Below are 142945 nucleotides of genomic sequence, written 5' to 3' on the forward strand. Positions count from 1 at the left end.
AAAACTCATTGTTGGTGGTGGGACAGAATGGGCCAACCTAAGTTAACTTTGGAAATGAGAGGACTCTGTAGGCCAAAGGCAAAATATGCCATACATACACAGTGGACTCTGTAAGTTCCTTCCCAGGAGGGGTAGCAGCTAACAGTACTGAAACTACTATATCAGTCAACGGATGGGACAAGCACTGAATTTAATGACAAATGGTGGAAGCCAGGTTTCTTACCACTGGAGTGAGAAGTCACCAACAAAGGAAGGTTGCAATATCCATGTCATAACAGATCAGGTTGGAGACATCAGTATAAACTATCTTTAGCCTAACAGAGATACACATAATTCCACACGGAAATCTTTATAATTATGCATATATGCATAGGCTGGGATACATGCATATATTTCCATGCACTGTCAGCTGAGCACATTTAACTCCAACATGTAAGTCTTTAATACTATTCTCTAATAAAAGGAACAAGGGCTCTTTGAAGAAAGGGCTGATGCTAGGACTGAGACAGTAAATATACGAAACAGGATAATCTTAAAATATCAGAGAGTAAAGAAGCACCAACAATTTTAAAAACCCACAAAAGAAAATTATGTAAAATGGAAACAGGAGCAAATGGAAGACGCTCTCAACAGCCAAAGCAAGAATGAACTAAGCAGTCTAATAATGTAGAGCCGGCTTATGACCAAAAGTTTACAATAAATATTCACGTGTCCAAACTGGTAAAAAATAAGTAACAGAGTTTTTGATGAATGGTGTTAAATAGAAATCTCCTGTGCAGAAAGCTTCTAAACAATGTATAGAGCCACTCAGCTGTCCATCAGGATGTGAAGCTCACCCCTCTCTCCTCAAGTGTGGCTTCTGCATTATGACCTCCTCCTACATAAGACACACAGGATGGACGTGGGAAAGAAGTAACCTCACTGTGGGAAAACTTGACACACGTTACCTCAGCCTGGTGACCAAAATTAAGCATATAAGTGAGAAGGTCCCTTGAGAGCCCGTTCTCTTGATATACAGTGAAGAGGAGTCACTTTACCTCTGTGGTCTGCTTTTTCAAAGCCAAGTCTAATTACAACAAAACCACCAAGCAAATCCCAGCGCCCAGCAGTCTATACAATACCTGAGCAGCCCTCCTCCACGCTGTCAAGGTCATGGAAACAAGGAGAGTCTGAGCAACTGTCAGAGCCCAGAGGAGACTAAACACGCATGATGACCCCATGTCCTTTGAGATCCTGGAACAAGGAATGGTATAACAAAGGGAAAGTGAATAGGAACTTCAGTTAATAGTAAGTATCAGTATTTGTTCATTATTTGTGATGATTCTGTAGAAAATCAGACTGGAAAAATTAAAGTCAAGTAAGAGAAACCTACTGTAACAAACTGGAAATCTAGAGGAAAAGGGTGATTTCTTTGTAAAAACACATTACCAAAATGGACCCTAAATGAAGGAAAACACAAAAAGGCCAATTAACCACTGAGGAACCTCTTCCCCTACTGGCTATCCTATCATGTTCCAGGCTTTCCCTCTCCCGGGACAGGGAAGGAGCAGGGACAGAGATGTTTGCCAGCTCCCCTAGTTTATGACCCAACCCAGTGTCTTCACCTCCCCCAGCCACGCCTACCCAGTGAGGACACCTGAGGATGGACGAGGGATTATTGATTCAGATGTTTCAACTAGGACTTTTTTTATTCTCAGCGAATGGACACACTTACGGAAGTAAAATAAATTAGTATTTATTGTAAGGGTAGAAATAATTTAATACTTGCAAGTGGCAAGTTGAAGAATGGGTTTGCACCTGGCAGGTCCAGTGTCTCACACTCTCTCAGGGTGACCTTATTTCTCTCCAAAGCTTTGTCCTGCTCAGTGCCTTTGGGAGACCCCATTCACAGGCACAGGCTCTCTCACTGCCCTTGGGCCAACAGCAATTCTAGGCTGACAACCACTCACCATCCTTTTTCCAAGAAAATTTTCTCTTTTCTTGGGTTCTAAGAAAAGTCATGGTTTTGAATACCTTTAGCCTGGCTGGGGTTTCACTCTCATCCTTGACCCATCACCAGAAGATGAAAAATGGGACTGGCTAGATGTGGGTTGTAAACCCATCTTCGAGCTGGGGGGAACATGGGCTCATCCTTCTGGAACTATCTGGACTGGAAGCAGGTGGGATGTAATTCCCAAAGGAAAACTGAGGCACTAGGCTTGGACATGAGAATAGATGCTGGCTGGGAGAAAGCAGCAGATTCTATGTCAATGACAGCTCACTGCACAACACAGAATCTGACACAAGAGGAAGAAAGGGGTTCTCTTAGGGTCAGGGGCTGCAGCTACTCATCCAGTGCTCTTACTGTCCCTCTCAAGACTGCAAGAAGTTCTTTCACTTGCTGAAAAGGCAGGATCATTGGTGGTGGTAAACTCAAGTCTCTTTCCTTGGGCATCAGGTCCTCACATCTCAGAGGCTGGCCCAGAACAGCCCATGTGCCCTCAGAAGACACACACACCTCATTCCTGCCCCTGAGAGGTGGGAGCCCTGAGTTATGCCGTCTCCCTGGCCATATTAACTGCCCATCCCTGAAAAGCAATACTGCTCCTTTCCCACTTTCTTCTCTCTCCTTTTCTAAGGGAAGAAACCAAATGCTAGGATGGTAAGGAAACTCTTGTGCAATGAAGTAACGGGAGGCTCGAGAATTATTCCATGCCATGGAACCCATAATTGGCAGGTTTTCCATAGGCCACGCGGATGCATATGGCTCTCCAGGACAATGCAGTCTCAGTGTGAACCTCCCACTGAGAGGCCCAGTTTCTCCCATAACTTTGATCCTTAATGAATATGAATGTCAAAATTTCTAACAACTAGCTCTAAATTATTACCCACACTTCTTATTGGCAGACTTTACTTGACTAGTCATTAAGTCGCAATATTTCATTGTGGCTTTTAACTTGTATTTCCCTGATGATGGGGGAAGTTGAACACCTTTACTGGTTTATTGGTTCTTTGGATTTTCCCCTCTGTGAAAAGCCTGTTCAAGTCTTTTGCCCATTTTTCTATTGGGTAGAGTCTGTCTTACTGATTTGATTTTCAGAAATACTTTATTATACTCTGGGTACCAGTTTTGTGCCATGCAACTGTATTACAAATATATCATCTTTCATTGTGGGTGTTTTAATTCTCACTTCCTTTGTGGCTCATGAAGATCAACATCTTTTTATGTTTATTAAGCATTTGGACATTCTCTTGTGAGAAGGGTTCAACTCTTTTGGTACAGTTTTTTATATGTTGTGGAATTTGCAAGAGATTACTGATTTGTAGGAGTTCTTTTTAATATATCGTGGGTATAAGTTCTTTGTCAGATAAATATACTATAAATATTATTTTTCTGCCCATGGGTTGCTTTTAGACACTATTATGATTGCCTTGATGAACATAAATTCTTAATAAAATTCCATTATAATTTTAAAAAATTTCTAACACCTAAAATGACAAAGGATTGAAGGGCCATGGTGTGCTGTATGGTTGTTGTGTCAGGGACACACTCAGATATTTAGAGGGTTATTACCTCTCTTGGCAGGCTACGAGGCTGTGAAGGCTGTGAAGGGGAGGCCCTTATTCTCAACCACATGGATGTTGGTAGTTGAAACATCTCAAAGGAATGTCTACACTGCCCAGGTAGCTGTTCCATCACTCAGCAGCATGGTCAGCTCACTAATTGTCCATGGGGTCTTGACAGGGCCCATGCTGAACTGAGCTAGAGGACCACAGATGCCTGCCTGAATGGTCAGAGGTCAAGCACTGTCCTGCCTGAGACTTGATTGTCTATTGCTACCCACTCAGATGGGACAAAGGATGCCTGCAGTCCCAGGAGGGCCCCACCAGCCCTCAAGTAGGCAGGGGGCTGGCAGGTTGCTACACCCAGTCCTGCATTAATCCACACATGTCCACTGAGTGCCCTCCTGTCTGGGCACTCTGCCGGAACTGGGGCTGCCCTGGCAGAGCAGGGAAACACCACCTTCCCCAGATGGGAGGGCAGGAAGGAACCATGCATGACTCCAGACACCCTCCACAACCTGTGACTGACATCGAGTTCGATGTGAAACACTCAGAGACAGTACAGAAATTTCATTCTTCTCTCAGAGCCCAGGACTGGAGGGTAGAAAGACAGTGGTCCAGCTCACCTCCCTGACTCATGTGTGACCCTGGGCAAATCCTATCCATCCCGGAGACCTCAGAGAAGAGAAAGGAAGGGCAACGGGGGCCAGTTATGCTTAAACCTAACCCTAACCCTAAGGAACCCTAACCTCTAACCCTAACACCCTAACCCCAGACCCCTAGACCCTCTACCCTGACTCTCAATCCCTGACCCCTGACCCTTAAACCCTGACCTGACTCAAACCCCAGACCTAAACCCTAGCCCAGTGGATACCGAGGGATGATGGTACTCTGGAATAAACCAAGGGATTCATGACCTTGCATTTAGCAATAGTTTCTTAGATCTGACACTAAAACACAAGCAATGAAAGAAAACAAGATAATCTGGAGTTCCTCAAAATTACACACCTTTGTACATCAAAAGAGGATATCCAGAAAGTAAAAAGACAGCCCACAGAATGGAAGAAAACGTAGGCACATCATATATCTAATAAGAGACTTTATCCAGAATATATCAAGAACTTTTTACCACTCAGTAAAAGGGCAACCCAATTTTTGGAATGCACAAAGGACTCGCATGGACTGTTCTCCACACAAGGCATACAAGCGGTCCACAAGCACATGAAAAGATGTCACACATCAGTAGTCATGATGGAAATGCAAATTAAAACCACAATGTGATACCTTCACACATACTAGAATGGCTATATCAAAAATAAATAAAAACAACAAATGTTGGCAACAATGTAGGGAGATGGGGACCCTTAAGCTTTACTTATGGAAATGTAAAATGGTGCAATCTATGTGTACAAAACTTTGGCATTTTCTCAAAAACATAAAAATGTAATTATCATGTTTCAACAACTCCACTCCTAGATATATACCCAAAGAACGGATAACAGTGTTCAAATAAAAAAGTATACACCGATATTCATAGCAACACTGTTCACAATAGCCCGAGGTAGAAACAATTAAAATGTCCACCAATGGGTGAATGGATAAGCAAAATAAGGTAGGTCCGTAAGCTGCGTTATTCTGTCATATGAAGGAATAAAGTAAAATTGTGCAGCCCCTGTGGAAAACAGTATGGCGGCTCCTCAAAAACTTAAACATGGAATTAACATATGATCCCTCAATTCTGCTCCAGGGTATACACCCAAGATACTAGAAAGCAAGGACTGGAACAGATATCCGTACCCCATATTCATAGCAACATTACTCACAACAGCCAAAAGGTGGAAGCAACACAAGTGTCCTTCAACAGATGAATGCATAAGTACAGGGTAGTATATACACAATGGCATATGATTCAACCTTTAAAACTAAGGTAATTCTCACACAGGTTGCAATGCAGATGAACCCTGAAGTCATTATGCTAAGTGAAACCAGCCAGACACAAAAGGACAAACATTCTATGATTGCACTAGTATGAGGTACCCAGATAAGTCAAATTCAAAGACAAAAAGTAGAATAAGTTTGCCAGGGGTTGAGGGGAATAAGTGTTTAATGGTTATAGTTTCACTTGCGGAAAATGAAAGAGTTCTGGAGATGGGTGGTGAGGATGTTTTTACAACAATGTGAATGTATTTAATGCTATAGAAGTGTATACTTAAAATGACTTAAATGATAAATGTTATGTGTTTTCAATCACAATTAAAAAACATGATACATGTTACAATATGGATAAACACTGAAAACATCCTAAGTGAAAGAAGCCATACAGGAAAACCCACCCAGATCATACTCATCTTGTACACTTTCAATCCATGAAGGTTTTTAAAATGAGGGAAAGCCCAGTGATGGTTCCAGAAAAAGAAACCTGGATTAGAATGGGAAAAGACATTTCCACAAAGTTGGGGCAGCTGGAGAAAGCTGAAGTGGTCCTGTGGATAGGATTATAATGTGGAAACCATAATTATCCTTCCTTTGGGGGTTATGTCCTGGTTCCCTGGGAGACTGACCCTGTTTCGGCTAAAACACACTGCAGTATTTGGTGTGAATGTAGAAAACTTTGTACTGCTATATAAAGTGTAAACATCTGAAATTTACTAGAAAATACCTTTCAATACAACCATGTCAGTAACATTACAGAAAATCAGAGATGACATCAAACATTACTAGAGAGGCCAAGACTTCCCCAGACCAAATTCAACCAAAGTGGTGATGCTAATCACTTTGTCCACATGGTATTGAGAGGCACCGTGGGAAGATACTATTAGGAGCCACTAGGTCTCGGGTGCTGTGGGTGACCTGCGTGTAGTGGAAAACAGTGGGATTTCTGAATTCTAGGTTTCTACATAAAACCACCAAAAAAACTGTCAGAACTAAAAAAATGAATTCAGTAAAACTGCAGGATCATTTGTGATTCTATACACTAATGATGAACTATCAGAAAGAGGAATTAAGAAAACAATTCCATTTATAATCTCATCCCCAAAAAAACTAGGAATAAATTCAACCAAGGGCTTGAAAGACCTGCACACTGAAAACTAAGACATTGATGAAAGAAACTGAACAGACACAAATCAATGGAAAGATATCCCGGGCGCATGGGTGAAAATACTGTGAAAATGTCCATGCTACCCAAAGCAATGTACACATACACGCAACATCTATCAAAATTTCAATGACATTTCATAGAAACAGAACAAACAATCTTAACATTTGTGTGGAGCCACAAAGGACCCAGAAGAGCCAAAGCGACCCTGAGGAAGGAGAACAGGCTGGAGGCAACTCATTCCCTGACTCCACACTACATTACGAAGATACAGTCGCAAAATAGTATGGAATCGGCACAAAAACAGGCATAAGGAGCAGAGAGCCCAGAAATAAACCTACAGCTATGTGGTCAGTTCATTCACAAGAAAGGAGCCAAGAACACACACCAGGGAAAGGACAGTCCCCTCAATAAACGGTGCTGGGAAAACCAGACGCCACACACCAAAGAACAACACTGCACTCTGTCTACACCACACACAAAAGGGGCCAAAAACCCAGTTTTCCACATCAAGCCCTTCCTCTCCTGGGTCCTCTGAAGACAGACACCCTCAGTGGTCAGCAACGTACAGGAACCTTCTCCCCACTTTTCCTCACCTTTTCCCTCAGCGGCATCAGCTCCCGGCAGGTCCTGAGGAGACCAGGCTCCTGTCAGCATGAACTGGACCCCACAGTGTCCCAAAGCTGAAGCCCCAGTGGGTCCTGAGGAGACCCGGCTTCTGTTAGTGTGGACTCGACCCCGGCTTGTCCCGAAGCCCGGCCATCAGCGTGGACTCAGCCCCACATGTTCCAGAAGCCAAAGCCCCAGCAGGTCCTGAGGAGACGGGGCTCCTCTCAGCATGAACGTGAACAGCATGATCTGAACAGACATCCCGCCAAAAAAGATACAGATAGTAAAAGTCATACAGAAACAAGCTCAGCATCATATACCATTAGGGAATTACAAGTTAAAATCATGAGCTATCACAGCACACCTATTAGGACTGCTAAGCTCCAAAACTATGTCAATACCAATTGCTAGAGGGTGGGGAACAAAAGGAACTCTCCCTCATAGCTGGGGGGAGGCACGTGCAGCCACTTTGTAAGACAATTTCGCAGATTTTCCAAAGCTAAACAAGTCTCACGTTGGGATCCAACAATCACACTTCCAGTATTTAGGCAACTGCTTTGAAAATCTATGTCCAAATGCAAACAAGCATGCAATTATGCACAGCAGCACTTTCATAAAGGCTAAAAATTTGAAGAAATCAGGATATCCTTCAAAAGATGAATGCATAAGCAAATTGGGGTACATCCATGTCAAGGCAAGTAGAATATGCCACCCCAAAATATGTCTCTCTGGCATCAGGATTATTGGTCTGCTTTAAAAAAAAAAAAACGGGCTTCCCTGGTGACTCAGTGGTTAAGGGTCTGCCTGCCAATGCAGGGAACATGGGTTCGAGCCCTGGTCCGGGAAGATCCCACATGCCGCAGAGCAACTAAACCTGTGCGCCACAACTACTGAGCCTGCACTCTAGAGCCCGCGGGCCACAACTACTGAAGCCCGCATGCCTAGAGCCTGTGCTCCGCGACAAGAAAAACCACCACAATGAGAAGCCCGCGCACTGCAATGAAGAGTAACCCCTGCTCACCACAAACAGAGAAAAGCCTGCACGCAGCAACGAAGACCCAATACAGCCAAAAATAAAATAATAAATTTATTTTTAAAAAATCTCAGAAAACTGAGATTGCCGTTTTATGAGGGACATTTACAATAGAGAAATCTCCACTTATAAGGGTATGTCTCTCTTTGCACCAAACATAGAAGGATAATAAAATCTTAAATAACTCTTTTCAGTGGAGAAGTCCTGACTTAAATGTGCAAACAATCACACTCTTGTTTACTATGCTTTGCATGATAACCTGCCATAACTGGCCTTCCCCCCTTCCCCAGCATCTTTCTTCTGTTTTTAGCTGAAGACGGTATTTAAGGGGATGGTTTTGGTCATTTCAGGGAGTGATTCAGTTTTCCGTGGTATCCCCCCTGTATTCAGAAGGTATACATGTTATTAAACTTCTGTTTTTCTCCTGGTAATCTGTCTTTTATTACAGGGGCAGGGGGCCTCAATCAAAAACCTAGAAAAGTAGAGGGAAAGTTGTTTTTCCTCCCATACACATGCAGTGGAATACTACTCAGCAGAAAGGAATGCACCATCAACCTATGGAAAGACATGGATAAATCTTCAGTATATACTGCCAAGTGAAAGAATCCAGTCTGCAGAGGCTGCACACAGTATGACCCCATTGATGACATTCCGGGAAAGGCAAAGCTACGTAGGTGATAAGCAGATCATGGGGTGGGGGGTTGAAGTAGTCCATGTGATACTCTAGGGTGGATACCTGTCACTATGCTTTTGTCTAAGCCCACAGATGTGTATAGCCCAAGGGGCCAATCATAATCTATTCAAACTTAGTTATTTAGGATGTAGGAGTGTTGCAGGATGGAATGCATAATGTGACAGAGTCTAACTGTATTAGAAATATATGGAAACAACTCACTGTAGGGGATGGGATAAAAGCTGCTGACCTAAGTTACCTTTGGAAATGAATGGAATCTGCAGACTAAAGGCAAAATGGACCGTATATAAACAGTGGGCTTTATTCTACGAAGTTCTTTCCAGGGTGTAGTAGCTAACAATTCTGAAACCTCTGCACATGTAACACATTCTAATTAACAACCTGGGAACACCACTTCCAGAAGGGATGTGCTGCCCTAGTAACCAGAATTGGGAATGGAGAAATGCTGCCCAACAAGTAAATTATAATCTATTGAAATTTACTTACTTTAGATATGGGAGTGTCAAAGACTGGCATACAGAATGTAACAAACAATCTAACTGATTTAGAAAAGTATGAAAAAAACTCACGGTTGGTGGTTGGACAAAATGGGCTGACCTAAGTTAACTTTGGAAATGAGAGTACTCTGTAGGCCAAAGGCAAAATATGCCGTATATACACAGTGGACTCTGTAAGTTCTTTCCCATGGGGAGTAGTAGCTAACAGTACTGACACTACTATATCAGTAATCGGATGGAACAAGCACTCCATTTATTTATTTATTTTTAGGTTCACTTTTCTATTGATTTTTTTTACATCTTTATTAGAGTATAATTGCTTTACAATGGTGTGTTAGTTTCTGCTTTATAACAAAGTGAATCAGTTATACATAAACATATGTCCCCATATCTCTTCCCTCTTGTGTCTCCCTCCCTATCCCACCCCTCCAGGCGGTCACAAAGCACGAGCTGATCTCCCTGTGCTATGCGGCTTCTTCCCACTGGCTATCTACCTTACATTTGGTAGTGTATATATGTCCATGCCTCTCTCTCGCTTTGTCACAGCTTACCCTTCCCCCTCCCCATATCCTCAAGTCCATTCTCTAGCACTTCTGTGTCTTTATTCCTGTCTTACCCCTAGGTTCTTCATGACATTTTTTCCCTTAAATTCCATATCTATGTGTTAGCATATGGTATTTGTCTTTCTCTTTCTGACTTACTTCACTCTGTATGACAGACTCTAGGTCTATCCACCTCATTACAAATAGCTCAATTTTGTTTCTTTTTATGGCTGAGTAATATTCCATTGTATATATGTGCCATGACAAGTGGTGGAAACCAGGTTTCTTACCACTGGAGTGAGAAGTCGCAAACAAAGGAAGGTTGCAATATCCATATTATAACAGATCAGGTTGGAGACATCAGTATAAACTATCTTTAGCCTAACAGAGATACACACAATTCCACACGGAAATCTTTATAATTATGCGTATATGCACAGGCTGGGATACATGCATATATTTCCATGCACTGTCAGCTGAGCATATTTAGCTCCAACATGTAAGTCTTTAATACTATTCTCTAATAAAAGGAACAAGGGCTCTTTGAAGAAAGGGCTGATGCTAGGACTGAGACAGTAAATATACGAAACAGGATAATCTTAAAATATCAGAACGTAAAGAAGTACCAACAATTTAAAAAACCCACAAAAGAAAAATTATGTAAAATGGAAACAGGAGCAAATGGAAGACGCTCTCAACAGCCAAAGCAAGAATGAACTAAGCAGTCTAATAATGTAGAGCTGGATTATAACCAAAAGTTTACAATAAATATTCACGTGTCCAAACTGGTAAAAAAATAAGTGACAGAGTTTTTGATGAATGGTGTTAAATAGAAATCTCCTGTGCAGAAAGCTTCTAAACAATGTATAGAGCCACTCAGCTGTCCATCAGGATGTGAAGCTCACCCCTCTCTCCTCAAGTGTGGCTTCTGCATTATGACCTCCTCCTACATAAGACACACAGGATGGACGTGGGAAAGAAGTAACCTCACTGTGGGAAAACCTGACACACGTTACCTCAGCCTGGTGACCAAAATTAAGCATATAAGTGAGAAGGTCCCTTGAGAGCCCGTTCTCTTGATATACAGTGAAGAGGAGTCACTTTACCTCTGTGATCTGCTTTTTCAAAGCCAAGTCTAATTACAACAAAACCACCAAGCAAATCCCAGCGCCCAGCAGTCTATACAATACCTGAGCAGCCCTCCTCCACGCTGTCAAGGTCATGGAAACAAGGAGAGTCTGAGCAACTGTCAGAGCCCAGAGGAGACTAAACACGCATGATGACCCCATGTCCTTTGAGATCCTGGAACAAGGAATGGTATAACAAAGGGAAAGTGAATAGGAACTTCAGTTAATAGTAAGTATCAGTATTTGTTCATTATTTGTGATGATTCTGTAGAAAATCAGACTGGAAAAATTAAAAGTCAAGTAAGAGAAACCTACTGTAACAAACTGGAAATCTAGAGGAAAAGGGTGATTTCTTTGTAAAAACACTACCAAAATGGACCCTAAATTAAGGAAAATACAAAAAGACTAATTAACCACTGAGGAACCTCTTCCCCTACTGGCTATCCTATCACTGTTCCAGGCTTTCCCTCTCAGGGGACAGGGAAGGAACAGGGACAGAGATGTTTGGCAGCTCCCTTAGTATATGACCCCACCCAGTGTCTTCATCTCCCCCAGCCACGCCTACCCAGTTAGGACACCTGAGGATGGATAAAGGATTATTGACTGAGATGAATCAACCAGGACTTTTTCTTTTCCCAGCAACTGGACACACTTATGGACTTAAAATAAATTAGTATTTATTATAAGGGTAGAAATAATTTAATACTTGCTAATGGCAAGTTGAAGAATGAGTTTGGACCTGGCAGGTCCAGTGTCTCACACTCTCTCAGGGTGACCTTATTTCTCTCCAAAGCTTTGTCCTGCTCAGTGCCTTTGGGAGACCCCATTCACAGGCACAGGCTCTCTCACTGCCCTTGGGCCAACAGCAATTCTAGGCTGACAACCACTCACCATCCTTTTTCCAAGAAAATTTTCTCTTTTCTTGGGTTCTAAGAAAAGTCATGGTTTTGAATACCTTTGGCCTGGCTTGGGTTTAACTCTCATCCTTGACCCATCACCAGAAGATGGAAAATGGGACTGGCTGGATGTGGGTTGTAAACCCATCTTCGAGCTGGGTGGAACGTGGGCTCATCCTTCTGGAACTATCTGGACTGGAAGCAGGTGAGATGTAATTCCCAAAGGAAAACTGCGGCACTAGGCTTGGACATGAGAATAGATGCTGGCTGGGAGAAAGCAGCAGATTCTATGTCAATGACAGCTCACTGCACAACACAGAATCTGACACAAGAGGAAGAAAGGGGTTCTCTTAGGGTCAGGGGCTGCAGCTACTCATCCAGTGCTCTTACTGTCCTCCCAAGACTGCAAGAAGTTCTTTCACTTGCTGAAAAGGCAGGATCATTGGTGGTGGTAAACTCAAGTCTCTTTCCTTGGGCACCAGGTCCTCACATCTCAGAGGCTGGCCCAGAACAGCCCATGTGCCCTCAGAAGACACACACACCTCATTCCTGCCCCTGAGAGGTGGGAGCCCTGAGCTATGCCGTCTCCCTGGCCATATTAACTACCCATCCCTGAAAAGCAATACTGATCCTTTTCCAGTTCCTTTTCTCTCCTTTTCTAAGGGAAGAAACCAACTGCTAGGGTGGTAAGGAAACTCTTGTGCAATGAAGTAACGGGAGGCTCGAGAATTATTCCATGCCATGGAACCCATAACTGGCAGGCTCTCCAGAGGCCACGTGGATGCATATGGCTCTCCAGGACAATCCAGTCTCAGTGTGAACCTCCCATTGGGAGGCCCAGTTTCTCCCATAACTTTGATTCTTAATGAATATGAATGTCAAAATTTCTAACAACTAGTTCTAAATTATTACCCACACTTGTTATTGGCAGACTTTACTTGACTAGTCATTATGCTGTAATATTTCATTCTGGCTTTTAACTTGTATTTCCCTGATGATGGGGGAAGTTGAACACCTTACTGGCTTATTGGATCTTTGGATCTTCTCCTCTGTGAAAAGCCTGTTCCAGTCTTTTGCCCATTTTTCTATTGGGTAGAGTCTGTCTTACTGATTTGATCTTCAGAAATACTTTATTATACTCTGGGTACCAGTTTTGTGCCATGCAACTGTATTACAAATATATCATCTTCCATTGTGGGTGTTTTAATTCTCACTTCCTTTGTGGCTCATGAAGCTCAACATCTTTTTATGTTTATTAAGCATTTGGACATTCTCTTGTGAGAAGGGTTCAACTCTTTGTGTACAGTTTTTTATGTGTTGTGGAATTTGCAAGAGATTACTGATTGTAGGAGTTCTTTTTAACATATCATGGGTATAAGTTCTTTGTCAGATAAATATACTGTATGTTTTTTTTCCTGCCCATGGGTTGCTTTTAGACACTATTATGATTGTCTTGATGAACATAAATTCTTAATAAAATTGTATTATAATTAAAAAAATTTTCTAACACCTAAAAGGACAAAGGATTGAAGGGCCATGGTGTGCTGTATGGTTGTTGTGCCGGGACACACTCAAATATTTAGAGGGTTATTACCTCTCTTGGCAGGCTATGAGGCTGTGAAGGCTGTGAAGGGGAGGCCCTTTTCTCAACCACGTGGATGTTGGTAGTTGAAACATCTTAAAGGAGTGTCTACACTGCCCAGGTAGCTGTTCCATTACTCAGCAGCATGGTCAGCTCACTAATTGTCCATGGGGTCTTGACAGGGCCCAGGCCGAACTGAGCTAGAGGACCACAGATGCCTGCCTGAATGGTCAGAGGCCAAGGACTGTCCTGCCAGAGACTTGATTGTCTATTGCTACCCATTCAGATGGGACAAAGGATGCCTGAAGCCCCAGGAGGGCCCCACCAGCCCTCAAGTAGGCAGGGGGCTGGCAGGTTGCTACACCCAGTCCTGCATTAATCCACACATGTCCACTGAATGCCCTCCTGTCTGGGCACTGTGCTGGAACTGGGGCTGCTCAGGCAGAGCAGGGCCAACACCACCTTTCCCAGATGGGAGGGCAGGAATGACTGTACTGTTAACAAGGATGCAACCATGCATGACTCCATACACCCTCCACAACCCGTGACTGACATCGAGTTCGATGTGAAACACTCAGCGACAGTACAGAAATTTCATTCTTCTCTCAGAGCCCAGGACTGGGGCATAGAAAGACAGCAGTCCAGGTCACCTCCCTGACTCATGTGTGACCCTGGGCAAATCCTATCCATCCCGGAGACCTCAGAGAAGAGAAAGGAAGGGCAACGGGGGCCAGTTATGTTTAAACCTAACCCTATCCCTAAGGAACCCTAACCTCTAACCCTAACACCCTAACCCCAGACCCCTAGACCCTCTACCCTGACTCTCAATCCCTGACCCCTGACCCTTAAACCCTGACCTGACTCAAACCCCAGACCTAAACCCTAGCCCAGGGGATACCGAGGGATGATGGTACTCTGGAATAAACCAAGGGATTCACGACCTTGCATTTAGCAATAGTTTCTCAGATCTGACACTAAAACACAAGCAATGAAAGAAAAAAACAGATAATCTGGAGTTCCTGAAAATTACACACCTTTGTACATCAAAAGAGGCTATCCAGAAAGTAAAAAGACAGCCCACAGAATGGAAGAAAACATAGGCACATTATATATCTAATAAGAGCCTTTATCCAGAATATATCAAGAACTTTTTACCACTCAGTAAAAGGGCAACCCAATTTTTGGAATGCACAAAGGACTCGCATGGACTGTTCTCCACACAAGGTATACAAGCGGTCAACAAGCACATGAATAGATGTCACACATCAGTAGCCATGATAGAAATGCAAATTAAAACCACATGTGGTACCTTCACACACACAAGAAAGGTTATATTAAAAATAAATAAAAATAACAAATGTTAGCAACAATGTAGGGAAATGGGGACCCTTAAACTTTACTTATGGAAATGTAAAACGGTGCAGTCTATGTGTACAAAACTTTGGCATTTTCTCAAAAACATAAAAATGTAATTATCATATGTTTCAACAACTCCACTCCTAGATATATACCCAAAGAATGGATAACAGTGTTTAAATAAAAACGTAGACACCGATATTCATAGCAACACTGTTCACAATAACCCAAGGTAGAAACAATTAAAATGTCCCCCAACGGGTGAATGGATAAGCAAAATAAGGTAGGTCCGTAAGCTGCGTTATTCTGTCACATGAAGGAATAAAGTAAAATTGTGCAGCCGCTGTGGAAAACAGTATGGCGGCTCCTCAAAAACTTAAACATGGAATTAACATATGATCCCTCAATTCTGCTCCAGGGTATACACCAAAATATTAGAAAGCAAGGACTGGAACAGATATCTGTACCCCATGTTCATAGCAACATTACTCACAATAGCCAAAAGGTGGAAGCAACACAAGTGTCCTTCAACAGATGAATGCATAAGTACAGGGTAGTATATACACAATGGCATATGATTCAACCTTTAAAACTAAGGTAATTCTCACACATGCTACAGTGCGGATGAACCCTGAAGTCATTATGCTAAGTGAAACCAGCCAGACACGGAAAGGACAAACATTCTATGATTCCACTAGTATGAGGTACCCAGATAAGTCAAATTCAAAGACAAAGTAGACAAAGGTTGCCAGGGGTTGAGGGGAATAAGTGTTTAATAGTTATAGTTTCACTTGGGGAAAACGAAAAAGTTCTGGAGATGGGTGGTGAGGATGTTTTTACAACAATGTGAATGTATTTACTGCTATAGAAGTATATACTTAAAATGACTTAAATGATAAATGTTATGTGTTTTCAATCACAATGAAAAAAATGATACATGTTACAATATGGATAAATACTGAAAACATCCTAAGTGAAAGAAGCCATACAGGAAAATCCACGAGATCATACTCATCTTGTACACTCTAAATCCATGAAGGTTTTTAAAATGAGGGAAAGCCCAGTGATGGTTCCAGAAAAAGAAACCTGGATTAGAATGGGAAAAGACATTTCCACAAAGTTGGGGCAGCTGGTGAAAGCTGAAGTGGTCCTGTGGAGAGGATTATAATGTGGAAACCATAATGATCCTTCCTTTGGGGGTTATGTCCTGGTTCCCTGGGAGACTGGCCCTGTGTTGGCTAAAACACACTGCAGTATTTGGTGTGAATGTAGAAAACTTTGTACTGCTATTTAAACTTTAAATTTGAAATTTACTAGAAAATACCTTTCAATACAACCATGTCAGTAACATTACAGAAAATCAGAGATGACATCAAACATTGCTAGAGAGGTCAAGACTTACCCAGACCAAATTCAACCAAAGAGGTGATGCTAATCTCTTGTCCACTTGGTATTGAGAGGCACCGTGGGAAGATGGTATTAGGAGCCACTAGGTCTTGGCTGCTGTGGATGACCTGGATGTAGAGGAAAACAGTGGGATATCTGAATTCTAGGTTTCTACATAAAACCACCAAAAAAACTGTCACAACTGAAAAAATGAATTCAGTAAAACTGCAGGATCATTTGTGATTCTATACACTAATGATGAACTATCAGAAAGAGGAATTAAGAAAACAATTCCATTTATAATCTCATCCCCCAAAAAACTAGGAATAAATTCAACCAAGGACTTGAAAGACCTGCACACTGAAAGCTAAGACATTGATGAAAGAAACTGAACAGACACAAATCAATGGAAAGATATCCCGGGCGCATGCGTGAAAATATTGTGAAAATGTCCATGATACCCAAAGCAATGTACACATACACGCAACCACTACCAAAATTTCAGTGACATTTCATAGAAACAGAGCAAACGATCTTAACATTTGTGTGGAGCCACAAAGGACCCAGAAGAGCCAAAGCGACCCTGAGGAAGGAGAACAGGCTGGAGGCATCTCGCTCCCTGACTCCACACTACATTACGAAGCTACAGTCCCAAAATAGTGTGGAATTGGCACAAAAACAGGCACACGGAGCAGAGAGCCCAGAAATAAACCTACAGGTATGCGGTCAGTTCATTCACAAGAAAGGAGCCAAGAACACACACCGGGGAAAGGACAGTCCCCTCAATGAACGATGCTGGGAAAACCAGACGCCACACACCAAAGAACAACACTGCACTCTGTCTACACCACACACAAAAGGGGCCAAAAACCCAGTTTTCCACATCAAGCCCTTCCTCTCCTGGGTCCTCTGAAGACAGACACCCTCAGCGGTCAGCAACGTACAGGAACCTTCTCCCCACTTTTCCTCACCTTTTCCCTCAGCGGCATCAGCTCCCGGCAGGTCCTGAGGAGACCAGGCTCCTGTCAGCATGAACTGGACCCCACAGTGTCCCAAAGCTGAAGCCCCAGTGGGTCCTGAGGAGACCCGGCTTCTGTTAGTGTGGACTCGACCCCGGCTTGTCCTGAAGCCCCGCCATCAGCGTGGACTCAGCCCTGCGTGTTCCAGAAGCCAAAGCCCCAGCGGGTCCTGAGGAGACAGGGCTCCTCTCAGCATGAACATGAACAGCATGATCTGAACAGACATCCCACCGAAAAAGATATACAGATAGTAAAAGTCATACAGAAACAAGCTCAGCATCATACACCATTAGTGAACTACAAATTAAAATCATGAGCTATCACAGCACACCTATTAGGACTGCTAAGCTCCAAAACTATGACGATACCAATTGCTAGAGGGCGAGGAACAAAAGGAACTCTCCCTCATACCTTTGGAAATGAATGGAATCTGTAGACTAAAGGCAAAATGGACCGTATATAAACAGTGGGCATTATTCTACGAAGTTCTTTCCAGGGTGTAGTAGATAACAATTCTGAAACCTCTGCACATGTAACCTGGAAAGGAGCAATGCACAGATAAATGGCGGATGGTGGGAGCCAGGGAGCCAGCCACAGCCTTGCTTGGGAGTGGGAAGTTACAGATAAGCAAGGGGAGAGCCTCTGCCCTCGTAATCCTGGATCTGGGCTTCCTGGGAGGATGGTGACTGGCCGGGGGAAACACACAGATCTTCACGCTGGGAAGACCCTGCAGACACAGGAACTTCACGCCCCATCTTTCCACCCATACCTGCTGGAAACACTCAACCCTCCTGTAATCAGTCAATTGCAGCTTTAAGACAGTCTCACCCCCAGGCAGATAAAGGAGCATGAGGGTCTTGCTTACCCCTAAGCTGTCCCAGAATCCAGGCCCTGGGGGTGGAGCCAGGATGGGGGTTCCTGGGCCTCTGACCAGCAGGTGAGAGCAGAGAGGAAGACCAGTCCTGAGGACAGAGGTTCCCTCAAGTCTGTGAGCCCCGGTGCCCTGATGGGGTTCATTCCCAGTGAGGACATGGGCGGGGCCTGCAGTGGTTCTCTGTTCCCCCTGGGCCCTTGATGAAGCCATGGCAGCACTGGGTCCAGACGTCTCCTGGCTGTGTCTCAAACTCTGACACAGCGGTTTTACAAAGGAACAAGAGAATGGAGCTGAGCCCCTAACGGCCACTCCTTTCTGGCTCTGAATTGCTTCCAACAGGACCGCAGTCACCTGCACGTAGTCTGCTGTGACCTACCTTCCCCCACTTTGCCTTTCCTCTCCCTCCCTGCGATGATTCCAGTGACATTTCCAGCCTGGACCCCTCCCCCAGGCCAGACGCCTCTGTCCAGTCACTGCACCCCCATCTCACCTTGGGGGCTAACAGGCCCCTCAGAGGACTGGCATCCTGCAGCTGCTCCCCACACCCAGGAGCAGCCCCACCTTCCCAGGTTGCCCAGCCCAGGCACTGGGTGTAACCGACCAGGACCCTACGGGGCCTTCCCAGAACAGACCCCTCCCCCACATCCTCTGCTGTAGGTCCTCTCTGAAGTACCCAGATAACAGTGTCTGATGCACGCTTCCTCCACCACTAAGTGGAAGAAATTAACTACTTGATGATCATGAACATGTAGCCCCAGAGCTTCTGGCGCCTAAGAATTTATAACGTTAACCGCCTGTTACTTCACCATCAACCAGAGAATTGTGCACCAGCTGATCACATACCCTGCGATGACCCTCCTTCACCTGGCCTTTAATATTGCTTTGCTGAAATCCTTCAGGGAGCTTGGGGCTTTAGAGCACAAGCCACCTGGCCTCCTTGTATTGGCGCTTGTACAATTAAAGCTGCACTTTCCTCCACCACACCCGGTGTCAGTAGCCTGCCTTTACTGCACTGGGGCAAGTGGACCCACGTTTTGTTCGGTAACACTGGGGCCTCCCAGGCTCCCACCCTCCTTGTGCCCCACTGACTGTCATCTGCTCCTCCGGAGTCTTGTCGCAGCAAAAAGAGAAATGAAGATTTCCCCTCCCCTGAGAACAAGGAATACAAAGGGAACAGTGAACAGGCTAGAGAAGAAACATAACCTGGCCTGAAAGAGTTCATCACTCCTTGTTTTCCTTTGTCACTCATTTGTAGTAACTAGATTTGTACTTTTCAAAGCTAACCTCACTCCCTGACACTATGTAATTTACATTCGGCACCCATCACTGCTAACTCTGTGTGAGTTACATCCCCTGCCTCTCACTCCCTAACCTTATTATGTCCAGCACTTACATTCTATACGCCCGTCATAACAAATCACCCCCTATGGTTTTTGCATTTCAGAAACGAGGTCACCGCCGATAAACCAGAGGCAAACGTATGCAATTACCAGACTGCTGGACCCCAATTACCGGGCGGCCTGATGCCAGCTATGACTGCTTTAAAATAATGCAAAGGAAAGGAGGAAAGCAAGACCTTCACTAATTTTATCCTCATCCTATACCCCGACTGCGAGAGCCCCACATATAAAATCTTCCCTGATTCTCAAGGAGGGGGTGCCCAGTTCTTGAGGCGCTAGCCGGCTATGTCTTCCCTGCTGCCTAGCAGAAAAATAAAGCCATCTCTCTCTTCCTCCAAAGCCCCTGTCTCCGTATTTCTGTTCGGCCTTGGTGCACAGGGAATCTGATATTTTGACAACAGTCTGTGGCCAGTTCCCACACTAATTCCCCTCTACGCCCACAGCCCTGGCCCAAGCCCGATCTTGTGCCTGGTTCCTCCATCAGGCCTGACAAAGCTCCCTGCCCGCACGGTGCATCTCACATCCCACCCCAACCTGGTCTTTCTGAAGCATAAACGAGACTGACTCTCTCTCGCCTGTAATCCCCCAAATGTTTCCCCACTTTCGCTAGGGCACCTGCCAGGAGAGACATCTTCCAAGGCCCTGAGAGTCCCCAGCATCCCCACTAGGCTGCTGGCTCCTGAGCTCCCTGACAATGGGCACCTCAGCAGGCCGGGAGACACGGCAGGAAACCCCAGAACTGCTCGCCTCAGGAGGGGGCAGGCACTGCCACGGCCTCATCAAAGAGAGCAGAGGAGGCTTCCCTGGCTGGGACGCAAACTCTGCACGAGTGGCCTCTCCTTGAGCCATTACATCAACTCGTGTGACCTGAGGGAAGGAAGGACCGAAGCACACTTGGTTCCTAAGGAGGATGGTATAGGCTCAGTCACGTCCCCCCAAATTCACATGCTGAATCCCTAACCCCCAGGACCCCAGGATGTGGCTGTATTTGGAGATGGGATTTTTAAACAGATGATCAAGGTAAAAATGAGGTCACTAGGGTGGATCCTAATCCAATAGGATTGATGTCCTACGAGAAGAGATTAGGACACAGATAGGCACGGGGGAGACCATGTGAGGACATGGGGAGAAGATGGCTGTCTAAGCTGTCTAAGGAGAGAGGCCTCAGGAGAAGCCAGCGTGCACACACCTTGATCTCCAACAGCATCCAGGACTGGGAGATAGGTCTGTTACCCAAGCTGCCCTGTCTGTGCTATTTGTTACGGCGGTCCTGAGCAGACTCACACGCAGGGTTAACTCAGGGCTCAGACTGGACAGAGCCCACTCTCCATCCCCCTGTACGTGGGTTACAGGAACCCCAGGAACTGAGGAGGGGGTCCCTGAGGGGAGGCACAAGATAGAAGATGCTAGGCATTAACATGGCTGCATTCACGTTAAACGTGCCTGAACTACATTCACACGAGATGGTTTTGTCCTGTATGTACACCCACATCAGCACCTTCAGTCTGAACTGCAGATCTCTGGCTTCACCACCTCCACTGAAAGCATTAGCTTCACCTGCTGTGGACCGTCTCCTATAGGATTTCCAGAACCACAAAGCACCGAAGCTCCACAGGACCCAGTGTCTGTGCGCTACCGTCCAGGTGACCGTCACAACAGGGCCGCACAGCTGCCCATCAGAACCCATTTCCCTTTTTCCTGTTCACAGCTACCCTGCCTTCCCATCCCTTCCAGCTGGGGCATAGCGTCTCGTGTTACCAAGGTAAACAGGTGGAGGTGGTGAGGGCCTTGACCAGCCTGCATCCTAGGACAGAGGGCATGATGCCCAGCTGTTCACTGCACCCTGCTGGTTGGAGCCCTCACCTGGAAGCAGGGAGGAGAAACCAGAGGGACAGAGCCTGGGACCTGACACCCACCTGCCCTGGACTCTCACAAGAAGGGGACAGACACATCTTGAGCTCCAGCCCAGTTTTGGGAGACACTTTGTTCCAGCAACAAACTTTGCCTTAAAAGCCAAGTTGCTTTACAAACCCCTCCCCAGCTGTCACAGAGAGGTTTAATCTCATCACACATCTCAAACCCCAGCTCACGCTGACACCTCCTCTCAGGTGATGGTGCTTCAGAGCAGCCCCTTTAAAAGATCCCTGGAGTTCAGCTCTCCCAGCCCTGCCTTCAGTTTAAGGGAGAAGTTTCCTTGACAAGCCTGCTCAGTTTCCTTGACAACCAAGCTTCGCAATCTCCCAAACTCTTCTCCTTCAAACATTCCTATTCTAGGCTGGATGAGCCTAAAGAGACAGTGCCGTCATCACGTGCCAGAGAGTGCCTCCTCCAAGCCCGTAGTTACTGGTCACATGATGCTATTGATGATGAGATCCCGGAAGAGCCAGCTTTGCAATATAACCATTTCTGGACTCAGCACTGGGTCCCTTTCCACGGACAGAGGGGAGTGGCTGTTTCCACGGACCCCGTGGTGGAAGAGCTCACCTAATGCAGCCAGGACTTCATCCCTTCCAGGTGATTCCAGGGTCCTCATTCTCCCCAGACCCCCACCCACATGGCTGCTGTCTTTGCCAGTCTATAGGGGACCTTGGCAATCTCCTAAAATGAGGGGTATTTTATACACAGGCAATGGGTTGAATGCTGGCCCCAAAAGATGTGTCCCCCCAGAACACGTGAACAGGACCATATCTGGGAAAAGCGTCTTTGTATATGTAGTTAGGGATCTAGAGATGAGGTCATCTTGGGTTAGGGTGACCCTCAATCCAATTGAGAGAGTCCTTATGAGAGACAAAAGAGGAGAAACACAGACACAGAGGAGAAGCCACGTGAAGACAGAGGCAGAGATGGGAGGGATGCAGCCGCAAGCCTGGGGACGCCTGGAGCCCCCAAAAGCTGGAAAAGGCAGGAAGAACCCTATCCTGGAGCCTTTGGAGAGACTTCTGTCCTGCAACACCTTGATCTCAGATGTCTGGTCTCCAGGACTGGGGGAGGATGAACTCCTGTTGTTTTAAACCACCCAGCTTGTGGTCATTTGTTACAGAAGCCACAGAACGGTCACACAGACCCTGCTCTGTAGGATCCTGGAGTGCAGGTCTCATTAAACGCCCACAGAGGCTGGGTTACAGAACCCTTAGAGTCAGCACTGGGCCCCAGAAATCCTAAAGCAGTGGCTGGACACCAGAATGTTGAGGGGTCAGTCAGAAGCCCATCCCTGAGGGTGCTGGCTGCACACGGCCTCCCCAGGTTTTTACACCTCTACATACTGGGGATAAGTATTTCCATCCTGATTCAGACTGCTGATGTCACCCTTCAAGTTGCTAATTAAGAACCCACTAGTTACACAGATGAAAACCCTATCAGGACACTTGCTCCAGTGGTAAACAATTCTGAAGTTGGTCAGAGATGGGGAATCATCTCCCATGCAGCCAGCAGCCCCCACGCAACAAGCGTCCTCATTGCAAAGCTGGGGGACCGTGCGGAGGCGTCTGTGAGTAAACGTGAGCTGAGCCCCAGGCCAGCTGCTGCTGAACTGTTCCCACCCTTCCCGGGTAAAACACCTGAATGTGTGCAAGGACTTGAAAGCCTAGAGGAAGGGCCGTGGAGCCACCCCAGCGACAGCACACCGGCTGAGTTGGTGCCTGCAGGCCAGCCAGGATGGTCCTGGCCCCGGGCGCTCTTCTGGAAGATTTCCATTTCCCTGCCTGAGATACCCGTCCTGTCCCGGCCCCCACTGCTTTTTTCCTTCCTCACCTCTGCCCGGGGAGAAATTCCAGCGGCAGTTATGGGTGACACATCCTCTTCTTTATCAGGTGGCAGCCTGGCAACTCCTGCAGAAAGTCCAGCAGAGCCCCACTCACACCGGGTCACCCACAAAGCCGTGGCCCCTCACTCCCTCCCAGCAGCCCAGCCCTGACACTGCTGACGAGGCAGAGAATATGGCGTCAGGCACAGCTGCAGGAGCTCTTGCTGCCTGGAGCGGTTTATATTGACCTCAACCCAGGCACACCTGGGGAGGGCTGGCCCGCACGGTCAGGCTGCCCAGGTCAGCCAATCCTCGCCCCTCAGGGGCTCATAGCTGCAGAAAATGGGCCTTGCTGTACCGGCCATGTCCAAGGAACAGGTGTGGGCTCCTGAGGGTCAGGATAGACAAGGGGCTGCAGCTCTGGCTTGTTTTCTAATCATTTTATCTGGCCCATGAGTGGGAGACAACTTCAAGAAAACCCTCTCCTAATGAGAGGAACCCAGGAGTCAGGGAGAGGAGGGGTGGGTGGTGGTTGGAGACAGAGGCCTGGTGCCCCGGGTGCAGTGGAAGTCTCTGGAAGACCAGGTGGAGGGAGGCCACACAGAGTGATGCCCAGGGTCACAGACCTGTCCAGGAGCTGCTGTTCGTTAGTTCAGGTCCTGCTCTGAGGTGCTCAGGGTCAGCTCTGATGAACAGGTGGGCTGGGGGTGCTCTGAAATGAGGGCTACGTGCACGGTTCCTGTGTGCCCAGCCTTGCCGGGGTACCTGCCCAGGGTAGCTCTGTATCCTGGGAGGGGCCTGACCACGAGAGCCCCGTGGGCTGCTGGGTGCCTGCCCAGGTGAGCTCCATATCCTGGGAGGGGCCTGACCACGAGGGCCCCGGGGGCTGCTGGGTACCTGCTCAGGTGAGCTCCATACCCGTGGAGGGGCCTGACCACGAGAGCCCCGTGGGCTGCTGGGTGCCTGCCCAGGTGAGCTCCATACCTGGGGAGGGGCCTGACCACGAGAGCCCCGTGGGCTGCTGGGTGCCTGTCCAGGTGAGCTCCATATCCTGGGAGGGGCCTGACCACGAGAGCCCCGGGGGCTGCTGGGTACCTACCCAGGTGAGCTCCGTACCTGGGGAGGGGCCTGACCACGAGAGCCCCGTGGGCTGCTGGGTGCCTGTCCAGGTGAGCTCCATACCCTGGGAGGGGCCTGACCACGAGAGCCCCGGGGGCTGCTGGGTACCTACCCAGGTGAGCTCCATACCCGGGGAGGGGCCTGACCACGAGAGCCCCGGGGGCTGCTGGGTACCTACCCAGGTGAGCTCCATACCCGTGGAGGGGCCTGACCACGAGAGCCCCGTGGGCTGCTGGGTGCCTGCCCAGGGGAGCCCCATACCCGGGGAGGGGCCTGACCACGAGAGCCCCGGGGGCTGCTGGGTGCCTGCCCAGGGGAGCTCCATACCCGGGGAGGGGCCTGGCCACGAGAGCCCCGGGGGCTGCTGGGTGCCTGCCCAGGTGAGCTCCATACCCGGGGAGGGGCCTGGCCACGAGAGCCCCGGGGGCTGCTGGGTGCCTGCCCAGGTGAGCTCCATACCCGGGGAGGGGCCTGGCCACGAGAGCCCCGGGGGCTGGGGGGGGGGCGTGTGTATGCGCGTCCTCTCTGCGCGGCCGGCACAGGGTTGCTTAGCAACTTCCCTGTGGGCAGTGCTGGGATGAAATGAGAACCAGGAGATGCCACGGGGCCCCTGAACCCCTGTCCATCCAGGATGATGAGATCAGTAGGTGGGTGCTGGCCACTGTGTTGCATGAGGGAGGCCCCACGGGTACCTCTTGTGTCGTCCATCTGACACCACGGAGGCCTTCCCCGGACAGAGCAGACAGCCTGCCTGGGGCAGGTGGGAGCTCCTGGTTACTCTGAAGGAGACATGAGAGGGATGGACCAGGCAGGAGGAGGTGGGAGCCCAGGCAGAGCCATGGGGCTCGGGGCCGAGGGGGCCTTTCTGTGTCTGAGCTGGGAGTGGACGTGCAGGTGGTGCGTGTGATCCAGGAAAGCTGCCCTGGTGACGTGAGGCTGAACGTGCTTCAGAGTGACAAGCCTTCCAGGTGATCCCAGAACAGGACAGTGAGACGGATCCTGTTAGAAGAAGGTAAGTGAGTCCCCCCAGGAGGAGGCTCTGTGAGCTGGCCCGGGGGGGGGGGTGAAGGGAGCAGGCGTGGACGCTGCGGGGAGTGGGCAGTCCCCCTGGGCGGGCGGCGGGTGCAGACCCCACCCCGTGTCCCACAGCTGTGCTTCCGGCTGGATTACCTGGCTTCTCGGAGCCTCAGCTTCCCGGTCTGCTCGTGGGGTGATGGTAGCATGGACTGACTAGTGATTTGCTCAGAACAGGGTAGGAAGGGGTCTAGTGGAAATTCCACAGAACACCGTCAGTGTGGGAATCGCAGGCCCTGTTTCCCGCAGGTCTGTCTCCAGGATCGGGAGAGCAAATCCAAGCAGACTTGCAGCAGAGCCTGGGGATGGGCTCCGTTTGGTGGGTCCCCCTGTTTCCTAAGTCTCGGAAGGGGCAGCTCCAGCGGGCAGGTTCATCCCACACCTGAGAGCATCCAGACCTCAAGGCCCAGCAGCCCCGAGCCCTGTGTCTGGGCCCCCGGGAGGCAGGCGGGACAGGCCGGCGTCCTCCTTGCCCTCTTCCTGCCCAGAACATTCGGGATCCGGGCCGTCATTAGGGAGAAGCAGGGATGGGGGTGTCCCATGTGGGAACAGGACACAGAGCAGCTTGTGCATGTGGACGTCCACACCGGGAATGTGGGTCGGTGGGACGCGGGCACCGGGAGGGGCAGGCGGTGGGCCTGAGGAAGCAGGGCGGGGCCGGGGTTGCTGGGGGGGGGGGGGGCGTGCAAGCTTCGCCTGTGCCGGGCCTCACACTCCACGGGGCTTTCCTCCCCTGTTCACTGGGCAGGAGGGGCCGAGCAGCATTGGTGGAGGGACCCCTCGTGTCCCCAGGCCCTGGCAGCATCAGCCCTCCAGGCTCTGGGTCGGGGAGCCTGAGGGGCGCAGGCCCAGCTGTGCCCGCAGGGAGGCCTGGAGGGGTCGGGCGGGAAGCACGGGTGTGGTCTCGCCTGTGTGGAAGCTCCCGAGCCACTGTCCAGTGGGAGCCCTCACCTCGCACGTGGGTTTCAAGTCCACGGCTCAGATCACCTTCTAGCCGCTTGGTTTGTTTTCTAGACACAAAGTCCTAATATCTCCTATGTCCCCTGCCCGTGAAAAGGCACGTCTCACCTGGCACCAGGTGCTGCCTCTGGTCCCTCCTGACTGGACGCCCAGCACCCAGTGTCACCACGTCACGACTGTCAGGGGTGTCAGGCGTGGGGGGTCGAGAGCACACGGTCCAGGCCCACAAGGGGCCGTGCCGTCCACGGAGCTGGTGCTGTGGCTGTAGGTGTTCCCTCCCCCAGCCCGCGGGCAGAGACCACCGTCCCCTTACAGACTGTTACCAAGTGAAGTCATGTGCACCCTGCTCGGGCCCCAGCCTGCGAGGTGCTCTGCCCCAGCGGGGAAGGTTTCCTTTTCCCACGTGGGTTCAAGTAGGCAAATAATAGAACCAAAGCCGAGACCAACACAGCACAGGCTCTACTCAGTGGCCAAAGAGTGGAGAAGCGGGAACTAAGTTCACAGATCACCTTCTCGCCCCCCTGGAGAGAGTGGTTTAATTTTAAAGAGTAAAGACAAAGGGAGGAGGAGGGAGGCTAGTGATGGGATGAAGAGGCCTTCCGGGGGGAAGGGGCGGGGCTTCTTCCAAGGGGCTGGGGGTACCACCTCCTTTTACCCGTTTCTGGTCCTTCATGTCCAGCCATGGCCGCCAGTGTGTGTGTCACCTAATATGCCGATATAGTAAACACGTGATGAGACTCGGGGTCGGTTGGAGGTCACACTCATTGCCATCTTGGTACCAGCTGGTTCCATCTGTTTGTTTCTGGCTTCCTTTCTTATCTCTGGACCCCTTCACTTAAATACTTAGGTGAACTCCTGCTGAAGGTGGGGGTGCAGGACAGCCCTGTGAAAGGTGGGTGCACGGGGCTTGAGCAGGGCCTGGAGCAGGTCTGACAGCAAGAGGAGGCTGAGACGGGCGGGCAGTCTGACGCCCGCACTGGGGCCTGTGGTCGGCATGCGGAGGTGGTCAGCCGGGGGCACGTGTCAGGCAAGGCTCTCGGTGTTTACACAGATGATGCGAACGTGGGCCCAGATGCAGAGCTGCCTGCGGACGCTGCTACAGAAACCCGATTCTTTCCTGAGAAAACTGGTGGGCGGTCATTCAGGCAACAGGGCAAACTGCTTGCTCTGGGTTTCTTGTGGGGAAGTGAGGGCGTAGCAACAGGGGCTCAGCCTGCGTAACCCCAGAAGCCCTCCCAGGACAGCTCCAGAACCGCTTCTGGAATGGCAAGGAGAAGTGGGTCTTCCACCTACTAGACGTGGAGGAGAGGGCTGGGGTCTGCAGGGCCGCCCTCACCTTCAGGTATCGGCTGGGAGGGTCACAGGACCCAGCACATGCTTGTGACTTGGGTCCTCACAGCTGAGATGGGTCACAGCACACAGTACGGATGCCAGGGAGGGAGGGCCCCTGCTCCGGTCAGCTCATGACCCTTCATGCACCCTCCTTCCCTCGAGAGTCTCTAGGGTCTCTCTTCCCCCAGCGACAAAGGGCAGAACCACGACAGTTACCCGCACCCCCATGACCCCAGGGAAGCTCACTAGACTTGGCACCCGGCTGGGGGCTTGTCATGTGGTGTTCTCTGCCCTCACCCTCCAAAATGCCGGTGCCCAGAAGGGGAGCCGGGGTTCAGCATGAGCCACATGGTTTGTGCAAACAGCACAGGCGCAGCGGGCTGCCCCTAACGGGAGGCCGGAGGGTTTAGATCGGGGCAGGGAGCTGCTCACTAGCTGCATTAGCTTCCCAGGGCAGCTGTGACAAATGACCACAGAGTCTCAGAGCAACAGAAACCTGTCCTCTCTCAGTCCCGGAGACCAGACGTCTGAGGTCAAGGTGTCCCAGGGCCGCGCTCCCTCCGGAGGCTCCAGGGGAGGGTCCTGCCTGCCTCTTCCAGCTTCTGGGGGCTCCAGGCGTCCCTGGGCTTGTGGCCACATCCCTCCCGTCTCTACCTCCATCTTCACATAGTGTCTCCTGTGTGTCTGTGTCTCTCCTCTTGTCTCTTAGAAGGACACTGTCACTGATTCAGGGCCACCCGGGTCCAGGATGACCTCATCGTCAGATCTGTAACTAATTATACCTGCAAAGACCCTACTTCCAAATAAAGTTCCATTCTCAGATTCTGGGAGCCATGACGTGGACATAACTCTTTGGGGGACCCCCCCCCATTCAACCCACTATAGCACCCAGTTCCCAGATGCCAGCCGACCTTCCTCAGGACAGCATCAAGCTGGTGATGTTCTGTCTTTCTGCACGGAGTTGTCTCTTGTTTCTTGTGGTAACAGTGAGGTGGGTGGGGGGCGCTTCTGGCTGACCTCCCGGTCATTCCAGGGACCACGCTGACGTGTCCTTCCTGGGAGGGTGCGAGCACGGCCAGGGCTCCCTGGGAATACTCCACACAGACCGCTCGGTGGTCAGACACCTGCATGGGCTGGACCGGTCCCCGGCACCTTCTACCACATCCACAGCCTGGTGGACTCTGTGCGGGCCTATGACCGTGAGGTGTGGGCCGGCAGGATCGGTAGAAGCCCTCCTGCCTGCCATGTGGCCTCCAGTCCACCACAGACCCTCCAGTCCTGCCATGGACACCCCCATCCCATTAACCCCCAAGAGGCCTTCTGGGAGGGGTGAGAACTTGGCCATGAAGAAGACAGGGCAGGCCCTAACTGCAGCAGGTGGAGGCAAGGACTGGGGGTGCTTGGCTATTTGTCCCCCAAAGACCCAGGATGTGGGCTCTGACTTGATGGGTCCACCTCTACCTGGGCTCACCTGCGGGGTCGCTGCAGGGAGAGCGTGTCCTTGGGTGATTTTCCAACTCTCCCCACCCCCAGCTTCCCCCTCTGGGCCCCCCTGGTCCCATTAATAGTCTTTAAATAGTGTCTCTCACCCATCAGGCCTGTGTGGGAGACTTTAATATTGTGCGGGAGTCCAGCCACCAGCGCCCATGTGTCCTGTGTGTCCTGGGAGGGGAGGGAGCCTCGCTCTCACATTCCTGCCCCAGTGCACCTGGGGTCGGGGGCAGCAGACCCAGGCTCTGTTCCGGCAGAAGCTCCCTTTCTGTGAACAGGTCTTCCCCCACTCCCGTTATCCTCACTGGAGACTCAGGAGGCCACAGCATCGGGGCACCTCCAGCACCAGGACCCCACCCTAGGGAATCTCTCAAGAGCAGAGACCAGGCCTGGAGGTGGAGGGGAGGAGGGAGCTGGTCTCTTCAGGATCCCCGGGGCTAGGATGCCTCCTACGCAGGAGGGCCTTGGACTCAGCGTAACTACCACCCAGGGTCTCCTACCCCTCTCCTGGTAGGGGGGCCCTTCAGATTCCAGGGCCCCAAGATCCTCCCCACCGACTTCTGCCCCCAACTGCAGAGTTGGGGACCCAGAGACCCCCTCCCCGGCTTATTTTTCCTTGGAGGCTCCCAGAATTCCCTGAAGCTGTTATATCCAGGGTTTATTATGGTGAAGGATGCAAGTTAAAATCAGCGAGGACGGGGGGACGAGCAGGGTCCAGCCTCCTCGGCTGTGGCAGCCCAGGGAAGCCCACCTGAGTCCTGAAGTGCAGGGCTTATTGGGGTCTGTCACGTCAATGTGGGGACCACCATGTGCCTGACCTTAGCCTCCAGCCCCCGGGGGCGACTCAGGAAGCCCCACCGTGTATCACGCCATCAGCACAGACCAGCCTGGAGCGATGCCCACGGAGCACGGACACTCCCGTCAGACTCAAGGTGACCTCTGGAGCCAGGACAGAGGCCCGGCCTCTCTGTGGGCAGGTAAACCCACACCACAAAGGCCCTGGTGCAGTGCCTGTTCCGCGTGGTCAGCTCGGTGCATGCTGGTCAGCCAGTGTCTGTGTCTCTCAGCCTGTGACCACAGACCACACTGTCCTGCTCTGCTCACAAGAGCGAGGCCAATGGAGGGACAACAGGGGTGGGAACAAAGCCGGGTCATGGTCCGGCTGGGTGAGAAAGGGTCCAAGGAGCGAGAACCCGGCTGCCCTTGCCTGGTGAGCCGAGACCTGACGTCCACCCTGTGGGCAGCCCCTCTCCCCACGTCCCGAGGTAAGGCTGCCTTTCCTGCACCCTGGGCAGTGTCATGCCTGTGTATAGAGCAGGACGCACAGCAGTGCACGCAGCAGGCCTGATGCCTGCCCTTGCCATGTACTTGGGGGCTTACTGAGGGTGGAACATCCCGACAGGACACGGGCCGACCCCAGGGAGGATGTAGGGGTGAAGCATTTGGGAGACTCTGGAGGGGATCCTCACCTGTTTGCACAGGTGGACTGAGGATACCGACCAAGGATGGGCAGGTGGGGAGCCCAGGAAGGGTCCTGGGTCATCCCTGAGGCTGGACGAGGGGTGTGGAGCTGGGGGTGATCACAGGACAGTGCGGAGACACAGCATCCGAGGCAGCGGGGAAGGTGGAAGACTGTGCCCGGTGGGAGGACGGAGAGACCAGAAGGCGGCGCTGCAGGCGCGGGTAGCAGGGCTGCTCCCTGAAGGGCAGCGCCAGAGCCCCACACCGCTGGAAACCATGCAGTGTCCGGACAGAACCCCAGAGGATGGGGGCCCGGATGGGCGGGAAGAGTTTGGAAAAGTCACCTTATATCCACATGTCCTGGGGGAGGGGGTCCCCGCTCCAGCCTCGTTCCTTAGAGTCTCCCCACCTGGGGAAGTCAACACACTCAACAGCTGGTCGTGCACGGCTTGGAATTTGTCTGGAGGATGAAGGGGAAGCGGGGGAAAGAATGAGAAACAAGCTCTACGTGTTTGGACAGCACACACCACTCTAATTTCCAATAAGGAAGAGGAATTTCCCAAAGGCTCAGGCTGCCCCCGTAACCAGAATGGGGCTTAAAGCGATCCTGCCACTTTGTGGCCGGTTCCAGAAACAAGTTGAAGACACGTGCTCAGGGGCACTGCAATCCACAATGCCTGCGGGGTTGTAAATGACAACTATGGTGGAAAAATGTCTTGGGGTAAGTAATTGAAAAGGACTTGAAAACAAGGCAGAATTGCAGGAACCGGCTTGCAAGACGTAGACTGGACTCGCCGTTAAAGCACATGAAAGCTGCTCAACATTGCCTACGAGTCAGTTGGCCAAAAAGGGTGTAAAGGTGTAAATCCATACGCCCTTGTGCCAACCAAACATGAGGGAAAAACAAATCAACACTACAAAGATGTGTCACTTTGCCCAGTCAGAATGGCCGTCCTCACAGTGTGTAAAACCAGAAATGGAGGAGAGGACGTGGAGAAAAGGGAACGCTGCTGCGCTGATGGTGGGAATGTCAACTGCTAACAGCCACGCTGCAGAAGGGTATGATGTTTCCTAAAAATTCTAAAACACAGAGCTATAGGGACTTCCCTGGTGGCGCAGTGGTTAAGAATCCAACTGCCAATGCAGAGGACACAGGTTCGAGCCCTGGTGCGGAAAGATAACACATGCCACGGAGCAACTAAGCCTGTGCGCCACAACTACTGAGCCTGTGCTCTAGAGCCCATGAGCCAAAACTACTGAGCCCATGTGCCACAACTACTGAAGCCCGACGCCTAGAGCCTGTGCTCTGCAAGAAGAGAAGCCAGTGCAATGAGAAGCCCATGCACTTCAACGAAGAGTAGCCCCAACTTGCTGCAACTAGAGAAAGCCCACGTGCAATAACAGAGACCCAACACAGGCAAAAAAAGGAATTAATTTAAAAAATAGAGCTACAGAGCATACGGCACCTCCACTCCTGGGTGTATATCTCGGGATAACCATAAATCCATAGGACACAGGAACTTCAACTATTAGTGCAGCCCTTTTGCAGGAGCCTCGACTTGGAAACAATGTAAATGTCCTTGGAAGGAAAAACTGGATAAAGAAGATATGGTACTTATGTACAATGGAATATTACTCAGCCATGAAATCAATGAAATAAGGACAGTTGCAGCAACTCAGGTGGACTTAGGTACGATCACTCTAAGTGACATAAGTCAGACACAAAAAGACACTTAGCATAAGATATCACTTATAAGTGGAATCTAAAAATGGCTACACATGAACTAAATTACAAAACAAACAGAGTCACACATTTAGAAAACAAACTTATGGCTGCTAAAGGGGAAAGGTGGGATGGGGTGAGGCATAAACCAGAGGGTTGAAATTAGCACAGATACCGTTCCAAAGACCGAAGAGGTAATCGACAAGACCTCCTCTATAGCTCAAAGAACTGGACTCAGCACACTCTAGTCACCAGGAAAGAATATATACGACTGGGAAGAACTGAAAAAGAATTTATGGATGTCTCTCTGTAAGTGAATCAAGTGGATGTGCAGCAGCAAGAAAGACAGCATTGAAAATCAGCTACACCCCCTTATAAAAATAAATTAAAAAACAAACCACAGGGAGAAACTGTTACAAAATTCGTTCAGGGGCTATGATGAAACCTGCATTGACCCCATCTAGATCCACAGCTAAACAGGACAAGAGCAGAGGGCTCAATCTCTGTCTCTAGGTTTACAGTCTAAAGCTAGCTCAGTCATTTTACCTCTGTTCATACACTGCTGATTATTTTCAACAAATCACAAAGATATCAGCGTTTTATATTTACTATTTGGTGCTTGAAGTGGAGTACCAGGCAGCACCTTGAGTATATTCATCCAGGCTGAGCTATGCTAACCTGGAGCGCTACTTGGAGATGCCCAAATCTGTAAGGTAGTCGTAACAGTCCCTGCACTTGTAATAATTTTCTTTATAGTTGTACCCATTATATTGCAGGGTTTGAAAACTGACTTGGGCCACTAATACTGGGGCACCTGAGGTAACATTTCCCCAAATAAATCATATAAACTTTTGACTACTTCCCCCATCATTCTTACTCCTCCTCATATCACCAATAGAAGCTGGTTCAGGCACAGGTGGAACCGTGTATTCAGCTCTAGCCTGCAGTGTGGCCCACGCAGGAGCCTCTGTCGACCTAACCATTTCCTCTACATGATACATGAAAGCAATAACTCTTCCCAAACCATACAAACTATGGGTCAGTAATGATACTGACGCTACAAATACACAGATTATGAAGATTTAAATGTTGACTCCTCTGTAATCCCCACATCAGAGCTAAAACCAGGAGAATAATGACTAATAGAAGTCAACAACCCAGCAGTATAGAGATAGTCACTGAATATTAGTTTCATCTGAAATTGCTATACACTCCTGAGCTGTTCCTTCTCAGGCCTAAAAAGAGCTGCTATCCCAGGACGCCTAAATTAAAGAATCCTAATACCAACAGGACCAGGCCGATGTTGTGGACAAGAGAGCTCGTTTTCCTGAGCTCAAAGACAGGACAGAGGGATATGGCTGAGATATGGGGTGAATCTGGAGCCCATGGGGATGCACTGTCCAAGCTCCAGGATAGGAATGGGGCCTCTGGGGTCCCAGGCCACCCACCACGCCCTCCCGAGCAGCATCTTGGCAACATCCCCTGTCAGTGATGAGGCAGCCCTAGCACTGGTCATGCCCCAATGCTGTGTCCTATGTGGGCCCCATGCTCTTGGGACCACACCCACACTCTGCAGGTCCATGCTGCAGGGTCCTTCGTGCCTCAGGAGTAGAGACCACACAGCAAGCAGCTCGCTCCCCAACCAGCAGGAGGAGGGGAGGAGAGCAGGGGCACCAGGGGAATCTCGCTCGGACAACACCACCCCAGGGGTGCCAGTGGGGCCAGTGATGATGCAGATGAGGCCCAGGCCAAGAGGGGGAACCAGAGGGCCCAAAGGCAGCTGGTCAGGTCCTGGGTCACCTGCACCCCGGACCCCTTTGTCCCTCACACACCCCCTTCCTCATACACCCTCTCCTTAAATGCAGATGCTTCAGATGCAAACAGGCAGAGCTTCAGACTGAAAGTCAGTCTTCCAAAGTGACCGTCAGCAAACACTGCAGGATTCCACTCCAGTGGGTGCCCTGGAGTCGACAGCTCAGGGACTGAAGTGGATGTCGGTGCCACGGGCAGTGGGAGGGAACGGGGACTGAGACTTGCATGGTTGTGGAATTTTGGTTTTGCAAGATGACAAGTTCTAGGGATGGTGGCGACGGCTCCACGAGAAACTGAATAGATCTGATGCCTCAGAAACGTGCACTTAACATGGTGACGATGGTAAAGGGATGTGACGTGTGTTTTATTTCACTTCAAATAAATTCCTAAAATAATGTCTTGTTAATTGAGATTCCATTTCAACTCCCCTTCATCACAATTGTTGGAGGCCCAGACACAGTCCCCTACCTTAAGGGCCATCACGGTACCCTCACATGGCACGTGGGGGACCATTCTTAGTGGGGGGCTAGTCTGTGCTCACCTGACCTCTGTCCAGGGGGACCCAGGCAGTGGAGACCCCCATAGATTAGACATATGATATGATATTAATATGATATCACCAAGCGTCATCACTCACCAGAACACAGGGCAACAGCCCACTCAAACATGCCTGACCTCATATGAATGTGACAAGATTAAGAGAAGAAAAGGTACCACAGGTTAATCAGGGCAACACCCTTAATGCAGAGGTTGGAAATCTCAAAGGGGAAAAGACACACTGCAGGCAAAGAGCACATATGGGGTCTCCCTGTACATGATCCTGACCCATGCAGATGTGGTGAGACCCACACAGACCCGCACCCTACACCTGGGGTCGCACATCCACACTCACAAGGGCGACCCCACCTCCCCAGACCCTGCACCTAAAGTCACACGTGCTCTCTCAACAGGTGACCCTTCCTACCCAGACCCTGCATCTAAAGTCACACATGCTCTCTCAACAGGTGACCCCACCTCCCCAGACCCCCCCACCTGGGGTCACAGGTCCAACTCACCAGGTGACCCCACCTCCCCAGACCCTGCACCTAAAGTCACACGTGCTCTCTCAACAGGTGACCCCACCTCCCCAGACCCCCCCACCTGGGGTCACACCTCCCCTTGGTCAGGACACCATGGATCTGCTGGCGGCTCCCCTAATGTGGAAACAAGCTGGGCTCCTGGGATGGCAAAAGAAGTGGCAGGTGGGTCTCCTCTCCCACACTTGTCCCAGAGAAGTCCTCCTCTTTTCCCTTTGGTTCTGTTGATTTTACCTGTGTTTAAAGCTTTCATGCTAGAGGTGAACAGACTGCTTGGTTCTGGCAGGCTCAGTCCCTTCTTGTCTCACATACTTGTTGAGTTAACTCACAGGACAGCAGGGCGGAAAGCCGAGGGGCAGCCCTGGACGCTGCTGAGTAGGGACGGGAGACTGGAAGGAGAGCTCAGCAGCAGCCTCAGCTGTTACCCATCGGCCTTTAGCCCGATCTGCCTGCCCTGCAGTCAATTCACCAGCTAAACCTGCCTCCCCCCGCATCATGCACGTGCTGGTGAATTGGAATAATCGGCAGGTAGCCCCGCTGCAGATCCTCCACAAGCCCCAGGGAAGGTGAACCTTGCAGGGATTAAGACTAAGGCCCCGACCACAGCACTGACCCTTGGGAGGACCAGGTAACCACACTCAGAAGAGAGGCTGTTACTTAGACAAGCCCACCTCAGCTCCAGACCCCAGACATCTAAGCACTGTCCTTCAGATCCATGCACGGATCTTCCCAGTACTGAGGCCAGGCCGGGTTTCTACCCAGGTCCCCATAGTCCTAGCGTACACAGAACATGGTCAGGTCTAAATCTTCTTATTATAGACAACACATGGTCAGCTCTAAACATAATCAGTAGACAGGACAGGCAGAGGTCTAAATCTACCGTGTAGACAGAACTTGATCATGTTTAAACTAGCTTAGGGCTGATCTCATAGGAGGTACAGATCACACACATGCGTCTCTCATCTTTGGACACCCACATCAGGAAACTGAACAAAATCTTTGTCATTAAACATTTCAACAGGCAAAACAGAAATGTTACCAATATCTCTGGCCACCTGATGGTCAGGATCCACGGGTGAGCCACAAACTTCTTAGAGTGCAGCCCAGTCTGCTGCCAGGATTGACAAGAAGGGGCCTGATTCCAGCCTCCCAGGCTTCCAGAAGGAGGCGGCCGCACTGGAAGCCCAGGCAGGACAGTCCTGCATGGTCCGGGCCGGGAGATCCGGTCTGTCCATTCCGCTGGCTGATTCTGGGCGGGGTGCTCAGGGCCGCTGAGAGCCCTGCACTCAGGTCCTGCTTCCCTGCAGCGTGTGCGTGTGTGTGTGTGTATGTGTGTGTGTGTGTGTGCGTGTGCGTGTGCGTTTGTGTGTAGAGGGGGCGGTGGCTGACGGCTCCCATGACTCCCGTCCCAGGCACTGCGCTGTCTTCGAGGTGAGGCACGGGGAGAGGTAGGGGCACAGAAGCCATTGGAGAGGAGAACCCACCGCGGAACTCCTTGCACACTGGCTCGCCCCACCCGGGGACCCACCTGCCCTTCGTGGGCCGCATGTCACCCCCAGCCCCCCACCCCCGAGGGCAGGGCACCTGCTCTTTCAAAAGCACAGGGTCTCCCATGAAGGATACCCAGTGAGGGTGGTCACCCCCCTCCTGATGCTGAGTTGGGGAGAATGAACCCCCTTGACTGGGCGATGGGACCCTGTGAGGAAAGAGGTGGCGGCCCCAACCAAGTCGGGGCCCGGCTGAGAGATGGGAACACAGGAGCCAAGTGCAGGGCCTGGAGGCCAGGCCAACAGGAGGGGCACCCCAGGCCCTGGTCGGGCTCTCCCATTGTGACATTGTAGCTTGAGGGGACCTGGGGCAGGTGACTGAATGTGATGGGGGTCTAAACTGCACCCTGAATGGGGCTTAAAGAAGGTATGAAGGATGTTACTGAGACAGTGACAGTCATTGGAAGACAGACTCTGTGTCAGGACATCCTGCTCCATCCATTTAAATCCCTGAGATCTGTGACCTTTGCGTGGCTACGCAGGATTGTTAGAGCAGGTGCGTGCCGACCTATCTGGGGCACGATTCAGGCTGCAACCAACTTGCAAATGGTTCCAGAAAACACAGTGTGCGCACAGGCAAGCACAGCACAAACATATGCAGGTGCACAGCACAAATATATTCACACGCTAGCATATGAACACACACGCACGCATACGCCCATGCACACACTAACGTGTGCAAGTGCACGTACCTATGCACATGTATGCAAACAGGCACATGCACACGCATAGCGCACACACAGGGAATAAAGTGAATTCGTAAAGCATTCATTCCTGAACAGAATTGAAGCTGACATGTATTCTTCCCTTTTTCTTAGCTTTGATGTTTTTCACAATAAAAAGTTTAAGAAAAAAGTTAATGGCAAATGACTTTTGATTCATAGGACTTTCCGACGTTACTCCACAAATATTATAAGATATGAGAAATGAACGTAGATATTACATGTGTCCATTAACGGACGAATGGAGAAGCAAAACATGGTCCATCCATAAAAGGGAATGTTATTTAGCCTAAAAAGGAAGGCAATTCTGACACAGGCTGCAGCAGGGATGAACCTTGAGGGCATTATGCTCAGTGATGTAAGCTAGACACAAAAAAACAAACAGTGCTTGACCCACTCATACAAGGCCCCTAGAGCAGTCGGAAACATAGAGACAGAAAGTAGGGTGGTGGGTGCCAGGGGCTGAGGGAGGGACCATGGGGAGTGAGTGTTTAACGGGGACTGTTTTAGTTTTGCAAGATGAGAAAGTTCTGGAGGAGGATGGCGGTCAGGGTTGCACAACAGTGCGAATTACTTCATGACCCTGAAATGTGCACTTAAAAATGGTTAAGACAGTAAATTTTATGTTACGTGTATTTGACCACAATTTTTAAAACATTTTAAAAAACAACAGGAAGTAGTCCATGAATACCACAAGATGCACAACTTCACTAACAACCGAGGGATTAAAACCATAAGAAACCTAGTGTGCACACACCTACCGGAATGGCAGACATGAAGACACAGGATCAAATATCAGCAGGACGTGGAGCAATGGAAAGCCTGGTGCGCAGCGGGCGGTGCAATCACTTCTGAAACAATCGGGCCTCAGAGAGCACGCTCCGTGCACACAGACCCACAGTGTTCCTCCCAGCTGAACACAAACCCCCCAGCCCTGCACCAGGACACACGGACATGGACTCCACAGCCACAGGAGCCAAACCTGAAAGCACCTGGAGGCCATCACAAGCAGATGCAGAAATAAACCATGCACGCTCCTAGGAAGGAATATTCCACAGCAATGGAGTACATAGTGTTTAAAGGTAGTAAAACTATAAAAATTATTTTTTAAAAAACTATATTCCCAAGATGAAAGAATCTCATGGACACAATGCTGAGCCATCAAGAGCAATAAAGCAGCGAGCACGGTCCACCCACTTATGGACATTGGAACTAGGCAAAGCTGGGCTGCGTTGTTTAGGGACGCATGCTTGGGCGTAAGCTATGAGGACAAGTCACTGACACAACATCGGGAGAACAGCTACCTCAGGGCGGGGGGGAGGCTGGGACAGGGAAGGGCACTCCTGGGTGTCCACTCATCAGGTTCTGTTTCTTGATGTTTATGATTATTCTTTACGTGTATATAACCTAATCCTTAATATGTACTTACAGCTTATCATTTTGGTTTATTAAAAAAGGGGTCTCCCCAACAAAGTAGAAGGAGACCTGCTTCTCCCAGGGAAGAAAAGGAATAGTTTCTACAAGTGAAGTCTCGATACCATGGCTGCTTCAACCATCAAGCCTGACAGCAACTCCCGTGAGAGGGGCACCGGGGCCACGACACTCAGAAGGAGGCTCTGGGGCCTCAGTCCTGGGTCACTGCCTCTGAGGAGCCCACGGCACCTGGTCAGAGTTCCCAGTCATTCCCTGCGCGACCCTTTTGCCTTGGTTGCTCTGACACAGCTCGGCCGGCACCATCGCTGGGAGAGAAAGAAGAAACGTGCGGAAGAGGGAACCGGGCTTCCAGCTGACCCACGTCCTTCTACGGAGACGATGCCACAGTCCCTAAGAGAGGACAGCAAGGCCACAGAGTTATTTGTAGTGAGGTGAATGGACCTAAAGTCTGTCATACAGAGTGAAGTAAGTCAGAAAGAGAAAAACAAATACCATATGCTAACACACATATATGGAATCTAAAAAAAAAAAACAAAACCGTTCTGAAGAACCTAGGGGCAGGACAGGAATAAAGATGTAGAGAATGGACTTGAGGACACAGGGAGGGGGAAGGGTAAGCTGGGATGAAGTGAGAGAGTGGCATGGACTTATATATATATATACATACTACCAAATGTAAAATAGATAGCTAGTGGGAAGCAGCCGCACAGCACAGGGAGATCAGCTCGGTGCTTTGTGACCTCCTAGAAGGGTGGGATAGGGAGAGTGGGAGGGAGACGCAAGAGGGAGGAGGGGATATGGGGATATATGTATACGTACAGCTGATTCACTTTGTTATACAGCAGAAACTAACACAACATTGTGAAGCAATTATACCCCAACAAAAATGTTAAATAAAAAATAAAATAAAAAAGACTAGTGTCTGTTATTCATCAGGAATTCCTCAGCATACAGTCACTGAAAGTGCACTGAAATGTAGGTGCAAGAAGGAAGGGAAGGATTAACATTCACAGGACTCCCTCTGAATGCCAGAGTAATGATAGGCATTTCTACCTAACTTTCTGCTGGAATTTCAGTGAATGCTACATTCAGCCTCCTGATCTCCGTGTCCCACCTTGGGAAATATGCTCTCCCGAGTGTCCTAGTTTATGCTTGGTGGGAATGGAGCCCACATCACTCTCATCCCACAGACCACAGCCACCCCAGAAGGAGACAGACAGTGCTGGTTGGGAGGGGCCCTCTATTACCCCGAACCCACTTTGGGTTTAGAGAAGAAGAGAGTAAATAGAGGAAGCGGAAAACCCCAGGGTTCAAGAGCACTGATTTGGAGAAATGTCATGAAGCTGGCCCGAAAGAAGCCCATGAAAATTTTTGTTATTACTGGGACCAGTGAACTCAGGTCAAGACCCAGCTGCTGACTCAGGTCTCTCTCTGGGCCAAAGTCTCAGGCTCAATTTGCTCTCTTAGAGTTTACAAAATATTACAGGGCACCAACAAGTGGTTTTTCAAGATTTATTTCGGAGCGCTGATCAGCGACCTATCAAAGAGACCTGATGTGAGAACATCGATGCCTCTCGACCGCCCCTGATGTACAGAAACCCGCCGTCCTCTCCTGCAGACTTCAAGAACATGATATTCATCTTTGCCATCTTATTACTGATTTCATCATATATATTGATATTACTTCTACATTACCAGTGGTTGTACAGGGGTCGGGAGGCTGGTTTATAATTTATTTATCACCTACTACACTACCTTAACTCTGGAGGTCTTGACATTTTTAACATTGGTGGCCACACCAAAGAGGAGTGCAGCTATGAAGGCATAAATGCGACCAAAGACCAGTTTCAAATATAGGATCGAGGCTTGGCTTGTTTCTGCTGAGCGAATTCTCCTTGAACTGGGTCCGCTGTCCGTGCTCCCTCCAGGACCTCTCTTTAAGCACAGTGGAGGCTCCCAGCCTACGTGGCAATGGCAATTCCTTCTATTGTTGCAAATTCCTCTATGATTGCATTTCTTAGGGGGACAGTCATAAGTTATTGCATCTATACGAGCACTGCAGGTGCTATTGAGACAGAACCTCTCAGGAGCACAGGGGGTACCACTTCTCACATGACCAACATCAGTTGTTTCTGGGGAATAGTGACGGCCTACCCCCCAACACCAGACCCCTGAGATCTCTGACTGATGGAATGAAACATGTTCCTGCAACCGGGGAACATGAGTGACATTGCTACACTGCAGCCTTCCACATTTTATGTCTGCTTCTCCACAAGCAGCATGGTTCAACACCCTATCATTTCTTATGCAGTGTCCAAATCGATTGGCTTTTCGATTTATTGTATAGCAGACATCATGAGGGTTAGTAGTGTGTCTTCCAAAGATTTCTCTGCAGTGCATGGTGCGGTCAGTGCAGTTTCCATGATAGCAGTAGCCTTCTTCAGTACAGGGCGTTCCAGCCTGCATATAAAAGTCTTCCGGGCATTGACTGGTTGTTCCAAAACAGTACTCTGGAAGATCACATGTATTTTGGATTGGTCTGCCGAGTGTCCCAGGTTCAGAGTAGATACAGTCTGTACAGCATAGTCCTTCATTACAAGTAGCCCCTTCCGCCAACATACGGTCATACTCGCAGCATTTGTTGCTATAACACTGCTTGAAGGGGCCACAGTCACACTGCTCCCAGTCCTCTACTATATAGTTTCCACAACGCGTCTTTATCAGGCTTTCATTAAAATCGCTCACCGTCGTGTTAAATATACAACTGCCCCGTATCGCTACTATGTTCCACCAGTGCCCGATGGAGCAGTCACTGAAGGTATCTGTCAAGCCTGGGTATTTTGCCATAAGGCAGGTGGTCCTTCGCATGCAATAGCAGTTATCACCGTCATACCACAGACCAAAACTTCTCCCAATGAGTTGAGTTGACACAATAGCTAACATTAAATAATGTCTGCCTAGATAACCAACGAAGAGCAGGCTACGACTGGTGTTACATACGGGATAGGTCTCTGGCTCAAACTGGCCTGGCCGTGGTCCATCACGGATTACCATCAAGGATGAAGTGCTTTCTATGACTCGTCTGAAATTCTTTGCGTGATAACGAGCGTATGCACCACCTGGTACTCTATAGTCATTCATGACAGTTGGATCTCTTTCATTAAATAGTGCCACTGCGACTAGATAGAACCTGACAGCAAGACCTTGTTGAAAGGAGTCCACTATACTACACATACGTACCAGGGTTTCCACACACTTAGACACACTGTTGTATACACGATACATTGAATTAGAATATTGAACAAAACCTTTCATGATTCCCTTATGTGCTGCAAACACCCTAGCACCACTCCTGGGGGCTACACTGACATCTGCTTCAGGGGACGGTGGGTGTCTATCCTCCTTGTGTCCCGGTCCATACGCAGGTCCTGTTGCACCGGCATCTGCCACTATCTGAGAAACCACATGTTCAAACCTTTCCGAATCCTTGAGGGGTTTGATTTCATACGCAAGGTCATCCAACTTCATAATACCTTCAAGACCCCCATAGCACGTGTCCACGGTGACCATGGAAAAAGGAATCTCCTCCAGGTAGCCGAGGTAGCGACAATCTGAAGGGACGAAGGGGCAGTCCATCTGCAAGGCTCCTTGGTCATCCTGAGTCACCAGCAGCAGGTGTCCGGGCCGAAATCATTTCTTGCGCCGCATGTGGATAACGTGCCTCTGGCCCCCAAAACGCAGGCTGTGGGAGAGCCAGCCTGGCGTCTGAACACCCTTGCCTCGGTGCAACTCCTTCCTGGGTATCACCAACTCCGAAGAGATGTAGCGCCACGAGGGACGGCCTTGAGAGCACTGGACTGGAGCCAGTACTGCCCAGAGTCCAAGCAGCAAGGCGGCTGCCCCCAGAGTGACCTGGCCCTCTGCCAGCCTTGGGGCTCTGCTCAGGGACACCTGCCAATGAGTTAAAAGCAGGATCCCAGAGGAGCCAGGTCGACACCATCTGCTGTGGCCACTTCCCAAAAAGGAGACAGGGATAGCGCAAAAGAGGTCACTGGGTGGGTCTCCTAATGGGATTAGGTAACAGTCCCAGGGCGTGGCAGTGGGTAGGTCTGGATATGAACTCAGCCAGGGCTCAGGTGGGAGAGCGGAGGACTATGTCCTTGAGTGCTACCGTGGAACTGAGGGCTTACGGGGTCAGCATCGTTCCTCAATGCTCTGTAAAACCCTTCAGAGGCCACCATCTGGGGCTCCCTTATTTATCAGATTTTATTTTCCTTGCCCCAGCGGGTGAGGAGAGCCCCTGCTCCTGACCACGAGAGCCCCAGGGGTGCGCCCTCTAGTCCTTCTCTGTGGTTCTTTCCTGGACGGCGGTAGGTTCCTCCCGCGCATGTGCTGATCCCTTCTCTCTGTTGGTTCCCAATGTGAGAGAACAAATATTTCACTCTTGTGAAATTTTGTACTTGTTTTGAGGGGAGGAAAAAAATCTAGTTATCAGGTCATGATCAGAAGAAAGATTTCATTGTCCTCCAGACTACGAATATTTCCCTGCCGTTTAAACCGGATGTGATCGGGGATGAACTTCCAAGGGAGGACATTTACTCCTTGCCTTCTGCCTGCTGTTCTGTATTCCTCCCCATCCCAACTGGGCCTGCTCATCCCTGATGGATCTAACACACCGGCTAATTTTCCCCTCTGAGAGGGCGAGAGTTAGACGCTCGTTCACTTCCACATTAGGGTTTTCGCAGAGCACAGGATGAGGATAATTGACGCATAGAAATCTAATGATGTTTCCCTTACCCCCTGTGCAGCCCCAGGGCTTCACCCTACGGGCTCCCAGTTCTGCTGTCTCAAACGAATTCCCACTGACCTTCTGAATGGTTAATTCTACTCTTTAATTAATTTATACCCTGTACAAGATGATGTACTCTTTTCCCTCTATTCACCATTTAATTATGCTTACACATACGGCTTTTAGCTTTTTGCTTCTCATTTCTTTCTTCTTCTCCCATCTTCTATCTGGGCCTGTTTTCATTTTACTGTAAAATTATACCTCACAATCTCCTTTGGTGCCTGTTAGCTGACAATGGACGCTAACTTGTTTTTTCATACTATGTCTTCCATTAAAGTACTTTCTTCAGCATGGAATGCTTTCTTAAGGCCCAGTTTCATAGGTACAGTACTACAGACTTGCACTAATCCCCCCCTCAGAATCCGGAGGCCACAAGCCCTTCTGTCTGCCTACACATCATGATGAGAAGTCTGACTTAACTACATATCTTAAACCACTTGAAGAGAATCAGACTTTTCCTTCAGAAATGGGATGATGGGATGAGGCCATGTGCCCATGTGACTCAGGATTTTTCTCTCTTCCCAGGTACCCTGGCTGAGAACTACATTGTACAAAGGCATGAGGGAGAGGTGGTCTCCATGGAGAGGCTCGGCCTCACCTGTGTCGTCCACATGTTCCCAATTTCAGAATATCCGCTGTGGAGGATCCACATTCACCCAGGGAAGGGGCTGGAGCGGCTGCTGTGGCCTGGGCTCAGGGGCACACTCAGGACAGCATGACCTCCAGTCCTGAGTCAGCATCTCCAGGGACACAACCAAGAAGCAAGTGTTCTCACAGCTGTGCAGCTCCAAGGCCAGGAGCGCAGGCAGGTACAGCTGTGCCCGAGCCACTGCAGTCCGAGTGCGTGGTGAGCCAGACACAAGCCTCCTCGCAGGGGCAGGTGTGGGGGCTGCGGGTAACAGTCAGGGTCTCCCAGGAGATCTCAGGGCCTCAGAGGGAGGTCAGCGCTGCCAACGCAAGGCTGATCGCAGGAGCAGGCGCAGATGGAGGTTCAGGGCTGCTCCCTGCCGGGGTCTGGGGCTTCCTCTCCTTAGAGCAGTCTCCCCCAGCCCATCTCTGCCTCGTGATTCTATGCTTAGCTCTAAAACCTCTGAATCAGGAAGATGTGCTGCCACAGGAGGAAAACGCTCCCATGCACAGAAGGCAGAGCCCCTCACGACTGTTTACTCCTGTCCATAAATACCAGTTAATTCTCAAAACTTCTGAAGTAAGTTGGCTAAATCCATACAAGAGGCTCTGCTGCAGTCAACGACGCAGCACTACACGGCACAGCTCAGAGCACAACTAGCCAGCGAGCAGCACCTTAGAGTGCATGACGGGTATCAGGCGACACCGGCATCACACACCCAAAGCGAGAGGAGGCAGGCCCTGGTGGTGGCGGTTATTGACTTGACACCACGCTCACAGCACCAACAGCATTAACAGTGGACATCAAGGCGATGCATGGTGACACCCATCCCCCCCCAAAGCTCCATACAGAAGTTCAGTCTGATGATGCCACAGGCACACAGGAAAGGAATCTGAAAACTTTATCACCTCCATTATTGAGGTGTCTGTTGAGAGCAGGGCAGACCTCTCAAGAACATCAGAAACGGTTTGAGAGCACCAGCAATGGAGACGGATTAGGGTTTTTAATGTGGTTCCTGGGTGTGGGGGGGTTAAGTGTTGTGCTCACAGGCGGGGCTCACGTGGTTTTGATCTCCCACCTGCATCGAAGGAGGGAGAAGCTGTGCTTCTTACCAAATTTCCCAGCAGTGGGCAGAGGAAGAAGAGAGGAGTGAACTTTAAGGTGTCAGCTCTCAAACAGCAGAAGATAGAGTAGGACTATTTCTTCCACTTAACACCTGCAAAAACTAACTGAAAAGAAAGGAGAAAAGGGCCGTTATGGATAGCAAACAATCTGAGTCCTTAGAAAGTGGGGAGAATGATTATATGTTGGTTAGCAATAATAAGAAATAGCAGAAAAGGAGTTCTTCAGTCTCTCCCCACTTCTAAGGACAAGGCTTCCAACATGAAAATTCCTCGTCAAGCTCAAGGGTGAAGTCCACCCGTGGGCTGCAGGAGCTCACAGCTCCCTCCGCAGACAGGGCTGAGGTCCCTGGGGAAGGCAGAGCTGTGGTCCGGAAGAAGAGGACGCTGTGGGTTCTTCTCCTCTGCCTGGTGACACCTCCCCAGGTGTCAGGTGTCACCTGACAAGGGTCGCAGGTGTCAGACACGGGGCTGTGGGGATGGCTGTGGCCACAGGTGACTGACAGCGACTGATTCTCCTTGTTGCCAGGTGTCCTGTCCCAGGTGCAGGTACAGGAGTTGGGCCCAGGACCGCACCTTGCACACCCTCTCCCTCACCTGTGCTGTCTCTGGATTCCTCATCCCAACCAGTGGTTATTGCTGGAGCTGGGATCCATCAGCCCTTGGGGTAGGGGCTGCACTGGTCATCAGGAATATGCTAGAAAGATGACACAGCCCCAGCCCCAGCCCCAGCCCCTAGGAGTTAACTCCCCATCTCCAGAGACGCACCCAGGAACCAGTTCTCCCTGCACCTGAGCTCTGTAACCACCGAGGGCATGGCTGCAGACTGTTCGAGGGACACAGGGAGGGGAGGTCAGGGTGAGCCCAGACAGAAACTTCCCTGGAGGGAGACAGGAGGGTCTGGGCTGCAGGTTTCACTGAGGACCATGAGGCAGGGCTGAGGCCTCCAGGGGTGCTCAGGACCCACTGAGCACAGAGACCAGCCACACGAGCAGGTGCGGATGAAGGCGGAGGTTTCCTGCCACAGCCTGTGGTTCCCTCTGCGTCTCACCATCTCTCGTAGACCCTCTGTACGTTTGTAATTGTTTGCCAACCATAGATCTCTGATTAGAAGTTTCTGCTCTAACACGAGCACACAGTCTCACGTGCGCCAATGCAGAGTCCCACCTACGGAGCCAGTAATGACTGCTCACGGCCACCAGAAGCAGGGATGTGAGGAGGCCTGAGGATGTGTGGGAGGAGGGATGTGTGAGGCCTGGCTGCTGCTTTCCTATCAGACTGGGAGGACAGACCTCAACAGAAATCCTAGACAAGGACAGTCTTTGCTGTCCTGGTCCCAGCCAGACGGAGCCTAAGGCTGGGCGAGTCCCTGAGAGAAGCTGATGGATTTTCAATCTAACCTTCCTCTCACCAGACTCAACGCTGAACAGTGAACACTCATCAGGCTGTCTCTTCTCCTGTGGATCAGTTTTCTTTCTCCTTCATCTTTTTGTCCCCAAACGCTTTCTCCTTCCACTCTCTGAAGAGGGGTCGTGACCTTTCTGTGGTCTAAACCCCAGGGGCAGACCCTTTACCTGGAGCTTAGGTGTGGCCCAGCCTGTGGCCCCTGCAGGCGCCTGGGAAGGTGTGCTGGGACCTTCAGACTTGCTGTGGACCAGGACGTGCCTGCTGTCCTTTGCACGTGCACTCGCTGGGGAAGCTACGTGGACACGAGTACTCGAGGGAGTGATGTTTGTTTAGACACAACGGGATGTGGAGTTTGAACTTGTCCTGATCAAACTCTTGTGGGGTCACCACCCTGACCTGTGGCTTCCAGCAGAGCCTGATGGACACTCCGCTGTGCTGGGAGCTCTGGAGGATGGAGGCTGTGCGGCCGGTTGGAGACATACAACCTTCTTGGGGCCAGACGTCAGTCAGGAAGGCCGGGCTGGAAATCTCGAGTAGTAGATGAAGCTGCCGTCCACTGTGGAACTGCATCTTCTTCAGGTCTGCTGTGATCGAACCAAGCCCAACCAGGTTATTTAGGATAATATTTCTAGGTTAGAGTAAAATGATGATAGAATTTAACAACATCTACAAAATACCTTCGGGGTAACACCTGGATGAGGGATTGACTGAATAACTGGAGACGGAGCCCAGGCCAGCTGACACATAAAACCGACCATTGCCGTTGTTATTTTATATTTTACATTTGCCCAAAGAAGCAGGTTCATATTATCAATAACTATGCTGAGGTATTTTTTCAGTTATTTCAGGTCACCTGAAAAGCAGTCATCGAAAACGGATTCCATGTGCACGGAATTTGTTTTTAGGAAAGTATGTTTGTGATGCTGAGAGTGACGTCAGCCCTGATGCAGCTCTGACCCTGAGTGACAGAGAGAGAAGTAAGATTGGATGGGACACCAAGTGTCCTTCAGTCCAAGGAAGGACCAGCTGGGGCATCTTCGAGCCCAAGTCGTCCTTCGCAGGACCCCCACACCTCACTGTTACGGCCCTGCCTCGGCATCAGCTGTGCAAGGACTGAATCCAGACACCTCACCGTGGAGTCTGGGCCGAGCTGCTTTGTCTTTGTTGCTATTTTACAAGGTAACTGATGGAGAACAAGAGATACTGAGGATGTGAGGGGATGCGAGTGAGGGAATCAGTGGATGTGTACCAGTCTCCTGACTAGGACGTCTCTGTGTTTGCAGAGGTCCAGCTGGTGGAGTCTGAGGGAGGCTTGGTGTACCCTGGGGGGTCTCTGAGACTCTCCTGTGCAGCCTCTGGAGTCACTTTCAGTAGCTACTGGATGAGCTGGGTGTGCCAGGCTCCAGGGAAGGGGCTGGAGTGGGTCTCATCCATTAATACTGGTACTGGTAGCACTAGCTATGCAGACTCTGTGAAGGACTGATTTGTGATCTCCAGAGACAATGCCAGGAACATGCTATATCTGCAAACGGACAGCCTGAGAGCCGTGGACAGGAACCATGCATTACTGTGCAAGAGACACAATAAAGGGAGATCAGTGTGAGTCCAGACACAAACCTCCCTGCAGGGAGACAGGAGGGGCTGGGCTGCAGGGTGTAATCAGGACACCAAGGAGTTCTCTGGATTCAGGAGCACGAGGTCTAGTCTCAGGGACAGGGCAGGTGCAGTGGCCTTAGCAGTAGATACCCTGGACAACAAATAACCCCATCTTCTCATTTATAATAAACTATTGGGCCATTGTCCAAAAACTGTCCCCTTTGGTGTAAAAGTATCTGGGAATCTCTTGCCTCAAAGATACCTAAAACGTAAATCAAAAATGACACATATTTCCATGTACGCTAAGACCTACAATGCCTTACTAGGGCAGTATTTATTTCCTTTGGAGTTATAGACTTTACTAATAGTAACTAAACTACACATTTTATTTTCAATACACACAATGTAGGGTCTTGGAATACCATTCAATAGAACCATCATGTCCCTGATAGGTCCTAGGCAGATGTTTGATATTAGAAACATATCTCTCAAATAATTCTCTCAAATAATTCCTTTCCAAATTCCAGTCTGGCACCTAATCCCCTGAATGTTTCTCTCCCTTTCCCCATGGCTTGATTTATTTTTTAATATATTTCACTATCTTTCCCCCATACCAAAAGGGTTGGACACCAGATCTAGGGCACATACTCTCCTGGAAGCACTAACCATAACCCGTCCTACAGGGCAGGTGGCTCATTTGATACAGGACCCTATATGTCCACAAACAACAACAATAACAGAGACCGGTCAAGCACAGCTCACATCATCCTGATGATTGCTGATCTACTTAGTAACGGTCTAGTTGTTTTCAGTAAATTACAATTGGAAGCCCACTCTGCCACAGAGACGCTGCTTCAAACAACCATGGCAAATGCTGAGACCTACATCCACTGCAACAGGAACTCACTTGGAGGTTCTCCAGTCCACATCCCAGATGATACCTGTCCAACTCAAGACCTTCCCATTGGTGATGACTTCATCCTGGATGCTAAATCCTGAGCCCCAGTAAAGCCTGTGGGCGTTCCCTCTTAAAACACAAATGATGAACACAGAACCTTCACTGCTTTTCTTCTTTTGATATCGGGATTTCTGTTATGTGTCTGGGCTCACCCTCTGCTTAGACCACAACCCTGGTATAATCCTTGCTCTCTGCCACAATGTACACCCCCATTTCCCCAAGATTAAAGCAAAGTCTGGAAGACATTACTCCTATCTGTGCCGTTCTGAAAATTAATGGGGCTTTTTAGCAAATGGAACAACTGGACATCCACATGCAAAAAAGTGAATCTTGGCAAAGACCTTATAGTCTTCACAGAACTTTACTGAAAATGGTTCACAGAGCTGAATGTAAAATGGTTCACAGAGCTGAATGTAAAATTCAAAACTCTAAAACCTCCATGAGATAACACAGGAGAAGAACTAGATGATTTGGGGTAGAATGAATGATGACTTTTTAGGATCCATAAAATACATCTTTGATAAGCTAGATTCTAATAAATTTTAAAACTTCTGCTCTGTGGAAGACAATGTCAAGACAATGAGAATACAAGCCACAGCCTAGGATAAATTATCTGTAACAGATTCATCTGGTAAAGTACTGTTACCCAATTATACAAAGAACGCTTGAAACTCAACAATATGAAAACAGAAAACCTGATTAAAAAGTGGACCAAAGGGACTTCCCGGGTGGCGCAGTGGTTAAGAACCCGACTGCCAATGCAGGGGCCACGGGTTCGAGCCCTGGTGCCACGGAGCAACTAAGCCCATGCGCCACAACTACTAAGCCTGCGCTCTAGAGCTCTCGTGCCACAACTAATGAGCTCGTGTGCCACAACTACTGAAGCCCATACACCTAGAACCTGTGCTCTGCAACGAGAGAAGCCACTGCCGTGAGATGCCTGCGCACCGCATCGAAGAGTAGCCCCACTCACCGCAACCAGAGAGAGCCCGCACACAGCAACAAAGACCCAACACAGCCAAAAATAAAAAAAAATTAAAAATTTATTTTAAAAAAATGGGCCAAAGACCTGAATAGAAACTTCACCAATGGAGATAAACAGATAGCAAATGAGCATATGAGAAGAAGCTCTGCTTCACATGTGATCAGGGAAATGCAAAGTAAAACCATGATGTGATGACTGTACACAATTATTCAAACAGCCAAAATCTGGAACATGGACCACACTACATGCCGGCAGGGCTGATAAATTGTCATGACACATCGCAATTACCTGCCACATGCCGGCAAGGCTGTAGAAGGAAAGGAACTCATTCAGCGCTTGTTGTAACGCAAGACGGTGCATCCACTTTGGGAGACATTTTAGCAGTTTCTATGAAAGGAAACATGCTCTTACCATACGACCAAGCAATCGTACACCTTGGTATTTACCCAAAGACATAGAAAACATAGGTCCACGTGACAACCTGCACACAAATGTTTATATCAGCTTTATGCATGGTTGACAAAACTTGGAAGCAACCAAGATGTCCTACAGTAAGTGAACAGATAAATAAGCTGTGGTGCATCCAAACAATAGAATATTATTTGGCAATAAAAGAATGAAAAGACATGGAAGAGGCATGCACATTACTAAGTAAAAGAAGCCAATCCGAAAAGGCTTCATATTGTATGCCTTTAACTTTGTGATATTCTGGAAAACACAAAACTATGGAGACAGTAAAAAGATCAGTGACTGTGTAGAGTTCGGGAAGAGGAAGATGGATGAACAGGTGAAGTCAGAGGACTTTTAGGGCAGGGAAATACTCCTTATCATTCCTTAATACTGGACACATGTCATACATTTCTAAAGTCACGTGAAATGTACAAGAGTGAACCCTAAGGTAAGCTATTGCCATGTGTCGTGACAGTTTATCGGCTATAACAAATGTGCCATCTGAGGGTAGTGATGATGCTGGAGGTTGTGCATGTGGGGGGTCAGTACGTATATGGGATAGCTCTGTACTGCCCCCCCATTATGCTGTAAACCTAAAACTGCTCTCAAAAAAAATAAAGTCTTTATTTAAAGAAAATAATGGATGAGGCTGCGCTCTAGAGCCCAAGAGCCACAACTACTGAAGCCCGCACACCTAGAGCCCGTGCTCTGCAACAAGAGAAGCCACCGCAATGAGAAGCCTGTGCACCGCAGCAAAGAGTAGCCCCCGCTCGCCGCAACTAGAGAAAGCCCGCGCGCAGCAACGAAGACCCAACGCAGCCAAAAAAATAAATAAATAAATGAATGACTGCAGGGAGCAGAATTTTTAAAAAGAAAGAAAATAATGGACATAAATGTTGTCTCCAGGAAGCACCGGCCTCCTTTCAGTCAACACCTTGACCCCTATGGAGTAGGACCACCCGCTCCTACTACAGCCTTGGCTGTACACAAACACTACTACCTTTACATAAACTTACTTACAGTTCATACTCTCAAAGGGCATAACTTCTGGACCCGTCTCCTCGACCTGAGCATATTCAAATACTCTTCACAACTCCGCCCAGGTACTGTTAGAGAGCCCCAAAACCTCAAATCTATTTTCCTGGCTAATGCCATACAAATGGGCACTTGGTGATGAGCCAGTGTACAAGGAATCTTTATATTTTTACTTGTGTTTGTTCTTCCTACTCTCACAGTAAAAGGTTTTATTCCATTTAGAGTGACTTCTGCCATATTCTCTGAAAGTCACTCACCCAAAGTTCCCTTAATTTGAAGCCAGAGCACCGCAGGGACAACTGTAGCAACTATATTTCCCTATTTCTGTATTCTCAATGTTCTGATCTGGGGGGCCTTGATCTTGCACAGACTGCCCCTTCCTGGGCTGCAAACTCCTGCAGGTATCAGACACCTTCCTGCAGGTGTACCTCTGATATACAAGCCACCAATCCAGAGCACATCTCTATTTTCTATCTCTCTTACAAGCTCTCACACACCTTTCCACATTCCTCCTGACCTGGATCACCCCAGGGCCAGGTCTCAGACAACCAGGAACCGCACATGCCCAAGAGCCTGACAAAATTATTCAGGCTATCCAGTGCTAATTTTACTCAGCATACCTACCCTGCCTCATCCATTCCAAAACCCCAATCAGGTCTTTGGTGCACGTCCCGCCCCCTCTTCTGTCTCCTGACCAACCCCAGTGCCTCCCTGAGTGGCCCCTGTGTGGTGTGTGCCCGTTTCTAGGGATCTGTGAGTGTAAACTGACAATCGCTTCCACGTCCGTGTGTCTCACCATACCTGATGAAAACAAATCTGGCTACATTTTAACACACACACACATACACACACAGGTTTTTACGTATATTTTAGCAGAAAACATACTTTGACAAGTTAAAAAAATAACAGATGCATAATGTTTCATTTTCTTTTTGAAAGAGAATTTCTGATACTGTTTATATTTATTAAATGCCTTTCCTTCGTTTAAGTTTTTTAAGTATTCATGAGTCACATATCTCTATTTTCTTTCTCCCTAAAATTAGGAAACATTTTTGTGCAACTAATAAGGTCAAGCGCCCTGGTCATAATTTTTTTGTGAATCAGGTGGGTAATCAGAAGGGAACAAGTCCCACCCTGACACCACCGCAGAAACCCTGTGAGAATCACAGATTAGAGACATGGGATAACTGCCTCGCTGAGATTTAATCATAAGAATATATAAGACCCCGCTCCCCCAGATGACTAGCACAGTGCTGAGGCTCCAGGATAACACTAGTGGATGAAAGCTGTAAGTGCTACAAGACACAGACCCTCCAAGGAGGAGAACTTAGGGATGCCCAGAGACCACAGTGAGACAAAGTCCAGAACAGGAGATCAGGTTGAAGCCTCTGACACCTGCAGCTTACAGACCAAACTCAGGATCCTCGCTCGTCAGCCTCAGTCTGTTCTTCTCTCTTTCCTTAGTGTTCTGTGACAAAGTCCTCCTCCTCCAGGAGTTTTTGGTGGACCCAGGTGTAATCACAATCCAGGTTCCACCGGAGACGTAGAAGACGACGCAGGTTTCCCACAGTTGGCGCAGTTGTGGGTGATTAAGCAGTGGGTCTGTGTACCTGTCAGATGCTGGGGTCTTAGGTCCACAGGGCAGGCGGTCAAGAGGAAAGATGGCCAGCAGGATTGAGCCCGAGGATGGAGAAACTTCTGGTGATGAGGTGTCCTGCAAAAGCCAGGGCATCCCTCACGGAGCTGACCTAGCTCATCCTGCTACTGTCCCACCCACCTGGTGACCCAGTAGAACAGCATCACCTGAGTCAGCTGACAACAACACTGCCTCTTCCTCCTCAGACTTCTCAGGGTCTTCCTTCCTGCAGGAGGGGTCTCTGGGGTCCCTCAGGTGCAGCACTATGAGTGAGAAATGTTGTGACTGTGCCCCACTTCTGACAGTGTGGGACAGACCTGTACCCTTCCCACGGGGCAACTGCAGTGTCCAGATTCTTCAAGAACAGGCAAACCCAACGTGCATGCACACTCCAGTCTCCACTTTACTGTGTTTGCTTTTGTTTGTCAAAGCAAGTCACACACTCAAGCCTAGGGTCAGTGTGTGTGAGGGCACGGAGGGCACTGCCCGTGTGCTAGGTATAGAAAAGAAGAACGTTCAAGTGCATTACTATGATAATTAGCCACTGTGTGTTTTTGTTGTGTGTGCATGTGTGTCTGTATTATTGGAATATTAGATGTTATGTGTGCATTGAGATCCATGGCTTCTATGTGCAGGTGTTCTCTGACATAATATTAAACCAGAGGAGCCCAAAGGAAATGAGAGGAACCCCCAAAGCCCCTGATTGACTCACACGACTGTCAACTGTATCAATGCATCTGGCACCTCCAGGGAAAGGGCTCCCTTGTGGTTTCATAAAATTCTTGCTTGGGGTCTCCCTGTAAAGTGTGTGGGTTTAGTAAGGCCGATTCACTATTTCAAGAGATGATGTAGAAAGAATATGGTGTCACTGTAAAAGGATTCTGAAGGCAGGGCACAGCCACTGAATACTGGACTAGAGATACTGAGGTAAATACAGTGTGAGACCAGGCAGGACCCTTCCCTGCAGGGTGGTAGTGGGGGTGCTCAGGACCCACCCAGCACAGGATTGCAGTCCCAGGAGAAGATGCAGAAGGAACTGAGGAGTGGTTTCCTCTCAGGGACTGAGTCTTCTCTTTTCAGCTAAAACAAATCTAAATTAAGAGTTGTTAAGGACTGCTTACTCCTGTGTGATTAATATTGGATTCTATTGGGAACACATGGCCAACTCAATAAGGCAATGAGAACTGTGCTTAACAGGTAAATTTGCAGGCCTTCTAGATATCCTAATTCTTAGAAGTGGAAAACAGGATTTTTTTAATCCAATGGTTGCACAGTTTGGGGAGACGGTCTGACCCTAGGAGTAACATTTAGTTATCAAAGCTCAGAACATGTTCAGGTTGTTTCCCTGTCATTCAAAGGTGGGCTCAGAAAGAGAAGCATGGGGCTTCCCTGGTGGCGCAGTGGTTGAGAGTCCTCCTGCCGATGCAGGGGACGCAGGTTCATGCCCCGGTCCGGGAAGATCCCACATGCCGCAGAGCGGCTGGGCCCGTGAGCCATGGCCGCTGAGCCTGCGCGTCCGGAGCCTGTGCTCCGCAACGGGAGAGGCCACAACAGTGAGAGGCCCGCGTACCGAAAAAAAAAAAAAAAAAGAGAGAGGCATGTCCTGTGGGGCTTCTTTCTCAGTTTGTCTGTCTCTGTCTGCACAGAGGTCACGGATGTGATGGGGGACACATATTCTCAACGAGGATTAGGACTTGGGCCTTTGGCATCCCACTGAGTATGGCCCATGGGATATCCATCTTTCCTTGGCTAGACAGGCACTGGATATGAAATATTCTGCCTCATCAATGGGCAAATAAGTTGAGATACCCTAGGTTAAATACGGGTATGTCTTGCCCTGAGAGCATCATCCAACAACCATGCAGCATCCTCCACAGAAGTCTCTCAGCCCTCACCACAGGCTGGACTGGCAGGGTCCTCTTCTGCCACCAGCGGCTACGTGTAAGGAACTTCCCAGTCCCTGGGCTGAAACCTCCTCCTGAGTATGTCAGAAACCCCGAGGGAGAGGTTGGCTGTGCTGGGGCTGAGGAGGTGACAGAGATGTTTAGGTTGAAGGTGCCTCAGAAAATGGGTTTATGTAATTGAAATTACCCAATAGATGTGAGTGTTCACTAATTACTTTGGAAATTTTCCATAAACCAATCACCATATGAGCAAAATTCAGAGACTGGAAAATGGTTCAAATAAATAAAGCTGATATAAGCATTCCCATGAAGGCATTTGTGTGAACATAAAAATTTTTTTTTTTATTGGCTATGATGGGTCTTCGTTGCTGTGCGTGGGCTTTCTCTAGTTGAGGCAAGTGAGGGCTACTCTTCGTTGCGGTGACTGAGCTCATTGCAGTGGCTTCTCTTGTTGCGGAGCATGGGCTCTAGGCACACGGGCTTCACTAGTTGTGGCACGCAGGCTCAGCAGTTGTGGCTCGCGGGCTCTAGAGCGCAGGCTCAGTAGTTGTGGCGCACGGGCTTAGTTGCTCCGCAGCACGTGGGATCCTCCCGGCCCAGGGCTCAAACCCGTGTCCCCTGCATTGGCAGGCAGATTCTTAACCACTGTGCTACCAGAAAAGTCCAAACATAAAATTTTAACTCAGTTGGGTAGGTACTTTGTAGCCCACTCCTCAGTCGCATGGTAAGTGTATGTTTAACTCCTAAGAAACTGTTAAAATGTCTTCCAAGTCCGTAATGCTCCACTTCCTGCCAGAATTTGATTTTTTGCATGGGTTTATTCAGAATCTACCCTCCTTATAACAGAACGTACTTGGAAATAGTGGCCATGTAACCAAGGCTTTGACTGGACTGTCATATTTTAGAGTGATGTGTATAAAATCAGATGTGTCCTGAGAGTTCAAGACACTAAGGTTGATTTTTATTGCCAGTGGTTACAAAGACATCTCAGGATAACTGGCCTGCATCCTGGCTCACGTGGTACCCAGCCTTACAGGAAAGTAAGGAAAGACACTTCTTGATAGGACCAGGAACCTTAGAATATTTTATAGAAGAGAAAATGATGACAGAAGAGAGGAATTCACCCAAATCTATAGCTACTGCATATGAGGTCTGGTGGTAAGGTCTTGGCATGTCTTCCTAACCTCAAGAGGCTTTTAAGACTACAACCTGAGATTCCTTAAGAAAAATTCAACCAAAACAAACTAAAATGTTCATGTGGTCAGTAATCATTCTTGCTGAACATGTGTGAATAATCAGGCCAAATCTAATTAGAACAGATGAATTTTGTAAAAAAGGATAACCTTACTTTGTTAAGGTTTGACCACAAGTAGGGTGACTATACGGAGAGATTTTATGTTTCAGTAGGAAACCACAGCCAGTCCTATTGGGTTATCAGATTCCAGCCCAGTTAATTCTCTGAGAAGGTATTTATCTACCTGTAAATTTGTCTTGATCCTGCCATTTCTCATATTTAGTTGGCCCTTAACAAATTCTCACCTCTTGTAGCTGCCTTCACTATCTGGCCACGTCTCTCCAAAGTAATGTTCCGAATTTTATCCCACCCTCCAGAATTCACATCATGAAGAACCAAAACGTGACTACCCAGATCCTCACTGTGACTCTAAGCTGTCTGTAGCTGATCTTCCCCCCGGTACCTAATGAAGCCGTGTGAGCTGATGCAGGACAACTTGACAAAAACTTCAAAGAAACTTCAGAAGATGGTATGCGAATAACCTTGGTGCCTGGAGCTGCTGCTGTGTAGGCTCCTCAGGAAGTTCACCTAATTTCTGCACCTTTTAGTCTCTGCTCCAGGAAATACCATGACTGTGGACAATCTTATCAAAATCCCTCTGATGTCTATGCCACCACCTGGAACATTCAGTAAATCCATCCAAGAAATCCATCAGACTGGCACTGATGTTGGCACTCCACCATCTAAAGATATTTTGTGCCAAATGTCTAGAAATTTTCTTGATTAGCTGCACTCTGGACTAAGAAATTGTCATTTCAGTCTGCCTCAACCATTAATCTTTTTTTAACATCTTTATTGGAGTATAATTGCTTTACAATGGTGTGTTCGTTTCTGCTTTATAACAAAGTGAATCAGTTATACATATACATATGTTCCCATATCTCTTCCCTCTTGCGTCTCCCTCCCTCCCACCTTCCCTATCCCACCCCTCTAGGTGGTCACAAAGCACCCAGCTGATCTCCCTGTGCTATGCGGCTGCTTCCCACTAGCTGTCTATTTTACGTTTGGTAGTGTATATATGTCCATGCCACTCTCTCACTTTGTCACAGCTTACCCTTCCCCCTCCCCATATCCTCAAGTCCATTCTCTAGTAGGTCTGTGTCTTTATTCCCGTCTTGCCCCTAAGTTCTTCATGACCTTTTTTTTTTCCTTAGATTCCATATATATGTGTTAGCATACGGTATTTGTTTTTCTCTTTCTGACTTACTTCACTCTGTATGACAGAGTCCAGGTCCATCCACCTCACTACAAATAACTCAATTTCGTTTCTTTTTATGGCTGAGTAGTATTCCATTGTATACATGTGCCACATCTTCTTTATCCATTCATCTGTTGATGGACACTTAGGTTGCTTCCATGTCCTGGCTATTGTAAACAGAGCTGCAGTGAACACTTTGGTACATTACTCTTTTTTTTTTTTTTTTTGCAGCTCACGGGCCTCTCACTGTTGTGGCACACAGGCTCCGGACGCACAGGCTCAGCAGCCATGGCTCACAGGCCCAGCCGCTCTGCAGCATGTGGGATCTTCCAGGACCGGGGCACGAACCTGTGTCCCCCGCATCGGCAGGCGGACTCTCAACCACTGCGCCACCAGGAAAGCCCCTGAGGGTTGTCTTTTGGTGTTGTTTAGGGTTTCCTTTGCTGTGCAAAAGCTTTTAATGGTGAAAAACTGAAACCATTTCCACTAAGATCAGGAACAAGACAAGGTTGCCCACTCTCACCACTATTATTCAACATAGTTTTGGAAGTTTTAGCCACAGCAGTCAGAGAAGAAAAAGAAATAAAAGGAATCCAAACTGGAAAAGAAGAAGTAAAGCTGTCACTGTTTGCAGATGACATGATACTATACATAGAGAATCCTAAAGATGCTACCAGAAAATTACTAGCGCTAATCAATGAATTTGGTAAAGTAGCAGGATACAAAATTAATGCACAGAAATCTTTGGCATTCCTATACACTAATGATGAAAAATCTGAAAGTGAAATTAAGAAAACACTCCCATTTACCATTGCAACAAGAAGAATAAAATATCTAGGAATAAACCTACCTAAGGAGACAAAAGACCTGTATGCAGAAAATTATAAGACACTGATGGAAGAAATTAAAGATGATACAAACAGATGGAGAGATATACCATGTTCTTGGATTGGAAGAATCAACATTGTGAAAATGAATCTACTACCCAAAGCAATCTACAGATTCAATGCAATCCCTATCAAACTACCACTGGCATTTTTCACAGAAGTAGAACAAAAAAATTTCACAATTTGTGAAATTTTTTTCTTTCACAAAAGACCCCGAATAGCCAAAGCAATCTTGAGAACGAAAAATGGAGCTGGAGTAATCAGGCTCCCTGACTTCAGACTATACTACAAAGCTACGGTAATCAAGACAGTATGGTACTGGCACAAAAACAGAAATATAGATCAATGGAACAGGATAGAAAGCCCAGAGATAAACCCACACACATATGGTCACCTTACCTTTGATAACAGAGGCAAGAATATACAGTGGAGAAAAGACAGCCTCTTCAATAAGTGGTGCTGGGAAAACTGGACAGGTACATGTAAAAGTATGAAATTAGAACACTCCCTAACACCACATATGAAAATAAACTCAGAATGGATTAAAGACCTAAATGTAAGGCCAGACACTATCAAACTCTTAGAGGAGAACATAGGCAGAACACTCTATGACATAAATCACAGCAAGATCCATTTTGACCCACCTCCTAGAGAAATGGAAATAAAAACAAAGCTCAACCATTAATCTTTGCTTTTATTTTACTCTCTTGATAATCCCCCTTATTGCAGGTTTAAAGGCTCACACCATACAAACAATATCCTCTACTATAAACTCTCAACACACAGTACAGGAGGCCCTTAACAATCAAAAACCCACTGAACAAGAAATGGACTTCTATTGTACAGAGGAAAGAAGAATGCCTCTTCTTACCTTGAGCCAGAAAGGTGGACTGACAAAGACTCCCTCCTTGATCAAACTTTAGTGACGCTCCTCTGAACTCCCTTCTTGAGGAGACCTCAACCTTGGCCTGCCTTTAGTAAGACTCCTGCTAAGTCAATTTACTGAGAATTTCTCCACCCTTGATATGTGATCAAATTCCTGATCTTCCACCTTTGAGATATAAGACCTTGACTGCATTTAGCAAGAACCTCTTAAGCCAGTTTAAGAAGATCCTCTGACCTTTGTTACCTCCTATAAGTGAGTTTACATCTGATCACTCTGCCAGTTGGTATAAATCCCCACTTGTCCCTGTTGTATTTGGAGTTTAGTCCAGTCTGCCTCGTGTTGCAGTAGTATTGAATAAAGTCTCACTTGCTATTTTTATAAGTTTTATAATTTGTTGTTCTTTAACCCAAGTTCTTTGCTTTCAAATTACACTGGTGGGGCAGGCATAGGATAGAGTTTCCCATTCCCAAAGCAAAAAAGGAAAATGATGTAAACAAGGTGTCAAGCAAGTCAGAAAGAAACAGAGCAAATTCTATTGGATTTTAAGATAAGAAAAAAAATGTATTGGCTCTATCAAGGAGGAAGAAATTTTCCTCTACGTTTCTAGGTCCTTCTGGCTCGTCTAAAAATTAAATTGACATGAAACAGATTAAAAGGAAAAATTCCAATAAACACTCAATAATATGTATACATGGGAGAGACCCAGGAAACCTGAGTAACTCACCTTAAATATCATCTTAAGGTAAAGACGAAAGAGCAGGTTGGGGTTAGTGGTTTGGGACTTCAAAGGGGAAGAAGGCAATTCACATGAAAATGGAAAAGTAGATGTTTGATAAATAAATGTTTGCTGGGCCAGTGGAGACAATGGGACACAGAGTGGACTCTGATCTCTAGGCCCTGCTGATCTCCTGGCCCCCACACCACCACACCTAGCCCATGTTTTTTGCACATATTTCTGCTGACAGCTCTATTTTGGTAACAGGTCCTCTATCTAAATTCTATAGGTAGCTAAGGGGGAGGTCAAAATTTCTTCCTGACTCTTCTGTTCTTAAAAAGAATGACCTTAATTTAATCCTCAAGACAATGAGACACACTGGGGTGGCAAATTTTGCTCCCTTTCGTCTGCACGCTCTGTCCTCTGGGCCCACCTGTCTGTGACCCTGGCACCTCAGCCTGTGCCCTCTGAACACTGGGTGGCAGTAGCAACCAAGCGAGCCACTCCGTCTGTCCCTGTCCTCAAATCAATCTATCTCTACTTCACCCCATTTGGTTATTTCAGTCCAGAGGAACATTGTGTCTGCTACTGTCAGACTCTGAAAACCCTTCTTGGCCTTCTATGCAGTTCATGAGATTCAGGTCACCAGGCAAGAGGATCCTCCACAGGCCTTTCCTGTATGACCACATAGCTATTCCCGGTTCTGCTGAGATGGCTGACTGTATGAATCACATGCATCAACCCTTTAGCAAAAGTTTTTCCAGGCACACCCTTGGCTCTATTTCGAAAGTAGGCTATCTGGATAGACTGAGATGTTTCCAAAACTTCAGGATTTCTTTCTGCTTTTCTTAATAATTGTCTCTTCAGTTCACTTTCTCTTCTCATAACTGCAAGCAGCAAGAAGAAATCAGGCCATACTTTCTTCAATACTTTGCTTAGAAATCTCTTCAGCTCAACATCCAAAATCATCACACTCAAGTTCTAATTTGTATATGCAACCTAATACTATTCAGAAAAGTTTTCTGCCACTTTATTACAAGATTCACCTTTCCACATGTTTTCAATGGCACGTTCTCCATTTCCATCTGAGATATCACCAACATTTATTTGTTTATTATGCTTATATATGTATTTCTAAGATTACAGAAGCTTTCTCTCAGCTCTCCTCTTTCATTTCTGATCCCTCACCATAATCTCCATCGATGTACATTTTCTACCAACAGGTCTTCCAATCTATCTGAGCTTTTCCTATTAAGCACACCAACACCAGCCTCTTTTCATTACCCAAATCTAAAAATACTTCCACATGTGTAGGTAAGTGTTAAGCAGCCTTCCTCTTCCTGATACCAAAATCTTTATTATTTTCTAGGGCTGCCATATGAAATATCACACACTGAGCAGCTATATGCGATAGAAATTTATTATCTCACAGATCTGGAGGCTTGAAGGAAATGTGACGTGTCGGCCAAGTCGATTTGACATGTTGGCCAAGTCAAACATAATTGTCCCTCACAGCCCTGTCTGTCAAGCCTCTCTCCGTGGCTTGACAGTGACCAGATGCAATCCAGAAAGTGAAAAGACAGCCCACATAATGGAAGAAAATATTTCCACATTATATATCTGATGAGTCTTTCTTTATCCAGTGTATATCAAGAACTTTCATAACTCATCAACAAAAACAAACAACCCCATTTTAAATATGGACGGAGGACTTAAATAGACCCTTCTTTGCACAAGACATGAAAATGGTCAACAAGTAGACGACAAGACAGGAGGGAAATGCAAATTAAAACCACAATTTGCAATAACTCCTTCACACACTCTAAAATGGTTATCATCATGAGAATTAAAAATAACAAATGTTGGCAACAATGCAGAGAAACTGGAACCTTTAAACATGACTTGTGGAAATGGAAAAGGGTGCAACCTATGTTTACAATATGAATGTACAATTACCATATGGTTCAACACCTCCACTCCTAGATAGAGACCCCAAAGAACTGAAAACAGGTGTACATATAAACTGAGAGCCGCACTGTTCACAAGAGTCAAAAGGAAGAAACAATGCAAACGTCCATCAGTGGGTAAATGGATAAACACAGTGGGGCTGACCCAAAAACCGCCATGTTATTCTGCCATGAAAGGAATAAAGTGAAATGGTGCAGCCCCTGTGGAAGACAGTACGGCAGCTCCTCAAAAAGGTAAACACAGAATTAACATATGATCCATCAGTTCCACATCAGGGTATATACCCAAAAGACTAAAAGCAGGGATTGGAAGAGATAAGGGTACACCCATACTCACAGCAGCATTAATCACAATAGCAAAAGGTGGAAGCGATCCAAGTGTCCATTGAAGGATGAGCGGATAAACTAAATGTGGTATACACACAAAAGAATGTCATTCGGCCTTAAAAATTAAGGAACTTCTGACACATGCTACAACATATATGAACCTTGAAGCCATTAAGATAAGTGAAATAGGGCTTCCCTGGTGGCGCAGTGGTTGAGAGTCCGCCTGCCGATGCAGGGGACACGGGTTCGTGCCCCGGTCCGGGAGGATCCCACATGCCGCGGAGCGGCTGGGCCCATGAGCCATGGCCGCTGAGCCTGCGTGTCGGGAGCCTGTGCTCCGCAGCGGGAGAGGCCACAGCAGTGAGAGGCCCGCGTACCGCAAAAAAAAAAAAAAAAAAAGATAAATGAAATAACTCCGTCACAAAAGGACAAAAATGATATGATTCCACTTATATGAGGTACCCAGAAAAGTCAAATTCAGAGAGAGAAAGTAGAATGTGGTTGCCCGCAGGGGCTGAGGGGAATTCGTGTTTAATGGCAACAGAGTTTCACCGGTGAAAACTGAAAAGATCTGAATGTGGGTGGTGAGGATACTTGTACAATAACGTGAGTGTGGTTAATGCCATAGAATGGTGTACTTAAAATAGTTTAAATGGTAAATGATCGGTACATTTAATCACACACACACAAAATAAATGAAGTACTGATACATGTGACAATACAGAAAAGCCACCCAGATCATATTCATCTTGTGTGCTTTAAATCCATCAAGGTTGCGAAAATGAGGGGAAGTATCAGTCATTGTTCCAGAAAAAGAAACCTGGATCAGAATGGGAAAAGACATTTCCCTAGAGCTGGAGCAGCTGGTGAAAGCTGAAGTGGGCCTGTGGATTGGACTGCAATGTGGAAACCATCATAATTTCCTCATTTGGAGGTTACGTGGTGGTTCCCTGGAAGGGGGGGCCCCGTTTTGGGTAAAATGCACTGGAGTATTGTGTGTTCAGTGGCTAAAGCAGTAAAGCAAGGAAGTCTGGGTAATCTGAGTGTGCAGATACACAGTACCTTGTTCTGCTATCCCAAGTTTCTGTAGGTTTGGAGTTACTGCAAAGTCAATAACTTTCCAAAACACCATGTCAAGAACACACCAGAAAGGCAGAGAAAATATTACACTTTCTTATAGAGGCCAAGCCTTAACCCAGATCCACTTCACACAAGGTCATGAACCTAACTGCCCTTATAGGAGCCCACATGGAATTGACAGGCACTGTGGGAAGATTCTAGTAGGAGACACTGTGTCTTTGGTGTTGTGGATGACCTAAATATGACAGAAACAGTGGGATTTTCGAGTTCCAGTTTTCTACATCGCTCTACCAAAAAACTATTAGAAATAATAAATGAACTCAGTGAAGTTACAAAATCAATACCCAGAAAGTCAACTGCGTTTCTAAACACTAATCACGAACCATCAGAAAGAGGGAAAAAACAAAAGCTATTTACAATTCCATCAAAAAGCACAAAATACCTAGCATAAATTTAACGAAGGACGTGAAAGACCCGCACACTGAAAACTTGAAGAAACTGAAGACACAAGTCAATGGAAAGATATCCCGTGCTCACGGAACGCAAGAACTCATCGTGTTAAAATGTCCACTCTTCCCAAAGCAATGTACACAGTGAGCGTAACTCCCGCCGAAATTCCAATGGTAGTTTTCACGGAAACAGAGCAGATCCTCCTAACAGCTGTGTGGAGCCACAAAGGACCCCGAAGCGACCCTGAGCGAGGAGGACGGGCTGGAGGCATCTCCCTCCTGACTCCACACTCTGCGGAGAAGCTGCAGTCCCCAAACAGCGCGGAACCGGCACAGAGACAGGCGCACGGGCCCGAGGGGCGGGACGCAGAGCCCAGAATCCAGCCCGCACGCGTGGGGCCCGTTAATTTATGACAAAGGGGCCAAGGACACACCGAGGGGAAGGGCAGGCCCCGCAATAAATGGTGCTGGGGAAACTGGACACCCCACACCACATGCTGGCTACACGGCACGCCGAAGTGACCGAAAACCCGGCTTCGCACACCAAGCCCTTCCTGGGTCGCATGAAGACGGACCCCCGTCAGCCGTCAGTCCCCCCAGGAAGCTTCTCCCCACTTCTTCTCACCTTTATCTCCCGGCGTCGCCTGGGTCCTCAGGAAACCCAGCTTCCGTCAGCGTGGACTCAGCCCTGCGTCGTCCTGAAACCGAAACCCCAGCGAGTCCTAAGGAGACTGAATTGCTGTCAGCAGAGACGCTGAGCCGGGCGTCCCAGCCGAAGCCTCGGCGTTGCCTGAGGAGACAGAACTCCTCCCAGCTGCGGGCCGGGAGGGGGAACACGCATGCGCCCTGGGTCGGAGAGGCCAGCTCAGCGCCACCGTGTGGTCAGTGCAGGAACTGCAGGCCGCGCGTCCCTCACAGTTCACAGGACACAGCGCCCCCTGCAGGCAGAACTGCGGAACCCATTCAACTTTGGGCGTTCACTGACACGGAGACTGTGTCCCATAACTTCTCCAAAAATAGTTAAGGAACCGTTAACTGGAAACCGTATGACATGAAATGGAGGTAGACACGAACTTTACAACTTATGCCAACTCATTCAAAATTATTCTTAGACACATTTAAAAGGCACAACTTCAAAATTATAGAAGAAAACATAGGAGAAAATCTACATGAACTTGTGTTTGATTAGGTAGATCATGATCTTTGGGTTTTAACACACAACACGAAAAGGAAATCCACGAAAAAAGAGCAAGTAATAGCATGGACTTTATAAACTTAAAGATTTCTACTCTGTGAAAGACCTTATTCAGAAAATCAAAAGACAAGCCAGAAGCTGGGGGAAAAATATTTGAAAACACATATCTAATAAAGGATTTGTCTCAAATATACAAAGACCTCTAACACAAGCAACCCCACTAAAAACAGATAAAGATATGAACAGACACCTGGACAAAGAAGATATACAGACAGTATAAAAAGTGCTCAGTATCATACAACATTAGGGAATTACAAATTAATACAACAATGAGATATCACTGTACATCTATTAGAACTGCTGAACCCCAAGAAAATGACAATGTCAGTTACTGCAAGGTGAGGAACAACAGGAACTCTCCCTGCTTACCGGTGGAATGCACGTTCAGCTAATTTGTAAGACAGCTTGGCAGGTTTTTCCCTCCTCTTTGCCTTGTAGCTGGTCTTCCCTTTCTCAGACATGATTTGGAGTCTTGGAAAGAAATGCTGATTCTGTGAGGTTGGCTTTTTCAAGTGGTTTCCTTCCCTCTGGTCCTGAAGCAGAAGGTTGGGGCCAAAGATGACTTGATGTTGCCAGGGATGGGCCAGAGTGGGGAGAAGTCAGACCTGGGGCAGTTTGCTGCCGTCCACCTCCCGGGCTTAATACCCCCTCACTCACCTAGAACTGGAATTCCTAGTCATCCGTTTATGACAGGAGGAGGTGGGGTAGCGGGAGACCAAGGGGGTCATTTCAGCACCACGGATGTCTCCTTGTGTCAGAGCCACACACCCAGGTAGCTCTGCTCTGCGGGCTGGATCCCCTTAGAAATTACATCTGGGCTCAGAGATTGTTAGTTCTCCATTCCAGCTTCCATGCCAGCGACCCATCTGGTTGTGCTCAGGCCGTGTACGTGCCATGGACGGAGGCCAGCCCTAGGAGTCGATCGCCACCGGGCAGCAGCAGCAGGAAGTGTGACTCGAGCCATGGAGGGGAGTTTATAGGAGGTTCTCAGCTACAAGCCAAGTCACTGGGCTGTGAGTTCCTGCTCCATAAGTCGTGGCTTTATTTTCTGGAAAACTTACTTGTGGCGGCAGCCTTCTCTGTCAACTCAGATTTTCAAAAATATCTACTTTGATTTGCTGCCAACTAATGTAATATGATAGAACCCAATTTGATCTTATTAACGTTGATGAGGTTGCATTAGCTAACGTCAGGCCCATTTCCAAAGTGCACACAGCTTGCCGAGGAGGGGACCCCGTGAGAGCGCTGCACTGGGGGCCGCGTCTCTGTTGCAGCCCCCGGAGGCCTGGAGGCCTGGGGTGCAGTTTGCAGAGACCACTCATGCACTTGTCCCTCGGACAGTGACAAGGGCACCAGCTGAGTCACGGCTGCCAGGTACCTGGCACAGGGCCTGGGAAATCCCTTGCCCACCGGGGGCCATGACACGCATGTCTGCAAGATCAGGCCACAGCTCACTGAACAACAGTGCAAGGACGGCTCTTGGACCCAAGGAAGCAGCCCTGACACCACCTGCCCTGTGTGCTGGGCTTTTTGATTTCTCAGATCCCCTGCTCAGTCTCCCGGTCTCTTCCTCTGGTCACCGCTGCCAGCATGCCTCTCCTACAGCAGCAGATGCCTCCTGCCTTCCGTCCTCTGTGCTCCAGCCGTGCTGCAGCTGAACGTTTTATAACAGAGCACAGAGAACAAGTGCCTTGCGAGCACACCGTGAGCGAAGCGGTGGCCTTACTGTGACCGTCGAGAGGTGGTGTGGCTCCTTAGGGCTTCCTGGACGTCTGGGTCAGCTGCACACGTGTGTCACCTGGTCACGTGCACGTACCTGAGTGCCTGCTGTTCCTTGCCCTTGTTTGTCTCATTAGACAAAACGTCTGATCTCAGGGAGGCTGCACACCTGTACGCCAGGTGACCATCTCCTGAGGTCCACAACCGTGAGGGACAGATGCCACTGGGGCCTTGTGTCTGAGTCAGAGAGGGAGCCCAGGGCTTCCCTGGTGGTGCAGTGGTTGAGAATCCGCCTGCCGATGCAGGGGACACGGGTTCGTGCCCTGGTCCGGGAGGATCCCACATGCCACAGAGCGGCTGGGCCCGTGGGCCATGGCCACTGAGCCTGCGCGTTCGGAGCCTGTGCTCCGCAACGGGAGAGGCCACAACAGTGACAGGCCCGCGTACCGCCAAATAAAAAAATAAAAAAAGAGAGGAGGGCAGGGCATCCCACCTCCCTGCCTGGACTGGGCGTGTGCTCTTCCACAAGGAGAGGAGCCCACACCACGGACCCTTTATTTGGAAAAGATAAGCAAAATCAGGTGAAGCAATTGGATACCTATTGAGATGATATCTTCATCCCGAATACTACCCGAATGTATTTTTTAGAAGGTTAATGTTATTTATTATAGCTTAAAAAATGGAATATCCAGCAGCATGGCACTAATAAAGGAACACTCTGGAACCTTTGCACACCAAGAGAAGATGCTCACGTAACGGTGCTCCTGAGATGAGAAGAACACAAAGACTGTAGAATAGATGTGAACAGGTGCCTGGTTCTGCACATGCAAGACAAGTTACGTGACAACTGTGGACCAAGCCTGAGGACAGGCCAGGGGTTCTGATGTCAGGCAACAGTGACCTCAAGCAGGGGCCAGGTTTCCATGGGGAACGCCCATCTCCCCCCAAACCTAGATGTGCTTCCTGAAAGCAGTGAACACAGGAAGGTAGTGTAGGAGAAAAAAGAACTCATTCATGGGCTCAACATCCCCAAGACCACTTGGCCTTTGTCCTCCAGCCGCAGATCTAAGCATCTATTAAACAGGAGCTAACCAGGGCCAGAGACAAACACAGAAGCTGCCACACAGTAGGTGCTCAATAAAGAACCGTTGAATTAATGGAGCTGCTCCTAAGTGGGGTCCGAGTAAGGGATCTGACACATCTCACCGCTCTTTTTTTTTTTTTTTTTTTTTTTTGCGGTACGCGGGCCTCTCACTGTTGCGGCCTCTCCCGTTGCGGAGCACAGGCTCCGGACGCGCAGGCTCAGCGGCCATGGCTCACGGGCCCAGCCGCTCCGCGGCATGTGGGATCTTCCCGGACCGGGGCACGAACCCGTGTCCCCTGCATCGGCAGGCGGACTCTCAACCACTGTGCCACCAGGGAAGACCTTACTGCTCTTTATTGACTGAAAATGTCAGCCCGCTAACGAGGTCTAGGTAAATTAATTATAGAATTTAACACATTTATTTTAAAAGGCATTGCAAAGTGTCTTGATAAAGAACATACAACACCTGTCACATTCATTATTCTAAAGATCGACTTATGTGCATTGTAGCCACTTAATAAAAAGCTAGCATTTACTAGATGTCTGTTATTAGCAGGTGACAGCCGGAAGCAATGTTCTACGCGTGCGTATCTACTCACATGCTAGAGCATGGATACAACCATCTCTCTGGATGCAGCAAAAGACACACATGAGTTGCCAACTTATTTCTACAAGTTCATGATCACATGGTAGGGGCACGGGAAGAAGAGGAAAAACCTTTCAGCTATGGTCCTTTATTCTTAGAGACCTCAGTCCCCCAGCCACAAGGGACATGCTTCATTGAAATAATGGCTAACGTAGGTAAAAATGAAAGAGGAACTTTGACTTACCCAGGAAAGTCCAAATCAGATGTTTTCCAGTCTGAAAGCATGTGAAGCAGGTGTTTTCAGGGTAGGTGTGCATCTGGGACCAGGGTGGGTGTCCACCAGCATGGAGGAGACAGGCCCAGGGCAGGGGGGACATGGGGCTGCTCTCCCAGCGGCCTGCAATGGACTCCAGTGCCCCCAAGACTTCACTGAGACCCCAGCCACCCACATGGAGTAAACCCCTCAAGGCAGACTCTTCAGATGTGGCCCTCAAGACAGCACCAGGCCGTGTCTGCACCCTCCAGGGCCCTTCAACGAGCTGCAGCTGAAGGCGGTGGTGACGCCTCCCTGCCCCTCCCCACACGGGTCCTGCATCTCATCCCCACAGCCTTTGCTTCTCTCTGCAGAACAAGCTCCCTCTGGCCCACAGGTCTCTTCCAAGGCAGTGATGCTGGGAAGTCTGGTGCTCAGACCCAGAAGGAACCAGCAGGGAGGTTCTGTGGAGGCATCACTGACGATCTCCCCAGATTGAAAACGCTCACTTGGGAGAAAAACCTGTGCACCTGCTGGTGGAAGTGTAAATTGGTGAAGCCACTGTGGAAAACAGTAGGAAGGTACCTTAAAAAATTAGAAAAGACCTACCATATGACCCAGCAATCCCACTTCCGGGTATATATCCAAAGGAAATGAAATCAGTATCTCAAAGAGATATCTGTGCCCCATGTTCACGGCCACGTTACTCACAAAAGCCAAGATATGGAAAAAACCCGTGTCCGTCGATGGATGAGTGGATAAAGAAAATGTGAGACATGTATATATACATACATATATATATAAATATAATGAAATAGCTGTCCGGGAGGAAGATTTTCCTTTACGCTTCTCGATTCTTCTGGTTGGTATAAGAATTAAATTGACATGAGGCAGATTAACAAGAGAAAATCAAACGAAGTTTAATAACATGTATATATGGGAGAGACCCAGGGAAACTGAGTAACTCGCCAATAGCCAAACCTTCACCTTAAATACCATCTTCAGCTAAAGACCATAGAAGATGTTGGGTAGGGATTTGGGGCTTCAAAGGGAATGCAGACAGTTCACCTGGTGACAGAAAAGCAGATGTTTGGTAAATCACCGTTTCCTGGGCCCTGCCGAGGCAGTGGGACGCAGACTGGACTCTGGTCTCCAGGCTCTGCTGAGTTTCCCCACCACACATAACCCACGTTCTTTGCAGATTTCGCTGGTGACAGCTCTGTTCCAGGAACAGACCCTTTATCTAAATTCAACAGGCAGCTAAGAGGGAGGTAAAAAAAAAAAAAAAAAAACACTTCCTGAGTCTTCTGTTTCTTAAAATAATCAGCCTAAATGAATCCTCATGCCAGAGAGATACATTTTGGGATGACAGACTTTGCTCCCCTACACAGTCAAGGACTCAGGCCCCCTGGCTGGCACTGCTCTTCACAGATGTACATTTCTAGCCCCAGCACTTCTGTTCCCAGGTCCCTTTATCTGAAGCCTTGGACAGGGGTCTTCTCCAGGTGCCTCTATGAGGCCTCTGCGGGGAGGAGGGGAAACCTTGAAGGCGCTTTCCCCACTCTGACTTGGCACCCAGAACGTTTCCACTCCGAGCCCACCCCCTCACACCCACCCTCATCCTTGGGTCCGTAGAACCGACAGAGCCTTTTGCTGGGCCTCCCCCTGCAGTAAGACGGCCCCTGCGAGGCTCTGCTCTGCATAGCCCTCAACAGGCGCACCATTTCCTGGGGGGAAACGGAACAGCTGGAGATGCGTGCGTCGTTCATCACAGTAAGTGATTCAAGCTTTAGCGCTTCCGTTTGCGGCTTGTGGCTTTAATCGCTTACACCTAACAGCTCAGCTCCCTCTCCGCTGAGCTCCTGGCGCTCCGGACTTGCCCTTGTGTCTGTAGCCAGAGACAGCAGTCAGTTTGCAAGGGCTCGTGAGATTAGATTAGGCCCACCAGGGTCTTATCCCTCCGAAGGTCATTGATGAGGAACTTTAGTTACATCCGCAAAATCCCTTGGCTCTGTGAAATGACATAATCACAGGAGCAGCAGCAGGGGCAGCCACCCTGGGAGGCAGACTTCTCCGTGTCGCCAGCTGTCCACGGACGCCGCTGTGCGTTGCCTGCTGGGCCTTCAGCAGGCTCCTTATATCCTGTGTCCCCGCCCTCAGACTACCCGGGGACATACTTGCTCACGGCATGATCAGGGTGACCAGAACAACCAAGTAAAGATTTTGAGCAGTGTTGAATTTATGGGCTTGGCCAGCAGCCGTGCTGCAGGGGCTACACAGCTGGGTGGTCCCCTGGTCCAGCAGCATCCCCACGAGAGCCCCGGTCCCCTACAAACATCAGATGACCTAGGGCACCACTCATCTACTGAACTGAGTGGTTAGTGCCTGGAACTCAGCAGGACAAGATAATGTGTGGGCCATCATTTTATACAATTATACCAGATGCTCCTCTGTACAGATCAACACTTTCATACCCTATCTGTCCTGTTATGACGATTTACATCCAAACCACGTGTAGGGGATCATGCCAGTAAGAGTCTTCCTACTCAGGTGAGCGTCTTTCTCTAGAGGCAGGGGTGGCATAAAGGAAAATTTGCTGGTCAAATCCATACACATTGTAATATGCCCATGTACTGCCCAATGGCTCCTCAAAAACTAGCACTCGTATGTACTCAAAATAGTGTAGAAGTATATATATTTACCCATGGTTTGACAACCCCTAGATATTGCTGATCTTCTCAGTTGTTACCCACCAGACAGGTAACAAGAACTGCAAGTAGCTTCAGTTTACATTTTCCAGGTTAGTAATGGTTTCTTCATTGTCCAGTGCACGTAGGGAGCTGGAGAAGCTCGCAGGGGGGACCAGAGACAAGAAACACCCCACTCGGGGAGCTGGCGCCGCCCGCGAGGTCGCAGGAACAAAGGACAGGGCTCGGGCTCCAGAGCCCACGCCCTTGGGGAAGGGCCGTCACCTGGCTGCGCTGAGACCTCTGTGGCTGGGCAGGCAGAGGGCTACTCAGAGCCGGGACACAGACCTTGGAGAAGGTCCTGCCCAGGCGAAAGGTGGGATTACAGAGGTTCTCGAAGAAAACACAGGAGTGTGTTTTCTTTCTGTTACAGCATCTGTGAATTTGGTGTCAGAAAAGCGTTCTCAAATGGGACCCAAAACATGCAATAACCATAAAGTAAAAGATTGCTAAATTGGACTTAGTTAAGATTAAGAACTTTAGGTAAAAACAATAGACACAAACGGGAACGATGTATTTGCAATGCATTTATCCCATAGAGGATTCATACCCAGAACGTCTAAAGAACTGCTACAAATCAATTTTCTTTTTAAAGAGAGCCTAATTAAAAATAATCAAAAGTTTGAACAAGCCCTTCAGAAAAGATGATATCCAAATGGCTAAGAAGCCTCGGACAGCCAATTCTACAGCATTGCTGTTCAGGAAATTCAAACGAATATGTCATATACAGCACACACATCAGAATGACTAAAATTAAACAGACTAAATAAAATATTTTAAAACTGGCAAGATAAGCATTGCTGATGGGAGTGTAAATTAGTACAACAACTTTGGAAAACTGCTTGGCAGTATCTATACAGCTGAGCACACATACATACCCGCTCTGACACAGCCTAACAGAGATTATGGCTTATGTCCACAAAAAGACGTTCAAGTACGCAAAAGCTAGAAAAATTAGACAATTAAAAATTTTACGCCAGTAATCGAACAGATACATATATTTTGATATATTCAAACAATAGTGCATAGCAATGATGAAATGAATGATTGCTGCATGAAATAATACGGATGAGTTTCACAGACGTAAACTTGAGTGGAAAAGCTAGATATGAAAAAGTACCTGGGGGGCTTCCCTGGTGGCGCAGTGGTTGAGAGTCCGCCTGCCGATGCAGGGGACACGGGTTCGTGCCCCGGTCCGGGAAGATCCCACATGCCGCGGAGCGGCTGGGCCCGTGAGCCATGGCCGCTGAGCCTGAGCGTCCGGAGCCTGTGCTCCGCAGCGGGATAGGCCGCAGCAGTGAGAGGCCCGCCTACCGCAAAAAAAGAAGAAGAAAAAAAAAGATCACACTAATAAATGTATACTTTAAAAAAAAAAAAAAAAGTACCTGGGGCTTCCCTGGTGGTGCAGTGGTTGAGAGTCCGCCTGCCGATGCAGGGGACACGGGTTCGTGCCCCGGTCCGGGAGGATCCCACATGCCGCGGAGCAGCTGGGCCCGTGAGCCATGGCCGCTGAGCCTGCGCGTCTGGAGCCTGTGCTCCGTAACGGGAGAGGCCACAATAGTGAGAGGCCCGCGTACCGCAAAAAAAAAAAAAAAACAAAAAAAACAGGTACATAATGTGTGTTTGCATTGCTTGGAGGTCCAGAAACTGGCAAAGCCCAATAGAGAATACAAGCGTGTCTAGCTTTGGGACAGGGTGAGGTTCATTAAGAGGGCACAGAGGGCCTTCCTTTACCTGAAGCACCGTATGGTCTGCTCGGTGTTCTAGCCTGAGTCCTCCTGTTTGTTTCTTAACTCTTCACATTCATCAGTATTCCAGCAGACTTTATTGACTCTAAGCTAATTTTAATGGGAATACTTCTGTTTCGTAATTTCCGTGTTCAAAGAGAAACATGCTTGATCTTATTCGTATGATAAGATCAGCCTATCCCTACTTATTCCAAAGTCGTAAAAACTTAAGGATGCACTTATAATTGCAAATTACATTAGAGGTGACGGGGGGTGGGGGGGGTGGAGGTGTGAGGGGTCACCCGTAAATACTGATGAGTACATGTCTAATTGTTGCCAGCAATTGGATGAAGAGACCACATTGCTGGGGGGTCGTCGATTGTAACGAGCTCAGATACACTTTGATTCCTTATCTTCCAAAAGTCGTTCTTTCTGAACAGCCAACTTATCTCTGTGAATGCAGAATTTAGTAAATGATGCAATATAAAGGAAAAAGAATAAGCTTAAAGTTGGTAATCTCAGTAGGATATTCATTCTGGGTTGTTATTTATTCTATCCAATATAACCCCATTGGACCATCCATAAAGTTAATACTGAGTGGATATTGGTTGATTTTCCACCCTGCTTTGAAGAACAGCTGTGTCCTCTGATATCTCATTGCTAAGAAGGAGCACAGACTCTGAGTGCTATAAATACTGACGACTCGGCACGTTCATTAAGGGTGGATGGGTGTGCGCAGGTCCTGGAGTTAATTAACCAAATGCTCAAGAAGCAAAGACACAAGAAAACCTTGAGTTTACTATCCACAGGCCAAGCAACACCATCTAGTGACTAATGATTTCCTGCCCTCTGCTGGTTCCAGTAGATATATCAGGAAAAAGGCTGCAGGGTAGAATTTTTCTGGATGTTTCCTCTTAAACACACAACAAGCACAAATAAAAATATGACAGTCCTTGATGTATATCCTTAGTCAAATATTCAAAGGGCAGAAAGCGCTCTGATGCCACACGAGATGTCAGAGCTACATCGTTTTGCCCCTCACATCATTCGAAGTCATCAAAACGTTTCACCCAGAATCCAAGGCTCCCAGTCAACAGTGAGCTCATAATGACGCCGCCTCTTGTGGGCGTGGCTTTCTCGGGCCCCGTGCCCCACACAGCGCCTCGTCCCCAGAGGTCCCAGTAGAGGAGCTCTGTTCAAAGGCAGAAAAAAATCAAAAAAAGAGAGAAAAAAATGCCGTCTGCCCCTCCGTTCCCCTGGCTGTGCATCTCTCTCTGTATCTACGTCTGTGTGTGTATGACTCTATGTACAGATGTGTGTGTACATGTCCACCTGTCCTGCCTGTCTTTCTGTGTTGTCCATCTGTCTTTCTGTCTGTCTTTTTGTTAATATATCTGTTTATTGTCCGTCCTCCTGATTCTCTCTCTTTGTCCATCTATCAGGCTGTATGTTTTTTGTTCTGTCACTTTATCTGTCTCTGTGTCTGCTTTTTCTGTCTGTCTATCTATATACATATATATCTATCTTTTCTCCTCACCGAGTTGTCCCGTGTGTGTGTGCGATGCACATATTGATAAAAACCTGCTCTTTGCTGGGCAGGACACATGGACCCAAAACCTCTCCTTGTCGGGCCGTCCCTCCAGATCCAGGTGCTGCCTGTTCTCTGAGCCCAAATCCGCCAAGTTCTACCCCCAGCACTCAGTTACTGGCCCACCTGCTCCCACAGGCAACCTCCCACAGACTCATGTCTATCCTAGAACTCGAGCAAGTCTCCATCTGTGACCGTGAGGCCCCTTCACGCTGGTGCACGCATCAGGGGCTGCTCCTTTGCACTACTGTGTAATACGACGTACACTGTTGTGTGTGTTTAGTGCGTGTATGTGTTTGTGTACATTTTAGGTGTGTGTGCATGTGTATGTGTGGGTCTGTATGTGGTTATGTGTGTGTGTTGGAATGAGGCCGCACCACCCTTTCACTTTCCAGCTAGCCAGTAGGTTCACAAAGAAACATTGTCGGTGTCTGCAGTAGCAGCTCCCATCTGGGCCCTGGGCATCCCACACATGCTGTGGCTCCCTCCCCATGGAGCCCGCGGGCAGCAAGGAGAGGCAAGAGGCCTCAGCGGTTGCCATTGCTGTGCACGGTTGAGTAGGTTGTGAGTGGCACCCTGGGGTTGTACAGTACATAACCTCGGGCCCTGCCCTGGCCCAGGGCTGCGGTCTCCAAGCTCCAGCTCACTTTCTGCACTGGGCCTCACTAGGGAATAAGGACAGTCCCAGGCCTCAGCACTGAAGGAGCATTGATCCAGGAAGGGGAAGGAAGAGCCCTTCAGCATGCGAGCCTGACTCAGGGCCTCAGAGAGCATCATTCCTCATGTGTCAGAAACTGAGGTTTCCAGGAGGGTCTGGGGCTGGCAGGTCACTCAGAGAGGATGGTGCCAGGATCCAGGCAACTCGTGTGCTCCTTTGGGCCCAGCCAAGCTCTCTGCCTGCTGGAAGAGCCTTCGTGCAGTACCCCAGTGGACCCATCAGGGTCAGGGAGCCCCGGTCACCCAGAACCAAAACCCAGGGGACTCTAATAGTTTTGTGCAGGTAGAGAAGGGCGAGGGGGCCCAGGGTACCAGAGAGGAGATAACTGAAGTCATCCAAGTCAGTGATGACAGTGGCCTGGACCGGGTGGTGGCAGTGGGATGGAGAAACGTATTGGGGCTGAAAACAAATTTTAAAAATGTAAAAGGTCAGGGTATTGCACTAGAGAGGGAGGTGAGGGAGACAAAGGGTGCATCAAAAACGAGGTGCAGAGATCTGGCTTGAGCACTGAGAGGCCGGACCACTCCTTCTTTTCCTTGAATCTCAGTTTCCTCATCTGCAAAGCACTGTTGAGATTCTAAGTTCTAACCATCCTTGTCCGCCACTCATCCCTGAGTTCTCCCATGTGTATGTGCTATGGATATGTTGATAAACTCCTGCTTGTTCTTCCCTTGTTCATCTGTCTTTTGTCAGTCCACTTTGCAGGGTACCAGCTGAAGGACCCAGGAGGATAGACGGGAAAACAATCTTTTTCCTCTCCTCCATCAGAGAGGGGCTACCTCAGCTCGACACCTCTGTAGGGAACACCGGCCACCTACCCGGAATGGGTTATAACCGTGTGAGGGAGCCAGGGCAGGGGGTCAACACGCAAAGCTCCGGGGCTCCATCCCCCAGGCAGAATTAACAGCAGTTCTCAAGGTGAGGGAACTTGTTAGAAATGCACATCTGGGGACTGCCACCGGCCAGATGAATCAGAACTCACAGCGCTGTGCGTTTAAAGAAGCCCTCGGGGAGGTTCTGGTGTAGCCCACAGCCTGTTTCTGTATGGCCCTTTAGCTAAGAATGGTTTTTGCATTTTTTTAATGATTGTGGGGTGGGGGCAGAATCAAAGGAAGAGTCATAGTTTGCGCCATGTGAAAAATATATGAAATTCGGATGTCAGCGTCCATAAATGAGGTTTTATTTGAACACAGTAACTAATAACTAACGGGTTTGCTTTCATGCCACCACAGAGCCACGCTGCTTCCAGAGACCTCACGGCCACAAAGCCTACGGTATTTATTCTCGGGCCTCTGCCGGCAAAGTTCCCCTGTCCTGCCTGACAGCAGTAAGCCTGTCTCCAAACCACTGGGCCTGCAGGGCCTGAACCCGGGCCCACACGCCCACCGGGGCTCAGGGGAAAACCCGGGGGCATGTGTACCGGGACGAGAAACATGCCCGTCTCCGTGCTGCTCACCTCAGATGGAAATTAGCCATCCTCTTCGTCTATGGATGGAGGCGATTCTGCTGCCTGCAGAAGGAGGCGGGGGGGGGGGGGGCGTTCTTCGTTAGTGACTTTCCGGGACCCCCGACAGTGAGGCTGTGCTCACCACCAGGAAGCTGGCATCAGCGGTTAGTGAGGAAATGTGGTTATTAATATCCCACAAATTTTTTCGTTTGTCTTTTGGTAACTGCTTTGCACGAGGATGGGTTTCCTCTGCAACCATAGGTATTTCATTTTGTGCATTTCAAAATGTTATTCTGAGAAGAAGACCACGGCATAGGAAAATTTAAAAGTCTGCAGGCAGTGGCTCCCCGGCACCCCACAGCCTGGGCTGACACGGACGAGGCCTCCTGGACCCTCCCACCCCGGCCAGCCCTGCGGCAAGGCCCCAGGCCCCTTGCAGGACAGGCCAAGAACAGCTACTGACATCTTACCTCCCGCACTTCTTTCACATCTCGCGGGAGTAGCCAAAGCTGAGCCCCTACAGGGTGCTGGGCACCGGTGTTCTGGGTGCTGGGTCTCCGTCGCGAACAAGATGGAACCGAAGTTCCCGCTCCGGAGAGGCTGACTTTGCAGGAGGAGGGCCATGCAGCAAGGCTGCCAGGGAGGCCTGAGGGAAGCTGAGTGCTGGGGAAGGAGGCCGAGCCCTGCGTGGGGCCCACGGGCCCTGGGTGGTCTTCCCTGCCCCAGCCAAGCTGCTCCTTTTGCTTCTCCCTGTGCTCTCCTACCCCAGGGCCTTTGCTGGTGCCGGTCTCTCTCTCTCTCTCTCTCTCTCTCTGGGAAGCTCCTCCCCACATACCTGGCAAACCTCTACCCACCCTTCAGATCTCAGAGGAAACGTCACTTCCTTGGAGGACCCCCCGCCTCGGTCCCTGCCACAAGGCCTCCCCTTGCCTTACCCACGGCACCCTCTCGTGTCCCTCACTCGGGGACCGCGCTGCATCGCTACCGCTGCAGCAGGCGTGGCTTGTGCGCCACCTGGACCCCTTTACTGCGATGAGCCCGGCGCCCGGGTGCTGTGTCATTTGCTAATGGCGCTCAGCTGCCCCCTCCCTGGAGAACCACTCTGGGCCAACAGGAACCACCCGGGCCCGAAACGGCTGAGAGGCTGCACCTCCCCGCTCGGCAGGGTGGCAGTAGCCACAGGCTGGCTGCTGAGGGCACAAAAGCCCAGCCCCCGCCGGCAGGTGGGGCAGCTCACATTCCCGAGCCCAGGGTCTGGCCAGCTGGCCGTCGGCTGGACCCACCTCGGCCCTTCAGCTCCTCCCCTGCTTCTGCTGCTTCCCTGCCCCCAACCCCCCAGTGAATCACGCGCACACGAATCCCTGTTGCAGGCTCTACTTCTGGGGACTCACACTGTTGAACGCCTGTCCCCTGAGCCCCTAGACGGACGTCAGGGGCTGGGCCTGTCCTGCCTCCTCCCAGAGGGCCAATGCCTGCCCGGCACACAGTGGCAATTCGTAAACACTTGTTGAAGGCATGGGTGGAGCTCCCATTTCTCACGTAGGGAAACTGAGGCCCAGAGCTGGCCGGTCATAAGCACTTAGGAGGCAGAAGGCCTTCGAGACCCCAGTCCAGGCTTCTGTGCTTTCTCGGCAGCACTGAGAGGGAAGAAAGTAGGGCCCGGAGCCCTCGGTGGGCTCAAATCCCCCGTAGCACCAAGCTCTCCACCCTTCCTGCCCCAGGCCGAGCTGCTCTCTCCTCAGCGTGGCTGGTGGCCGGGCTATGCCCAGCTGGGTCAGTGGGAAGGTGAAGGGGGGGCTGCAGGTTGGTGAGGCCTGAAGACACTTCTCTGGGTGGTGAAGCCCACGGGGCCTGCCCTCCATCCACCCACCATCCGTCAGACGAATACACAGGGCCTAGCCCTGCTCTTGGCACTGGGCACCCAGGAGTGGACGAGAGACACGGCCATCCCTGCCCTTGGGGAGTCTCTGCACGGGGGCCGGAAGGGTGGGAGGCAGGTCTGGGGGAAGAGGGATCCAGGCAGAGGGACCAGCCCTTGCATAGGTCCTGGGGTAGGGGCAAAAACGTGCTCTCAAGGAGCTAGAGCGAGGCAGGGTGTCTGGAGCAGAGGAGGGGGCAGGATGGGCAGGATTCCAGGGCTGAAGAAACAGTGGGGACTTTAGTTCCAGTGTTCAAGGAAGACAGGGGTGTTTCAGGCAGCGGGGTCAAGAGGCCTGATTCTGGTTTTGAGACCCCTCTGGTCCTGGGTGGAGGGTGGGCCGTGGGGGGATGGGGGTGCCCTTTGAGGCCCCACCGCTCTGACCTTGGCCCCTTGACACTGAAGAGAAGCCCACTTCCGACTTCCTCCCAAGTCACAGGAGGTGGACCCGGGGAGGATAAACCGGGGCAGACCCTCTGGCCGGGCTATCCCTGAGGCATCTGGGTCAAAGGAGCGGACGTGAAGTCCGCAGGGGGTGCTGGGGGCTTGAGGCCTAGCTCCGACCCCAGCTCAGATAACTACCCTCCCATTGCCCTTGGGCAAGTCCCTCGCTGACCCTGAACTGACTTCCTCCGGCCCTGGTCCTGATTCCCCGCCCACCCCATGTACCGGTTTTCATGCGGATTCTCTCATCCTCAGGGAGGCAGGAAAGTGCAGAGGGAGCCAGTGGTGACGGCCACGCACGGAGGGGACCTGGCTGCGTCGCCCCTACCCGAAGACCTGTGTCCACACAGGAGGGCAGGGGTCCAAAACACTCGCTGCACAAAGGGCTTCTCTCCATTCTTTTCAACAAGTCTGCAGGCTGGCCGTTGCTGGGAACACCCTTTTCCACCGACGGAGAGACTGGGGCCGGGGCGGGGCGGGGCGCCACTTCTCAAGATCACTGAGCAAGTGCGCGGCCTGGCGTCTGACCCGGAGTCCCAGCCAGGACGGCCCCAAGGGACTCCTGAGCTCCCGCCGGGGCCAGGTCTTCCTGCCCAGAGGCCGGACCTGTCAGTGCTGTGGAAATAGCTCTCCGGGGAGCGGGCGAGGCCACAACTGGCTTAGACTCCGGTATTGGGGTCGCGGGGGAAGCTTCAGGGCCAGGCAGGGAAAGCCCCGCCCACATAAGGCCGAGCATCTCCAAGTCTGACTCACGGGACATCCGCCAAGAAGTCTTCGCAAACACCCCAGCTCCTCCCGTCACCCGGCTTCTTATCCTGTGGTCTGGGATGTCACCTGGACCCCACGGCGTGAGGGCCCCGGTCCTTCACTGACACAGAGGAGGTCTCCACTCAGGGAACGTTTGGACAAAGGGAAGGACTCTCTCCCTGGGGGCTACTTCCAGAAGCCACCGAAGCCCTCGGGGCGATGACGTTCTCCTTTGCCCGGAACGGGCTGTGCACGTGCACGCTGCTCTCCCCGACGGCGGCACCTGCCTGCCCTCCGGCGCCATCGCCCCAGCGCCCGCACGCCACCCGGCTTCCTGTCCGCCGGTGAGAAGCAGGGCTGCCCTCGAGCTGGGGGCCCAGACCGCGCCTGCCCTGCCCTCATCAAACCCTTGCAGAAGAAAGGAAAGGGGAGGCCCGGGCCCGGGGAGGGCAAGGCAGGGGCGCAAGTCCAGGCAAGGCGGGCAGTCTGGCATACCGGGCCGTGTGGAGAGGGCGGTGGGGGCGGGGGGCGGGAGGGCGAGGGCGTGTGCGACGGCCTGAAAAGCACGCGGGGGTCCGCGAGGAGGCCAGTTCTGTCCTCTCTCCCCTCCCCCGCCGGGCCAGGCGGGGCCTTTCAAACACACGTCTGCACGCAGTGGCACTCCGAGAGATCAAAATGGTTTAATGCGGTCTAGTCTTGTGGCCTACGTCTTTAGATACTGCTGTGTATTGAAAATAACATGAAAATTCTCCAGTTTCACCATTTAAAATAGATTTGACATCGATTTGACCTGTGCAGGGGCCTCCTTCCCACCAGGCCCCCTGCCCCCACCAGGACCCTAGGGCGGCAGGGACTGGGTGGCACAGCGCCCGCAGGTACGGGGCGGGGGGGGTGGGGTGGGGGGCAGGGGGCGCCGTGCTCTGAGACACTCGCCCATCTGGACGCACAACCTCCGGGACCCGGGCGGGTCCGCGAACGCACACACGCCACCCCCAGCAGGCAGGCAGCAGCCCTGCTGACGGAGCCCGGCACACACACGCACGTGCGTTCGTGGCCAAGTCCTCACACACACGTGTACCTTGTGCCCAGGTACACAGAAGCGTCATCCTGTCACACGTGCTCCACGCCTGCCCACGTGGACAGAATCGGGGCAGAGGGCTGGTGGGACCACGGCCGGTGTCCGTCCTGAGTACTGTGTGCCCAGCCCCACAGCCTGGTAAACATTTAAACCAACGCCTGCATACACAACGAGCACACAAACAGACCTATGGGTAGATATACACATAACCGTGTGAGCCTGTGTGCAGTTACACACATGTATACATCGTGTATAGACACCATCAGCCCAGGTTCACACATGCACGGAGATCGTCGTGGGCACACGTCTGCACAGCACTCCCACGTACACTCGTGCACTTACAGGAAAAGCCACAATTGGACACGTTTCACTGGTACACGGATGAGATGATTCCACACAGGAATTCACGCCTCGGTGCTCACACACGTATCTTGTCCCCAGCCCCCTCCCCACGTAAGCAGCTCAGTGTCTCAGGGCAAAGGGCGCCTCAGCCAGCTCCAGCCTCTGCACCACTGGGTCCAGGCTGCCGAGAAACTTCCTGCAAATACCACTGCCGGGACTGGGTGGTACAGCACCAGTAGGTACGGGGTGGGGGGGGGGCAGGGGGCGCCGGCGGGGTCAGAAGCAGGTTTGTACACCCACCCGCTCAGCACACAGGCCACACGTAACATACACACGTGCTCAGCGCACACACAACACACGGCACACCGCACACTCGCTGGGTTCACATGTTCCACGCCCCACACACAGGCACACGCGCCCCAGGGGCCACGTGATCCTGCCTCTGCACACACAGCTCCTCCCATCCGCCCTCCCGCTTCAAGGGCACTAAGGAGGGAGGCTATTTTGGTCTTTAGCACAAGCAATAAATAAATAAATAAATAAATAAATAAATACACACAGAGGAGGCAAAAAGAGGGCAGCGGAGTTTGAAAACGCAGCATCTGCCTTTGGTGAGAGATGAAAGGCAGCTCGGGAAGGCCCTCCTGCAGGGTCTGCAGCCTGAGCCGTCCGGCGTGGGCCTGGGAGGGGGACAGGCCTGAGAGGAAGCGCCCCCGGCCACCCGAGACAGCTCGGGCCTTGGGGGACCCAGGGCCCCGGGGCTCTGCCCTGGTGGGGTGAGTGGAGGGCTGGCCCAACGGGACCACGTGCCATCCCCGAGCGACCAGGCCCACCTGCCACCCCCCCCGGCAACCACAGAGACTCCGCATCACCGCCCAGGACTAACGCTGAGGCAGCAGGGGCTCAGGCCAGGAAGGAGCAGAGGCCTGTCCAGCGGATCCTGAGAGGAACGAGGCCTCTACCTGCCTCGGGCTGACCCTTCTGACTCCTCCTGACCGGAAGTTAGGGTGGCGTCTGAGGCCAGGGCAGGGCTTTCTGGGTGGGAATACACAGCCGGGCCCGGACCCTGCACGGCCCCTGACTTTAGGGCCAGGCCTCCCGCTGTTGCAGGGGTTGGAGGAGGGGAGAGGCAGAAGCCCCCACTGCAGCCCCTGGCCTCTCCTTGCCCCTCGCCCATCTGCACTCGGCCTCTGTCTCCTAACTTGGGCCGGAGCCCTGGCGTCTCCTGGTGGTGAGCTGTCCCGCGCCAGCCTGGACAGGCAGGCTGGGGCTCTCTAATGACTGACCGGCTGGGTCATTTGTGAGGAAAACACTCTCAGCAGCCCTGGGAAGGGCCCAGGCGCCGCCCTGACGGCTGTTCCCTTCGCCAGGAACGAGCCTGCGTTGGGCAGCTCTTGGGCTGGCGGAGGCAAGAGCCAGTGACAAATCAGGGGGCCCGAGCCGCCAGCTGACCGAGGTGCCCAGACGTGTGCGCTGACCAGCCCACGGCTCTCCTAGGACGTTCCTGTGCGTTCGGCACCAGGGCACAGCCTGGCTGAGCCCCACCCAGGCTCACCTCTGCTGCCCACCTTGGGGGGATGGGGTGCCGGCCCGGCCTGGCCTCCGCAGACAGAGGGCCATGGTGGAGTCGGGGGCAGCAGGGAGGACGGGTGAGTCCCATAAAAACAGTGACAACTGGAGCCAGACCCCCCCCCCAGGGTCTCTAAGGCACGACTCATGCTGGGCCCCGTGGGGACTGGGCTGAAACACTTCCTTGGAGTCGGGGAAGCTGGCCCCCCTTCCCATGGAGCCACCCCTACGTTCCCCAGCTGCCCCTCTCTGGGGAAGGGGATGGAGGCCACAGGGCAGAAAAGGAGGGAAAATCCGGCGGGCTGGGGTCGTGGAGGGGGGGTGGGGGCTGGGGGGAGGGGGGAAGCAGACCTTCCGCCGCAGGCAGGTCCCATCCCGGCCCTGAGATGCACCTCAAAGGAGGTACAGAGTCAAACTTAAAAAGCTCAGACTGGATTCTTCCCGGCCCTGACTCCCACCCCAGTGACACCGAAAAGCTCTTGTTATGATCATTAACAAGGTCTTGGTTTTGCCATTCCAAAGGAAATCCAGTTCACCCCGTGCGCGTAAAGCACAGAGGGGTGGGGAGGCGGGGTTGACCTCCATGCCTGCCCTCAGGCCGCGGCGTCGGGCACGTGCCCGGCCTTCATGGAAGAGAGGCCAGCCCAGCCTCGGGGACCTTCTGGAAACCCCCCCAGCTACTTGCATCCTGGCAGACTAATGGAATTCTAATTGTCCTTTCCCACCCCCCCTCAAATTATAAAACTTTTTTTCAATCACATGTTAATTTTTTTTTTGTAAACAGTCTTAAACTAAGGTCGAGAAAGCCCAAACCCGGTGTTTCTCCCCAAGTTAAAAACCAGCGAGGTGCACTGCAGCCCGCCGGCCTTCGCCCACAGAGGCCGGGCAGCTGGTGAGCCGCTTCTGGACAGGCTGTGGCTCCCCCCTGAGGCAGAAGCCCCCAGCTCCTGTGGCCCGGCCCCCCCGGGAGGCCACCTCCCCGCCCCCAGGCCTGCTCTGGCCTCAGAGGCCACTCAGGCCACCCACTCTTCCACCAACATTCCCAGGCCGCTGTGAAGAAACGTAAAACATCTAAAACGCTACTGAGTCTGCAACCAGGGCCCAAGCCCATTCCGCTCTGGCCCGGGGCCCTCGCGGGACTCGGGGCCTTTCCCCGGCGGGGCGGATGCTGCACCTTGGCCGCTGGCGGCTCAGATCTCGGACTCCCGTCTGTAGGGCCGCTGATCGAGGGCGGTGCCGGCCTGGGGTCTGTCAAAGTCGCGCCTGGCCTGGGGGCCGTGGCCGTCCTGCTCTCTGTCTGCCTCGTCCTCGTCGTCGCGGCTCAGGAAGGCCAGCTCGTTCTCGTAGCAGAAGGAGTTGGCGCTGGGCAGCAGGAACTTGTTCTCCACCAGGTCCTTGGCGCTGCAGCGGGGCGTGGACGGCACCTCGTACGTCTTGTGGAAGTGCGAGTAGTCGATCTTGTACTGGTTCTTCTCCTCGAAGAGGACCGGCTCGAAGCGGTGGCCCCACAGGATCTCGTTGGCCAGGTAGGAGCTGCGGGCCTGTGTGGTCATGGCCGTAGCCTCCACCATGCCCTCCAGGATGACCACGATCTCAAAGTCGTCCGTCTCCAGGTCCTGCCGGCTGATGCCAAACAGCGGGCTGGCCTCATCGATCTCGTGCAGGATGGTGATGGGCGACACCAGGAAGATGCGGTCCAGGCCCTTGTCGAAGCCAACGTCGATGTCGATCTGGTCCAGCGGGATGTATTCGCCCTCCTCCGTGACCCGGGGCTTGATGAGCTGGGCCCGCACGTGGGCCTCCACGATGTGGCTCTTGCGCAGGTTGCCCACGCGCCACATGAGGCACAGCTTGCCGTCGCGCAGCGCCACCACCGCGTTGTGGCTGAACAGCAGCGTCTGCGCGCGCTTCTTGGGCCGCGCCATCTTGGCCATGATGGCCCCGATCATGAAGGAGTCGATGATGCAGCCCACGATGGACTGCGCCACCACCATGAACACGGCCACCGGGCACTCCTCGGTCACGCAGCGCAGCCCGTAGCCAATGGTGGTCTGCGTCTCAATGGAGAAGAGGAAGGCCGCCATGAAGCCGTGCACCTGCAGCACGCAGGGCGTGCGGCCGCGGCCCTCGGCCGGCTCCAGGTCCCCGTGGGCCATGGCGATGACCCAGAAGATGACACCGAACAGCAGCCAGGAGGCGAGGAAGGCCAGCGAGAAGATGAGCAGCATGTAGCGCCAGCGGATGTCCACGCAAGTGGTGAACATGTCGGCCAGGTAGCGCTGCGACTTCTCGTCCATGTTGGCGAACTCGATGTTGCACTGGCCGTTCTTCTTGACGAAGCGGTTCCGGCACCTGCGCCGAGTGTGCACCTTGCCGTTGCCGAAGCCATTGGCGCCCGACATGGTGACCAGGTGCAGCCCGTCCTCCTCGGACGACACGATGCTGTAGGGGTTGGCACGGCCAGATGCGGTCATCCCGGGGGCGGGGGCGGTGGGACCCCAGCTTGCCCCCGGGCCAGCTCCAGGCGGGGCAGCTCCTGCAACAGAGGGGACAGCAGGCTGGCAGTGAGGCCGGCAGAGCAGCCACCCGACCTGCGCCTCCGCCCCGACCCGGCCTCACCCCAGCCAGCTCCTCGGCCACCTCCCCTCTCCCGACCGCTCCAGACGGGAAGCCTGGCTTCTTCCTCAGTTTCCCTTTCCCCCACCAAGGGCTCTGCCTGCAAAGATATTCAGGGTCCAGCCCCTCCTCCCACCTCCCGGCCTGAGTCCCTGGCATCACCCGCCGAGAGCAGCATGACGGCCACCTCGCCAGCCCCCCCCCCCACGCCGGTGCCAGTGCCCACGGCAGCCGCCAGGAGTCAGTGCGCCCTCTGCTGGGACTCCTCAGACCTCACCTCCAGTCTCGCCCTTGCTCACCCCCAGGCCCACCCGGACACCGTCCTCCCAGGCCCTGGCTTCTAGGCCACAAGGGTGTCTCAGGGCCCCCCTGCACCTGGGCAAACTGTGCACCCCACCCAGGACCCCACGGTAATCCCGCTGCACCGGCCTCTGACCTCGTAACGGTAGTAATAACGACAGCAATGGCTCGCCGGGGCTGCACCCACCGTCCCACCACGAGACCGCGAGTCCCTGAGCGCGGGGGGTTTGCTGTTTGCTCACTGCTGTCTCACCCCCAGGGCCTAGACCTGGGCATGACAGACGCCTCAAGCCGGGCCCCACCCGTCCTCCTGAGGCTTACGCTCTCCCCGCAGGCGCCCACTCTCACTGCCCACATGCTGTGCTCGTGGCCACCCCATCACCAGGGGGCTCGCTGACCTCGGACCTCAGCCCGGGGGCCTCTGCCACCCCGCCTTCCTCAGCGCTGAACAAGAGCGGGGGGGGAGCCTCGGCCCCCTCGGCGGAGCACCGGGCCGGCACACGTCCTCACACACGGGGCACACTCCACAGCGCCGCTCCCCGTTCTCACGGCTGGGGGCAGGCACCCCAGCCCCAGACGCGCAGGCCGGTGGCCACCCCTCCCCGGGTGCCCCGCCGGCTCTGGGCTGGCCTTTCAGTGCCAGGCTGAGGCATCCGCAGACCGGAGACCCCGACACCACTTGGCCCCGCGGGCACTGAGGCCGTCTGGCCGTCCGCGTCGGGTGCCCCGCGGGAATGGCGTGGCAGGGCGCTGAAGAGGTGGGCCTGCGCCCCTTACGGATGGACCCCACGCCCCCCGACCCCCACCAGTCGTCCGACGAGGTCAGAGCTAGCTGAGCCTCGGGGTGCTCACGTGTGATGAGACACTGAGGCCCCAGAGAAGGTCCAGGGCGGCCAGGCCAGGAGAGAGGAGGCGGCAGCACTGCGACCCAGCCCTGGTCTGTGGGACGGGGTGACCTCTGACCTCTGTTCCAAACCCACACGGCCAGCCAGGCTGCAGACCCCGCCCAGGGCCTGCCCGGTCGCTGCAGCCACCGCATCCCCAGGTCTGGCAGGTGCAGGGCGCTCCCTGCTGCCCGGACCAGCTCATCCATCCACAGGGACAGCAGGCCAGACCTGTCGGCAAACGCTCGTGTGTCACCCGCTCGGAAGCCTGAGGAGGTAGCTACCGTGGCTACTTCTACGCTCTGGATGGCGGCTCAGAGAGGTCAAGTGACTTCCTCAAAGCCACACAACCACTAGGCAGGAGAGCTGGGCGCAGAACCACTTCTGTCTAACACAAGGCCTCCCACCGTGGGGACCCCAGGCTCTGCGGCGGCCTCTGCTCAGGCTGCCATCCTTCCCCCACGGCTGCTGCAGCTGACAGCCTCACCCTGGGTCTGAGGAGCTGAGGCCTCAGGCCATAGTGGTGGACACGGCTCCCGCCTGGTCCAGGAGCCGGTGGTGGTGGGAACCCCGTGGACTGTGCCAGGAAGACAGCTCAGCCCTGGACTCCTGGGCCTTCCAGGGGGAGGTGGCCAGGTCTGGGGCACGCCGATGCCAGCAGCAGGCCACTGGATCACCAGGGGCAGGTCTGTGTGGCCAGGAGGCCTTGAGGGACGTCCAGCAGGTCATGGCTGCCCCGGGTGGGGCTCTGAGCAGCTCGAGGCCTGGGAGGGACAGAATCGCAAGACTCGAAGGCCAGAGGAGCCCAGCCTGGTACACTGCTCCCAGCAGCTGGGCAGCCTCCCACCTGGCCAGCTCGCAGTGACCACTGGCATCTCTGCCTGGGCTGGGCGCCTGGGCCGCACCCAGACTGTGCTGCACAGTCCTGGGAACCCCTCTTCTACTGGTCTTCCTCCTAAAGCCACAGCGAAAATCAACAGGTCACATTCGCAGCCACTCCCCTGCTTCTCAGAGCTGGAAACTGGTACTCGGAGCAAAGTCACCTGTGCAAAGTCCCCCGAAGCCAAGGAGCAGAGACACAGCGGGCGGCTCTGTGTGCACGCGTGTGTGCACGCGTATGCGTGCATGAGATGCCAAGGATGGGGGCAGCACCTCGCGGGCGCTTGGTGAACACACCACCAGAGAGAAAGGCCGAGGAGAGGATCCACGGTAGCAGCTCCGGCACCACAAACTTGCCAAACATCCAGCGACCCTCTGCACACCCAAGGCAAGAAGGTTACGGGGCTCTGTGGTCTTTAAGGACTCGGTTTAAGAAATGTGGGGGACTTCCCTGGTGGCGCAGCGGTTAGGGCTCTGCGCTTCCACTGCAGGGGGCCCGGGTGTGATCCCTGGTCGGGGAACTAAGATCCCGCAAGCCGTGTAGCATGACCGAAAAAAAAAGAAAGAAAGAAAGAGAAATGAGGGACAAGATTCTCAACCAGCCATGTGCGGCCCGCTGTGGCTCCTGTCCAACGGGTGCGCACGGATCAGACAGAAAGGAAATTAGATTTGCTTTGCTGGAGAGGCTGTAGCAAGCAAGGAGGCCGGCTCCCCATTTTATAGATGAGAAAACTGAGGCTGAGACTTGCCCCAGGTCACAAAACACCTTGTGGGCCAGAACGAGATAGATGGTAAAGATGATAATTAAGACTACGTTGGTCGGACGCCCAGGTTGGCCAGTGGGGTTCCCAGGCGTCGCTGGGAGGGAAAGGGGAGAGAGGCACTACGGTCCCCTACCTGAGCCAGCCTAGGCGACTTCGGCACTGGAGACTGGGAGTGAGGCAGGCCCAGCAGGCTGGACCCAGAGACCCCGAGGGGAGGGGGAGCTGTCCCGAGCCCGGCGTCTCCAGGGCCCGGCACCCGGCAGGCTTGGCGCACCAGCAGGGCCTGGGCTGGGAGCTTTTAGGGAGGCAGCTAACACATGACCCGAGGGCCAAGAGTCATCGCAAAGTGCCCCCGGATGGAGCGGGACACCCCATGCCAGGTCCCCCGAGGCTCTGGGCCTCAGGTTTCAGCAACGTCCGGAGGAGACCAGGCCAAGGCCAAGAAAGCACGGACTAGTCGGATCAATGGAGGGGGCACCGAGGAGAAGCTCAGTGACCCCCTCCCTCGGGAGGCCTCCCAGGCGGCAGGACCCCTTCACAGGGATGAGCAGAGTAACCAAGTGCTTACTACCTGCCGGGCGCTAAGAGCTCCAGTAGCTCACGTAATCCCTTAGTGTGACTTTCTGGATGAGGAAACTGAAGCTCAGAAAGCCTGAGTCACTTACCCAGGGTCACACAGCCTTTCAGGAGTGAGCTCCTGGTCTGGGGGGGTAGGAGAGAACTCAACCCCCCCCCATTCCCCTAGGCCAGACTGTGGACATGACACTGTGTTCCAAGCCTCGGTCCTCAGGGTCCTTGCAACGCCACATGGCGATGAGACACAAATAACCCCAATCTGAGCCCGTGAAAGCAGAGGTAAGACCCTCACCAGCACTCCTGACCTGTGGCCATTCAGGCCCTGCTTGGAACATCCAGGGACAGGGCACTCACTACCTCATGGTCAAGTCCTTCCAAGTCCATGGTCTCTCCTTAAAAATCACTTGCTTCAGGGAAAGCCAGCGTGCAGCCGCATACACCTCCCCGCAGCCCGTGCCCGAGGCAGGCAGGCATACTAATCCGTCACAGAGCGCTTTCGCACTGCGCCCTGTGGTGGCCACAGGATCCTTATCCAGTTACTGCCCATCACACTCAGCCCGAGAGCTTGCAAAACCCAGTCCTTCATCTGCAGGCGGGAAGACGGAGGCTCCAAGAAGGGCGCCCTTGCTCAGCCACGCAGGAAGCGAGAGGCGTGGGCCAGGCCTGGAGGCTGCACTGCGTGAGACGGGGCAGCTCAGGGGCGGCAGGCTCCCAGGGCTGGGGCGCAGGGTGGGGGGGAGGGGAGAACAGGCTGGCACCGCAGGGTCCAGTGAAGAGGTTGAGGCTGGCTGAGGAGAGCCAAGAGCTGGCCTGGACAGGAGCTGGCGGGTTAGGGGGCCGACACTTCTGTTCTCACACTCTGGGGAGACACGGCCATCTCCTGTGCCCACCCACCTTTCCCAGGCACATTCCCTCCCCTCCCCAAAACATTCAGCCGGCCTCGGTCACCCATGGCCTGCAAACGTTTGGGGTCAACACCGTGCAGGCCTCCTGGGCCAGGCCCCTGCAAGGCCCCTGTGAGGCCGGAGGAGAGACGTGTCGCCTTGTGCTGGGCATGGGAATGGCCGGTGCTTGGCTGTCCCCGGGCCCTCACCACTTCGAGGCCCACCTGCCCAGCTTCCAACCACCAACACCAGTCTTTCCACCCAAAAGACCAACACCAGTCTTTCCACTCTGCCCGTGCACCGGCATGCCAGGGAGTTAATGCCCCAGGAGCAGCTGCCTGCCACGACGGGCATACTCGGGGCACCTGCTCTACTCAGCCTCCCAAGGCCCCTCAGCCCCTGGGCCCCCCTCCCAGGCCACGTGGCCAACATGCTCCCCCTCTCCTCCAAAGCTTCCTCCCCTCTTCCCTCCACTCGTCCCCGCTGTGGGGTCACTGGGCAGTCCAACCACTCCCCCAGTTAGCCCAGCCACAAGCCTGGCCTCCTCCCTCTCCTTTAGCCCCCAGATCCACTCCCTTCCCAGGTCCTGTGTATTTTAGCTCCTGAATGACGGAAGCTGTCCGCCCACTCCTTGCCCACAGACACCTCCTGTCCAGGCCGTTCCTACCTACACAGCAACAGGTTCCTGAGGGGTTTCCTGTGGCAAGCCTTGTCCAACCCCCCAATCACAGCCAATGGGAATGCTGGAAATCCCCCTATCGGTCGGGAGTCAGCAGAAGCCCACCGCTTTCACGAAGTCCTTTTACATTCTCTGGCCCTGGGCTTCCCCTGTTAGGACCAGAAGCTACTTTCCGCCTTGTGTGAGAGTTGGCCTTGCCTGGGCCCCACCTCGGGCCAACCTCAGAGGTCCAGAGAGGTTGGTGCAGGCCTGGCACAGCGGGGGCACCCAGGAAATGCTCAGTGTTCAGACAAAGACGAGGGAATGAGCTGCTGAACAGAGGGATGGCTGAGGAGACAGTTACACGTACAGGTGGGGGGTCAAGCGTGTGGATGGAGTACAGGTGGGGGGTCAAGCGTGCGGATGGAGTACAGGGCTGACGGACGGGGATGGACGGATGCGGGTGACCAGAGGCATGGTTCGTTTAGGTGCGTGAAAACTGCTTAGATGAGTTGGGCGAACGGATTAGTGAATGGATGAATAGATGGATGGACAAGTGGATGGATGGATGGGTGGATGGATGGGTGGGTGGATAGACGGACGGACAGACGGGTGAGTGAATGGACGGATGAGTGGATGGATGGATGGATGGATGGATGGGTGGATGGACGGACGGACGGACGGGTGAGTGAATGGACGGATGAATAGATGGATGGACAAGTGGATGGATGGATGGGTGGATGGATGGGTGGGTGGATAGACGGACGGACAGACGGGTGAGTGAATGGACGGATGAGTGGATGGATGGATGGATGGATGGGTGGATGGACGGACGGACGGACGGGTGAGTGAATGGACGGATGAATAGATGGATGGACAAGTGGATGGATGGATGGGTGGATGGATGGGTGGGTGGACAGACGGACGGACAGACGGGTGAGTGAATGGACGGATGAGTGGATGGATGGATGGATGGATGGGTGGGTGGATGGACGGACGGGTGAGTGAATGGACGGATGAATAGATGGATGGACAAGTGGATGGATGGATGGGTGGATGGATGGGTGGGTGGATAGACGGACGGACAGACGGGTGAGTGAATGGACGGATGAGTGGATAGATGGATGGATGGATGGATGGGTGGGTGGGTGGGTGGATGGATGGATGGGTGGGTGGATGGATGGATGGGTGGATGGATGGGTGGGTGGATAGACGGACGGACAGACGGGTGAGTGAATGGATGGATGAGTGGATGGATGGACAAGTGGATGGATGGATGGGTGGGTGGGTGGATGGATGGACGGACGGACGGACGGGTGAGTGAATGGACGGATGAATAGATGGATGGACAAGTGGATGGATGGATGGATGGGTGGGTGGGTGGATGGATGGATGGATGGGTGGGTGGATGGATGGATGGATGGGTGGGTGGATGGATGGACGGACGGACGGACGGGTGAGTGAATGGACGGACGAGTGGATGGACGGATGGATGGATGGATAGATTGGGTGGGTGGATGGACACATGCATAGATGGATGGGTAGGTGGGTGGCTGCATGGCTGGGGGGATGAATGGATGGAAAGATGGCTGGCTGGGTTGGGTGCGTGGGTGGACAGTTAGATGGATGGGGGGATGTGTGGAACTAATGGATGGAAAATGGGTGAATGAGAGGTCGAACAGGCGGGTGGATGGGTGCGCGGGTAGGGGGACACAGAGATGAGTGGGTGGGTGGAGGCACAGATGAGCGTGACTGCGTGGACAGGTGCATATCCGTGACCTTAATCTTACCTCTGGAATCCTATCTTCTAAGTAACGGTGCTCACCAGGCAAGTGACTGTCTTCAAGGCTGCACTAGCAGAGGCCGCCATTTCCCAGGCGCCAGCTGGAGCGGACTCAGCGGCTGGAAGACCCTAAAGTTAACAGAGCACAGTCACCACTCTCCTTGGGGGAGCTCCACCGTCATCAACCTCCACACAAACCCCCATTTCTGCTTGCTCTGTCCCCCGGACCCTCCCAGGACCCCAGGGAGGGTAGAGGGGGCCTCCAGCCCACCCCAGTGCCCCAAAGCTTCACAGCCCATGAGACTGTCCATAACAGCCCTTCAGAACCAGAGGAGGGCAGAACAAGGCGTGCCCCCAGAGAAAATGACCGCTGCTAGCTACTGAGTGCCCACTGCATGCCAGACACTTGGTAGCTGCTTCACGGACGCCAACTCAGGCAAGCCTCATGACAGCCCCAAGAAGTTGGACCCGCTGCTGCTCCCGTTCCAGAGAACGGGCACTGTGGGAACTCTCCTCGGGCCACAGAGGACCTCGGGGCCCAGCCTGTGCGCCTGGCCACCTGCAGAGCCTTCCCCACGCCCCCCACGGGCCCCGCTGTGGGCGGACGGCCCCCGCCTTCCACGGCAGTGCGCTGTGAGGTCAGGGCAGAGAGCAGCGGGAAGGGGCTCGGGAGCCTCGGAGGCGAGCCAGCCCGAGATGCCCCGTCACCTCTGCCCTCCCGGCCACGGCGTCCGTGCGGGTCACCCTCTTGCAGCCGACGCCGGCGGGAGTCCACAGTGGCACTGGATTTTCCAGCGGGGATTAAGGGCACTGCTGTGAGTCGGCCCACATCACAAGTCTCCTGGGGCAGCACCAGCAGTGGGTTCAGAAGCACACGGACCTGGGCTCCAGTCGCAGCTCCGCCCCTCACGAGCTGTGTGACCTTGGGCGCGTCACTTCCCGGCTCAGGGCTTCTGCTCGCTCTGGTAGCGGTGGCCTGGCTGGTCCCTCTTCACTCCAGGCTCCCACCGCAAGACGCCCAGTCCTCAGGCCCTGCTTCCCCGCCCTCGTTGCTCCTAGAGCAGCAGCCAGCGGCCCTGCCGTTGGCCGCGCTCAGCCATTTCCTTCTAAAGCCAATGGAGGCTCCATCCCAGACCCCATCGCGCAGCTGGACTGCCCACGGCGAGGACCCGTTCCCGGGTCACTGACCTTGTCCTTGCCCTGGAGTGGACACCCGCTGTGCCCGGCCCTGTGTGCTGGGTCTCGGCTTCAGTCATTCCAACCTGCGCAGCCCACCCTGAGGGACAGACGGGGAAACTGAGGCTGGGGGAGGTGAGGTCCCTCGTGCCGGGTCTCCGAGAGCAGAGGAGGTGTCACAGGGCCGTGGGGAGGGAAGGGGGCGGTAAGCAGGGGAGCACTTGCCCTCCCCGCTTCCCGTGGTCACTCAGCCTCTGACTCCCTGCTTCCTGGAAGGGGCGTTCTTCTAGGAGGGAAGCAACACCAGCTCCGCTCTACACAGCAGGAAACGGAGGCTCAGATCAGAGAAGGGCCTCGCCCAAGGTCACAAAGCCACAGAGTGAATGGCAGCTTGGAGACAAGAGCCCAGGACCTGACACCCCAACCAGCGCTCCCCCTGCCCCTGCAGTGGCCATGGCCCACGAGACGTGACCCCCAACCCTCTGAAGTTCACCAAACACTTTCCTGGGTGGCGGTCACAGTCCTGGACAGGGGGGGCCGGAGCAGGGGCAACGCCTGCAGGTGACAGGGGTGACGGGTTGTGACAGTGAGGCTGTCCCTCAGCCTCCCAGCAAGGGCCGTCCTGTCAGCCTGGGGCGAGGCGCTTCCGTTTCCTGCCCGGCCTCCCCAAGGATGTGCCTGTGAAATTCAACCTGGGGGGAGGTGTGCGCTGAGCACAGGCCTGGCACCAGGTGGCTCGGTCGCCACCATCACAGCCTCCCCCGGAGCGGCAGGGCCCAGGGTCCAGTGAGCTCCCAGCCCTGCATTCGAGGCCTGCTCGCTCCCCAGCTCCCAGTGGGAACTTCCCTGGGCCTCAGGCTTCTCCTCTGCAAAATGGGTAGATCCCACGTGCCTGGGGAGGCTGTGAAGAAGGCAGACCGAGGCCCTGCCGCAGCGTCCAGTGAGCAGCAGACACGCGGTAAGCACCGGCCCTCCCAGCGTTGCCTGAGGGGTCTTCCTGCTCTGACAACCATCGGGGCGCCCGACACGATGGGAAGCTGGGGCACCCCGGACCCTCCCGTGCGGCCTGGTGTGATGCTCTCAGGACGCACCCAACAGGCTGAGCTCTGCGGGTGCAGGGGCCTGGCCGCCCCGCTCCTCTGTGCCAGGGGTGTCATCGCTGGCAGGGGCGCCCAGTAAACGCTGGCCACAGCAACCACAGTGACCACGGCCCCTCAGATTCCACGGCCTGGAGACAGGCTGCACGCACCGACACAAGGTTAGGCTGCGCCAAGCGGCCGGGAGGGACAGGTGTCCACTCTCCGAGCCCCGAGGTGAAGCCAGGGCAGGAAGTTCTGGCCCCCACGGCGGATGACAGGTCACGCCAGGCACCAGGGAATGTTTCCGAGGGTATTTTTATCTTGAGAACATCCTTCCCTGGGGGGTAGGGGCAGGAGAGAGACAGGGTGTCCTTGGCCCCAGGCCCTTGGAAGCAGCAGAGGACAGAGACCCCTGGTGCCCTCTGCCAGAGTGGCCATTACATCACTGCCCCATCCCTGGGCTTCCTTGGGTCCCAGGAGCAAGTGGGACCTGGAGGGTCTTGGGGTTTTCTTGGGGCTCCCAGCTCTGCTCAAACTCACTGTGCGACCTAGGGTAGGCCCCTGTCCCTCTCTGGGCCTCCCTCTGGCAGGCAAACTTTCCTGAGGGCACCAGGGACTTGGCGATGGACCAGGAGTGCCCGCCTGCCAGGGGCGTCCCCACCGGGCAGGAAGACAGCGAGTTAGGCAGCACACACAACGGGCAGGATCGGGGCCGCGGTCGGAGCCCTCGGAGCCCAGGGGAGGTGTCTGACCCAGTCGCGGGCAGGGCCTCCCCGGAGAGAGCCCGGCTGAGACCGACCACAGCACAGCGCAGGGCACTCGGGGTCCCCCAGGTCAGGGTGCGCATCGGCTCTGCCCTTCACACACTGGGCCTCGGGCAAGTCCCGCCCACCTCGGAGCCCCCCTGTTCCCATCTGCAAACGAGGGGGCTGGCCCTTCCGGTCCCAACATTCAGGACCCTAAGGATTTGGGGCTGAGGCGGGTATAGAGAGACAGGCAGGGGCACCCCCTGTCACCCTAATAACAGTGAGGGCGGAGGTGTGCTGAGTGCCTGTGTGCACAGGCGTTGCACTGATGCCTGCGGAAATGGAGGCCCGGAGAGGCCCTGTGAGTCATTTCAATGAGCTCGGACTTGACCCCAAGGGCACTGGGGTACCAGAGAAAGTATAAATTCTGAGGCAATACGGCTTGCGTTCCACTCTCGTCTCTGTCCCTTCCTGGGTGACCCTGGGCAAGTCGTATAGCCTCTCTGAGCCCAGTTTTCTCACCTGTGAGATGGGATTAACAACGTTATCTGTCGATGGCTTCATGATGGGGTTTCATCAAGTTAGTACAAGGAGCTGGAAATTTCCTGGTCCCCCACGCCCTGCCCTCATCACATCTCTGAGCCCCTGACTCACTCTGAAGAGGGGCCACAGGTCCCTGGAGGGCCTGGACTAGACCTTACCTCCAAGCAGGAAGGAGAGACCAGATGGACAGGATGGGAGGGACCCAGTGCACAAAGGCACCGTGGTGTCTATTTTTCTCACGGCTGTAATTTTTCAAGCTTCAACTTAATTCAAGCCTCAGACATTTTCTAAGTGCGCAGAGGAGGGCATGGACCTGAGATAGTGACAGGAAACAGCCTGGGACAAGAAAGACCATGAAAGAAAAGGCTGGAAAATTTGCCAACGTAAAAATATTTATGATATTGCTTATCAAAACCCACTATAAGCTAAATAAAAGGGAAATGATAACATGTCTGTTATGAAAAGGATTGATGTACTTAATATATAAAGGGTTCTTATAAATCAACAAGAGAAAAGCACACAGGAGGAATGATCGTGCGATCCTGCGATCCTCAGTGGGTGACGTCTCAGGAATGTCCACACCTCAAGCCTCAGCCTGAGCTGGCCCCTCACCATGGAAAGCCCCTCTCTGCCTTTCATCTTTCAAGCTCAAAGGACGCCTCCTCCAGGAAGCCTTCCGAGGTTTCCCTGGAACTGCTGCTACTCCTTGCCAGGTCCCCACAACATCTTTCTTGGACCCCTGGAACCAAATGCCTAGCTTCTGTGAGTGCCTGGCATTGCACCCGAGAATGTTCCAGGTGAGATGGCCCAAGCGTCTCTGACCAAGGAGGAAGTAAGTCACGGAAAAGAGCACGTGTGTCCACAGTCACCAGGCTATGAGCCACGGCTCCAAGCCCAGCACCCAGGGGTCTGGCCTCTGTCCCTCTGCATCCAGCCGCCTCCTTCCTAAGGAGCCCTCTCAGCCAGGGGCTGCCTAGCTTCACAGCAGGCTGGGGCCAGCACGAGGCCTGACCGGCAAAGGCCAGGCAGAACACGGCCTGACCCCCGGCCGCTTGCTGGGGGAGCACAGGGACAGCTGCTTTCTCAGCTTCCCTCCTCTTCCCCTCCTCACTGTGTAAATCTGGCTTTATTTGGGGAACAGAAGGTTCTGGGAGGGCCTGACAGACCTCTGAGGGCTGGGGTTCACCCTGGCATGGGCTGGAGGCCGTGCTCTGAGATCAGGAGTCTGGGAAAACAGGGTGGGCTTCCGGACGACCCACCGCTCCACCCAGGGCCCCCTTGCCAGCTCGGCTCCGGCAGCACTGCCAAGGCCTGGGGCCTCCACCCGCACTCGGCGTTCACTCACTCAGCGGACACCTACTGGGCCTCCACTATGTGCAGACACGGTGCTCAGGGCCGAGATCCAAGTGGGACAAGGCGGACAAAAAACATGCCGGGGAGAAAGGAACCCGCGTCATTCCAGAGGCAGGGTGGGCATAGGAAGACCTCTCCGAGGAGGTGACATTTGACTCGAGGCCTCTGGAGGAGAGAACGTGGGAACAGTGTCCCCAGAAGTGGGAACAGCACGGACAAAGGCCCTGAGGCTGGAATGTTGCTCCATGTGTTCAAGGGACTCAAGGGAGGGCAGTGGGGCTGCAGCCGGGTGCGCCAGGAGGGAGAGAAGGTGACGGGGGAGGGAGCGCTCAGAGGGAGAGCCGTCCTGCCTGGGACACACGGCCTGACGCCTGACGGCCAATGGGGGCACGCGAGCCTCCTCTTTCCCATCTGCCAGAGGCAATAACAATCCACATTGCAGAAATGGCTTTCAGAGGAAACGCTTCCACCTCCTGCCTTGCACGAGACCGGGACCGAGGCTCAGTGTGGGAAAGACCAAGCTGGAGGGCGCCTGACCTTCTGACCCACCGCAGCCTCCCACGCTTGTGGCCTCAATGCCACACACGCTTTTCCAACCCCACAACTTGAACTGTACACGTGAACACTGTGACACGTGCTACCTCAGCTCACACTATGCTTCCTTCGGACAGTCGCAACAGACTGGGGCTCAGAGAGGGTGAGCGCCATGCCCAGGGCCACACAGCTGGCCCACCCAGAGCTGGGTGGGATTCATCTGAACCCAGATTCAGGGCCATGGGAACAGAGGCCCGGGAACTGACCACACATATCTGGCCCTGATGTCTCCAGGAGAAACCACAGTCTCTCCAAGGGGCTCAGGACCACCTCCTACAGGAAGCCTTCTGCCTGGCTGCCGCTCCCTCATGGCTAACTGGTGCTGTGGGAAGGCAGGGGCTGCTGAGAGCCCAAGACTGGTGGGGCAGGGGCCTGGTGTCTGGATCCTATGAGGCCCTGCTGTGCTGTGTGACCTTGGCTTGAGCCACCAGCCCTCTCTGAGCCCGCGCCCAGGAAGAGAAGGTATATTTGCGGGGGCATGGTTCCTGGTGCAGGGGGTGTGAGCCGCAGGTCTCTGCCCCAAGCGCAGGAAGGGTGGCCACTAAGAGCCCCAGGAAAAGCTTTCTCACACCTGGAGCCTTTATTTAGCACCAACTGTGTGCGCCCCTCAACAATCCTGTGAGACACTGCCCAAAGAGAAAGCAACAGGGTCAGAGAGAGAATGCAGTGCCCCAAGGCCACAGGCCAGTCGGTGCCTGGGGCTGTGCCGTCCTCAGGCAGGGAGTCCTGGGGAGGCTGGGGGCCCGTGGGACACCCCCACACCTGGTCCCGACCTCTGCCAGCTCCAGCTTGCCCTCCTCCACCTCTAAGGCACGTGTTTACATGACTAATGCCTGCCTCAGTTTCCACATCTGTAAAAGGGGCCCGATTCTACTGCCTGCCTAGTACAGCTGTTAGTCTACGCACAGGGTGCAGAGCCGGGACCAGCACACCAACGTGCTCATGGGTGCACACAACCTGCAGGGACACACGGCCTGGGGTGCGGGTACGTGTTATTCCAGGAGCGTCGTGGTACGTACACACCTGGTCTCACTTTGTTTCCCCAGAAACAGGTTCTGAGTCAAGGATTTGGGGGCAGGTAGTTTACCTGGGAGGTGGACCCAGAGAGGTGACCAGGGAGGGGCAGCAGCGGGAAGGCAGGGCCAGGGGAGGCGGGGCTGCAGTGGCCTGGAGTCTGGATATGCTGTGTTTCACTCCACAGCTGTGCAGCCACTCACACAGAGACCAGGGCGCAAGGGACGAAGCTGGCAGCCCGCTGCTCACACCGGGCAGCGCGTGTCTGTGCGTCCCTGCTCCCCCGCGGGAACACACCAAAGGCACGTGGGCTGTGTCCTCACGAGAATGCATCTGTGCCTACGTCACGCCGAGGCTGGACACATGGGGTGAGTCTCCGTGCGCCTGCTCTTGCACATGTGTATGCGTATGTGCGAGCTGTGTGTGCGCACACGTGTGCACAAGGTGTGGCACAGGCACGCACACACGTTCAGGCTACGTGCGTGTGCACGCACCGAAGCCCCTCACCCAACCCTGGCCGTGGCTGTGTGGTGGTGGAGATGGTCTGGTCACCTTGGTAACTGGCTGAGCTGGGGCAGCCTTGCTTCAAAAGAAAAAAAAAAAAAAAATCAAACCACTGAACACAAAGAAGAGAAGGAGCTGGAGGGCTGTGAGGGTGAGGCGCAGCCCCAGGCTCCGCTCACGGCTCCCGCCGCAACCCGGCCCACCTGTCCCAACCCAGCGAGGGCTGCCACAGGTCCCGGGACCCAGCGGGCGGACAGCCCCTGGTGTGGGGGGTCCCTTCAGAGTCCCGGGGAGCCCACCAGGGATGGCAGCAGTCAGGGACTGGGTGGGCCCCCCACTCTACAGACTCACCAAGCCCCGGAAGAGGGCACCCTAGGCACCAGGCACTTTGCAGACCAGGGGACGCTGGGCCGAGCCGCACACAGTCACCCTCTCTGGACAGTTAACGCACTAACGGCACGCGCTGCCTCGTGGCCAGTGCATTAGCCCAGATTGTGTGATGATTTATTCACGAGCTCCTATCCCCTTCCCATCCCCGCGGCCAGCTCGCCAGCCTTGCTGCCTCTGCTGGGTGGGGAGGGAGGGCCCGGCCAGACGCTTCCCTATCTCGCTCGCAAACATTGCACGCTATTTATATCTCATCAGACAGCGTGCACGGGGATGAAACCGCCGGTGCTCTGCACCCCGCGAGCAGCCAGGAGCTGAGACCCCGACACGGGCTGCGTCAGGCAGAAGTGCGAGGTGCTCACACCGGCCTGCGCTCACATCTACAGGGGCTTTGCCCTACCTGCCTCCCTGTGCCCTGAGAAAGCCCTGTAAGGAAGAGTCTGCTGTTGTCCCCATCTGACAGATGAGGAAACTGAGGTTTGGAGAGCCGAAGTGACTCACCCGAGGCCACACAGCCTGTAGGAGGCAGAGCTGGGGACTAAACGCAGCCAAGCCGCCCCAAAGCCTGGGCCTTTACTGCACAGCATTTTACCTCCCTAACGGAGTCCCAGAGCAGCCCTATGACTCCCGTTTTACAGAAGAGGAAACTGAGGCTCAGAGAGGTGAAGTGACTTGCCCAGGGTCACACAGCCAGGAACGGAAGCCAGATGTGTGACCCTGACTGATAATGTGCCCCAATCCATGCCCTGCGCGAACCCCCTGACGCGTGCAGGGAACAGCCCCAGGGGGACGAGAATGGCTCAGGGCACTCAGTCCCCACTGCTACCTGAAGCGGAAGCCATGTGGGGCCCCTTCACGTGGTGAGGCGACCCTGCCTCAGAGCCCAGCCCACCTTCCAGACACCAGGGGAGGGCCACTTGCCTGGTTCTGGTACCTCCAAGGACCCAGCTACCAGCACAGTGTGAAGGGCCCTCGAACCCTAGCACTGACCTCCGGTCATCACCCTCACGGAGAAGGTGCCCCTCGCCTGGCCACATCGGCATTAGAGCAGGGAACTCTGGAAAGCCCCTGCCGACCTCCACCCCCTGGGCAACCCCTGACCTTGGCTTCTCCTGAGACCCTGGGAACGGAGCCAGCTAGAGGTCCGGAGGGCAGTGCGGCCGCCTCGCAGCTCCTGTGTCCTCATGCGTACGACAGGCACCAGCAGGCCCTCTGAGGGTGGGGTGGGCACGCAAGACGTGGCACCCAGCACAAGGCCTTCACACAAGAACGCCTCAGCAAGTGGTCATGGCGCTGGCTTTCACGTCGTCTGCAAAGCACGAAGCGGCCCGCCTGCCGAACCACAGAACTGCACGGGCTTTGCGGGGTGCCGGTTCTGAGTTCCAGTTCCAACTCCGACTCCTTGGTTGTGTGCCTCACGCACCTGGCAGCCCCCCTCTGAGCCCTGGTGTCCCTGCCTTGCCCACGGGCCTGTCCAGGTGTGCTCCGGCCTCGGCGAGCCCTTGAGAACCAGACAGCCCCTCACCCCACCCAACTCTAAGCCAGGGCAGCTGGGACCTCTGAGTGACACCTCGGCCTGGGCCTGGCCGCGGGGGCCCAAAGAGCGACCACGCTACGTATCCCCTCACCCCCAGCCTGGAGCCCTGAGCCTCTAGATCTGACTGTCACCCAGCCCAGGGCCGGGCACGAGCAAGGGCAGATGGCGGTAAGGAGTGCCCATGCTCTCTGGGCATCTGCCACACGCCTACCTGGAACCCGGGGACTTTACCTGGATGTCCTCATTTAAGCCTCACGAGAGTCCTGCTTTGACATCGGAGGAAACCGAGGCACAGGAAGATGGCCTCTGAACATTGAGACCATGTGGGCTACAGCCCAGACCCCACCCCCTTCTCTGTTCCACCTGTGGGGTGGCAGGAGAGGCCAGCACTAGTGACCGGCAATGCCCTGCAGTGGGGACGGCTCCCTTGACTCTCAGTGGCACCCCCGGCCCCGAGGTTTGGGGAGCCACGTCCTGGCCCAAACGCAGGGCCCTCAGTGCTCGGCATGGCAGCTGGAAGGTGGAGCAGTAGGTGCATGGGGGCTGCACTCCCGGCCTCTGAAGTCTCATCTGTATAATGGGTGGTAGGCACCAGCCCGGCACCTGGCCAAGTGGGCACTCAGCCATCAGCTATGGAAGGGAGGGCTGGAGGGGCCCTAACGGCCCAGGGTCCACCAGTCTCCCGCCACTCAAGCCTCCACCTCCTACTGGCAGGTCAACCCAGGCAGGGGTCTGGGGCCCCCAGAGGGGCACTCAAGGTCCCAGCACCAGATTGATGGCCATCGGACCGTGATGGCCCCATAAGCAAGGAAGAAAAGGCACCCCAGGCCTTGCACAAAGGCAGGGAGTCGCAGAGACTCTGTGCGCACGAGGAAGGGCGGCACAGGGGCGGGGGTGAGCAGCGACGCGGGGGCAGACCGCGTGCGGCCCTGAAGCTGGCCTTCTGACAGCTTCCCCATCAGCCACAGCCACACTCCCAGACAGGCTCAGAGGAGCACCGCGGGCCCCAGAAAATCCCTTAACCTTTCTGAGCCTCATGCTTTCCTCTGTAAACGGGGGTAAAGAGAGTACCGGCGCCTTCCGGGGTCACCACAGCAAAGCAACGTGTCGACATCCACCAAAGTCCGAAGCAGCGCGAGCTTCCAGGAACGTCCTTTCCTGAGACCCCGGAGCCCACACCCTCCCTCCAGCCAGGGGTGCGGGGGGATCCTGAGGCGGGGTGACGGGAGCCACAGAACCCACGAGCCAGGGAGACGCTGGGAGCACAGTGATGGGACAGGAGACCACGAAAGACACGGGGACCTAAAAGTTACCGAGGGTCAAAACACAGAGCACGGGGCGGCACGGCCCTTCCCCACCTGTGCCATCGGTCATACCCGCCTCACTGGTCACAGCGCACGCACTCCTCATGCCCGCTTACACACTCAGACACGCGCCCGCCACACAGTCAGGGGCCTGCACGGCCGCAGCACACCCAGCGAAGCACCCCGCACTGTCTACACAGCCTGCCATTCAGATGGCCCGACCCCGCCTACACGGCTGGTCCCAGGCCCACCCTCTGAACCCACGAGCTTGGGCTCCACCCCCTGAGGATGCTGTGCTGTAAGGAGGGGCACAGAAAGGAGGGTGGGGGTCCATGAGACCCTCCACTCCTGCAGCTCCAGCCCCCAGACCAAGGGGAACCAGGTGGCTGGGACTCCCTCCGAATCCAGCCACCGGCACAGCCCTGATGGGAGCTCCTGCAGCCTCCTCGGCACTGACAGGCTGATTAGGGGGCGGGGGATCAGCTGTGCCCCCGCCTCCCACCCGGAGCAGCTGCAGCCTTTGTGGGGTGCAGAGGGAGGGGCTCCTGTCCCCTGCCAGCCTTTCTGTCCTCCCAGCAGCAGGCAGACCCCCCCTTCCCTGGGGAGCCCATCCATGCCTGCTGGGCACACACACATCCACATCTGTGCCCCTCAACTGAGCACACACTGAGCACCTACTGTGTGCCAGGCCTGCGGGACCCCGAGTGGGTGGTGTGACTCCCACCGCACGCCCACGGGCTCAGGGGGCTCAGCCCCTCGACACAGATCACCTTGGTTCACTGCGATCCACTTTTATGAGGAGACACGTGAAAGAGACATGAGCCCAGCTGCAGCCTGCCAGACCCCGGCCAGCCCCTCCCCAATTCCATGAGGGTCTCTGCTCAGATGGCCCTACCCTCTCACATGTTCCCTGATCACTAATTCAGGAGTCTATGCTCAGTTGCCCACGGACATATGAGGGCAGGGATTCTCCTTTTTTCTCAAGATGGTTTTTAGAGCAGTTTTATGTTTACAACAAAACTGAGGGGAGGGCACAGAGATTTCCCACACACCCCGACCCCGCACACGCACAGCCTCCCCACCGGCAACACCCGTCCACACAGCGGGACCTTCGCCGCCATCAGTGAACCTGCGCTGACAGGTCAGCATCGCCCGAAGTCCACAGTTTACCTCGGGGCTCACCCTTGGTGCTGTACTTTCTGTGGGTTTGGACAAATGTACAAAGACTTGTATCCACCATGACAGTGTCACACAGAACAGCTCACTGCCCTAAATATCCCGTGCTCTGCCTGTCCGTCTCCCCTTCTCCACCCCGGCAACCACTGATCTGCCTGCTGTCTCCATCGTTCTGCCTTTGTCAGAATATCATATAGCTGGAATCACACAGCATGTAGCCCTTTAGGACCGGCTTCTTTCACTTAGTCATACGCATTTAGGGTTCTTCCACGTGTTTCCATGGCCTGACAGCTCGTTTCTTTTTAGTGCTAAAAGATACTGCACTGTCAGGATGGACCACGGTTTATTTATCCATCACCTACTGAGGGACATCTTGGTTGCTTCCAAGTTTTGACAATAACCAATAAAGCTGCTGCAAACACCTGCCTGCGGCGTTTGGTGTGGATGTAAGTTTCAGCTTCCTTGGGTAAATACCAAGGGTTAGAGTTAGGGTTGCTGGGTCACACGGTGAAGTATGCTTAGTCTCGTAAGAAACTGCTGAACTCTTCCGAAGTGACTGCGGCGTTTTGCATTCCCATCAGCAGGGTTGAGGGTTCCACGTCTTCACCAGCCATTCTGAAGGTATGTGGTGGTATCTTACTGTTGTTTTAACTTACATTTCCCTGCTGACAAATGATGTGGGGCAGCTCTTCTTTTTTTTTTAATATTTATTTATTTGGCCACATGGGGTCTTAGTTGAGGCACACGGGATCTTCGTTGAGGCACGCGGGATCTCTCTTTGTGGCACGTGGGCTTCTCTCTAGTTGTGACGTGCAGGTTTTTCTCTCTCCAGTTGTGGCACGCGGGCTCCAGAGCGCGTAGGCTCTGTAGTTTGAGGTACGCGGGCTCTCTCGTTGATGTGCACAAGCTCAGTAGTTGCGGCATGTGGGATCTTAGTTCCCTGACCAGGGATCAAACCCACGTTCCCTGCACTGGAAGGCGGATTCTTTACCACTGGCCCACCAGGGAAGTCTCTAGAGCATCTTTTCATATGTTTACTTGCCATCTGTATATCTTCTTTGCCGAGGTGTCTGTTCACATCTTCGGGCCATTTTTTCCTATCGTCTGTTTGTCATTTGTCCTCTATTGTTGAGTTTCAAGAGTTCTTTATTTTGGATAACAGCCCTTCATCAGATGTGTCTTTTGCAAATATTTTCTCCCTGTCTGTAGCTTGTCTTCTAATTCTCTCAACGTTGTCTTTCCCAGAGCAGAAGTTTTTAATTTTCATGAAGTCCAGCTTGTCAATTATTTCTCTCATAGATCATGCCTTTGATATTGTATCTAAAAAGGCATATCGATACCCAAGGTCATCGAGGTTTTCTCCTTCTCTATCTTCTAGGAATTTCATAGCTTTGTGCTTTACGTACATTTAGGATCCATTTTGAGTTAATTCATGTGAAGGGTGTGTGGTCCGTGTTTAGATTAACTTCTTTGCGTGTGGACATCCAGTTCTTCCAGCACCATTTGTTGAAAGACTATCCTTGCTCCACTGTGTTGCCTTTGCTTCTTTGTCAGCGATCTGTTGACTATATTTGTGTGTGTCTATTTCTGGGCTCTCTACTTTGCTCCATTGATCTGTCTGTCCTGTTGCCAACCCCACACGTCTTGATCACTGTAGCTTTATAGTTAAGTCTTTTTTAAAAAATAAATTTATTTATTATTTTTAAAATTTATTTATTCTTGGCTGTGTTGGGTCTTCGTTGCAGTACGCAGGCTTCTCATTGCGGTGGCTTCTCTTGTTGCGGAGCACAGGCTCTAGGCGCACGGGCTTCAGTAGTTGTGGCATGCGGGCTCAGTAGTTGTTGTGGCTCACAGGCTCAGTAGTTGTGGCGCATGGGCTTATTTGCTCCGTGGCATGTGGGATCCTCCCGGACCAGGGCTTGAACCCGTGTCCCCTGTATTGGCAGGCGGATTCTGAACCACTGCACCACCAGGGAAGTCCCTATAGTAAGTCTTTAAGTCAGTTAGTGTCAGTTCTACAATTTTGTTCTTCTCCTTCAGTACTGTGTTGGCTGTTTTGGGTCCTTTGCCTCGCCATATAAACTTTAGAATTAGTTTGTCGATATCCATAAAATAACTTTCTGGGATTTTGATTGGGAATGCATTGAATCTATAGATCAAGTTGGGAGTAACTGATGTCTAACAATATTGAGTCTTCCTATCCATGTACATGGAATATCTCTCCATTTATTTAGTTTTTCTTTGATTTCATTCATCAGGGTTTTGTTGGATTTATACCTCGGTGGTTTATTTGGGGGGGGGAGGGTGCTAATAGAAATGGTATTGTGATTTTCATTTTAGATTTCACTTTTCACTTGTTTACTGCTGGTATATAGGAAACTGATTGACTTTTGTACCTTAACCTTGTATCCTGCAACCTTGCTATAACTGCTTATTAGTTCCTGGAGTTTTCTTGTCGATTTTTTCATATTTTCTACATAGATGATCATGTCATTCGTGAACAGAGACAGTTTTGTGTCTTCCTCCCCAATACATATACCTTTTATTTCCTTTTCTTGTCTTATCTCATCAGCCAGGATTTCCAGTACGATGTTGAAAAGCACTGGTGAGAGAGGACTTCCTTGCCTTGTTCCTAGTGGGAAAGCCAAGCTTCTCATCATTAAGTATGATGTCAGCTCCAGGATTTTTGTAGGTGCCTTTACCAAGTTGAGAAAGTTTCCCTCTGTTCCTAGTTTACTGAGAGTTTTTACTGCAGATGGATGCCGGCAGGGCTTTGTTTTGTCCCCTGGCGTGTCCTGGTGCTTGGAGGCAGTGCCAGCCCATGGCAGGCCCTCCGTGATCGCCTTTGGAAGGAACAGGTGCAGGGTGTAGGGAAGGGGCTAGCAGGGAGAGGGAGACACCACAGCAATGGCCTTGGGTAGGTGAAGGCAGAGGGGCCAAGTGGCCGTGGGGGACAACAGTCCATCCACAGGAAAGGGATGGAGGCACGGTGAGGGGACGCAGGTGGCGGGAGGTGGGAGCTGCAAGGTTCTCCTTTGACTTTCTCAGTAATGAGGAGGCCACACTGTCGGCGGAGACTCCAGGACCCTGGAGAGCCTCAGGAGGCAGGGCCCCCGGACCAAGAGGCCAGGTTCTGGGTGGAAAGGGGGCAGGTCTGGGGCCAGAGCCCCAAGCTTGGAAGCAAGAGAGGGGTCCATGAGGCCCCAGGGCAGTGCAGGCTGCAACTGGACTCAGGGGCTCACGTCCTTTAAGTCTGGTTTCCTGCATGTCCAGGAGGGACAAGGTGGGCTCAGGAGGCAGATGGCAGGGGACCAGGGCACCAGGGGTGGTTCTGAAGGGCTCTCTAAGGTCCACTGGCTGGACACTCACTCTGGGAGGCCTCCTGCTGGGCCAGGCCAGAGCCCCTCCCCTGGGGCACCTTCTCTGCTCCACAAGCCCCAGCATCCCCACTTCTGCAGAGACTTCGCTCAGGCCAGGCGGATGCATTTCCCCCGGGTCCAAAGTCGAGCGGTGAGTGAATCGGCCACCCTGCTGTCTCCCCAAGCAGCAAAGGTTTGCGTGCAGGTCTGTGGAAAACCCAGCATGCCCACGACGCAGCCACGGGAGTGGGGGGGGTCTCCCGGGACATGGGGCTCTCGGACAGATGTGAGCCCCACCGCTGCCTAAGAAATGGACAGAGGGGGCACGACCCGCACGCCGAGAACTTAAATCTTTCCCTTGCACGAGCCTCCCAGTACAGAGCAGGCACTCAAATAACGGTCTGTCTTTCTATCCTAGTCCGGTGAGGGTAAAAACGAGGGAGACTGGACCAGCCCCATGTCCTGTGGCTGAGGTCACAGGGGATGGAGGGTGGCAGGTCATTCAGTCCCTCCCCCCTTGGGGCCTCAGTCTCTCCACCTGTAAAGTGGACAGGACTCTGAGAACCCTCCTCCATCATCTAGATTTCTGAAACAGTTCTAACACCAGGCACACACAATCACAGTTTGAACGGGGCACACTTGGCCCCATTTCTCAGAGTAGGGAAGTGAGGCTCAGAGAGGTGAAGCTGCTTGCCTGGAGTCACACAGCAGGGGGGCATGGGGGGCTGCCCCATTTAAATCCAGGCTAACCTGGCTCATGCCCAACACTGCACCTCCCAGATCCTCAGCCCAGGTCTCGGCCTGCCCTCAAGGGAGAGCCCTTCTCAAAGGCCCCTGTGCCTTTGGAGGCGCCGGGGGCCCAGCCGTGGGGCTCCCCGGTCTGGCCACCTGCCTCCCTCAGCACCCCATCTCTCAATCCCTGCTCCGCTCCTGGCCAGTACATTTTGAGAATTAAATGAGATGATGTTCGGGAAAGCACTGAGCGCAGCGCCTGGCACCAGAAGACACCAAGTAAACAGTCATTTTCATTGTTTTGGGCGCCAAGTCTCAGTGAAACACCGCGGCACTCCCTGAGAAATAAAGGCGCCCAGTGACACCGCAGGCTGCTGAATCCACCACCAAGGCGGGCATTTTGCTGGAGCCCCCAAAATATCCTGACGGTTGCCAGGAGCCGAGGGAGGGGGCCGAGGACACCCAGGCCCCCGGGGCACACGGCCTCAGTCCAGGGTATCACAGTGGTCTGTCAGCTCACCAGCCATCTCCAGAGGGACCCTGCCTGGTGGCCCAGGGATGGGGCCAGGGCAGGGGGGCCAGCAGGAGTGAAACCCAGCCCTCTCCCTCCAGTGAGGAGAGTGCTGGGGGGTTTTTAATCAATTTATTTATTTATTTTTGGCCTCACTGGGTCTTCGTTGCTGCGCGCTGGCTTTCTCTAGTTGCGGTGAGCAGGGGCTACTCTTCGTTGCGGTGCACGGGCTTCTCACTGCGGTGGCTTCTCTTGTTGCCGAGCACCAGCTCTAGGCGCACGGGCTTCAGCAGTTGTGGCACGTGGGCTCCGCAGCTGTGGCTCGCAGGCTCTAGAGCGCAGGCTCAGTAGTTGTGGCGCACGGGCTTAGTTGCTCCGCGGCATGTGGGATCTTCCCGGACCAGGGGTCGAACCAGTGTCCCCTGCCTTGACAGGCAGATTCTTAACCACTGTGCCACCAGGGAAGCTTGCAGGGAAAGCAAGACACCTGAGGAGGCCCCTCGGGCTCCAGGTGCAGACAGACCGCTAGAGATGGGCCGGGCTGCTACGCGATCTCTCTGAGGCCCAGTGTTGGCATCTGGAAAGAGGGCAGCTGCTTCCCACCCCTGGGGCTAGCCATGAGGACCCAACGGGATGAGAAAGGGCCTCAGGGGCACCCACCCAACTCCCAAAGACCTCAACCTGGGGGAGGGCAAAGGTCAGGGAAATGACCACTCTGCCAGGAAGGGAACGACAGGAAGGGGTTTCAACAGGAAGAAACGCTGCACTGGCTCTAAAACAGACGCGGTGGAGGCCACGGTGGGACCCAGGCACGCTCAACTCTCCAAGGGGCGGGGACCACCCCTGGAGGGCGCAGCGGTGGTAGCTCTAAAAGCTACAAAGGCACAAGCCCTCCGACCCAGCAGGGCCGCTTCTGGACTTCTTGCCTGGACAGCACTGGCACGAGGACCTCAGTACCCAGGTGGCCGGCAGCGTCACACGTGATAACAGCCGAGGGCTACACGTGATAACAGCCGAGGGCTACACGTGATAACAGCCGAGGGCTACACGTGATAACAGCCGAGGGCTACACGTGATAACAGCCGAGGGCTACACAGCCGAGGGCTACACGTGATAACAGCCGAGGGCTACACGTGATAACAGCCGAGGGCTACACGTGATAACAGCCGAGGGCTACACGTGATAACAGCCGAGGGCTACACGTGATAACAGCCGAGGGCTGGAGGGGCCCCGGAACGAAGCAGGCTCACGAAACAGAAATCCAGCCCAGCGCAGGGAGTACTGGGCAGACCTTAAAACCGTTCTGCTGGTTGATGTACTAATCAAAGGGTCATCTACTACACCTCTCCTGTGCACACCCTTTCATCGCCCCCGGCAGCCCGATGGGGGGAAGAACCGTTAATGCCTCCATTTTGCAGATGAGCAAACTGAGACACAGAACAGTCAAGCAATCTGCCCAAGGACACACAGCTGGTAAGCGGCACAGACCAAGCATACCGTATCTGCTTGTGTCTCCAAGATACGTTGCTAAAAAATATGTTTTTCTTAAAAAAGAAAAAGTCGAGACACAGGGCAGCATATCCAGGTTGACCAGGTGTAACGGGTTGAGTGACGGCTCCCCCAAAATATATGTCCACCCAGCCCAGTACCTCTGAATGTGAGTTTGTTTAGACAAAGGGTCTGTGCAGGTATAACTAAGGATGTGGAGATGAGACCAGCCTGGATGAGGATGCCCTGAGTCCAATGACAAGCGTCCTCATGAGAGGAGAGAAGACACAGGGAGCAGAAGGCCACGCGAAGACAGAGGTGCAGACTGGAGGGACGCCAAGGAGCCCCGAGGGCCGCAGCAGCCCCGGGAGCCGGGAGAGGGGCCCGGGGTGGATCCTCGGAGGAAGCGACCCTGCCGACATCTCGATTTCGGACTCTGGCCCCCAGAACGGAGAGACGATCATCTGTTTTGTTTTAAGCCCCCCAGTTTGTGGTGACGTGGTATGAAAGTAGTACAGACCCCACCCGCTCCCCCCGTCATCCCACTTCTGTCTTCTCCCCTGGACCTGGCTGATGGACCACCCCACAGGACGGCTGCCCCTCGCAGGGCAGGGCAGACACGTCGGGTGTGTGGGTTTGCTCAACCACCTCGCCTCGTGTCCCCAGTTCCCAGAGGAGGAGACTGAGACCAAGGGCTCGGGTCACAGCCCCCAGGGGCGCTGCTCCCCCTTCACTCCCCATCCACCGGTGCTCGATCTGTGGCAGGGTGACTGGGGGACCCGAGGCCCACCAGGAGGGCAGCTGGGTCAGGACAGGACCCAGAGCCTGGTCACCTGGCTCTGGAGCCTCAGGGCTGGGGCATCTGCTGTAGGATCGGGGCCAGAGCCCACAGGTGCCGCAAGGCTCTGGCTGGCAGGGCCGGCAGAGGAAAGGAAGAGGGTGGCTCGGGTCTCCTCTGCTGTGAAGCCCCGAGGGAGGGGCTGGGCCGTTCCGGGGCTGTCCGGGGACTTTCGGAGGCACTGCCTCCAGTGGTTCTGAAGGCTCCTGGGGCCCGGGTTGGGGGTGGGGGCAACTTGGCTGCCCCAGCCGGGCAGGTGCTTCTGACAGCTTGAGGCACTAGCAGGCCGAGGTGACGGGCACGGTGAGCCTCCGGCCTGTGTGGCAGAGGGGCCGGGGGCAGGGAGAGCGGAGGCTGCCCTGACCGCAGAGCTGAAGTGGCAAAGGGATGAGAAAGCAGATGCCCAGGCAGGGCACGATGCCCACGTCCACTTCACACGCGGGGTCACTGAGGCCCGGGGCCAGCACAGGGGTGACCGACACCCCCTCGAACTTAGCCTCTCAGACCCTTTCCACAGGGGCCCTCAGTGGAGCCGGGCGGGGCGGCCCTTCCAATATCCTCTCAAGCCAGGTGACAGGAGTGACGGTGTTGGCACCCGACAGGAAGCTCAGAGGTGGGGGGGGGACCGAGTCCCCAGCAGAGGCCTGCCCCTGCCGAGGACCTCGGACGCACAGCCTGGCCCGCGCCTTCCCTGCAGGGCTCGAGCACAGCCTCAAATTTGTCCACACTGGGCCGGGTGGGCCCTGAGGCCAGAGGGGACGGGGCCAGCCCAGGGTCAAGGACTGGGCTGCAGCAGGGTGACCTCCCCGTGTTGGCTGCACTGCTGGGGAGACCGAAAAGGGCAGGTTCCCAGGCTCCACCCCAGCCCTCGGAACCAGAATTTCTGGGGACGGAGCCAGGAGATCTGCATTCTCCAACCGCTTCCCGAGGGGGCTGAGGAAGGAGGGGCCCCAGCAAAGATTCAGCACCTCTCCCGGGAGTAAGACACGCCAATTCTGCAATTCCAGGTTCTCTGTCCCAAAGAGGCCACAACTCCACGACTCAGCCCATCGCCCAGGAACTCGGGTGGCTGAGTGCTTTCCTAGACTCCACAGCTAAGATTCTGTGGTCCCAAGACTCTGAGACTCAGCCCTCGGGTCAATCAAAGGAGAGAGGATGAAGCCCCCGAGTATGGGGCCTGGGGCGGCAGCAGGGACAGCAGGGACGGGAAGATGAGAAAACACGGAAACAGGGAGGGGGAGACAGACAGAGAGAGGGCGCTGCAGCTGCTAGCAGGTGTGCACAACTACATCCACATGTTTGTTAAACACTCAGACAATCTAAAAGGTTCTCTAATGAGTCCCCTCAAAAGCATAAAGCTTTGGGGTGGGGGTGAGGGGGAGACAAGGTTTGAGAAAAAGAACTTCATTTTCTGTTCTTACGATCGTGCGATGCTTTACCCGTGAGCATGTTAACACGCTTGTCATTAAAAACTGTGATAATTGGCGAGAGAATATGACAAACTCCGTGCTTCCTTAAATGTCTGTTCACTGGTTTCTTTACCCTCCCCCAATCCAGACATCAGTTCCCAGCCCCCAGCCCCAGGCACAGGGTAAAAGCAAAGATACCAGCTCCAGACTCAATAGTCAAAAGCATGAATAACGCTGAATTCTGACCTCCTCAGGGCCTGTGTCACTAAGATTCACCAGGCAGAGACCTCTAGGGCTCTCTGAGAAGGAAAGGGAGAGGCCAGCAGGGAAAGACATGTCCAGGGGCTGGTCCCCAGGGCCTTGCGCGAGGGGGTCCAGGGCCCTGCCCACACCCTGCTTCCACAAGGCCACGGGCCAGGCCCCTGCGAAGCCCCACCTTTGAGCCCCCTCACCTGCCCCGGATCCCGGTCCCCTCGGGAGTCGCCGGCTTCCATCCACCTCTGCGCGTCGCGCGACCCAGCCAGGCCCCGCGCTCTCTGGGCCTTGCCAACCTCTCCTCCTGAGAAGGGGCTGGACGGAGCCAGCTCCCCGCAGGGCCCCCAGTCCTCCTAGCCCCCCCTGGCCCGGCTTGGCCTGGAACCAAGAGCCCACAGGCACAGGGTCGGGGGCAGGGGGGTGGCGCGGCTGCTACCTCGCGGAACGCCAGCTGCCAGCAGCGATTTATTTTTGCCTTAAGTGCCGGAGAATTGCAGGGCTGGAGCCGCCAGCTCAGGGGGCTTGGGCTGCAGCTGGAAGGAGAGGGAGGTGGGCAGGGTGGGGGGCGCACAGCCCCTCCGTGACCTCGGCCGTTCACGCACACGCACACACACGCGTGCGTGCACACACACAGAGCTCGGTACCTCGCTATCTCCACATGCCCCCCCGCCCCCCCGCACCAGCCCAGCTCTGCTGGCGAAGCCACCAAGCAGCTGTGAGGAGGCTTCGGGGGCAGAGGGTCCCAAGCGCTGTCCCCCACTTGCTGCCACCTCTGGCCGGGGCTGCCCTCTTGGGCCGCAGGCTGCCCACTCCCACCGCGGGGACGTCCTCACAACGTGGGGCCACAGCCCCAGGCGAGCTGCAGGGGGCCCGGCTCCGCCCCAGAGGGGAGCTCAGGAGACAGGGCCTGCCCTGCACCCAAGGGAGACCGACAACAAACAAGAGAAAACACAACGTGGCAGACTGCGCTAAGTTCCACGGAGAAGAAAGCCGAGAAGGCGCGGGGAAGGGAGGCTGCCGTGTTGCCCAGGGAGCCGGGAGAGGCGCGGGGAGTAGGCGGCGTCTGGGCAAGAGCTGAGAGCAGTGAGGGAGGGCCCCGTGGAGCTCCGGCGAGGGCAGCTGGGGGCACGGGGCAAAGGCCCAGGCCGAGGAGGCACCGCGGGCGGGAGGCCGGCGGCCTGGGCGGAAGAGGGGAGTGCAGGCGGCAACAGGGCCAAGCTGCGGGCCCGGCGGACCAGGGTGAGGAGGGTCCAGACCCCAAGACCCTAGAGGCCACGCCAAGGGAAACGTGGCTGGCGCCGCAGGGCTGAAGGCTAGTCAGGGGCTGGACCAGGGTCCCCAGGGCGCCCACAGCCTCACGCGGCCTTTGCAGCTGCTACTTCAGCAGCTGGGCAGGAAGCCTCGAGATGCAGAACATCGGTGGGGTGAGAGGAGGAAGTGGGTTGGGGAGGGGGTAGAGCTGACACACTAGGAGGGGGAGGCCCTCTTCTCCCATAGAACCCTCGCCTACCCTCTCTGGGCCTCAGTTTCCCCCCTGTCCAAGGGAAGGCTGGACTGGATGGCGGATACCAAGGCTCTGGCGTCGCAGAGGCTCACATGCCCTCCTCCATAGGGCCCCGCCTTTCCGCACCCCATTTCTGTTGAGACTCCCCCAAAGGCACACGCAGAGGTTCACATTTCCACTCTCCCATCCTGGGTGCTCTCAGAAGCCTCCCCACCTGGCGCTCTGATCCCACTTCACAGATGATAAACTGAGACCCAAGAGAAGTGACTGGGCCACAGTCAGACCCCCGGCCTCGCTCACCCTAGCTGTCTGCCCTCAAGTCTCCCCCTAAAGAATGAGACAAGCGGCCAGGTCAAGGGCCAGGTCTCCATTTACTCAACACCCATTTATTAGGCACCTTCTGTATGCCAGACACTGCACTGGGGCCACAGCTGAGCAGCGGGCCACAGGGCCTCCACCCCAGGAGCTCACAGCCCCACCACAGCCTCCAGTGAGGCCTCAGCCACAGAGAAAACAGCCCAGACACAGACCCGCCAATTATTTACTGAGCACCTACTACACGCCAGGCCTTAACCAGGTCCCGAGGACACAGCAACCTGGAATCTGGGATGGCAGGCAGGCACCAGGGCCCGTAGGGGACCAGCCCTGGGCGGGTAGGGGGGCAGCCCCCACAGACAGTGGGGCACACGGATGCATTCTGCGCAGGCTGTCTGTGGGATGCAGGAAGGCGGGCTCTGGGTCCGAGCCGCGTTCCAGTCTCTCCCAGAGCCTCCCTGGCCTCACGGAGCTACTGCCATCCTCTGCACTAGCAGACCATTAGGAAATTAAATCAGCCGGCAGAGTGCTGGGCCCTCAGCCAGTGCCCAGCGAGGGCTCCAGTTCTGCCCTCGGCCCCAGATCCTCTGGAAAACCCTCCTGCCTGGCCAGCCCCACCCCCAGCCCCAGCCCCACGGCTCCTCTGAAGCCTCCGGGCCTCCTGCCCTGCCTGCGGCCCAGTTTCAGCCTGGCTTTCTTTCATCGCTGGCCTTCCCCTGGCTGCCTCCCTGCCACACTGCCAACTCCCCTGGAGCAGCCATCCCGTGGACCGAGCCCACATGTCGCACACCTTCCGAGTGGCCAGCCAGCCTCTACCCCTCTTGCTGCCCACGAGCTGCCTCTCTCCCAGCCTCTCCTCCATGCCAGCCCGAGACAGGGCTCCACCTGCAGCCCCAGGGCAGGGGCAGGTGTGCCCAGGCGTCACGCACAGCAAGAGCCCCGGCGGGGACCCAGCAGCAGGCACCAGTTGCACCTGCCGGAGGGACGGCCCAGCCCGAGCTGGGAGCAGTGAGCCCGACCGAGAGTGGACGCCAGGTGGGCCCCGAGCGGGCTCCAGCAGCCTCCGGCCTGGAGCCAGACAAGGGCCACAGAGGTTGCTGGGAGTGACGATGCAGTTGCTTCCACCCTAGACGCTGTGCCGAGGCCTCCTGGTGCCGGGCCCGGTGCTGCCAGCCGTGGCCCAGGGCACCGGAGGCCTCGCCAGGCCAGAGGCCTGCCCGCAGGCAGAGCCGGTCCCAGTGCTGCATAACTGCAGGGCGCCGCTGTCACCGTTAGTGTTGTTACTGTTACCACCGCTGTCACTATTACTTCACTGCCTCGGGGCCACCAGTGCTACCTTGTCCTGCCCTGGGCAGACTTGAGAGGAGGGACACCATGGCCCTGGGGCAGGAAGCCTGGCAGGGCGGCCCTCTGGCCTGGAGAGAGCTAGGTGGAGGCTTCCGCTCAAAGCCCTGGCTTGCTGTGTGGCTTTGGGCAAGATCCTGCCCCTCTCTGGGCACCTTTTCCTCACAGCACAGCACAGTTCACTGAACGTCCTTCCACCAGGCACACACCTCGAGGAGGGGTCGCCTCCTAAGCAACCTGAAGCCTGACGGGGGTCTGACACGGCAACTGGGCTTGGGAGGGGCGTCCAGGGATAGGCCGACAAACTTAGGCTCTGCCCCTTTGGCCGAGGGAAGGTCCCTCCCCTTCAGGGCTGGGAGGGGGCTCTGCTGTGCCCTCATCTGGAGAGGGGGGCACAAGGAGGGCGTCCGGGACTGGAAATTCGGGTCTGCCAGGTGAGTGCCAACACCCAGCATCTATAGAGTGCCCAGTACATGCGCTCAGCGGCACACCCGTAGAGGAGGGCCCTCCCCTGTTGTCCAGCACGCTGGAGGCCCCTTCTTGTCCCCGGGGGCGCCCAAGCGCCCTGCTCTCCCTCAGGGGTCTGGGGCCCACATGACTGGAGCCCTTCCGAGGCCCCCTCCTGGAGCTGCCGACACCCGGCCCCCTACCTGGAGGGGAGGGGCCGCCAGAAGGCTGAGGGGCGGATCACGCTGAGGAGTTTCTCTGGGGGTCCCAGCGCGCGCTGAGGGCGCTCTTCTCACAACGGGGGGAGGAGCTGGCCGCAAAGAGACCCACACGCCCCCACCGCTCCTCGGGCTCTCCCCTCCCTGGCGCTCTCCAGCCACGCGGTGGCGGTCCAGGGCGGAGACCTGCGATGAGGGGCTGCAGAGGAGCACAGGCAGAGGCTGAGGTCCGAATGGGGCGGCAGCCCGGGGCCTGGCCGTCCTCGGCACCTAGGGAGCGGGCGAGGGGTAGGCTGGAGGCTACCGCCTTCTGGGTTCGCACCTTCGAGGAGGCGGCTGCTGATTTCAGCGGCGTGTGGGCGCCTCTGCGCTCCCCGGAGACGGAGCCTGCGAACCCGGGCTCCGCGACGCGGATATGGGGGGCTGGAGGTCCCCAGCACTTTATTCCAGGGTCCGTCCTGGGCACGGGGAGCAGAGAAGGACGGAGCAAAGGTCCCAGGCAGTGCAGGGCTCCCGGATGAAGAGCTGCTGGGGAAACGGGGAGCAGGGTGGCCCCGGTCTCAGCAGATCCAGGCCGCGGGGAGGCAGGAGAACCTCCCAGAACCAAAGACCACCTCCAAAGAGACACTTTCCTGTGACCTCCAGTCCTGAACACAGGTTTTAAAAATGTTCACATGACATGTGCACACTCCACCGGAACAGGCAGCACAGACACCCACTGGGGCCTCAAATCCCATGCGAAGCCCCGCAGGAACTCCCCACCCAGTTGCCGCTGGTTCCCCGCCCCGCGCCCCTCCCCGCGCCCCAGGACAACCAGAGCAGACGTCAGCACTGTGAGGGGACCCCGGCCCTGAAACCCGCGGGGCCTCTCAGCCGAGCGACCACCCCTGAGCGATCAAGGCCGACTTGTACAAGCGAAAAAAGGTGCGGCTGGACTCCTCGGCTGGCGCCCTCGAGTGCCAGAGGACCACACCGTTTCCAGAATATCTTTACTCCAACAGAGCGCAGGAGGTGGGAAAGACCGACGACTCCAAGGACCCGCAGCCCTTGGGCCTGGGGGCATTTGCCGGGCCGCCCGTAGTCCGCGCCCCGGTCGGGGGGTCTCCGGGGAAGGTCACTCGTAAGACTGACACCGCCTGCGGAAGCGCCTCCCCACGCTCCCTCCCGAGCCCCCTCGTGCGAGGCGTTCAGAGGGGGGCCGAGGGCGCCTCAAAGTTTCCCGGAGCGCCCCCAAGACGAAGGTTAGCAAGGAGCAAAGTTCCCTGGCGGCGGTGGCTGGAGACATGGCAGAGGAGAAAAGCTCGCAGTCAGCATTTCCTGCTAACGCTCACCAGGGAGGGGGAAGAAAAAAAAAAAAAAAAGCAGAAAACGAGAGGTCGAACAGACCCCGCCGCCCCACCTTCCCAATTGCTGCACCTCCTCGTGCTCGCTCGGCCGGGAAGGGGGCCCGCGAGGAGCTGGAGCCGGGTCCCCCGGCGCTTACCTCGGTCAGTGCCCCGGGCGCGGCGCGCTCCGCGTCCTCCGAGCTCCGGGCGGCCGTTCCTGGCCCCGGCAGCCGCCGCGCTGCCTGCATCGCCGCCGCCGCCTCAGGGCAGCCCCCGGGGGCGCTCCATGCTGAGGGGAGCGTCTGTGCGGGGCGCCAATCGCCCCGGTCCGGTCGCGGGGCGGGGGCGCGCGCCTGGACGGCGCCCCCAGTCGCGGGGCGCACGCTCCGGTCGGCGCGGCTGGCGTCCGTCCCTCCGTCCCGCGGCGCGTGCGGCCGACCCACCCCCTCCCCCGCCGGCTGTTATCTGATCCCGGGCTGGGCCGGGCGCGCTCCCCCACGCCCAGGCGCCCCGCGTCTCCACGCCCGCTCCGGCCCCTCCGGCTACTCGCCCTCGCCCTCGGCTGCCGTTCCCGGGAAGGCGGTGGCAGCGGCAAGGCCCGGAGAAGGCGGGGAGAGCGCAATGGAGGGCGAGGAGGCGGCGGGAAGCTGAGGCTCGGCGCGCACCCAGCTCCGCGCCCGGCTGTCACCAGAACCCAGCTCGGCAACAACTCTAACTCTCCGCGGAGAGAACGCCCGCCCCGCGCCGTGCCGCCGCTGCCCCCGCCCACCCAGCCCAGGCCTGGCCCGGCGTCCCCGGCCCCGGCCCCCCTCCACACACAGACACACGGCCAGCCACTTGCGCACTGGAGCGCGCGCGCGCGTGCACACACACACACACACGGAGGCATGTCCGCCCAGAGACCCACACAGGTGCATGGCGAGCGCACACACAGGAAAGGAAATCTTGCACACACACGTGTGCACACAGCCGAGTACACAAGCTCAGGCATCTGGATCCACACATGCAAAATGCATGCCGTGACATGCATGATGGTTGCAGGTGCAATACACACTCATACATGCACGTGCAAGGGCGACAGCTGCAGGAGGGCACATGTGCACACAGGTCCCAGCTTGTACATTCCCATGGACTCCTTTCCCGTTGCACCCCAGGCATGCACACTCGGACACAAGCGTTTCCCCCTCTTTAATAGCATCTCTCTCCTCATCTGGCGCTCTGCTTGGCTTTTTCCTCTCCTGCTTTCTCTGTGCTCCTCCCCCTGCCCGCTTTCTCTGCAGACCTGACCCCCATGTGACCCTCTTCTCTTGCCACCCCTGCCTCTGCCTCTTCCCAGCCTGTCCCCACAAGCCCTGCCCTCCAAGCCTCCTGGGGCCTATTGTCTGGGCCTCAGATCTCTCAGCCTTGGGCAGGGCCCAGGCCTTTCATCCCGGCAGACAGACCTGCCCAGCTGGGCCTTGGCCTAGGGAGACCCCATTTTATCACCAGGCCGACCCCTTGCTCAGCTCTGGGGCCACAGATTTCGGCCAAGGAGGCAGGTTTGTGCTCAGCACACAAGGCTCAAAGGGCTCTCTGGCCCCCTCAGCCTCCAGCTTCCCCTTTAATGTGAAATATAATTATGTGTCTGCACAGCAGGGAGACTGGCTGCAGGATTCTAACCGAGGAGGATGGCTTTCTGGCCGCCGCCCAGATCGCTGACGGCTCAGACAGAGTGGTCTGCAGTCCCCACCAGCCCCAGGCTCCCGGCCCCAGGCAGCTGGTGGGTTCGGCCTGGCCGAGGCCACCCGGAAAACTCACCCCAGGCTGTCCAGACTTGGAGCCACACCATGTCCTCTGTCCAGCTGCAGAGGCAGATCCCCTCGCCTCTCCGTGCCTCACTTTCCTCGCCTTCGTCCTGCAGCTGCAGTGAGAACTGAGGACAGAGCACACCTGACGGCCTTGGCAGGCTCACGGCTGGGTAGATGCCGGCCGCTGACCAAGCGCTCGCTCTCGAAGACACTTCATCGTCACCACGACAGTGGCCCTATTTCACAAGTTCGGGAGCATATCTGTCCCCAGTATGAGAGCCCCTGCCCCTTGCCTTGACGGCTGCGAGGGGCTACGGCAGAGAGAAGGGGCATCCCAGTAGATTCCAGCCCCATGCCCCCAACCTGTCCTGCCCGACTGGTAGGCAGTGTCCTGGTTTTCTCCTCCTCAGAGGCCAGCTCCCAGGGAACTTTTCCTCCCTCTCCCTCTCACAGGGACCGCGGAGGGAAGTGGCTCAGCTCCCCACCCTCCCCTGCCCAGTTTCCCAGAGGACACGGTTCTACCGTAGGAGGAAGGGGCCCCAAGACACCCATCCTGTGAGACCCCACCCAGGGTCCCCAGAGGAGCCGGGATGCCCCTCAGCTGGGAGACGCTTCCAGAAAATGGTCTCAGCTGGGGAATGGACAGGGGTACCTTGGGGCAACACTGGGTCTAGGATTCTGGCAGCTCTTGGGACAAGGGGGTGTACCCAGGGCCTCCTCGGCCCCAGAACACCCCCCACACACAGAGACCTCACCCAGCTGCTCACCAAGAAGGCCAGCGTGAGGCAAGCTGGTCATCCCCCCGGGCCCCAAGCCTCCCCCAGAGCCATCATCAGACCCATTTCACAGAGACAGCGAGTATCCTCCCCAAGGTCACCCAGCAAAGAAGGTGCCGCAGAGGTGTGAGCCTAACTCCTTAGGCTGCTGGCCTCCAGGCTCTGCACCCCTCCCTCCCGACCTACCAGCTGGGTGGGAACTCAATTCCTAACCCTAAACGCACCCCGCCAGCAGTCGCTGTTCCCTGGACACACAGTCCCTGACTGCACAACAAGGGGAACCAGCTTCCCAGGGGGAGGGCGGCCGGAGGGGGGGGGACTCGCCCTCGTCCCAGTGCAGGAACTGGAGCACAGAGGGGCCCAGGGCTTCCGGTCTGTGGGCAGAGGGCTCTCGGCCCTCCCAGGGCACTGCCCAGAGCAGTGGGGGGCATCACACCTCCCTGTGGTGTGGAGGAAGGCCAAGCAGGGCCGGTAGAGGGACCTTGGACATGTTCCCTGTGAGGTCCCACTTCCTTCTCCGCAAAATACCGGCCCTCCCAGGACCGCATGAGAAGCCAGTGAGACAGAGGAGGTAGGTGTCCTGCACACAGCAGGAGTTCTGGCTACAAACGGCCCTTCCCAGCACCCTCCGAATGTGCCCAGCTTTCCCGAACCCTGAAATTCTCCCCTCCTCTCCAGGGTGGGGCCCAGGCCCTCCCAGCCCTGGGCGGAGCACACAGTAGCTGTTTAAGAAAACATTTGCTGAGCCGGGCATTCTCAGAGCCACAGGCCAGGAGGCAAAGAGCCCCTGGTCCCTCTGGAACCACTCCTTCATTTGAGGAATGTGAGGCCCAGAGACGGGAGACTGCTCCCGAGTCCACAAAGCCATGAGGAGCAGGGGTGGGGTGGGTAGGGGGCCCCCCCGCAGGCTGGAGTTTACTGGTCTGAGTGGCCACACGCTCAGAGGTGCCGGCTCCTGTAATACTTGTATCTTAATATGATGACACCAGCATAAATTAACCACTGACTGAATGTGAAAACTGGGCACCCCACCCATCAGGCTGCTGCCTCGATGCCCCCAAGACCCCTCCGAGCTCCACAGCCCCGAGGGCTGCCTCCTCCCAGGAGCCTGCCCGGGTTTCTCCTTCCTCAGCAGGAGACCCTCGCAACATAAAATGGGCTCATGGCCTCCCAGGGCACGACTGAGAACCAAAGCTCCAGTGCACCCCCTCCTCAGCCCCCCTGTTCCCAACACACCGGCCAGCCAGCTTGGTTCTGCTGCTGGGCTCTCTCCCCAGACCGTTCTTCCGTCGGGGGCAGGTCAGGGCCCCTCTTGGAGAGGTCTGCACACAGTCTCCCATCCCCCGTTTTACTTTCTTCCCAGCTGGCCACTTTCTGCGGCATCTCGGCATCTCGTTTACTGTCTGTCTCCTCCAAGGTCTGTCAGCTGTATGAGGGCAGGGGCAAAGTCCGCCCAGCATGCTCACAGCCCAGGGCCCCCAAAACAGTGGGAAGAGATTGCCTGGGGAAGACATGACAGGTGTGCAGGCCGAGGCCCTTTGTCAGGGGTGCCGCGGAGACCTGATGGCAGGGAGAGGTCAAGAAAGTGACAGCCTGCGAGCTCCCGGCCCTGCGCTCCCCGGTCCCCAGGCACCTGCAGGCCCCGGGCTGACCCTACGGCATCGATCTGAGGAGAGCAGAACTTCAGGAACGGAGTGCAGCCCTGGAAACAGGACACTGAGTCCCGCCCACCCCGTCAGGAAGCCGGCATCGATCTCAGCCTGGAGCTGGCCGGCTGACGCTTCCCTCCTGCACAGGCTCAGCACGCGGCCTCCTCCCCGCGCCCCTGGAGCTGCAGCTCTCTGGAGGCCAGGGGGCAGCACCGGGGTGAAGGCCGCTGGATCCAATACCTTCTGTGCGTTGGGCAGGTGCTGTCCTGGCTGGGCCACTTTGGGGGCATCAGTGGTCCACATTCTCCCACTGTTTAAGCCCCTCTCCTGAGAACCTTACCCACACCTACCCATGCCCTCTACCATCTGCTTGCTGGAGGGATGGCTGGGACCACAGCCGGCCCAGGATGCAGGTGACCCAGGCCTGGCTGTGAGCTTTACTGTGATTGGTTGGGGGTGTGGACATGTGATCAAAGCCAGCCAAGGAGAACCGGCCCTAAGACTTTGGCTGGATCAGCTGGGAAAGGAACTCTACGCCCAGGGGCTGCTGGGAACACCTTTGCCCCAAAGTGGGCTGAGCCCACCTGAGAGGACCCCCACCCAGAGGAAAGCAGAGGTGAGGGTGCAAGAAACAGACTCCAGACACGGCCTATGGGGCCCTTTAGGTCCATCCCTGAACGTCGAGTTTTGCAACGGCAATAACCCCTTTTGTAACTTGAGAGATTTTTGAGGTGGGTTCTAAGACTCCTCTCCACGCCCTCCAGGGGTTGCTGGTGGATGTAAGAAGACCAGCAAGGCTTCCACAAAGCCCCGCAAACTTCCCAAACCTCTTTCCTCTTCCTTGGCAGAACCGTGAGGGTAAAGCACTGGGTGCAGGTGAGGCCACCTGCTGCCCTTCCCGTTCACCTTCTCCCCTCCTCCAGAGGGGCTGGGATGGCCTGCAGGCCCCAGGATGACAGGAATAAAGGGCAACAGAGGGAGAGAGGGAAGTGGCTTCAGCTCTCAGAGTTAAAAATAGCTTTCCCCAGGGAGGCCTCCCCACTGGGATAACCCAGCCAATTACCAGCCCCTCCACTCCAGGTACGCACTGCCCGCCTCTTCCCTGTGCCTGCCCATCGAGATCCCCACGGATGGGGCCTCTGTCCCCAGGACCAGCCCCTCACCCCTCCATCCTACAAGGGGGCGGGGCTGGAGCCCGCTGCCTCGGTCTGCTCTCTGAATTGGGCCTGACTCCGAAATAAAAGTAGGTCTGTAAGGCCTGACAACGGAGAGTGAATTGGCCAAGACACCCTGACTCCCCTTCCTCGCGGCCCCTCGCCAAGAATCAAGAGGCAGCATAGGGCCTATTACATGATCCTATTCATGTTAAGAAAAACTACAGATATATTTGCATCAGCAAAGCAAAAACCCTGGAGGTTTGGAGACTTTGCCCCTCGTTCACTTCTGTGTGGAAGCAAACGTCTACACCTGCTTCCTGAGTGTTCTGGGCTCAGGCCCACCTGGTGGGTCCCCGCTGGGCACCTCAGCAGAGCTCAACCTCCACTCCGAGTAACGAGAGTAGTTCGCACACTCAGGACAGGGGGGCTTCAGGGCCGCTTTTGTTGGTTCTTTAACTCTGTGCAGAAAGCATTTATCACTGCAGCATTTTTTAACTCAAGTTATCTTGCAAATGTAATAAAGCGATGGGGTGGACGAGGCTCCCTGGTGTCCTGAGGTCCAGTTCCAGGGGTCAGTCTGGGTGGAAGCTCCTGTTTAAGGAGCACCCACAGCCTGGGCTCTTCTCAGGGACAGGGGGCGGAGTGGGGGGAAGGAGGAGACTGGGTTTCTGGGGCCTCAGCTCCTGCCTTCCCCGTCCAAGCCTCCGTTTCCTCTGCTGTAGAATGGGTACAGTGCTGCCCGAGTACGGTGCCTGGCGCTTGGGAGGCCCTCGGGGGATTCACTGGACGAGTGGACAGAGGACGCAGCTCTCCCGGCGACAGTGCTCGGACGCGCCCAGCACAGTGGGGGCTCCTGCGGCCTCCCTGGTACCCTGCCCTCCCCGGCTGGGTCCCACACCTGCTCTGGGCACCCCAGCCTCCCAGGCTTCCCACATCACATCACTGTCCCTCTCCAAGCCTGCCTACCCCTCAAACTGGGGGCTCCCTGAGGCCAGAGGGGGCTTCTCCCCTCCCCCAACACGTCCCACTTCCAGCTTCCGTATCTCGCTCTCCACCAGAATCGGCATCACCTCCAGCCTGGGTCACCTCCCTGCCTCAGTCCAGGCCCTGACATTTCAACCACGATCTGGCCACAGCTGGCCAAGTGAAGAAGACACCTCCCTTGATGCTGGGAATTCATCCCACCGACGTGCTTGCACACGGGTACCAAGACGTACCTCAGAAGTTCCCGCTCTGTAGCAGCACCGCTCTGCACTGCTCCCTGGAGAGGGGAGGACACCACGGCACCGGGGCGGGGGGCACACAGCTGTGCGGAGCAAGGACTGGGCTCCATGAGGACAGAGGTCTGGTCTGTCGGCCACAAGACAGCACTTAGTAGCTGCTCAATAAACATTTGTGGAATGGATCTAATGAGGCAAATTCTTTAAGAGTGAAAAAGCACAATGCAGAAGAGAGGGGATTGAATGCCATCATTAGGATTTTATTTAAGCAGGATACGTACACACACACACACACACACACACACACACACACACACACACACCCTAGGGTGTTGGATAGAATCTTCTGGAAAGACACCAGAAACTGGCTCCCAAGAAGAGAATTGGGAGGTTAGGGGACAGGAGGGAGGTGAGCTGCTCTCTGTGAGTTCGTTGTGCCTTTACACCACCTTCAAGGGTTCTGTGCGTCCCCCCCCCCCGCCACATTAATTCATTTAAAAAGTAGCCCAGAGCTGAGGGGAGAGGGAGACTCCCCACTCTGGGGCTCTCAGCTGCCCTGGAGGCTGGTCCAGAAAGCCGTCCTGAACCCGCCCCCTCACTCCTTCCCATGCCCAGCTCCTTCAGCTCCAGATTCCCTGAGGAGCTGCCCGACCCCATCCTGTCTGTGGGATTAATAAACATTCTGTGATGACCTGAATCTCACAGAAGCTCCTCGGGGACAGCCTCGCCTAGTGCCAGGGGCCAGGAGGACCCACTGGTCTGAGGGACGTGCACGGTCCCCCGGTGGTCTATAGGGTCCTGACACACCTTTGCCCCCCTGTTCCCTTGGCCCCGGGGCGCCACCCCGACTGGCATCGTGGCAGTAGGTTCAGTGCAGGTCTCTGTTCAGAGCTGGAGGAATCCCTCCCACCAGGCTGGCCCATCCACAGCACGGGGACAATCGTATCGCCTCCGTCTGGAATCCATTAGCCTGCCTAGGGATGGGGATGATAAACACAGAATCAGCTGCATATCCACGGAGCCCAGCCCAGCCCCAGGGAATGTCCCTCTGAACACAGAGGATTCAGTAATGACCACAGGTCCTGGGGTCAGACAGGCTTGGGTTAATATCCTGACACCATCACTTACAAGCTGTGTGACCTTGGGCGAGTCATTTAACTTCTCTGTGCCTCCGTTTCTTCCTCTGCACAATGGGGACCGTACTAGTGCCTGCCCTGCAGGGCTGTGGTGAGGATAAGAAGCAGGAAGAGCAGACACAGCTGCCGTGAGGCGCAGCGCAAAGCCCCCATAAAGACCAGTGATGGTGCCACTTGTCACCGTCCATCACTGACTGTGGCATTATTGGTGTCGCCGCTCCTCCTGGCAGGGCGGGCGGGAGCAGGCGGAATGTCAGGGATGGAACTCGGGGCCGTGTGTTTGATGGGAAGAGTATCACTATTTCTACCAGGCACCGCTGAAACGTACCGTTTCCTTCCACTGTAAATTGAGGCAGCAAACGCTGGTGTCAGCGGCAGCGCCTAGGACTTCGTTACCCAGAAAAGTCACAGATGTATTCATATCCCACTCTTGGTGTTACAGACCTCTGCAAGCGTCATTTACATCCATCTCTGGCCCCAAATTATGGTGGGGATTAAATCTGCCACTCAACGTTATCATCGATGCGTTCAGAAAAAAGCACACACCTTACCATATCACAAATGTGCTTTTTAGCCACTGTGATAACTGGCTCCTTCGGCATCCTGGGCGTCGTTTGATGCTTTTAAGGCCAAGATTCTGAGGAGGGGCCTAAGGCACAGGCATGGGCCCAAAGCCCCCAGAGGGACGGCACCACGAAGGTGCTGGACCCACCGGCCACACCCCTGCCGAGACTCCACAACTCCAGTCCTAGGCCTGTGGCCACGTGCCTCAGAGCCCCAAGCTCACCCTTCCTTGATCCGGGCCTTGCGCATCTATCTGCACAAGCTCCAGTGTCCCTACGCCCCTTCAGGGGGTCAGACCAAGAAGGGGATGTCTGAGCCCTGGGGTTGGGGGCCGGGCGGGGTGTTGTCACTGGGGGGGCCCCGAGAGGCCTCACACATTCACTCCTGGCCTCGCCACTTCCGAGTCTGCCGGGGAGCCCTCCTACCCAGCCGCAGGTCTCAGTCCCTCCCCGGCATCTGGGCCGAGGCTCCCGATGCCTCTGGCTCCTCCAGAAGCCCCCGGAACGCCAGCATCTCCAGCACCTGAACCTGGCACTCAGAAGACGAGTTAGGGAGAGTGGCCAGAGGGTCTGGGCCGGGAGCCCCTCCCAATCAGGAGGCCGGGAAGATGCAGGAGTTGTCCACAGTAAGGGGCTCTGCAATGGAGCAGGTGGACTGCGTGGAGAAACAGCCCCCTCCTCGAACTCCCAAAGCAGGCAGCTCAGCTGAACATGGAGACCCAAAACCCCTGCCTCCTGGGGAGGCCCCAAGACCTCAGGGCGATTCAGCTCACCCCTGGGTCCCATACACTGCATTCTCCAGGCAGCCTCTCCACCCACATCTCCATTCTCCCACTTAGAGCATCTTGGCCAGCTTACGCTGAGGGAAACCGAGGCGCAGAGATGGGAAGTCCGATGTCACGCAGCCACGAAGCAGCTGACTCCACACTCGATGCTCGTAACAGCTGCACTGCTCCCTTCCCCGAGGAATGAAGTTTCAGGGTCCCAGTTCCCCGCAGTCCTCGGGTGCCTAAAGGTCCGGCATCACTGTATGAATGGGAGCGGGGAGGGCGTTTGGGGCAGAGAGAAGAGTAAGGACAGAGGGCTGGCGGTGGGACCAGGCAGTGTGTGTGGAATCAAGGTCTCTCGGAGGCCACAGCTCAGCCTCTTTCTCTTCCGTTCTTTCTGCAGAAGGAAGAGCGAAGCGTTCCTGCGACCCCAGCAGCTCAAAGCCAGACACAGCTGCCGTGAGGGGTAGTGAGTACCATTATTACAAGAGGTGTGCAAGCAGCCAGGACCCTTCTGTCCTTGCGCAGCAGGCTGCAGATATCTGGGCGGGGACTCTGGTCAGTTTGTCTCGTGTGTGTGTGTGTGTGTGTGTGCGCGCGCGCGTGTGTGTCTGTGTGTGTGTGTGTGTGTGTGTGTGTGTGTGTGCGCGTGTGTAGCGGGATGTGGGGTGTGCAGAGATTGAGCCTGTCCATGCATGGCCACGAGGTCAGTGCCCAGAGCTGGGGCACCATTGTCCTGGGATCCCTCCTGGGCCTTCAGTCGAGCCAGGGCTTAGGCACAAAATGGGTGCACTGAGGGAAGCAAGATGCGGAATTCAGGCCTTTGTGTCAGCACATAGCTCACGCGGGCTGAAGCAGGCACTCCCCCCACCCGGGCCCCCCACCCTGGGTGGGGCCCTTTCAGCCTCGCCAGTCTCAGGGGCTCTGAAGCTTGGGCACACCCCTACCCCCAGCATCATCTGAGGAGTGCAGAGGGAGACAGAAAGGATTTCTGTCGTTTCGCTTTAGAAACCGTTTCGGTTTATGCCCTGCTGTGTCGTGCACATCCTTAGGGGTTTCTGCCTCGGGAAAAACCTGGACCACAAAGCATTTCCAAATGGAAAAGATAAAGTTCCTGAAGGTGACACTGGGTTACGCGGGTTAGGCGTGGAGCCGGGCAGCCGCTTCCAGGCACCTGCCCTCCTGCCCATCGCAGTCTCCTCCCTGCAGGTTGGGGGTCTCAGGGGAGGGGCTGATGGAGGAGCTGTCTCCACCTGGCTCCTGGGGCTCGTGGGCTCCTGATGCCAGCCTTGTCTGAGCCCTGGTCAGGGGCAGCCGCCAGCTTCCTGCAGCCTCCACAGGGGTCACCGGGGGTGAGAGCCGGGAGGGCAGGGCTGAGCCTCTGAAAAGCCCAGGAGAGGGGCTTTTCTGCTGGGGAGAAATGGCCCTTTCCTCACACATCACCGACTCGGCAGCCCGTGAAACCCTCTGTTCAAAACCCTCCCACGTCTCCCCACTCAGCCGCAGCCTCAAGACCTCCACTACCTCTCGATCTTATTTCCTATCCCCTCCTCTCACACCTCCTTGCTATTCCTAGAACACACCAGGTCCTGCCTACCCCAGGCCTTCGCACTTGCCGCTTCCTTTCCCAGAAGTCTCTTCCCCCACATCTCCGCAGGGCTCCCTTTTTCACCAGCCTCAGGTCTCTATTCACATCTCTTCTCAGGGATATGCCTTTCCGGATGTTTACTTAAAACTGTACCCCTCCCCACTCCATCACCCCTTTCCCAGGTGTACTTTTCTCTATACCACTAAACCCCACATGATATGGTGTAATTTACTTATTTGTTATGTTATCTCGCCCCAAAGGCAAGAACGTTTGTCTGTTCTATTCTCTGCCGTATTCCCAGCACCTAGAGTTACCTGGGAAAATAAAGCTTTGTTCAACGAATAGAATCTTCTCAATAGAGCTGCAGAGGAGGCATCCACATCCCTGTTTTAAAAAGAAGGAGACAGGCTCAGGGGGAAGTGACTTGGCCAGAGTTCCCGGCAGAACACGGCAGAACTGGTTGGAATCACCGTCACTAGAAGCTGAGCACCGACTGCGTGCCACACGCTTCACATTCATCATCTCACAGTACGTTCCCAGTATCCCAGGGAGCGAGCGGGGCAGCAGGATGCCTGTTGTACCCACTGGGCACTGAGGCTCGGGGCTCTGAGGCTACGGGGCTGGCTGAAGCACCGGCCCTGGGATGGCGGGGCCAGATGAAACAGGCTCCCTTTGTCTGCCGCGAATCACGCCTGTCGCCCTCCCACCCACACCCCCTTTCCTGGAGGCAGGGCGCTGGGTGACAACCTGGCTGTGGGTGAGCTGCTCTCACTACCTCACTCCTGTGGGGCCAAACGACGCTGTAAGCATCAGACTGGAGCCTACAGGTCTTCACAGAGACTTCCTCCCCCAGAGGCCAGCTGGAGGGAGCTTCAGAGATACCCAGATGGGTTGCCCGTCCCCAGAGGGTGCCCGCTTGTGTGGTGGTGACCCCATCAAGAGCAAGGCGGCCCTTAAGGCTAAGCTGACCTGGGCACCAATCTGGCCTCAACTTCTCCTCAGCTGTGAGGCCTTAGTAAGTCATTTCACATCCCTGAGACTCGGTTATCTTCGTCCGTAAAATGGGGAGATAAATGCCTCCCTCACAGGGTTGTAATGGGAATTAAATGCGATTGATTGTGTGAAATGCAGGCAGGGCACAAAGGAATCACTCAGGACATAATAGCTGCTGCTTCTCATCCTTCTCCGAGCCATCTGTTCACCCATCCAACCACTCATCGATTGACCCATCCACCATTCATTTGTCCGTCCATCCATCAACTCATTTGTCCATCTACCCAGCCACCTATTGATCCATTCATCTATCCATTTACCCATCCATCTGTCCATCCATCCGCCCTCTCATTCACCTACCTTTCCATCGGTTTCCTTTCTTCCTCATTTAGAGCATCAGTTTTTTCATTCATCTCTCACCCCCATCTGACCTCAACTTTCCTAGTACAAACCCTTTCTCTGCCACTCACTGCTGACATGGTCAGACCCACACTTCAAACTTACCTGAATCTCCACCTTCTGGACGCAGTGGAGGCCTTGGGGCTGACATGGTGGGAGAGGGCAGAGGAGGAGGGAGGGCCACTGCCCACCCTCAGCCCTTCACACTCTTCTCCGGCTAAGCCCAGACTGGCAGCTAGAGCAGGCAGGGCGCCCTGGAGGCAATCAATCAATCAGTCAATCCATTCATTCCAGTCACGGTCGTTGGGCACCCACTGTGTGTCGGCACTGTACCACCTGCTGGGGACAGGGCACTAACAATACAAACAGAATCCCTGTCCTTGAGCAGCTGAGGCTCTAGTGCAGGAGACAGGGAATAAACAAGCTGAGAGAGGACTTAGAATGTCAAGTGTTATGGAGAAAAATAGAGCAGGGGCCGGCGGGGGTGCAATGTTAGGTTGGGTCACAAAAGTTTCCCTGCGAAGGAGGTGAGGGAGGGGCCGTGAGGATAACTGGAGAAAGAGCAGCCTGCAGAGCCAGCAGCACGTTCAAAGGCCCTGAGGTGCCACTCGCCCGGCGAGCTCCAGAAGCCCACGGGGCTGAGCAGAGGGGGCAAGAGGGGTGGGGGCTCGGGAGGGGCTCCTCTGGAGCCTTGAGAAATCTGTGCCTTTGTCTCCGAGGGAGGCGGAGCTATGGGAAGGTTTTGAGCTGAGGGGTGACCTGAGCTGACTTAGGTTCCAAAAGGGAGGCAGGAGAAGCCTCTGGAGCAAACAAGTGAGCCTGACAGGCAAGGCCCCTTGGCTCCTCCCCCAGGTCACTCAAGGGGGCTGGTGGCTGTAATTGTAGATTGTCACCCACAGTTCCTGGAAGGCGCTTGAGAATCTGCCTCTCCCCACTCCCCCCCACCAGCTGCAGGGGCCCAAGGGCGGAGCCTGTGTCTGTCCAGTTGTCCCCAACGCTCCGCAAGCTGTCTGGTGCACAGTAGGAGCTGGGGAACGTTTACTGAAATAAAGAAGGGAGGGAAGAAGCAGTGATGTGAGCAAGACAAGAAAGGAAGGAAGGACAGAGGGAGGGAGGGATGGAGGGAGGGAGGGATGGAGGGAGGGAAGGAGGGAGGGAGGGATGGAGGGAGGGAAGGAGGGAAGGAGGGAGGGAGGGAAGGAGGGAAGGAGGGAAGGAAGGAAGGAGGGATGGAGGAAGGGAAGGAGGGTTGGAGGGAGGGAGGGAGGGAAGGAAGGAAGGAGGGAGGGAGGGAGGGAAGGAAGGAAGGAGGGAGGGAGGGAAGGAGGGAAGGAGGGAAGGAAGGAAGGAGGGATGGAGGAAGGGAAGGAGGGTTGGAGGGAGGGAGGGAGGGAAGGAAGGAAGGAGGGAGGGAGGGAGGGAAGGAGGGTTGGAGGGAGGGAGGGAGGGAGGGAAGGAAGGAAGGAGGGAGGGAGGGAGGGAAAGAGGGAGGGAAGGAGGGAGGGAGGGAGGGAAGGAGGGAGGGGAGGAGGGAGGGAGGGAGGGAGGGAAGGAGGGAGGGAAGGAGGGAGGGAGGGGAGGAGGGAGGGAGGGAGGGGAGGAGGGAGGGAGGGAGGGAGGGAGGGAGGGAGGGAGGGAGGGAGGGAGGGAGGGAGGGAAGGAGGGAGGGAGGGAGGGAGGGAGGGAGGGAGGGAAGGAGGGAGGGAGGCCAGGAAGGCAGGAGGGCATAAGGGTCTCTGCTCTCCCTCCTTGCCCTCCTCGGCTTCCCTGACAGCTGAGGCCCCCGCTGCTCACCTGTAAAATGGAACAATGCCCCCACCCAGGGCTGCAGGTCTCAGGGCCCCTGGCAGCGTCAAGCTGCAGCCTTTAGCTTTCATGGCCCCTTGGGGACATGTGCGTTTCTCCAGCAGAATCCTGTCCTGCGGCTCCAGCAGCTGCGCCCAGGCTGCTGATCGTGGACCAGGGAGGGATATTGGGAGAGACTCCAAGGAGCCCCCAGCCCTGCCTCTGAGGTACAGGGCTGTTCACACATTCCACCCCCAGACCGTTACAGCTACTGTCAGAAACACTGAGCCTCTTTCATAGAGCTCAGCGGTCCCTGGAGGCTTCATTTCGGCCCCAGGACTAAGGAGACACTCAGTGTTCCCATTTCACAGATGGAGAAGTGGAGGTCCCTGGGGCTGGCTCCTGAGAGCCCCCAGCAATGACTCCCCGTAAGGTTCCCATCTCCCAGCCACCGTTCCATTCCCAGACATATTTGCGAAGGCAAAATCATGTTTTCAAAACTTAGTTTAAAATTTAAAATTTAATTGTAAAATGGAAACCGTAATGTTCAGCTTTGCCTCACTCATCCTGACCGCCTGCCCAGGGCCAGGCTCTGCTGGGGGCAGAGCGCCTGAGGGTGCCTGATCTCTGGCCAGCCGCTGTGGAAACCTTCTCGGGGCCTGTGGGCTGGAGGTCCTGTCTTTCCCGGCACAGGCGCTCCAGTATTCCGAATTTTCAGCCCAACCCCCGCCCCAGGTGACTAGATGAGGTAAGTGAGGCCCTGGCAGGGGTTGATTTGCCCAAGGACATACCAGGGACTCCCGCCAGCAGGTGAGATACACAAGCCGGTTTACTGATGAGAAAAGTTGAACCAAGCCAGGAAAGAAGACGTAAAGTTCTCCAGCTATGAACAGAAGGAAGGTGGAGGTCCAGGCGGCAGGAACCTCCCAGGCCTGGTTAAGAATCAGAGTGGCTCAGAGCAGGGAGCGGGCAGGGCCTGGGGGAGGCTGTGAGGCAGGCTGCCGAGGGCCACTCCCGCCGGTGGAGCCGGGACCTCATCAGGAGGGCGCTGGGGGGCCCTGGAAGGTGGTAAGCTGGTAGTGACCCAGACAGAGATAAACGGGGGTCTGTCCTCCCCAGGGTGCCACCCTTTCCACCCAGCGCCGTCAAAGAGAGAGGGTCTGGAATCCTCACCAAAGTGCCCCCCACAACGCCTGAAATTCCTCCACCAGAGGCTCATGAGGGAGTGAACTGTGGGGCAGGAGGACCCTCCTGGCTTCGCAACCAGAAGGAAGGACCTCCATCCCTCCCGCCACCAACACCTGTGTGCCCCCCCCACACACACACACACATCAGCTTTGCCAACGTCTGGGGCTCTCTGCTTGCACCGGCGGGCTCGGTGTAAGATAACTGAGCACTTGTAACAGTTTTTCTCCTCGAGCGTCCCAATTAGACACCACTCGACGTTCCTCCTCCCTTCAAGACCGTCTTGCCACAACCCCGGAGGCAGGGCAGGTACGCGGCCACCCTCCCGCCAAGCCCACTCACGCTCCTCTGCCGCCTGTCCCGAGGTCGAGCAAGCGGAGGCCGGATCCGGACCATCGCTGAGCCCCGGTTCCTTCCTCCACGAAGCCGGCAGGAGAGCGGCCCGCGCCTCGTCAGGACCTCACGAGGAGCCAGTAAGGGAATATTAACGAAGCGCTCAGCGCGGGCAGCCTGGGCCACGGGCCGCCCTCCCACGAGGGACGCTGGTCGGGGTGGGCCCAGGGGCTGAGGCCGCAAGGCAAGGGACCAGGTCTCCCTGAGCTTCCTGCCAGTATCTAAGGCCAAGATGCTGCGAGGCTTCCCGTTCTCGCCCTAACTGGGGGAATCAAATTCTAAGATTCCTGAGGCTTCTAATTCCTGATGACTGGGAGTCCAAGCAACCCCCACGCTCCGCTCTCCTTGCTGGCTGGAGCCCATGAGGCTCACCTAGACACAGGCAGAAGCCACCCCTCAGCCTCCCTGCCGGCCCCTTTCCAGCCACGTACAGCCAGACGGGTCCCAGGAAACCTGAGCTGGATCGCGTCCCCCGTGCTCTGAGCTGGCCAGCAACTGTCCTGTGCGTGACAGGAAGCCAGACCCCTGGGTCCCCTCAGTCCTCCCTGTGCCCCCTCCCACCTCTCTCTCTCCCTCTCACTGGCTTCCTTGTTTCCGTCCCCACCTCAGGACCTTTGTACTTGCTGTTGCCGCTGCCTGTAGCACTCTCCCCCTAGCTCTCCACTCACCAGGCTCCGCACCACCCCGGCCTCAGCTCCAAGGTGTCCTCCTCAAGAGCCTCCCCGCAAGTCCTCAGACCACAGAAGCCACCCGCCTTTGTGTCACGTGAAACCTGTCCCATCTGTTCCTTCACATGTTCATTTTTCATCCCCCAGGCCCAGAGTATTTGTCTCTTTCACCGCTGTGCTCAGGGCCTGGCATACAGTGGGCGCTCAATAAATACGTGTTGGTGAATGAATGAATTCTGTAATTAGGGGAGCCTAAGTCTCGCCCTCGCACGCAGGGCGTGATAGAACTTTGTTGGTTGTTAGCTCAGTGGGCGTTTGTTGACTGACTGCCTGACCTGGCACAGCTGCTCCTGGATAAAAGGCACTTCACATATGCTGGAGGGGAGAAAGCAGAGGACAGCGCACAACTCTTACTTGGCAAAGGGACAGAGGGGACTGTGCTGAGTTGCTGGCCCCACGACCCACACCTCTCCACCTGCCATCACCACCTGCTCTGTGGGTCCAGCCACCAGCTCACGGCTGCCAGGCTCTCCCTTGCCTTTGCTCTCCACAGCCCTGTACAGGCCGACCGGTCCTTGACCAGAGGTGGGGGCCTCTGAGGCCTGCAGGGGTTGGTGTGAGGGGCCAGAAGCTCTGCCAGGAAGTGCAGGCCCTAAGGCTGGAGTGAGGGTTGGGATGGGGCTAATGGCCAAGCAACTGCGACCCTGGTGGCCGCTGCCTCCGCAGGGGCTGTTAACAGTGTTAATGGGGCTGAGATGCCCCCTCCAGAAGCAGGCCTTCCCCTCCCGGGCTGTTAAGTGGATAAGTGGCAGGGAGGGAAGGAAAGAGCAAGCCCTCCCCCCTCCACCACCCTGGTACTCAGGCAGCCTAGGGAGTCTAGAAACCAGCTTAAAATGTGGGGGGATGACACCGCGCTCTTCCCCCTCATTTCAAGTGAGAAAACCGAGGCCCGGCGCACCAACCTGTTTCCATTCGTCCCCTCCCCTCCAGCCCCTGTGATCATGGCTCACCCCTCCTCTCTGGGCTGCAGGAGCCCAGCCACAGACCCTCAGGAACAGCGTCCAACCCAGGCCAGGGGGGACATCTGAGGACAACCTAACCGTTGGGCACAGTAGCTGCAGTGCCCCGGGCCCACAGCTTCTAGGATGAACGGTGCGAGCAGTGAGAGAGGAGAAGAGGCAACCTGGCAGGGCCTTGAAGCCCAGCGAAGCTTGAAGGGTGGCTTGGATCTGTCGGCAGTAGGAGGTGAAGAGGGGGGTTTGTGCTGGGAAGGTTGGGGTCGGATGCTGGAAAACTCTCTAGAGACAAGAGAGGAATGTAGAGACTGACACAGTAAACGATGGAGAGAGAAAACAGATGGACATGTGAACAGATGGATGAGCGAAGAGATAGGTGAGTGTATGTAAGGGAAGGATGGACAACTGGATGGGGTGAGCAGGTGGGTCAAGAGGGAGGCACGGATGAACAGGTGAGTGGACAATGAACAGATTAAAATTCATCTTTATACCAATTCAGCCATAGAAGCTAATTTTCATTGTTTTTCGCGGAGGACGCGGGGCTCACGAAGGCAAAAGTGCCCGGGGTGCTTAAAAGTCACAATGGGGCCCCAGAGGAAGGCCTGATGACTCACTGGGGGCCCTGTTTTCTTCCCCACCTCCCTCCAGCCTGGCTCAGCCTTCAGGTCTCCATTTCCCCACCTCCAGGGCCGTGCTCAGGTGGTTTCTTCTGCAGGGGACACCCTTTCCGGAACCTGCACCACTCACCCTCTCCTCCTCCAGGAAGTCCTTCAGGGCTGGCTCAGCACCTCATCTGGGCTCCCACAAGACCCTCGGTCTTGTGTTTGAAACAGTCTCCATCCAGACGTGAGCCCTGGGCGCCGGGATCTCTCCTCAGGGACGGAGGCCTAAGGACAGGAAATAGCCCCTGTTACCCCAGCATTTCCCAGACACGGGTCACGTGCCCAGTTGCCATGCAAAGAGGAGGTTAGCGGACAAGTGTGGCCCAGGGAGGCCACGAGGCAGCCACTGGCCACATCCAGTGAAGCGATGGTGGCAGGAGGAGCTTTGGAACTTAGCAGGTGGAACGGCAGCGTTTACTGAGGGGCGGGGTACGGGGCGAGGGGAAGCAAGCCGGTGAAATCCCACCTCAGGGCTTTTGCACCTGCTGTTCCCGCTGCCAGGAATGCTCTTCCCCAAACGGGTTCTCCTTCAGTCATTCACCTGTTAGTCTTTGCTCGGCTGTGACCTGCTCAGGGAGGCCTTCCCAGACTCCGCCCCAGCAGTACGGGCCCCTCTCTCCTGCCGTTTTCTTCTCAAGGCACTGTCTCGCCCTGGTATTTATGAATCCCCAGCTTGAATGTCAACTCCACGAAGGCGGGGCTGTTGTTCTACCACCGCTTGGTCCCTAGCCCCTTGCACAGGGACTGGTACACCATAGGTGCCCAGCGAGTGTCACAGACCAGGGAAGGCTGACAGGGAATGGGCTTGGCGGGCAGAAGTCAGTGAGCACAGAACTGACAGTCATTCATTCATCCGATTCCTTCATTCGACAGCATTTATCCAGCGCCCACCATGTGTCAGGCACTGCTCTGGGCACGGAGGGCTGAGCACATCAGACAACGTCCCTGGCGTCCTGGAAGCAACACTCCCCAGGGAAGACGAGACATAAACATGCCAGTGTGGCCATGAAACACGGGACGGCTCAGACGTGCTCAGGGCCGGGAAGGAGAGAAGCGGAACACGGGGTGCTGCTGGCTGACGCCCCAGGCCTGGCACACCGGGGTCGGCGCACGGGGGACCCCGCCTGTCCTCTGCCTGGACCTCACTGGGGGAGCGTTCCCGACGTTCCCTCAGACATGTGGGAATGTGGTGCGCCCACGGCTGGTGTGCAGTAACTGCTCCGGCCGCCCTGGGAGCCGGGGGGACCCCGCTGGGAGAAGCCCGTGGGCCCCAGCAATGCAGCCAGCTCCGTGGCTCCTGCCCGCTCACGGCGTCTCCAAGTGGCAGGCGGGAAGCTGGGCAGCAAGGGCACTCACATTTGTCTCTTTGCTCCTTCCGGCCCCTCAACCCCAGGCCGGGAGGGCCGGGCGCCCTGCTCTGGCGGTGTCTCAGGCTCATCCCCGAGACCTCCGGGGCTGCTGTGAGGACCGACCAAGGTTCAGGCAGCCATGTGGCCTCAACACCATGGGCGCAGAGTGAGAACAGATTATATGTGCTCTCTACCCTCCCTGCCAGTGCCATGCTGTGTGACCTTGGGTGGAGTTCCTCCCTCTCTGAGCCTGGAGCTAGTTGGTCCTTAGAGGGAGCTCAGCCAGGATCCCTGAGGTTCTGGGATTTCACCAGTTGTGGTGAGCAGATGGGGGGACGTTCTGCGGCCCCCAGCGGTGCCCCGGAGCTGCCCCTCTCCACGGCCTCAGTGGCCAGCCGGCACAGGGCTGGTACAGAGGAGAACGTCGGGGGCGTTTATGGAACGAATGAGGGAGCCGGCACTGGAGCTGGGCCCTCCCAGAGGGAGCTTGCTGGGCACAGAGCTGGGAAAAGCGGCGACGGCTGGGGCCAGCACCAGCTTCGTCTCTAGCTCTTGACGGCCTGTGTGATCTGCAGCTGTGTACAGCACTTGAGGGCCTCCAGTTCCCCCGTCGCATGGGAGGAGCAAGTCCCATCTGCCTCGGGGGCTGCGCGGGGGATATGAGGGCCCTGGCCCTTGGCTGCACTAGTGGCGGCCTCACGCCTCTCTGAACCTCAGTTTACCCAGGTGCTAGGCGGGAGTGGACCCACACTTCTGGCCTGTCACCTCGAGCCAGGATGAGTGCCCCCACCCCAGGCAGGGAGAGGGGCCTGGATGACGGGGGAGGCGAGGCCGAACCCAAGCCCAAAATAGCCTGAGGTGGCAGGATGATGGAGGTGGCGGGGCTGGGCGGCTTGGCGGTGACGGATGGCTCTGCATCGGCGTGAATAAAACATCTGCCTTCCACCGCCCTGGGCCCAGTGTCCGGGCCTCGTAGGCTAGGCTCGCCCCGCCCGCTCTTCCTGGGTCCTCCCTTCTCCCTCTCCTGCTTGACTCGCCAGCGCCCAGAGGACACGCGGACACGCCGAGGCTCTCACAGGCCTGTCCTTGTCCCCTGCTGCCCAGCTGACAGCCTCACTGCCCCCTAAACCCACCCTCCCATTCACACCTCCCTGCCTTGCCCGCAGTGATTCACCTGTCGGGAGGCCCGGCCTCGCTTTCACCTGGGGCAATAACCCCCCACCTCAAGGGCCCCATGAAGTGAGTCTTTCAGGAAGATCTGCCCGCCCCTGACACGGAGGGCCACCCCATGTGATGGCTGGCTGCCTGCTCGCCCGGGGGTCCCTCCCTCCACCCCCTTCCACTCTGCCAGCTCTAAGAGGTGCAAGTCAAGTGCAGGCTAGCCGGAGGTGCATTTTCACCGGCGGATTTCCAAAGACCTCAGCAGGGCACGGGGAAGTGGGCAGCACGCTCCTCGCTGGCCTAACAGCCACCACTCCCAGAGGGCCATTCAGGCAAGCTCACCAGAAACCACCGACCCACTGAAGACTTTAGCTCATGAACTTCCTTGCACATGTGTGAAACACCTGAGCAAAGATGCTTCCCGCAGCCTGTTTGCAAGAACAAGACGTTGCACAGCCAGGATGCCCAGTGCAGGGCACTGATGGGACAAACGCTGGTGCCCTCGGACACAGAAGGTTACAGAGCCGATCGCTCAGGACAAGAGACACTTCCAAAGGTAACAAGTGAAAAAACTGTAAGGTGTTGAACAGCGTTCACACATGCTGTTTTTCTGTTCAAAATAAGAACCACAAAAAAGATTTTGTATCAGTGCTGTGTGCGTATGGGAGCCTCCGGAAGTACACACAAGAAACCCAGTGGTTGCCTCTAGAAGGGAGAAGTGCGGGGCTGGAGGAGGCATCCACGCTGCTCCCTCAGACTCCATCCCCATGTGTCCATTACAAACTCAATGTAAAAATTGAGTAAATGTAAACCTGCTGACCCACTGACACAGGGATTTTACAACAGTGCACAAACCCTCTAGAAATAATTAAGACGCGAAGTTGTAACCTCAGGGTTTGTTTTAATGGCTAAGAGGTGGAAAGGGCCCGACGTCCGGCAGCAGGGGACAGTGTCTGGCATGTGTGCGGCAGGGCTGTGGCAGCCTTGACCACCATCCACACAGGACCCAACGGCGTAAACGGCGCCCCGCACAGCCAGTAAGCGGGAAGGCAGACTGCAGGTATCACAGAAGGAGAGTAAGATGCGCTCAGGTGCAGAGAGAAGTGTCTGGAGGGCGAGCTTAGCCCTGGGCCCGCATCGTTGGTATCTTCTTGTTTTCTCTGTGTCTTTGAGAATGTGTATGGCTGGTGGGGGTAAAAGGACCTCCCCCAGCGAGTGGCGTGGACGCATATACACGACCAAATGTAAAACAGAGAGCTGGTGGGAAGCAGCCGCACAGCGCGGGGAGCGCGGCTCGGGGGTCTGTGACCACCTAGAGGGGTGGGGTAGGGACGGCGGGAGGGAGGCGCAGGAGGGCGGGGATATGAAGATGTATGTATACATAGAGCTGATTCACTTTGTTATACAGGGGAAACTAACAGAACAACGTAAAGCAATTATACTCCAATAAAGACGTTTCAAAAAAAGGCCCTACCCCAGGCTCACTGCCCCCCAGGCTGAGCCGGGCCCCCACGGCACCCCCGAGCTTACCCTAGCACAGCCTGGGCTTCGTGGGCAGGGGGCATCAAACAGCATTGCATGCTGTGCTGTGCGTGACCCCACAGACAGGTCCCTCCCGCGGGCTCCTCCAGGACAAGGCCACACCTGACCGTCACTGTCCCTACCACGGGGCTGGGCACGAGGGAAGCACCCAGCTCAGGCCCCACTACTGGCCCAACCTGCAGGCTGCCGTCCCTGAAGCCGGCCGCTCCACTCACATGAGCGGGCTCCACTCACATGAGCGGCCTCCACTCTGGGCTCGGAGACAGGCCCCCCCACTGTCCCCGCACAACCAAATCGGCCTCACAGAAACACACTCCCACCGCTCCTCCCAGTCTCACAACCACACGGAGAAATTGGTGGGGGGACAGACGGAGGCTGTGAGGAGCTTTGAAAGGCTAGTCACCCACCCACGCCACACTGCGCCCCTCCTTCCACAGACGGGGTCCTGCCGGCGCCCTCTGAGGACCCGGCCCCACAGAGGTGGCGGACTCACGGCCTCTGGGGTCCCACCTGCCAGGTGACCCCCAGCAGAATGGGCACGTTCAATCTGAGTGCTTGGGACCCACTTGGCCCCCGAGTTCCGAGCTTCTGGGGAAAGAGGAGGAGAGGAAAGGAGTGAGGGGCTGGGAGGGGCTGGAGGCAGAGCACAGCAAGGGCAGGTGCTGTGTGACCCCAGGCAAGTGGCTCAGCCTCTCTGGGCAGCCTTGTCAGAGTGTGTAACAGGACCCTATGAGCTCAGGGGCCAGGCCCTTCAGGGTTCCTGGAGCTGCTGGGGTGAGAAGTTCCTGCCAGTGAGGGCTGGCCTCAGCTACAAGCCCTGGGACGCAGAGTTGAGGCCACAGAACAGACCCTCTGAGCCCCACACACCTGGCCCTAAAAATGGGCGGGGCTCAGGGAGTAAGTTAGGCCTGAGGGCTGCGAGTCTCCGAGTCCGTCAAGAGTGCGGAGGGGTCCCGGGTCCAGGGCCCACAGCCCCGCACGCCTGCTTCCGAGAGGGCAGGAGAACGAGGTCGAGGCAGGGTTGCTGGCTGGGCCAGTCTTCTTGCCCAGAGACTGGAGGGCCGGGGTCTCCCGCCCAGCCGCCCGAGCTGCTGTGTGGGCAGCGCCCAGCCCTGGACACTGGACCTCAGGGGGTGTCTGCTGCGGCTGCAGGATGCGCCCTGCACGCATGAGGCGCCACTGAGCGGCCTCCAGGGGCCGCGCTCAGGGCGGGGGGGGGGGGGCTGGCTCCTCATGACGCCCTTGAGCCTGCCTGCTGAACTTGCCCTGGTCCCACCCCCTCCAGGAGAGACCGGAAGTGACACCCCCAGGTGTGACATCATCAGAGGTCTGGCAGCTGGTGTCTGCAGCCCTGACCCCCTCACTGGTGGCCTTGAGACAGTGCGTGTCCTCCACAAAGCTGGCTCTCTCCTCTCTGAGGGAGGGTCACCCCTGGAATGCCAGGACCGTCGAGGTGAGCCATGGGTGCGTCAGGCCCCTCTCTGCCCCACTACCACCTGGAGCCCTCGTTCTCACCCGTCCCTGCAACGGGGCCGCGTCGTGGGCAACTTCCTCAACCGTGCCCACCTCAGGGCCTTTGCACTCGCCCTCCCCTTCCTGGAAAGCTCTTCCTCCAGACCTCACCGTGTTCAGGTGTCCACTCAGGTGGTACCTCCTCTGAGAGGGCTTCCTTCCCTGTGTTACTCGCCTTCCCGTTTCCCAGTGTTATTCCCACGGTGCTCGCCTCTGCCTGGCATTTCACTGTGTTTCCCCAGTGAGAACGTCAGCTCAGGGCTACTGAGCACGGGGCGGACAACCCCGGCCCGAATCCTGGGCTGCTCACCAGGCCCATCCCCACCCCTCACCCTTAGTGGGTAACCCCACTGGAGGCCTCAGTTTCCCCACCTGCACAGTGAGGGGAGTGGTAAATACAGCCCCTCGGGGGCACTCAGGGGCTCCCTTGGCCAGGCCAGGGGGACAGACTCATTGGTCAGCTCGATGTTTATCAAGTGTCCACGGCTGATCAGAGGGTCGGGGGAGCTGCAAACTGCATGGGGTCCGGGATCTGGAAGAAGGAGCGTCACCGCCACGGTCCCAACCACGCTGGCGCCGCAGGCAGGGGGCTGCGCCCGTGCCGGCGGGTCTCCTTCCCTGCCACCTTGAGGCTTCAGGGAGGCCAGGTGAGCTTGGGCAGCGCCTCTCTTTGGAGGAGGAAGGGGATGCAGAGACCCCTCCCACACGCGCATCCCGGGAGCCTGTCCGGAGTGTCAGTCACACCCTGGTCACTGAGCAGCCAGGGCCCTGTCCCTGGTGTGTCTTGATGTTTCTTGGCTGCCTCTGACTGATGATGAAAAACCCACGCGAGGCTGGCGTTCCGCTGCAGAATCTGCCCGAGGTTTGTTCTCACAGGAAGTGTCACGTCCTGCCCTGGATTTTCGAGGAAAGTCGATGCCCCAGGAAGATGGGTCGTGAGTGCCCTGCAGCCTGGCTTTCTCCAGGGTAAGGCCGCCCCAGGACACACAGTGACAGTGGGAGAGCCAGGACCGGGCGTCCCGTGCGCCTTGGGTACTGGGCCACAGTTCCCCTGTGGTCCCCGACCTCTCTGTCTGTGACCTGGTTCCTTGGCTTCCTCCAGGGTAAGGCCGCCCCAGGACACACAGTGACGGGGGAGAGCCAGGACCGGGCGTCCCACGCGCCTTGGTTACTGGGGTCGTGAGTGCCCTGCGGCCTGGCTTTCTCCAGGGTAAGGCCGCCCCAGGACACACAGTGACAGGGGGAGAGCCAGGACCGGGCATCCCGTGCGCCTTGTTTACTGGGCCACAGTTCCCCTGTGGTCCCCGACCTCTCTGTCTGTGACCTGGTTCCTCAGAGTCCTGGGTGCCCGGCCGCAGTCCCCCAGATAAGGGAGGAAGGAGCAGAGTGCAGC

The 142945-nt window shown here is 54.4% G+C and overlaps 2 protein-coding genes and 1 long non-coding RNA gene across 5 annotated transcripts; all 3 read right to left on the reverse strand.

Moving 5' to 3' along the window:
- Positions 1-40654: 40654 nt before the first annotated feature.
- Positions 40655-42856, reverse strand: LOC132511024 (disintegrin and metalloproteinase domain-containing protein 29-like). The gene is given in 1 exon segment (XM_060133707.1): positions 40655-42856. A coding segment is annotated over 1 exon segment (1962 nt). The 3' UTR covers positions 40655-40894.
- Positions 42857-45609: 2753 nt separating this feature from the next.
- Positions 45610-65335, reverse strand: LOC132511082 (uncharacterized). The gene is made up of 3 exons (XR_009537515.1): positions 65146-65335; positions 47550-47737; positions 45610-45854 (listed from the first exon to the last, which is right to left on the reverse strand). It is a non-coding gene; the product is annotated as an uncharacterized LOC132511082 (long non-coding RNA).
- Positions 65336-81806: 16471 nt separating this feature from the next.
- On the reverse strand, positions 81807-118669 carry KCNJ12 (potassium inwardly rectifying channel subfamily J member 12). 3 transcript variants are annotated; one of them, XM_060132861.1, is made up of 4 exons: positions 117242-117416; positions 116905-117118; positions 93094-93215; positions 81807-86278 (listed from the first exon to the last, which is right to left on the reverse strand). In XM_060132861.1, exon 4 carries the CDS (start codon positions 86214-86216, stop codon positions 84933-84935), a length of 1284 nt encoding a protein of 427 aa, XP_059988844.1. In that variant the 5' UTR covers positions 86217-86278; positions 93094-93215; positions 116905-117118; positions 117242-117416; the 3' UTR covers positions 81807-84932. The 3 variants fall into 3 exon arrangements, with proteins under 3 accessions (XP_059988844.1, XP_059988841.1, XP_059988842.1); XM_060132858.1 differs by lacking the exons at positions 116905-117118; positions 117242-117416 and adding an exon at positions 118403-118669; XM_060132859.1 differs by lacking the exons at positions 116905-117118; positions 117242-117416 and adding an exon at positions 94275-94293.
- Between the last annotated feature and the right edge of the window lie 24276 nt (positions 118670-142945).

The sequence above is a fragment of the Lagenorhynchus albirostris genome, chromosome 20 (assembly GCF_949774975.1).
Source record: "Lagenorhynchus albirostris chromosome 20, mLagAlb1.1, whole genome shotgun sequence".
Lineage (NCBI taxonomy): Eukaryota > Metazoa > Chordata > Mammalia > Artiodactyla > Delphinidae > Lagenorhynchus > Lagenorhynchus albirostris.

Coding starts and splice junctions, on each gene's coding strand:
- KCNJ12 (XM_060132858.1), bottom strand. CDS start 86,216: ATGACCGCATCTGGCCGTGCCAACCCCTACAGCATCGTGTCGTCCGAG.